At 39.1% G+C, this 144,179-nt stretch overlaps 3 protein-coding genes across 3 annotated transcripts; 1 reads left to right on the top strand and 2 right to left on the bottom strand.

Annotated features, from left to right (window-relative positions):
- Positions 1-4,044: 4,044 nt before the first annotated feature.
- Positions 4,045-5,142, top strand: LOC133648005 (gap junction alpha-3 protein-like). Its single transcript, XM_062043772.1, has one exon. The coding sequence runs from the start codon at positions 4,045-4,047 to the stop codon at positions 5,089-5,091; it is 1,047 nt and encodes a 348-aa protein (XP_061899756.1). The 3' UTR covers positions 5,092-5,142.
- A 15,902-nt stretch (positions 5,143-21,044) lies between these two features.
- Positions 21,045-26,792, bottom strand: LOC133648004 (vacuolar ATPase assembly integral membrane protein vma21-like). Its single transcript, XM_062043771.1, has 3 exons — positions 26,614-26,792; positions 26,283-26,392; positions 21,045-21,678 (listed from the first exon to the last, which is right to left on the bottom strand). The coding sequence occupies exons 1-3, from the start codon at positions 26,673-26,675 to the stop codon at positions 21,539-21,541; spliced, it is 312 nt and encodes a 103-aa protein (XP_061899755.1). The 5' UTR covers positions 26,676-26,792; the 3' UTR covers positions 21,045-21,538.
- Positions 26,793-78,921: 52,129 nt separating this feature from the next.
- mtnr1c (melatonin receptor 1C) lies at positions 78,922-139,402 on the bottom strand. Its single transcript, XM_062045721.1, has 2 exons — positions 139,067-139,402; positions 78,922-79,967 (listed from the first exon to the last, which is right to left on the bottom strand). The coding sequence occupies exons 1-2, from the start codon at positions 139,266-139,268 to the stop codon at positions 79,102-79,104; spliced, it is 1,068 nt and encodes a 355-aa protein (XP_061901705.1). The 5' UTR covers positions 139,269-139,402; the 3' UTR covers positions 78,922-79,101.
- Between the last annotated feature and the right edge of the window lie 4,777 nt (positions 139,403-144,179).

The raw sequence follows: 144,179 nt of genomic DNA, 5'->3' as shown, positions 1-144,179 counted from the left end.
CTTTTTAGAGGCGGTATAGTACCGAATATGATTCATTAGTATCCACGGTACTATACTAATACCGGTATACCGTACAACCCTAATATGCATGTATGCCAGCGTCCTAGCTGCCACTCAGTACTGACAATGGGGTCCACTCAGTTTCTTCCATTTCGCTATAGATAGTTCAAAAGGTCAATGGTAGATTTTTGTGTAACTTTCAGGTTTTTAAAAAATAAAATAAATAATTAGAAAATAATAATAAATGTATATACTTACATAGTCATATATATATGACCAGATCCTTTTTATTATGTTACCTTATGTTTACGCTTCTGTATGTGTGTATGCTAGCAGCCCAGCCTCCACTCACACAAAGATAGTGGGGACAGACAAGAGGGTTCACTCGGTTTATTTCATTCCGCTGTAGATAACGGAAAAAGTAATGGACACATTTTGATAAAAAATTCAGGAAATGTCATTACATTTTGATCCAGGTCCCTTCTACAACGTTACTTTATGTTTACACTTCTGTGTGTGTGTGTGTGTGTGTGTGTGTGTGTGTGTGTGTGTGTGTGTGTGTGTGTGTGTGTGTGTGTGTGTGTGTGTGTGTGTGTGTGTGTGTGTGTGTGTGTGTGTGTGTGTGTGTGTGTGTGTGTGAATACTAGCGGCCCAGCCTCCACCCACACAGAGAAAGACAATGGATAACTGACAAGAGGGTTCACTCAGTTTCTTTAATTCCGTTGTATATAGCTGGAAAGTTATGGACACATTATGATTAAACTTTCGGGAAATGTCAGAAATGGGATAAGGAACAAGTGATTACATTTTCAGGCGGATTCGAATCACTGTCCGGATTCAGGACATTTTTAATATTACAAGGTTGTCACAGTTGGAGTTCGGCACACTCAGAGTGTTTTTCTAGTTGTAATTATTGTTTACACTAAGCCATGAGGTTAGCGAGACGGCCAAAAAAATTGGCCTACAGGCTGCAATTTGGCCGTGGGCCGTAAATATCAAACCCCTACTGTAACTGTTTTATGGATTGGGGAGAAATGATTTTTAATCTCTGAATCAGCATAATTACAACCACGTATTTATTTTAAAAAATTATTTCAGTAATTTTATTTTTTTTACTTATTTTATTTTTGTCCAATATTTTGATAATTATTTGGATTTTTAATTTTTTTTAACATGATTTTAATCCTTTTTAAGCCAGTTTCACACAGAAATTCCATAAACGGGAGAGTGGGATTTGAGCCGAGGATGTCGTTGTGGCTTCTTTTTAAAATAGATGTGATTCTGACCAAGAAGACTAATAAACAAATTATTTTTTTTAGAATTGATCTGACCACTTTTAGCAGACAAGATCCAAGAAATCTAAGTCAGTAAAACATTTCTTTTTTAGACTGGATCTGAACAAGAAGATTAAGAAAATACTTAAGACTATATCTGACCACACTCAGTAAAATATTCTTTTAGACTAGATCTAACCAATCTAATGTAAAACTGACTTTTTTTTAGATCTGACAAAGAAGAGTTAAAAGAAATATTTAAAAAATATATATACCGTATTTTTTGGACTATAAGTCGCAGTTTTTTTCATAGTTTGGCCGGGGGGTGCGACTTATACTCAGGAGCGACTTATGTGTGAAATTATTAACACATTACCGTAAAATATCAAATAATATTATTTAGCTCACTCACGTAAGAGACTAGACGTATAAGATTTCATGGGATTTAGCGATTAGGAGTGACAGATTGTTTGGTAAACGTATAGCATGTTCTATATGTTATAGTTATTTGAATGACTCTTACCATAATATGTTACGTTAACATACCAGGCACGTTCTCAGTTGGTTATTTATGCCTCATATAACGTACACTTATTCAGCCTGTTGTTCACTATTCTTTATTTATTTTAAATTGCCTTTCAAATGTCTATTCTTGATGTTGGATTTTATCAAATAAATTTCCCCCAAAAATGCGACTTATACTCCAGTACGACTTATATATGTTTTTTTCCGTCTTTATTATGCATTTTCGGCTGGTGTGACTTATACTCCAGAGCGACTTATACTCCGAAAAATACGGTATATATTTTACATTTTATTATCTTAGAAAAAAATATTTTTTTAGACTTGATCAGTCTGTTTTTTTGTTTTTTTTTCCGGCTAGATCTGACAAATCTAAGTCAGTAAAAATTGCCTTTTCAAAACTTGCTCTGATTAGGAAAAAATACTTAGAAGACTAAAAAGTAGTTTTTTCAGACTTGATCTGACCAATCTGAGTGTAAGAGCATGAACTAATGAAGTCTGCTCAGATGAGAAAGGAAACGTCTTCTAAAACAAACTGAAACATCCAGTTATGATCGATTGAATGCGCTAAGAACTACAAACCCCGTTTCCATATGAGTTGGGAAATTGTGTTAGATGTAAATATAAACGGAATACAATGATTTGCAAATCCTTTTCAACCCATATTCAATTGAATGCACTACAAAGACAAGATATTTGATGTTCAAACTCATAAACTTTATTTATTTTTTTGCAAATAATAATTAACTTAGAATTTCATGGCTGTAACACGTGCCAAAGTAGTTGGGAAAGGGCATCTTCACCACTGTGTTACATGGCCTTTCCTTTTAACAACACTCAGTAAATGTTTGGGAACTGAGGAGACACATTTTTTAAGCTTCTCAGGTGGAATTCTTTCCCATTCTTGCTTGATGTACAGCTTAAGTTGTTCAACAGTCCGGGGGTCTCCGTTGTGGTATTTTAGGCTTCACAATGCGCCACACATTTTCAATGGGAGACAGGTCTGGACTACAGGCAGGCCAGTCTAGTACCCGCACTCTTTTACTATAAAGCGATGTTGATGTAACACGTGGCTTGGCATTGTCTTGCTGAAATAAGCAGGGGCGTCCATGGTAGCGTTGCTTGGATGGCAACATATGTTGCCCCAAAACCTGTATGTACCTTTCAGCATTAATGGCGCCTTCACAGATGTGTAAGTTACCCATGTATTGGGCACTAATACACCCCCATACCATCACAGATGCTGGCTTTTCAACTTTGCGCCTATAACAATCCGGATGGTTCTTTTCCTCTTTGGTCCGGAGGACACGACGTCCACAGTTTCCAAAAACAATTTGAAATGTGGACTCGTCAGACCACAGAACACTTTTCCACTTTGTATCAGTCCATCTTAGATGAGCTCAGGCCCAGCGAAGCCGACGGCGTCTCTGGGTGTTGTTGATAAACGGTTTTCGCCTTGCATAGGAGAGTTTTAACTTGCACTTACAGATGTAGCGACCAACTGTAGTTACTGACAGTGGGTTTCTGAAGTGTTCCTGAGCCCATGTGGTGATATCCTTTACACACTGATGTCGCTTGTTGATGCAGTACAGCCTGAGGGATCCAAGGTCACGGGCTTAGCTGCTTACGTGCAGTGATTTCTCCAGATTCTCTGAACCCTTTGATGATATTACGGAGCGTAGATGGTGAAATCCCTAAATTCCTTGCAATAGCTGGTTGAGAAAGGTTTTTCTTAAACTGTTCAACAATTTGCTCACGCATTTGTTGACAAAGTGGTGACCCTCGCCCCATCCTTGTTTGTGAATGACTGAGCATTTCATGGAAGCTGCTTTTATACCCAATCATGGCACCCACCTGTTCCCAATTTGCCTGCACACCTGTGGGATGTTCCAAATAAGTGTTTGATGAGCATTCCTCAACTTTATCAGTATTTATTGCCACCTTTCCCAACTTCTTTGTCACGTGTTGCTGGCATCAAATTCTAAAGTTAATGATTATTTGCCAAAAAAAAAGTTTATCAGTTTGAACATCAAATATGTTGTCTTTGTAGCATATTCAACTGAATATGGGTTGAAAATGATTAGCAAATCATTGTATTCCGTTTATATTTACATCTAACACAATTTCCCAACTCATATGGAAACGGGGTTTGTACTTTGGTTCCTAGGAATGTTTTTTTCTCCTTCAAAGGTTTTGGACTAAACAACCTTTTAATCCCTCCAGTTCCGTCCGTGAGCCGACATAGACCATGGGGGACTGGAACCTGCTGGGGAAGCTCCTAGAAAAGGCGCAGGAACACTCCACGGTGGTGGGAAAAGTCTGGCTCACGGTCCTCTTCATCTTCCGCATCCTGATCCTGAGCGCGGCCACGGAGAAGGTGTGGGGCGACGAGCAGTCGGGCTTCACCTGCGACACCAAGCAGCCCGGGTGCGAGAACGTATGCTACGACCTCACGTTCCCCATCTCTCACGTTCGCTTCTGGGTGCTGCAGATCATCTTCGTGTCCACGCCGACGCTGATCTACCTGGGCCACATCCTGCATCTGGTGCGCATGGAGGACAAGCACAGAGACAAAGCGCAGCACTCGGACAAGCCGGCCCTCGTCGTGGACGCGCACAATCACAAAAAGCCTCTGATGAGAGACGATCAAGGCCGGGTGCGCATGCATGGCGAGCTCCTGCGCACGTACGTCTTCAATGTCATTTTTAAGACGCTCTTTGAGGTGGGCTTCATCGTGGCCCAGTACCTTTTGTACGGCTTCGAGCTGAAGCCCATGTACACGTGTGACAGGCCGCCATGTCCCAACGCAGTGAACTGCTACATCTCCCGACCCACTGAGAAAACCATCTTCATCGTCTTCATGCTGGGCGTGGCCAGCGTGTCGCTCCTCCTCAACATCATTGAGATCTATCACCTGGGCTACACCAAGTGCCGCCAGGGCATCACCTTCAAGAGGCGCAACCGAACGCCGACGAGCGTCTCCAAGGAGCCCAGCGAGGCGGGGGTCCAGTTCGGGCCAACTTATGACGACTACTTCCATTGCCCGCCCAGCTACAACCTGGCGTCTCTGTCCCCGAGCGCCGACCCGTCCTTTCACCCGTGCCACAGCAAGGCGGCCTACAAACAAAACAAGGACAACTTGGCGGTGGAAAGGAGCAGCAGCAAGCTGGAGGAATGTGACCTGAAAGGGAAGAAGCGAGCGGGCTCGACTCCTGGGACGCCCACTCAGGGCAAGTCGGGCAGCGGCGTCAAACACGGCAACAACAAGACTAGAATAGACGATCTGAAGATATGAGGTTTCTCGGCCTGTGGGGGGTCTTACACGGCTGTGAAGGAACTCGGTCATTCGTTCATAGCGCAGGTGTGACTCATTCCACATTTGACTAAGTCAGGGGTCGGCAACCCAAAATGTTGAAAGAGCCATATTGGACCAAAAAAACAAAAACAAATCTGTCTGGAGCCGCAAAAAATTTAAAAGCCATATTACATGTGTCATGAGATATACATTTAATTAAGAGGACTTAAAGGACACTAAATTAGCTCAAATATAGCTACAAATTAGGCATAATGATGCAATATGTACATATAGCTAGCCTAAATAGCATGTTAGCATCGATTAGCTTGCAGTCATGCAGTGACCAAATATGTCTGATTAGCACTTCACACAAGTCAATAACATCAACAAAACTCACCTTTGTGCACTCAAGTACAACGTTAAAAGTGTGGTGGACAAAATGAGACAGAAAAAGAAGTGGCATAAAACACGTCCTAGAAAGTCGGAGAAAGTTATGCATGTAAACAGACTATACGGTGAGTTCAAGGACCGCCAAAATAAGTAGGACAAAACGGCGCTCGCCAAATACTTGAATCAGTGAAGCATATTTAATATAAACAGTGTGATTTATAACAATTACGGAGGTTTGTGTCATGTTTGTCCTCCTACAGAAACCATACTAAAATAAAAAAATTGATTTTTTTTTCTTCCCCTCATCTTTTTCCATTCTTCATACATTTTTGAAAAATCTCCAGAGAGCCGCTAGGGCGGCGCTAAAGAGCCGCATGCGGCTCTAGAGCCGCGGGTTGCCGACCCCCGGACTAAGTGCTCGGGAAATATTTTTTCCCATGCAAAGTCCAAGATGGAACTTTCGAACACTTTGTTGCAGTGTGACTCACGGACGTCACGAGGTCCTTTTTCGGGGGGCTGAAATTCTTGAAGTACAGCTGATTTGTTTTGACGTGTACAAATAATTTGTAGTACGTCCAATGCATTAAAATAAGAATACAGTCATACTTCCACTTTCCCGCCTGACTGGTTCTCTTAACTCAAAACAATTGTCAATGTCTCTCAATAAAATGAATAGGGCTTGAAAGTGTGACGTCAACATGTGTCAACATTATTAAGGACAAGTGGTAGAAAATGAATTATTAATCTACTTGTTCATTTACTTCTTACTTTCTCTTTTAACATGTTCTATCTACACTTCTGCTAAAATGTAATCATCAACTTATTCTTCTGTTGTTTGGATGCTTTACCTTAGTTTTGGATGATACCACAAATTTGGGTATCAATCCGATACCAAGTCGTTACAGGATCCTACATTGAAGTGAAGTGAAGTGAATTATATTTATATAGCGCTTTTCTCTAGTGACTCAAAGCGCTTTACATAGTGAAACCCAATATCTAAGTTACATTTAAACCAGTGTGGGTGGCACTGGGAGCAGGTGGGTAAAGTGTCTTGCCCAAGGACACAACAGCAGTGACTAGGATGGCGGAAGCGGGGATCGAACCTGCAACCCTCAAGTTGCTGGCACGGCCACTCTACCAACCGAGCTATACTGCCCCTGCTATTGGTCATATTCAAAGTCCTCATGTGTCCAGGGAAATATTTCCCGAGTTTATAAACATAATACAAATGTTAAAAAAAACGAAAGAAGATTTTGTGATGCTAAAAAATATCAATGTAATCATAGTAGTATCGAATAAATACGCTCCTGTACTTGGTATCATTACAGTGGATGTTAGGTGTAGATCCACGAATAGCGTTTGTTTACATTGTGACGCCGGTGAGCTACGGTGTGTAGTGAAGCATGTTTAGCTATTCCTCGTCATGCAGGGATGATACTTGTAAGAAACATACTTTATTTGTCGCCATGGAGGCGAGGATTAGTGATTTAGAAGTAGCTAAAACACTGCAGACGGCTGACTTATGTAAAGTCATGTCTTAAAGCACCTCTTCCTGAGGGCGTTTCAGTGTTATAACTTCACCTTTATCGTTAGTTTTTATGCCAAAATGCGTCCACTCTCCCTTTCTGTCTACACACTGTGTCTGTTTGTAAGTACTCCGTGATTGTGCGCTGCCGAACATGCTTGTCTGCTCGTAAACCAGCAATGATACTACGTGACGGCGACGGGGGGCGGGCAGGTGGAGGACCAGTACTTTTTAGAGGCGGTATAGTACCGAATATGATTCATTAGTATCGCGGTACCATACTAATACCGGTATACGGTACAACCCTACCTGTAACCTATTAGAGGTGGTGATTAGCACTGAGGCATCCACCGATTCGATGCCCTTCGTGTACCCTGGAAATGAAATGAATAAACGCACGATCAAATTTGTGACTGAACAATGAAATCCGCTCAGGTTTTGAAATGGAACTTATTTTATGGCCAAATGTTTTACTCCGTGAGATAAGTTGTCTACACGTTAAACAAACCAAATACCACAAATTCAGTTTGGACCGGAACAATTTTGATGAAATAATATAAAGTTGATTGTGTACTTGGTCGTCATTTAGTAACATTATGAGCTTTGTGAAATGTTGTGCAATAAGTCATCAAACTGCTGTGTAATATTCCAGAACGTGTTTGTCTCAGGACTTCCTGTAACATTCTACCAACAGCTGATTTGGTCATGTGATTGCTTTAAAGTACTTGACAATGTTCTTTGGAAGGAAACAAAATCCTAAAATAAACTTGTCTTAATAAAGGCCTTAGTGGCCACATGCCTGGACAGCACCTTTTATCTCTTATTTCCAAAATTGTGTACACTACTGAATTGAGGTCTTATGCCGACATATGGACACTTATACTGCCATCTGGTGGTGTCAGAAGAGTATAACATACAAAGGAATTTAGAAAAAAAAAAGTGTAAAAATAAAAATTAGCATGTCACTACACATGAAGTACACGTTTGTGTACTTATGGACTAAGTACATAATGTCAAAAGATGATTTTTAGCTTTTATTTTAATTAGGGTCCAATAAGCCCAAATAGCACAGAGAAATAAAAAAAAAGCATGTTAACAAACAGCTTGGGCCTTAAATTTCATATTTAGTATTTGATGTCATACTATAGAGGGGGTTCCATTTTTTTTATATTTCCCACGATGCATTGCCGCCATTTTTTTTTTCAAAGTTTTTTTTTTATTCTACAATTGAACAAACAACAATGAATATTAAAAAATGTAATACGGCAATTCCTATACAATTCAATAATTGACAACAGGTTGAGCAATTTTCATGTCGATATAGAAACAAAAATACAATCTGTATACAAAATAAAACGTGTTTAAGAAAATAAAAGTCAAAATAATACAGGCAATAATAAATTGAAGGAGAGAAATAACAAACAAACCGGGCTTATGTAAAAGAAAAATAACTTGAAGCAGTGTTTATTAACCATAGGGCCGCCAAAATGATTTGTTTCCCTGTAAGGGTTGCAGCTAGAGATGTCCGATAATATCGGACTGCCGATATTATCCACCGATAAATGCTTTAAAATGTAATATCGGAAATGATCGGTTTCTAAGAGTAAAATTTATGACTAAAACGCCGCTGTACGGAGTGGTACACGGACGTAGGGAGACACACACACAAGTGAATGCAAACGCATACTTGGTCAACAGCCATACAGGTCACACTGAGGGTGGCCGTCACACTGAGGGTGTGACGGGATGGTTTCCTGCTGGCCCCACTATAGACTGGACTCTCGCTGATGTGTTGGATCCACTGTGGACTGGACTTTCACAATATTATGTCAGACCTACTCGACATCCGTTGCTTTCGGTCTCCCCTAGAGGGGGGGGTGTTACCCACATATGCGGTCCTCTCCAAGGTTTCTCATAGTCATTCACCGACGTCCCACTGGGGTGAGTTTTTCCTTGCCCGTATGTGGGCTCTGTACCGAGGATGTCGTTGTGGCTTGTGCAGCCCTTTGAGACACTTGTGATTTAGGGCTATATAAATAAACATTGATTGATGATTGATTCATATCCTTCTCTATTAGTATTGTTTATTTGCCCATATACTGTACTGAACTTCCTGTTCTATGGTTATCATCACATGTTTTCCTCTTTGCCTTTACCGACAGCCTACTCTGGTGGTATCGCACAAAAAACCAGCAAAACGTTCACAACATGTGTTCCTGCAATTTGTAAACAAATCATGATTAAATATAAATGATGATCAGGAATAAAATTAGGGTTGTACGGTATACCAGTATTATTATAGTATTGCGATACTGATGATTCATATTAGGTACTATACCGCCTCTGAAAAGTACCTGTCCGCCGTCACCCCCTTGCTAGCGGCTAAAGTCCATACGCAGTCTGCAGTGTTGTAGCTACTTCTAAATCACTAATCCTCGCCTCCACGGCGACAAATAAAGTAAGTTTCTTACAAGTATCATCCCTGCAGGACGAGGAATAGCTAAACATGCTTCACTACACACCGTAGCTCACCGGCGTCACAATGTAAACAAACGCCATTGGTGGATCCACACCAGACATTCACTGTAATGATACCAAGTACAGTAGCGTATCTAGTCGATACTACTATGATTACGTCGATATTTTTTGGCATCACAACAACTTCTTTCATTTTTTAAAAATGTATATGATGTTTATAAACTCAGGAAATATGTCCCTGGACACATGAGGACTTTGAATATGACCAATGTATGACCCTGTAACTACTTGGTATCGGATTGATACCCAAATTTGTGGTATCATCCAAAACTAATATAACGTATAAAACAACAGAAGAATAAGTGATTATTACATTTTAACAGAAGTGTAGATACAACATGTTAAAAGAGAAAGTAAGCAGATATTAACAGTAAATGAACAAGTAGATTAATAATTCATTTTCTACCACTTGTCCTTAATTTTGACAAAATAATAGAACGATAAATGACACAATATGTTACTGCATACGTCAGCAGCTAAATTAGGAGCCTTTGTTTGTTTACTTACTACTAAAAGACAAGTTGTCTAGTTACTAGACAACTTGTCTTTTAGTAGTAGTATGTTCACTCTTTTATTTAAGGACAAACTTGCAATAAGAAACATATGTTTAATGTTCCGTAAGATTTTTTTGTTAAAATAAAGCCAATAATGCAATTTTTTGTGGTCCGCTTTATTTAGAAAAGTACCGAAAAAATGTTGGTACCAAAATATTGGGATAACACTAGTATGCATAGATATGCAGCGACACTCTGATGCTTTGATTGATTGATTGAAACTTTTATTAGTAGATTGCACAGTACAGTACATATTCCGTACAATTGACCACTAAATGGTAACACCCGAATAAGTTTTTCAACTTGTTTAAGTCGGGGTCCACTTAAATTGATTAATGGTACAGATATATACTATCATCATAATACAGTCATCACACAAGGTAATCATCAGAGTATATACATTGAATTATTTACATTATTTACAATCCAGGGTGTGGGATGTGGAGGGGGGGGGGTAGGTTTGGTTGATATCAACACTTCAGTCATCAACAATTGCATCATCAGAGAAATGGACATTGAAACAGTGTAGGACTGACTTGGTAGGATATGTACAGCAAGTAGTGGAGAGATCAGAAAGCATAAGAATAAGTATCTACATTTGATTATTTACATTTGATTATTTACAATCCGGGGAGGTGGGATGTGGAAGGGTGTTAGTTTAGGGTTGAAGTTGCCTGGAGGTGTTCTTTTAGTGCGGTTTTGAAGGAGGATAGAGATGCCCTTTCTTTTACACCTGTTGGGAGTGCATTCCACATTGATGTGGCATAGAAGGAGAATGAGTTAAGACCTTTGTTAAAGGACGCAATTGAATGTGAGTGATTCATCCCACAGTGTGGCAAACAACACGTGTGTGCGCACACTCACCCATCGAGCTTGTCCAGGAAATCACTTGTGGTGCATAAAAGTAAGAACGCTTGTAAAGAGCATAGCATGTTGATGACGTCGAAGCTTTCACGCGATGTGTTGCCGCCTGCTGGGATGATCTTTTTTCCTAGTCAAGACTTCACGTCCACCTAAGAGGAAATGCATGTTTGGTCCAATATAAAAAGATCTGAAAACAAATCCAGATCATTAAGCCTCACATTTGTCCAAATACAAATAAAACGTCCCAAGCGTTTTTAATAACTGCAAAGCACGTCTGTGACATAGAAGATCTGAGACTAGCGTTTTTGCAGTGGATCACTAAAACAAAATAGGTGTCCTGTCATATTAAAATCTCTGACACGTGTTATTAGCTTCAAAACATTGGAGCCTCCTATCATATTTAGGATCGTTGACCTACAGTTTTGAAGTACATCTTTAAAAAGCAACAATGAGCTCTTGTCATATGATGTTGTTTGACAAACATTTTTAGCAGTATATACTTAAAAACAGCCAAGCCTCCTGTCACATTTTGGTTCTTTGACCTTAAAGGCCTACTGAAACCCACTACTACCGACCACGCAGTCTGATAGTTTATATATCAATGATGAAATCTTAACATTGCAACACATGCCGATACGGCCGGGTTAACTTATAAAGTGATATTTTAAATTTCCCGCTAAAATTCCGGTTGAAAACGTCTATGTATGATGACGTATGCGCGTGACGTCACTAGTTAAACGGAAGTATTGGTACACCTTTGAATCCAATACAAAAAAACTCTGTTTTCATCTCAAAATTCCACAGTATTCTGGACATCTGTGTTGGTGAATCTTTTGCAATTTGTTTAATGAACAATGAAGACTGCAAAGAAGAAAGCTGTAGGTGGGATCGGTGTATTAGTGGCGGACTACAGCAACACAACCAGGAGGACTTTGACTTGGATAGCAGACGCGTTAGCCGACGCTAGCCGCCGACCGCTCAGATGATCGGGTGAAGTACTTCGTCCTTCCGTCGATTGCTGGAACGCAGGTGAGCACGGGTGTTGATGAGCAGATGAGGGCTGGCTGGCGTAGGTGGAGCGCTAATGTTTTTATCATAGCTCTGTGAGGTCCGGTTGCTAAGTTAGCTTCAATGGCGTCGTTAGCAACAGCATTGTTAATCTTCGCCAAGCTGGAAAGCATTAACCGTGTATTTACATGTCCAGGGTTTAATAGTATTGTTGATTTTTTGTCTATTTTTCCAGTCAGGGGTTTATTTCTTTTGTTTATATCTGCATTTGAACCCGATGCTACCACGTTAGCTCCGTAGCTAAAGTGTTTCGCCGATGTATTGTCATGGAGATAAAAGTCACTGTGATTGTCCATTTCGCGTTCTCGACTCTCATTTTCAAGAGGATATAGTATCCGAGGTGGTTTAAAATACAAATCTGTGATCCACAATAGAAAAAGGAGAGAGTGTGGAATCCAATCAGCCCTTGTACCTAAGTTACGGTCAGAGCTAAAAAAGATACACCCTGGCGTCCTGCACTGCACTCTAATCCTTCACTCTCACTTTCCTCATCCACAAATCTTTCATCCTCGCTCAAATTAATGGGGTAATCGTCGCTTTCTCGGTCCGAATCTCTCTCGCTGCTGGTGTAAACAATAGGGAAATGTGAGCAGCACTCTAGCTTGTGACGTCACGCTACTTCCGGTAGGGGCAAGGCTTTTTTTATCAGCGACCAAAAGTCGCAAACTTTATCGTCGTTGTTCTCTACTAAATCCTTTCAGCAAAAATATGGCAATATCGCGAAATGATCAAGTATGACACATAGAATGGATCTGCTATCCCCGTTTAAATAAAACAATTTCATTTCAGTAGGCCTTTAACTTTAATCAGTGGGTCCTTAATTGACAATAAATAATCTTTGAAGTCTTAAAACAACAATGCGATGATGTCATATGAAGATATTTGTCAAGAATTTTTAGAAGTACAGTACAGGCCAAAAGTTTGGACACACCTTCTCATTCAATGTGTTTTCTTTATTTTCATGACTATATACCGTATTTTTTGGACTATAAGTCGCAGTTTTTTTCATAGTTTGGCCGGGGGTGCGACTTACACTCAGGAGCGACTTATGTGTGAAATTATTAACACATTGCCGTAAAATATCAAATAATATCATTTAGCTCATTCATGTAAGAGACTAGACGTATAAGATTTCATGGTACTCCGGCTTCCTCCCACTTCCAAAAACATGCACCTGGGGATAGGTTGATTGGCAACACTAAATTGGCCCTAGTGTGTGAATGTGAGCGTGAATGTTGTCTGTCTATCTGTGTTGGCCCTGCGATGAGGTGGCGACTTGTCCAGGGTGTACCGCGCCTTCCGCCCGAATGCAGCTGAGATAGGCTCCAGCGCCCCCCGCGACCCCAAAGGGAATAAGCGGTAGAAAATGGATGGATGGATGGATGGATGGATTGTTTGGTAAACGTATAGCATGTTCTATGTTATAGTTATTTGAATGACTCTTACCATAATATGTTACGTTAACATACCAGGCACGTTCTCAGTTGGTTATTTATGCCTCATATAACGTACACTTATTCAGCCTGTTGTTCACTATTCTTTATTTATTTTAAATTGCCTTTCAAATGTATATTCTTGGTGTTGGCTTTTATCAAATACATTTCCCCAAAAAATGCGACTTATACTCCAGTGCGACTTATATATGTTTTTTTCCTTCTTTATTATGCATTTTTGGCCGGTGCGACTTATACTCCGGAGCGACTTATACTCCGAAAAATACGGTATATTGTGAATGTTGTCCGTCTATCTGTGTTGGCCCTGCGATGAGGTGGCGACTTGTCCAGGGTGTACCCCGCCTTCCGCCCGAATGCAGCTGAGATAGGCTCCAGCACCCCCCGCAACCACAAAAGGGACACGCGGTAGTAAATGGATGGATGGATGGATGGAAGTTTTATATTCTAGTTTCTTCAAAATAGCCACCCTTTGCTCTGATTACTTTTTCGCCCACTCTTGGCATTCTCTCGATGAGCTTCAAGAGGTAGTCACCTGAAATGGTTTTCACTTCACAGGTGTGCTTGAAGCTCATCAAGAGAATGCCAAGAGTGTGCAAAGCAGTAATCAGAGCAAATGGTGGCTATTTTGAAGAAACTAGAATATAAAACAGTTTCAGTTATTTCACCTTTTTTTGTTAAGTACATAACTCTACATGTGTTCATTCATAGTTTTGATGCCTTCAGTGACAATCTACAATGTAAAAAGTCATGAAAATAAAGAAAACACATTGAATGAAAAGGTGTGTCCAAACTTTTGGCCTGTACTGAAATCCTTTAAAAACCGCAGAGCCTCTTGTCGTATTCAGGATCCTTTGACCTGTATTTTTGAAATAGGTCCTTAGCTGACAAAGAATCTTTGAAGTCTAAAAAAAACAACAGTCTGCTCTCTTGTCATGTTATGATATTGGACAGGCATTTTTCGTAGTACGTCCTTAAAAAAGCAGAGCCTCCTATCGTATTTAGGATCTTTGACCTACATTTTTGTAATACATGTTTAAAAACAACAATGCGCTCTTGTCATATGTTAGACAGACATTTTGTTCGCTATATCCTTAAAATCGTTGACCTTAATTTTTACAGTAGGTCCTTAATTGACAATAAATAATCTTTGAAGTCCTAAAACAACAACGCAATGTTGTCATATGACGATCTTTGACAAGCATTTTTAGCAGTACATCCTTAAAAACAGCAGAGGCTCTTGTCATATTTAGGATCTTTGACCTGTATTTTTTTAAATAGGTCCTTAGCTGACAAACAATATTTGAAGTCTAAAATGATGATGTTTGACAATCATTTTTCGTAGTAGATCCTTAAAAACAGCAAATCCTCCTGGCATATTAAGGATCAACGCCCTGCGTTTTTGTAGTACATCCTGAAAAACAGAGGAGCTTCCTGTCATATTTAGGATCTTTTTGTGCTCGGGATCTTTCTGTGTGGAGTTTGCATGTTCTCCCCGTGACTGCGTGGGTTCCCTCCGGGTACTCCGGCTTCCTCCCACCTCCAAAGACATGCACCTGGGGATAGGCTGATTGGCAACACTAAATTGGACCTAGTGTGTGAATGTGGGTGTGAATGTTGTCTGTCTGTGTTGGCCCTGTGATGAGGTGGCGACTTGTCCAGGGTGTACACCGACATCCGCCCGAATGCAGCTGGTTCAGGCATCTGGTCAGGATGCCACCCGAACGCCTCCCTAGGGAGGTGTATAGGGCACATCCGACCGGCAGGAGGCCACGGGGAAGACCCAGGACACGTTGGGATGACTATGTCTCCCGGCTGGCCTGGGAACTCCTCGGGATCCCCCGGGAGGAGCCGGACAAAGTGGCTGGGGAGAGGGAAGTCTGGGCTATCCTGCTTAGGCTGCTGCCCCCACAACCCGACCTCGGATAAGCGGAATAAAATGGATGGATGGATCTTTTTAAACAGTGCTCTCTTGTCATATGATGATATTTGACAATCACTTTTAGGAGTACATCCTTAAAAACAGCAAAGCCTCCTGTCATATTTAGGATCATTGCCCAGCAATTTTGCAAAATAGTTCCTTAAATGACAAAGAATATTTGAATTATTAAAAACAACTCTGTGTGTTGTCATACTAAAAATCTCCAACATTTTAGCAGTACATTCTTTAAAACAGTAAAGCTTCCAGTCATATTTAAGATCTTTGACCTGCAATTTTTTTCAGAAGGTCCTTAAAAAAACAACAAAGCAGTCTTATTAAACATTCTTTGACAGCGCCTTTCTTAAAGAGGATATTTGAGTAGCATAAAAAAATATATATTCTTCTCTGTATATGTGTGACCTTATTTATGACTATTAAAAAACTCAAATGTTTAAGGTATGACACATGCAATAAATAAGTATTGACGTTTCTCAACTAAAAAAACAATTAAAATATTCCTTTCACGCGCTGTACCTTTTCCACTGTATTGTTACTCCTAACCGTGAAAAAACAATAATGTGTCCCGGAGGAGACACCCATTGGTTCTGTTCTAAATAAACACCTGGGAAGAATTTCATGGGAAATAACATCCTATTGTTTATTACTAATTGAGCACATAAAATCAGGTATCCGGATGAGTTATTGTGTCACTTTGGTGTGGTTTGATGCTTTATGAGAGTGTTAAGCAGCTGCAGGCAAGGCCTCCAAAAGCTCAGACAAATGGCTGCTCTGCCCCCTGCTGGCCAGTAAAATAACTACAACCTACTAAGAGTACGTTGTTGATGAATTCCAATGTGTCTCCCTCATCTGTTCGTCCACGACACTTGCATATAAATATAACACGCTGGAATAAAAGCATCAAGCACCACTGAAGTGTTTATTTAACTCCTTTGGCTTACAGTGTTGGGAGGATCTCAGGCCTGCGTCTCATTAAACAAACAATACGCGTCCAACCTGCTAATGTGTAATTAATGATAAACAGCCAGAGGCAAAGCTCACTATTGCTTTTGCAACCTATTGTTTATGGACTCGCCAATTGTGATGTTAAGTTCCTGTTAAACGCTGTCATACAGCGTGAGCTCTTATTTTGAAGGCGCTCAGAGCGGAAGTAGTGTGACAGGTGTGGTGGAGCGGAGTTTTGGAAGCGAACGACATAAAGTGGTCCTCATGTAAAACTGGAGCCGCCGTGTTTATTTTGTAGTTTTATACAGTATAGGCGACAGATATAAACACTCGGTTACACTTTTAAAAACAAATATGCCAACAGAAGAAAAAAGGAGAGAGGGAAAAATAAACCTTGTGATTTAAGCTGACTGAACGGGTCTGATTGCCTGCAGGCCTAAGTTTTCATTAAAAACAAGGCAGAGGATTTATTTAACAAGTATACTTCCTTTTTTTTTTGGCAACTGTAACATTACACACAGTTTGAACAGTAACACTGTTAAAGGCCTACTGAAAGCCACTACTACCGACCACGCATTCTGATAGTTTATATATCAATGATGAAATCTTAACATTGCAACACATGCCAATACGGCCGGGTTCACTTATAAATTGCAATTTTAAATTTCCCGCCACACTTCCGGTTCAAAACGCCTTTGGAGGATGACGTATGCGCGTGACGTAGCCAGTTTAACAGAGGTATGGCTTCCCCATTGAAGCCAATACGAAATAGCTCTGTTATCATGTCATTATTCCACAGTATTCTGGACATCTGTGTTGGTGAATCTGTTGCAATTTGTTCATTGCATTATGGAGAAAGAAGCTGAGCAAGCAAAGAAGAAAGTCGGTGCGAAGCGGAGTATTTTGCGAGGGAAGTCAGCAACACAACACAGTCGGTGTTTCATTGTTTACATTCCCGAAAGATGCAGTCAAGATCGAAGAACTCGGACAACAGAGACTCTTACCAGGAGGACTTTGACTTCGTTAACAGACGCAGACGCGATACCGTGAGTACGCTTCCAAACATTTGATCGCTTGCTATAACTAGCTCGAGCTAGTAGCTAGGAGCTAGCATAACAAACACCTAGGTGTTTGTTATGCAGGATTAATTTGTGGCATATTAAATATAAGCCTGGTTGTGTTGTGGCTAATAGAGTATACATATGTCTTGTGTTTATTTACTGTTGTAGTCATTCCCAGCTGAATATCAGGTCCCACCCGCGCGCTTCCAAACATTTGATCGCTTGCCCGTACGTACGTGTCACGTACGTAACTTTGGTTAAATATATAAGCTTTATGAACCTTGGGTTAGGTGAACGGTCCTTTGGGCTGAGTGAGTGTGTGTGTGTTGTGCAGGTGTTTGAATTGTATTGGCGGGTTTTATGGACGGGATCCCGTCCATATACCGCTCGAGCTATAACTAGCTCGAGCTAGTAGCTAGGAGCTAGAATAAAAAACACCTAGGTGTTTTTATGCGGGATTAATTTGTGGCATATTAAATATAAGCCTGGTTGTGTTGTGGCTAATAGAGTATATATATGTCTTGTGTTTATTTACTGTTGTAGTCATTCCCAGCTGAATATCAGGTCACCCCCGGCTCTCACAGCATCTTCCCTATCTGAATCGCTTCCACTCCCCACTAGTCCTTCACTTGCACTTTCCTCATCCACAAATCTGTCATCCTCGCTCAAATTAATGGGGAAATCGTCGCTTTCTCGGTCCGAATCTCTCTCACTTCTGGCGGCCATCATTGTAAACAATAGGGAACTTTGCGTATATGTTCAATTGACTACGTCACGCTACTTCCGGTAGGGGCAAGCCTTTTTTTTAATCAGATACCAAAAGTTGCGATCTTTATCGTCGTTGTTCTCTACTAAATCCTTTCAGCAAAAATATGGCAATATCGCGAAATGATCAAGTATGACACATAGAATAGATCTGCTATCCCCGTTTAAATAAAACAATTTAATTTCAGTAGGCCTTTAAATATAGCAAAATAAAACACAAATCTCTTTAATTACTTGGCATACCTCGAGATGGAGCCACACTGTTCTAATTTATGCTTTCTCTAGAATTTAAGCAGGCTTCGGAAACAGTTGGAGGAGTCCCATTTTGTTTTGCCTCAGTCAAAAAACAACTTGGTTTTTTAGTTTAGTATTTAGTCACAGCATATCGGGCTGTTAATTCATGTTCCAGTTGCAAATTACCTCAGTATGGCAGCCATTTTTACACTGATTTAGCAAACCATTTGACCTAAAGCAGGCCTCGAATTTTAACTTTAAAAAAAAAAAATGTAAATCAACATAAAAAACTCAACATACACTTACAACCAGTGCACCAACACAAAAAACCTCCCTTTGTCTCTTTCCGTTAATAAACTTCTGGTTCCTACAATATAGAACAATACAGTCCTTGAAGCACACATGATTGTGTGTGCTGCTGGTCCACTAACATTTTCATTAATTACTATTTTTTATGTAATTGTTTTTATATTGTTTTACTTCCTTTTTTATTCAAGAAAAAGTTTAGGTTGTCAATGAAATCAGATTGTTCAAAAGGGTTCTTAAAACCAGGTCAAGTGCAGATGATGTCCAGGTCGGGCTCAGCAACACACCTTCACCTATGTACACTGAAAACCAGGGAACACAACAGATTGCATAAAATCTACAAACAAAATTACATTTTCAAAATAAGCACCCATGTACAGTCCAGATTACGTCCAAGTCGGACTCAGCAACACACACCTTCATTTATGTACACTCAAATTAGGGAACACAACAACAGATTGCATATCATCTATAAACAAAATTAAATTTTTCAAAATAAGCTTTTGAGGACTTCCCTTTTTTTCCAATGTTTTTTGGTATTATTAATTTTAACTTCTTAAAGGTCAAGGCAAGTGTTGCCTTAAAGAAGGGCTCATATTTTAGGGCACCAAGGCAAGTTAGAAGGGCACCAAGACAAAGATTAGGCATATTGCTGAGAAAGTCAGGCAAAAATACAGGAGTTTATTTACTCAACTGCAGAGAGTACCAGGGTTAGGTTTTTTTTTTTTTAGGGGAAATGTATTCATTTTGTACACATACACATACAAAATCTTGTAAAAGCACATTATAGAAATTGAAATATAAATCCATAATTCAGCATGTATTATGATAAGTGTAATTTTTGTAATCCCTAATTATTTTTGAATGACACGTTTAGCAGCTTTTTGTCCAGAATGCACTTACTCCACTGTAAGCTCCAGCGTTACAGATGCAGTCAGTGTCTGTTCTGCAGGCGGTGTGTGTCTTATTTCAGGTACGGCATTTATTTATTCATGTGGAGAGCTGGCGATTCAACAGGGCATGTCTATTAAATTATTATTTAAGGCAGGGGTCACCAACCTTTTTGAAACCAAGAGCTACTTCTTGGGTACTGATTAATGCGAAGGGCTACCAGTTTGATACACACTTAAATAAATTGCCAGAAATGGCCAATTTGCTCAATTTACCTTTAACTCTATGTTATTATTAATAATTAATGATATTTACACTTAACTGAACGGTTTAAAAGAGGTGAAAACACGAAAAAAATGACAATTAAATTTTGAAACATAGTTTATCTTCAATTTCGACTCTTTAAAATTCAAAATTCAACCGAAAAAAAAAAGGAGAGAAAAACTAGCTAATTCGAATCTTTTTGAAAAAATTACAAAAAGAATTTATGGAACATCATTAGTAATTTTTCCTGATTAAGATTAATTTTACAATTTTGATGACATGTTTTAAATACCGGTAGGTTAAAATCCAATCTACACTTTGTCAGAATATATAACAAATTTGACCAAGCTATATTTCTAACAAAGACAAATCATTATTTCTTCTAGATTTTCCAGAACAAAATTTTTAAAATAAATTCAGAAGACTTTGAAATAAGATTTAAATTTGATTCTACAGATTTTCTAGATTTGCCAGAATAATTTTTTTGAATTTTAATCATAATAAGTTTGAAGAAATATTTCACAAATATTCTTCGTCGAAAAAACTGAAGCTAAAATGAAGAATTAAATTAAAATGTATTTATTATTCTTTACAATAAAAAAAAGAAATTTACTTGAACATTGATTTAAATTGTCAGGAAAGAAGAGGAAGGAATTTAAAAGGTAAAAAGGTACATGTGTTTAAAAATCCTGAAATCATTTTTAAGGTTGTATTTTTTCTCTAAAATTGTCTTTCTGAAAGTTATAAGAAGCAAAGTAAAAAAATTAATGAATTTATTTAAACAAGTGAAGACCAAGTCTTTGAAATATTTTCTTGGATTTTCAAATTCTATTTGAGTTTTGTCTCTCTTAGAATTAAAAATGTCGAGCAAAGCGAGACCAGCTTGCTAGTAAATAAATAAAATTAAAAAAATAGAGGCAGCTCACTGGTAAGTGCGGCTATTTGAGCTATTTTTAGAACAGGCCAGCGGGCTACTCATCTGGTCCTTACGGGCTACCTGGTGCCCGCGGGCACCGCGTTGGTGACCCCTGATTTAAGGAATGAAATCTTCCCATAATCATGCGACTGACCTGTCTTGGTTGATCCTCCCGGCATCATTTGGATACTTAGAAGAGTTCCAGTGAAAATAAGGACAAAGCTAAAAACAAAGTTGAAGTTTGACTTTTTTTCAAGTTTATTTAAGGAGGTCATCAGCCTCACACCAATATCTACATCAGCAAATATTATCTATACAAAAACATGATACAATTTCACCATTTTTACTCATTCTAAGCGCCCCAGTGACTATACAATAAGACAAATACCTTACTTTTTGTTGTATCTTGTATGCATAAAAAAGTTCAAATTGCTGCAAATGATATTGTTGATGCAAATAAATCAAAAGGAAAGAGGTTTTGCTACACATCCCACTGATTATTGTACAGAGACTTGCAGCCCTTCCACAAAAGAGCTATCCTGTTTAGCAAAAAGGGAGCTGAGGCTGTCCAGTGGCCTTCAATGGGGTCATGCACTAACCTCAGCTTCAAGCCCAACAACACCAGATCCCTCAACAGCTAAGTGCCGAGCCAGGGTGCTGATGGTAATGATGATGGGGGAGAAGAACATCCCTTCCCTTCGCCTCTGGTCTTACTGTAGGAATGGTGATATGCGCTTCAATCGTGTTTTCCCTTCCCTTTGGGGGTGCCTTCGTTCCAGGCCACGTAAACAAACAGGGCCAGCACCACGTGCACTGCCAGCACAGCGACAATGGCGGCGTAGAAGTAGCTATCAGAACTTGACATCTTCATTGAACCTAGGAACACAACATGGAGATGGTGAACCATGTAGAATTGGTGCTCTTTTACATAATTGGTTATAGGTTCAGTAGAATATTACAGAGAGTGATACTAGATGCATAGCAAACTATGTAATACAACAGCAAAAAATACAAACAAAAAGGCACATAATTTGTCAGAGTATTGTCAGAAACCTGCTTTAAAGAGCATAAACTAGTGCATTTCATAATGAAAACAAAGAACAACCGTGGTGTGGAGGTGTGACTTAATTAGTATTAGTATGAAAATGTAAATATTTGACAATGTGATGGACATTCATCATTAAGCTATACATTGGAATTTTTTTTAAATAATTAAAAATCGTAAACATTACACGGAAAAAATCCAAAATAGTGCTCCCCAGAAGACGACGTTACAAAGTGTCCGAGTCAACTTTTACTTTCAACTCACTTGGTTGTGCACAGCTCAAAGGACATACTCTGAACATGTTTTTTTATTAAGACCGGGCAACCTTAATAAAGCTGAGAGATAAAAACATTTTGTTCCTGAAATGATTGTTAAACTTGTTTTATGTGTTGGTGCACATTATTTTACAGTACCTCAAATTCAAACTGCACTTTAATGTAATTTTATTCAATATAAGCTACAGTGTTTGAGATTTCAAAAACTCCACAATCTGGGTCACCGCTTGCCGAAGCACTGGCGAGAAGCACTGATCTGTGAATTAGTATAAACAACAGTTTTGTAATATGTAATTAATTAATTCAGTCATTATTAATATACTGAGATGCATAATATCTTATTTTCAATAAGGTTGAAAGTATTTCTCATATTTCTTCTTCTTTGTACTTTGTAAGCACTATTCATTTGAACAACCTCTTAAACTGGATCATATCAGTACAATGTTCAACTTCTTTACTTAATCCATTCCATCATGTAATTTCACATCATTTTAGCTGTTTGCAATTTTACCAAATCAATATTTTTGATTTAATAAATAGTGTTTGTATGTTCTCTATATCCAACATTATGTATCAGTCTAATTGATCTTTTTTGAAACACGGTTAACGAATGTAGCGCACATTTGTAGTTATTTCCCCACATTTCTGCACAATAACTCAGATATGGTAATACTATAGTAGCGAGCAGTAGAGAATGTGAAGTGATTTGTAAAACCAAATATTGTGTGTTTTTTTCCATATACAACAACCTATCTGGACTCGATAAGAGAATCGATAAGGAATCGGTTCAATAAGAGGATTCGATAATAGGCTCGAACTCAATAATTTCTTATCAAACATCATCCCTAGAGGCGAGTCATCCAGACATGCCCGTGTTTCTCATTCCTCTGCATGTACACACGCTTGTGGAAATCGCACATGAATACTAGAGAAGTAAATGCGTGATTGCAGCTATTTGGGATACAACACTTCTCAGATGGCAAGAGAACTTTCGAATGTCCAGGTCAGCTGTGATTCTACTTACCGAAAAACTTCGTCTATTTATCGAAGGAGAGTCAACGACAATGCGAGCTCCCGTGGATGTGATAAAAAAGGTAGCATGTGCTTTGTATTACCTGGCCGTCGAGGGAAGACTACGGAAAACAGTGAATGCTTTTGAACTGGCAAAGCAGACTGTATCAGTTATTGTCCGCCATGTATGTCGCGGACTCAACCTCTAGGTCCAGAGTATATAAAGTAAATCAATCAAAGTTTTTCATATAGCCCTAAATCACGACTGCCTCAAAGGGCTGCACAAGTCACCAAAAACCAATGGACAATGAAGGTGAAGGAAAAAGAGTGAGGAGTGTCCTGACCAGATATCTAGATCCCTAGTTTGATTGATGTAAAATGTTCTTTATCACATTGTTTACATGTCTAATAAAGATTGGATTAATTTATGATGGCTCAGGTGTGATTCACTACAATAGCACACTGGATTCCAGTTAATTGAAATACCACAACACTGGATATTGTTCAGATAAATTCAATTTAATTTAAGAACTTGCACACAAAGCAACACTGGAGGGTGACTATGACGTGCGCATTTTCCGCGCATGCGTACTAGGTCGCGTTGCGCCGGCGGACGGAGGGGTGGAGGGGGTCTTAAACGACCATTGTGTGTGTGTGTGTGGACAAGGATAAGGTGAGGTGGGATTTACCCTGGATAACCTTAGCCGGCTTAGCATGCGCGGTTTTTGCTTGGTGGGGAGAAATAATTTGCCATCAATCCCACGTGGGTGCTCGGCATTGTCAGCGCCTATGCTGCTGACAACTGTAATTTATGATAATTTCCTTACAAGAAATGACAGGAAAATGGGAAACGTCCCAATGTTTCCAACATTTATTTCATAGATAGATAGATGGATAGTACTTTATTGATTCCTTCAGGAGGGTTCCTTCAGGAAAATTTAAATTCCAGCAGCAGTGTACAGAATTGAGATATAATTTTAAAAAGTAAATAATGGAGGTGTAAATGGAAAGAAAATAGAAAATGTAACAATAAGAATAAAAATAAAAAGTAACAATAAAAATATAGCAGTAAAATAAATATAACAAGAGAAACTAGGCAGTTAATGACCATGTTATGAAAAAAAAAAAAATGTAGTAAAACGGTAATACTGTCGATTATATGAAAGATGTGATGTGTATATGGCACCTTTAAAATGCATTGCACTGTTATTGTTGTTTATTGCACTGTTAATTGCACTGTTTTTATACTAGAATTGCATAACTAAAAGTTACGCCAATTCCAACACGTTAGTAGTGTCGTTGCAGTCTGCAGTGGTAAAGACCTACAATATTATGAGTATTATGAATACTAAATATCATTAAGAATCACAAAAGTCCTCTTCTCTGCCACAGATCGTATCGTTAAAATAAAAAAAATAAGGTCCCTGAATCGTAACGCCAACAACTGATACTCAATCACATTGAATCGTTAAAACGAATTGTTACACCCCTAGAAACGACTTTTGTGATTTTGTCGTAGACGATCTATTGTAATAATAATTAGTAGAGATGTCCGATAATGGCTTTTTTGCCAATATTCCGATATTGTCCAACTCTTAATTACCGATTCCGATATATACAGTCGTGGAATTAACACATTACTATGCCTAATTTTGTTGCGATGCCCCGCTGAATGCATTAAACAATGTAACAAGGTTTTCCAAAATAAATCAACTCAAGTTATGGAAAAAAAAATGCCAACATGGCACTGCCATATTTATTATTGAAGTCACAAAGTGCATTTTTTTTTAACATGCCTCAAAACAGCAGCTTGGAATTTGGGACATGCTCTCCCTGAGAGAACATGAGGAGGTTGAGGTGGGAGGGGGGTGTATATTGTAGCGTCCCAGAAGAGTTAGTGCTGCAAGGGGTTCTGGGTATTTGTTCTGTTGTGTTACGGCGCGGATGTTCTCCCGAAATGTGTTTGTCATTCTAGTTTGCTGTGGGTTCACAGTGTGGCGCAAATTTGTAACAGTGTTAGAGTTGTTTATACGGACACCCTCAGTGTGACCTGTATCGCTGTTGACCAAGTATGCCTTGCATTCACTAGTGTGTGTGAAAAGCCGTAGATATTATGTGATTGGACCGGCAAGCAAAGGAAGTGCCTTTAAGGTTTATTGGCCCTCTGTACTTCTCCCTATGTACGTGTACACAATGGCGTTTTAAAAAGTCATACATTTTACTCTTTGAAACCGATACTGATCATTTCCGAACAGATACCGATAATTTCCGATATTACATTTTAAAGCATTTATTATCCATCTCTAATAATTAGTATTCATAATACTCATAATATTTGAGGTCTTTACCACTGCAGACTGCAGGGACACTATTAAAGTTGCATTTAGTTTGCAGTGGTTGGTTGGGGGAGCAGCACCAGCAAAAGGGACTCAAACCGGATTGATAAACTGATCCGGAAAGCCGGCCAAACTATTGGCACGCAGTTGGAGGCGTTTGTGTCAGTGAGGGACAGGAGGACACTGGACAAACTGCTCGCCATCATGGACAATCCTGCCCAACCACTCCACCTGACAATTAAGGGACAGCAGAGTTCATACTCCAACAGGCTCCTTCAGCTTCCTTCCCGCACTGTGCGATTCAAGAACTCCTTCATTCCACACTCCATCCAGCTGTATAATCACTCGCCATACAGCAATAGATGATATCTGTCTATTACCTGACATGTTAGCTACTTCTCTTTGTTTTTAATGTCTATTTTCTGCTGGATCTACTCTCTATTTTATGCTGCTGCTGTCACATATACTGTATATACTGTAATATTGTACATGGTCATTGGTATATATTGTGTATATGTTATAGACATAATATAATATATCTGTATATATATTATTCTGTACACAGATTATGTATATATTCATATATATCTTAGATTTTTGTATTGCTATATTAGTCTATTTATACCTGCATTGTCCTTTCCATCCTTACACTTTCCATCATTGTAACTGAACTACTGTGTTGAACAATTTCCCTTGTGGATCATTGAAGTTTGTTTAAATCTAAGTCTAAGTCAATTCTGGTATAATCTGTTAGGATTGGACATTCTGATTGTTCGCCAGTTTGGTGGTTAAAACACACAAAAGAAGACTTACTTTCAAAAATGTAAGCTTTGGAAGCGAAGTACAAGCCAATGGGCAAGGTGATCATCAAGATGGTGAAGAACAGCAGAGTCTTCAGGGCTGACACCAAAGAGCCTTCATTCCTGCAAGCAAAACAACACACTTAGTTCTATTTCGATGCATCTTTTTTTGCCTGCCACTGAACTGACTATTCAGTTTATTGCTCATATTATTGTAGATGTACATTTGTATCCTATACGCCATACTACATGTCCATCCCTTCAGGCTAAAAACAGAACGCTAACTGGCTAAGCTAGCTAGCTACCAAATTGTAAATTAAATGACATTAAATGAATTTTCCTACGTTCTAAAATTAGGCGGCGGTCCGCCTGAAAAGTCCGACGTCGTCCTATCAGAACTGTCCATTGTTGTTCGGATTAACAGCAGGATAAAGATTAAATACAATTAGGGGGAAAAAAAGACGCGAATATCAACACGCAGCTATTTTTCCTGTGTTGTGTCGTCACTTCCGCTTAAGTCACGAGACCCATTGACGTCATATGACGAATCCGTCACAAGACAACGGAAGACATCGGTAAGTATCGCGAGATCTCCGTCCAGTTAGCGAGTTCCATACAATGTAACGCGTCACATATGTCCGGTTGTTTCATTACAGCACGTCCAAAAAAGGAGTAGAAAGAAGCAGAGTTTATTTAATAATGCGCCTTTTCATATCGTGGCAGTTTTATTAAATGCATTTGTTCTGTTTGTAACAGAACAGTGAATTAAAAAAATAGTAAATAAAGTTAAAGTTAAAGTACCAATGATTGTCACACACACACTAGGTGTGGCGAAATTATTCTCTGCATTTGACCCATCATCCTTGATCACCCCCTGGGAGGTGAGGGGAGCAGTGAGCAGCAGCAGTGGCCGCGCCCGGGAATCATTTTTGGTGATATAACCCCCAATTCCAACCCTTGATGCTGAGTGCCAAGCAGGGAGGTAATGGGTCCCTTTTTTTATAGTCTTTGGTATGACTCGGCCGGGGTTTGAACTCACGACCTACCGATCTCAGAGCGGACACTCTAACCACTCGGCACTGAGTAGTAATAATACCAATAAGTAAGTAAACAAATATTAAATACATAAAAATAATACTAGACCAGTAGTTCTTAACCTGGGTTCGATGGAACCCTAGGGGTTCGGTGAGTCGGGCTCAGGGGTTCGGCGGAGGTCAAGACACACCCGACTCATCGTGTAAATAAAACCTTCTCCCTATCGGCGTGTTACGGATACGGCAACAGCAGAAGTCAGACTGATTTGCAGGTGTGTAATTTGTTGTGAGTTTATGCACTGTGTTGGTTTTGTTGTTTGAACAAGGTGATGTTCATGCACGGTTCATTTTGTGCACCAGTAAAAAAACATGGTAACTCTTTAGTATGGGGAACATATTCACCATTAATTAGTTGCTTATTAACATGCAAATTAGTAACATATTGGCTCTTAACTAGTCATTATTAAGTACTTATTAATGTCTTATTCGGCATGGCCTTATTATAACCCTAACCCTGGCCCTAACCCTCTAACCTTAACCCTAACCAAATAACTCTAAACTAAGTCTTTGTTACTTAGAATATGTTCCCTATACTAAAATGTTACCAAAAACATATAACTTTGTCTTTAATTTGAAAAAATACAACATTTTATTTTTCACTAAAGAAGGGTTCGGTGAATGCGCATATGAAACTGGTGGGGTTCGGTACCTCCAACAAGGTTAAGAACCACTGTACTAGACATATAAACATATTAAAGTCCTCATAAATAAATAGAGTAATTTATGGTTCACCGAGAAGATAAATTAGATTATGTTTTTTTTTTTTAAGGTTCAAGATTATTATAATTGTTCTTCTTTGTACTCTGTGAGCACTTGTAGTTTGAACAGTTTCTTAAACTGAATCATATAAGTGCTTTAATTTCCCATAATTTAATTCCACATACTGATATGCGAAAGGTTTTAAGTGTTTTACGTGCATACAAATGTTTTAAATTTGATTCTCCTCTAAGGTTATATTTCTACTCTTTTGTCGAGAAGAATTGTTCTACATTCTTGAGTAGCACCAAGTTGTTGAATTTCAATAATTGTGATTTAATAAATAAAGGGTTTGTATGTTATCTATATCCAACATTATGTATTATTCTAATTGATGTTTTTTGTAACACAGTTAGTAAATGAAGCAAACATTTGTAGTTATTTCCCCATATTTCTACACAATAACTCAGATATGGTAACATTATGAGCAGTAAAGAATATAAGTGATTTTTTTGTCCAGAACATGTTTGGCTTTATTCATTATTGATGTGTTTCTTGCTACTTTATGTTGTATATTTTTTACATGAGATTTCCAGTTAATTTTGTCATCTATTATTACACCCAAAACATGTTTGTTTTTTTACCGTTTTAATATCTTCTTGTGTTTTTATTTGTGTTTGACTGTTACAGACTGTTACCGAATAGCATTATTTAAGTTTTGCTGATTGTCAAAGACAGTCTGTTTTTGTCAAACCATCTTTTTAATTTGTTCATTTCTTCTGTCCTCACATCTGCGGTCCCCTCCAAGGTTTCTCATTGTAATCCCATTGGGTTGAGTTTTTTCTTGCCCTGATGTGGGATCTGAGCCGAGGATGTCGTTGTGGCTTGTACAGCCCTTTGAGACACTTGTGATTTACGGCTATATAAATAAACGTTGATTGATTGATTGAAGTCGGACATCACTGAAGGCCTAGGTGGGAAACGCACGGCCCGCCACTGCTCCTGAACAATACACAGTCGTGTCATCTCCATATAATATTAACTTTTAGTCTTTTGTAACTTTACAAATGTCGTTTGTATAAAGATTGAACAATTTTTGTCCCAGTATTGATCCCTGAGGTACGCCACAAGATATTTTCAGCTCCGTTTATTCTCCTATCTTTTGTCACACCTTCGAGGAACATCGAGTTAAGATTTCTGTCTATAGTCTCATTCAAGTCCTCAACTGACTCGGGATCTGGAATCTTTTCTTCCAGATTTGGTCCACTGTTCACGAAGTACTTATTGAAGCTTTCAGCTACTTAGTTCATATTGTCATTTTTTACATTTACTGTTCCAGTTGCTGTACTCCTGTTTCAAATACTGAGGAGTATTTAGTATAATCCTTCTTAACAACATTTTGGAAAAATCCCAGATTATTTTTATATTTGTCTTTAGTTTGATATTCAGCTCCAGTGACCTTTTTTAGTGAGACATCATAGTGTCTGCCCCACGCTGAAACAAATAATAATATACAATTTTGACTATTAAAGTGTCGCCGCTTTGCAGGGCCTGTATGAATATAAGTACAAATGTCACAGTGACAGTTTGAGGTTATCTTATTACCAATGATCTCCTTGACCTGCAGTCGACGGAGAGGCTTTACAGACTCCTGTTCCTGTACAATTACAATTGTAATTGAGGCAAATGCTTTTTTAGAAATGAGACCACTGATGCAGTGTTAATTTTGTGTTTGGATTCTAGAGATCGACTGATGTGTTTTTTTCAGGGCCGTTACCGATTATCAGTAGTCAAAGAGGTCAATAAACGCTATTTGAAGCCGATATTCATATGCAGTAAAAGTTATTTAAACATGAATAGAATACGTCAGTAAACAACTGGACGAGGCTTTAATTGTTTTTTCTTTTTTAACATTGTTTTTAGAAAACATCGGACTAGTAGCGACAAGATGTTTCATGCGGCGCAAATGTTGTGGTTAATTTAGCTCCAAAAAACATCAGGGGATACCACAAACACCTTTATTACGTATGTCTAAAGGAAGCATCGACATCTGTATTTCAAAATAGGAGCAATCTCCTGGGAACATTGGTGGATTTCTGTACATCAAAATAACTCGTCATCTACTCAATCTTATATAGTTTTATAACAGTTTATGGATTTTTAATGCTGTGGAGGGAGGTGTGGCCAGCGCGCTTGCAGGAGCAAAGGTCACCGCCGCTGTCTATGGTGCTGAGGAAGAGCACCATCGGATAGGGGCGGGGCATGTGCTGACGGCGAGACACAGCTGGCAGGTGATTCGATTTCACAGGTGGTGCGTGTTAATCTAATCATCTGTTGTCTTTAACAGTAAGCGGCCGAGAGCATGAGGGGAGGAGGATACGGATGTGGCTGAAAAGTCACGTCCTGCGGGAGCGAAAAGTGTGAGAAAATTCTATGGACATTAAATCATTGTTCAAAACTGCAAGCTTTGTGTTATTCACTGTTGTTACACTGGACCACACGAGGCAAAGACAGTCAACAGAGTCTTTGATTAGTCTCATTGAAACTAAACTCAAAACCCATCCAACCATCCATTTTCTACCGCTTGTCCCTTTTGGGGTCGCGGGGGGTGCTGGAGCCTATCTCAGCTGCATTCGGACGGAAAGAGTTCAATCCCGGGCTCGGGATCTTTCTGTGTGGAGTTTGCATGTTCTCCCCGTGACTGCGTGGGTTCCCTCCGGGTACTCCAGTTTCCTCCCACCTCCAAAGACATGCACCTGGGGATAGGTTGATTGGCAACACTAAATTGGCCCTAGTGTGTGAATGTGAGTGTGAATGTTGTCATGAGGCACTACTGTCAAAATTAACACCGCATTGGTCGTAGGAGTACTTGGCTTGGTTAGGCCAGATATAAAAAGAGATCCTGAGTACATTAAACTTGCTTCGTAATACAGTTACCTTGGGGTGACTGAGTGGAGAGGCCCAATTTCTTAAAAAGGTCATGTTCTTCAAGGTGATTGATCATCTTCCAGCTTGTGTTCCTCACAGTACCAATGGCCGTACGAGCCTTGTTTCTTCTGGTTAAATTCCCCTGAAGAACCGCCTACATATTCTCCGTCATTCAGGACTTTGGCTGTCAAAAGATCGTCCACAATACATTTGATGACTGGCATTGATACTTTATCCACAAAGTCTGACCTCATGTGGAAAAGCACCTCTTTAGACATGTTCCTATTAGCATCCATAAACAAGGAGAGGAACAGAAGAATATGGAGATGAAATTACAAAGGCGAGAAGGCACCTGTGTGAACGGCTTTTGGACAATGCCATCATCACTGTCTAACTAGTCTTTTATGTCATACCAGACACCTAATTATCTAATTGCATGTTACATTTACAGAGATTCCAGAGAGTATCTACAATGCTTCACTTGTTTGGTAAAGCAAACATTTAAAATTTAAGATTTAGGTCTAGATTTAAGATTTAGGTTTAGATTTAACATTTAGCGCTCACAATTAGATTTAGATGTAGGTGTGATTTAGGTTTAGATTTAAGATTTAAGGTCTGTCTTTCTGGACCCATTTAAGGAGGTCTTCCACCAAACGTTTAAACTGTGTAAAACCGCACCTGCACTGCATCCTTTGAGTGTGAGAGCTGTTTTTCTATGCCAAAGCTAATTAAGAGTGAGCTGAGAAAAACCAGGACTGATGAGCATTTAAGCAATTTGGATGTGCTGAGTGTAGAATGAAGAAAGGCTAGGCTAGGGTCGTAAATATTGAGGACTTTGTGAATGTGGTTTCCAAAACACATAACAACAGGCGAATAAAGCTATTCCAAAACCTGGTAATGAGAATCAAATTACTTATCCCTGTTGGGAAAATCCTGTTACATAAAGCAAATATATAATTGTTTCTCTACCTGCTTTTATTTGTATCCGCCACTATCTGATTTTGCCCAATAACTGTTTTGTCTGCAATAAATGTACACCTTTTGCCAAAAATAATTGCAAAATGAAACAGAATTGTTGAGCAACTCAAAATATTAACTGTACTGTTATAAGTCTTTGCACATTAGATCATTAGTAACAATCAATTTCCTTTATTTAACCAGGTAAAGATTCAACACAATAAACCAAAGTATATCAGTCCTTGAGTATTTCTGATACCTTTCTACAGGCCGGTTTACTACAACAGTAGAATACAACTATGAAATGATGGCTTACAGTTTTAGTGTGCCACCCCTATATGAAACATTTCTGGAGACACCACTGCTCTCGGCAAAGACTTTTGAAAAAGTGAAAAGAAAGTAAATACAGCCATGCAGTCAGCCTACTATAACTGTGTTGCATATGGTGGTTGTTAGATCCAGACTCTAGGATTTGTTGATCTATGCTGCCATCTAGAGGCCAAATGCTATACCCTACTGAGAATGTAATGCCATTGCTTGGTCTTCTAAAGCTTTGTTACAGGTGGTCCACCAAATGAGCAGCTCCACAGTTCATGGTTTCACTCAGCAAACCAAAAGTGAATATAGTGACCTTTTCACAGATGAGTTAAGAAAGCTCCCTGTCACATATTCAATGACACTTGAGTGAGACCTGTAGTGTTCCCCGCACACCGCATTTCTGTTGCAATGAAAGACCAAGGCAAAGCTGAAATAGACAGAATGCAAGAACTCTATGTCATCACACCGATCTTGGAGCCTGCAGACTGGGTATCTTTTATAGTTGCTACCAACAAAGGACAAAGAAGAAATCAGGATCTGACTCAATCCTAAGGACATAAACTCAGTTTTGAAAAGACTGCTTCACCCTGTGCGGACAGGGGAGGAGGTGGCATCACAAATGTCTGACGCCACAGTTTTCCCAGTCCTTGGGCAATCTCCCTGGACCACAAATCCTCAATGCTAACGACTTTCAGCAGTGGTTTTGGGGTTTATGCGGATGTCATTTGGAATCAGTACTGAAAGTTTTTTAAGAGCTCCATGGTGCAGATCTTCGTTGGCTGGTTGAAGTTGCCTGGAGGTGTTCTTTTAGTGCGGTTTTGAAGGAGGATAGAGATGCCCTTTCTTTTACACCTGTTGGGAGTGCATTCCATATTGATGTGGCATAGAAGGAGAATGAGTTAAGACCTTTGTTAGATCGGAATCTGGGTTTAACATGGTTAGTGGAGCTCCCCCTGGTGTTGTGGTTATGGCGGTCATTTACGTTAAGGAAGTAGTTTGACATGTACTTCGGTATCAGGCAGCCTCATGATTACTAATTAAAGGCAGGTGCGATAAATCAGCGCCCCGAGCAACTGAAGGTAATCAAGTAAAGGAGCGCTGAAACAGAAATAGAACCTCAAACAAAAGAAAACCACAACAGAGGCAAAACATGACATGTCATGACACTTGTTTTCTTTAACGCGGCCTTATCGCAAACATTCTGCACAACGACATTCCTGCATCCATTGCATAGCTTCACAGTGCATGAATTGAAAAACGAAACAGAAGAAGTGGTTCAGATACGAAAGGGTAGATAGAGCAGTTAAAGGCATGTGAGGAATGAAAGGAAGGTTTCCTTGTTTACCTGCTGGTGTTTTTGTAGTCCCACCAGTCCTCGTGGTGAAGGGTACTATATAGTCATGCAAAACCTGTGCACTCACACAAGTCCTGTGGTGACATGAACAGTTCAGAGCAGGCCCGGCCCTAACCAATCTGGCGCCCTAGGCAAGGTTTTAGGTGGCGCCCCCCCACATCGGCAGTGAAGTGTATATACTCACAAGAAACCGAATAGCTTTGTCTTTGACCTTTTTTTTACTTAAAGAAAGCAAATTAACAATCAGAATAGTTAACAAGATAAAAAAAAAAATATGGATAAATAAATGAATACAAAAAATGAATATATGAAATACAATATTTTTTACATACATAAACACAAAATAAAACGTGTCAACAAGTTGCATAAAATAAATTAAAAATACAATATAAATAAGGCACTGCACAAAACAAGATATCAAACTAGTATGACTTTAACAACTATATTACAAAAAAAGGGGATCCTACAGAGTTCTCTATTTGTGCTTTTTAATATTGCATTAACTAGAATGACTTACAAATTACTGTACACCAGGGAGTACTGTAATTACCTAACGTTACATTATTATTTTCCATAACAATTTAGCCCCCTCCACAATATTAACCCGACGTTAAAACAGAACTAGCTATTTATTGATTAGCAATTGCTGAATCATGTAACATTAGCTTAATGCTAAAAAGCCAGGTTACTATCACATTCTGTAACAGACACATAATTTCATGTAGGCTAACGTTACCTACCTGCTACCTCTGTCTTTTTATCGTTTCTCCTCCTCTTCTTTTCTATTTTTTCTCCCCTGGGCACCTGACAGTTTTGGCCGTTTTGACATCTTGTGTTGATTTTTTTATGTGGTGACGTCCAAAAAGAGTCATGAATGATACGGGAAGGGAGGGGGCGCACCGTGCGGGGGGTGGGGGGGCGTAATGGTGTAACAAATAATATTTCTATTAAATAGGCTTTACTTTGCATTATTTTATGTATTTAGAAATAATAGTACCAACTTTTTTTTTTCTTTTTTTTTCTCTCCAACATTTGTGGCACTGGCGTGGCGCCCCCTGATGGATGGCGCCCTTAGCATTTGCCTATACGGCCTATGCCACGGGCCGGCCCTAGTTCAGAGCAAGGGTATGGGAGAGAAAAAAAAGTATTCTTGAGGGTACGTGCCGACAGTTTAGCTTCTGTAATGTCATCTTCAGGGCTTTGGTTTAGATTTGACTCTAATTTCCTCTGGGCAAAATTAATGATTCATTGTTTTTAAAGGAACCGGATCCATTTTCCTCTGAGTGTCCTGAACACCTGTTTCAACACCCATATTATATTATGCTGTAGCTTCATCGTGTTATTCTTCTTTCTTGTTTTATGAGATTGAAGCAAAACCACCTCTGCAAGTCCATTTTGCCTAAATGCTCAATTAATGAATTAACACATTCCTAATTGAGGGTGGATGTGGAAAGGGGGGTGAGTTGAAAAAAAAAAAAAACATTCTGGCCCCATTTAGTTCATGAGGGCGGAAGGTGAAGTACACCCTGGACAAGTCGCCACCTCATCACAGGGCCAACACAGATAGACAGACAACATTCACACTCACATTCACACAGTAGGGCCAATTTAGTGTTGCCAATCAACCTATCCCCAGGTGCATGTTTTTGGAGGTGGGAGGAAGCCAGAGTACCCGGAGGAAACCCACGCAGTCACGGGGGAGAACATGCAAACTCCACACAGAAAGATCCCGAGGCCGGGATTGAACTCAGGACTACTCAGGACCTTCGTATTGTGAGGCACATGCACTAACCCCTGTGCCACCGTGCTTTATCCGAGCAGAAATGCTACGGATAAATACTTCCTGTTGAAGGAATGAAACAGGAAGTACATTCTCAACCCGTAGCACCTGCAGTGAACGAACCTTTGTCGGTGTTCTAAAAAACATTATGGCCGTTAGCGAAGGAAAATCCATAAATTAGCCGCACCATTTTATAAGCCACAGGTTTCAAAGCGTGGGGGAAAAAGTAACAGTTTACAGTGCGGAAAATACCGTATTTTCTTATCAATAAAATGTTTATTATTAATGATACTTTTATTTACGTGTTGGTTGCAAAAAATAAAATCAAAATACATTTAAAAAAAAAATGTTTCAGCAGTAATTATGATCAAATCTATTCTGTTCATACTGGATGTGCTGGTGACAAACCCGTTTTTCTTCCGAGATTACACTCCACTACATTTCTTGGAGGCTGTAAACTGATATGACAAATGTGCATCTGCCAGAAGACTTCATTACACGCCTTTACGTCTCAATCCTTGACAAAAGACTGGCAATATTATCAGAGTTAATTTTTGCGGCGTAGCTCGGTTGGTAGAGCGGCCGTGCCGTCTGCATCTTGGGGAAACGATCCGGGCACAAAAATGCAACCCCAACGTAACACTGTCTCTGCATCCTGAGGTCCAGACAAACACCAAACCATAACAGTAACGTATTTCTTTAAAATGTAAACTTTAAAAAGCTTAGTCCTTTAATGGCTGGTAACAAAAAAGTAGGTGATTTTTTTTAACTTTATAAAGTTGACAAAAACTGACTTTTTAATTGTGGGTATAAACATACAGGAGTTCGAGTCCGACCATCAAGTGTGAAATAACAAAACAAAGACATTTTGATTTTTGGGCGCCTATAGATGTATCACAAAAGTTATAGGACTGCTGTCACAACAATATACAAACCCCGTTTCCATATGAGTTGGAAAATTGTGTTAGATGTAAATATAAACGGAATACAATGATTTGCAAATCCTTTTCAACTCATATTCAATTGAATGCACTACAAAGACAAGATATTTGATGTTCAAACTCATAAACTTTATTTTTTTTTTGCAAATAATAATTAACTTAGAATTTCATGGCTGCAACACGCGCCAAAGTAGTTGGGAAAGGACATGTTCACCAGTAAGTTACATCACCTTTTCTTTTAACAACACTCAATATACGATTGGGAACTGAGGAAACTAATTGTTGAAGCTTTGAAAGTGGAATTCTTTCCCATTCTTGTTTTATGTAGAGCTTCAGTCGTTCAACAGTCCGGGGTCTCCGCTGTCGTATTTTACGCTTCATAATGCGCCACACATTTTCGATGGGAGACAGGTCTGGACTGCAGGCGGGCCAGGAAAGTACCCGCACGTGTTACACACTGTTGTAACACGTGCTGAATGTGGCTTGGCATTGTCTTGCTGAAATAAGCAGGGGCGTCCATGAAAAAGTCGGCGCTTAGATGGCAGCATATGTTGTTCCAAAACCTGTATGTACCTTTCAGCATTAATGGTGCCTTCACAGATGTGTAAGTTACCCATGCCTTGGGCACTAATGCACCCCCATACCATCACACATGCTGGCTTTTGAACTTTGCGTCGATAACAGTCTGGATGGTTCGCTTCCCCTTTGGTCCGGATGACACGATGTCGAATATTTCCAAAAACAATTCGAAATGTGGACTCGTCAGACCACAGAACACTTTTCCACTTTGCATCAGTCCATCTTAGATTGTCTCGGGCCCAGAGAAGCCGGCGGCGTTTCTGGGTGTTGTTGATAAATGGCTTTCGCTTTGCATAGTAGAGCTTTAACTTGCACTTACAGATGTAGCGACCAACTGTATTTAGTGACAGTGGTTTTCTGAAGTGTTCCTGAGCCCATGTGGTGATATCCTTTATAGATTGATGTCGGTTTTTGATACAGTGCCGTCTGAGGGATCGAAGGTCACGGTCATTCAATGTTGGTTTACGGCCATGGTTTGGTTTACGTGCAGTGATTTCTCCAGATTCTCTGAACCTTTTGATGATATTATGGAACGTAGATGTTGAAATCCCTAAATTTCTTGCAATTGCACTTTGAGAAATGTTGTTCTTAAACTGTTTGACTATTTGCTCACACAGTTGTGGACAAAGAGGTGTACCTCGCCCCATCCTTTCTTGTGAAATACTGAGCATTTTTTGGGAAGCTGTTTTTATACCCAATCATGGCACCCACCTGTTCCCAATTAGCCTGCACACCTGTGGGATGTTCCAAATAAGTGTTTGATGAGCATTCCTCAACTTTATCAGTATTTATTGCCACCTTTCCCAACTTCTTTGTCACGTGTTGCTGGCATCAAATTCTAAAGTTAATGATTATTTGCAAAAAAAAAAAAAGTTTATCAGTTTGAACATCAAATATGTTGTCTTTGTAGCATATTCAACTGAATATGGGTTGAAAATGATTTGCAAATCATTGTATTCCGTTTATATTTACATCTAACACAATTTCCCAACTCATATGGAAATGGGGTTTGTATATTTTAAATTCAAACTACAAGTTTTCCCTCTTTGAAGTAATCCCCGTCGAGTCTACAGCACTTTCCCCGCCATCTCTGCCTCACCTTCATGCACGACCTGGATACATTTCCCGGGATCCCGCACAGCTTTGTTGTCATGGCCACCTTGATGTTATCCACGTCTTCACTAACAGGTCTCCTTTAGATTGAAAAAGAGGAAGAATTCCACTGAGCCGGGTCGAGGATCCCTTTACAGACGTGCTGATTGATGGTCTGGCGCCGTGGCAACAAGGATGTCCCCCACATCAAAGAATGTGGTCAACATCAACCGTCCTGTTACTTTTCCTGACACCTTTAACGAGTCCAAAAAAATGTCTCCGACTGAGCTGCTTGGATTTTTGCCTTACTGCGACGATGCCACTGGAAAGTATTATCTCGCAAGTGACGACATGGACACATTTAAGTTGGAACTACGGTTGTACGGTATACCGGTACTAGTAAAGTACAGCGTTACCCCCCTTTTCTTCTTTATTTTTAACAGGCTTTATACCTTTTGTTTTCGCCCTCTTTTTGTGCCCTAGTGTGGGCACGATCCTTTCCATCCTCATCCTTTCCATCCTTTGTAACTGAGCTACTGTGTCGAACAATTTCCCTTGTGGATCAATAAAGTTTGTCTAAGTCTAAGTCTAATGACAGCACGCCGTAGTCAAGCTGTGACATTGCTGGTTTTACGAGCAGAGGAGCATGTTCGGCAGCGCACAATCACAGAGGACTTACAGGCAGACACAGTGTGTAGACAGAAAAGGGAGAACGGACGCATTTTGGCTTAAAAACGAACGATAAAGGTGAAGTTATAACACTGGAAGGAGGCGCTATAAACATGGCTAGCTAGCTAGCGGCTAACGTCCATCCGCCGTTGGTAGTGTTTTAGCTACTTCTAAATCACTAATCCTCGCCTCCATGGCGACAAATGAAGTGAGTTTCTTACAAGTATCATCCCTGCTACACACGGGACACACTGCTCTATCCACTTTAGGAGCCAGATGGCAGTAGAGTGTTGAATATCTTAAAATGTGATTTCTGGCTATTCCAACTTTGACCACAGCGTCTGTTGCTATATAGAGTAAGTCTTTCCATCATTTTCAGCAGACTGCATTGCAAAATAAGCAACCCTCTCGTCTTCATCTCACACAAGAACCACCCAGGACTGGGGCCATATGAATCAGTTAATTCCAGGCTCTTACTGTACTTACTGCTCTTTGTATCCACTGTTGCCATAAATAGTACATATATATATATGCGGGGCAAAAAAGTATTTAGTCAGCCACCGATGGTGCAAGTTCTCCCACTTAAAATGATGACAGAGGTCTGTAATTTTCATTATAGGTACACTTCAACTGTGAGAGACAGAATGTGAAAAAAAAAAGTGCAAAATACCAGCTACTGTGTGTGCAAACCTGGTAAAGACCTATAGTAATCGTTTGACCTCTGTTATTGCCAACAAAGGTTGTATTACAAAGTATTGAGTTGAATTTTTGTTATTGACCAAATACTTATTTTCCACCATAATTTACAAATACATTCTTTAAAAATCCTACAATGTGAATTCCTGGATTTTTTTTTCACATTCTGTCTCTCACAGTTGAAGTGTACCTATGATCATCATTTAAATATATATATATATATATATATATATATATATATATATATATATATATATATATATATATATATATATATATATATATATATATATATATATATATACACACACATACATATGTATATATATATATATATATATATATATATATATATATATATATATATATATATATATATATATATATATATATATATATATATATATATATATATATATATATACATACATACATATATAAACACATTGTTACGTTCCACATAGTGGTGGTTTGTTTGTTTTGTGTTTCTTCTTCTATTGTTTGTACAGGTCACACTCAATCACTGCCTCTGCTGCCAATCAACCGGTTCCTGTTCCCAGCTGCTCCTCATTTCACCTGTTGATCAGCCAGCCAATCCCGGTCCACCATTCATCCTCCTGTGCTGCTTAAAACCGGCCTGCTCACCACTGGATGAGGGTGGATTCTTTTTCTGACATGCTGTGTGGAGCTTTGGTAGACGCTACTTTGTTTTGTAATCATTTTTGTTAAGCTCTTTGCTAAACTTGTGCCACCTGTTTTTTTGTCTTCCTTTTTGTTTTACTTTTCAACTTTTGTAAGTATCTGCAGCCTAGTCTGGGGAAAGGTTAGACAGAGACCTCTATACACTACACACGTAGGATTTGTTTGTGTATAGAGACACCAGGCTTAGTGGTGGCTGTCACCTTTGTATGTTTTGGACCCCCTCTTTGGCTAGAGTGGTAGGTAGGTTTTTGGTTTATGCTAATTAAATAGCTTTAGTTAGTCAGCTTATCTTTCCTTTATAGAGGTGTATTTTGGTATGTTTTGTTCATTTATCTGACAGCACCAGTATTCCCAAGCAAGGCTAGTGTTGTGTCTTGTTGTAACCCCCCCCCCCCCCACCCCCCATGGTTACTTTTCAATAACACTAGTTTTTGTTTTCAATTCTTGGCTTCGGTGTCTTTAATTTACAACTCATTTGGTTTATACACTCTTATGTTGCGTTCCCCTACGATCCCTAGACTCTGAGCCATCTGGGAACGTAACATAAATTGGGGGCTCGTCCGGGATTTTCTTGATTGTGAATTGTCTGTAGTTTGTTTGGCGTACTTGTGTGCAATAGACCACAATGGCACGAGTATTTGAATGAGAGGAGTTTATTTGTAAACCATCAGAAAAAGTATTTGATGGATGCCGTAAGGCAGATTTAATTTTGATTGCGCCACACTATGACATAGACATTAGTAATGTCTCTCTGAAAAAGGACATAAAGTAAAAGGTGTGGGACCAGCTAGTCACGCTTGGTATGTTTTCTCTGTCCTCAGATGCTCCCAGCTCTGATGTGGCAGTGGGTGCTTCTGTCTGTAGTCCTCTTGTTTCAGATGACGAGGCCGTAGGCAGAGTACCACTTACCCTCCTCAAATTTCAGGGATTTTCGCCAGTCAGCTCCCGGATTAGTTGTTCGGTACAGGGGTCTAGGCTGAAGGTCCGGTTGGCTCGTCTCGAACATGAGGCAAATGAGAGACGAGAGGCACGGGCGTTTGAACATCAGTTGACAATTGCTAAAATTGAGGCTGAGACCAAGATAACGCTGCGAAAGCTGAAGCTGGAAATGGCTGCTGCGCAGTCTACCGCTCAGAGTAATCCCACACCCATATCAGATACATATGACATCAGGAGACGAGTGTGTATTCCACAATTCAGGGAAGCCGAGGTGGATGCGTACTTTCAGACATTTGAACGGCTTGCCCATGCTCTGCATTGGCCTAAGGAGATTTGGGCAACTTTACTGTAGAGTAAAGTGACCGGTAAGGCTCAGGAGGCGATGGCGGCCTTGACTTTGGATCAAAGTATTGACTATGAGGTGGTTAAGGCTTCAATCCTACGAGCTTATGAATTGGTGCCTGAAGCTCACCGACATAAATTCAGGCTCACCGACAGAAGTTCAGGGACTATCGGAAAAAACAAGAACAAACATTTGTGGACTTTGCCAGAGAGTTAAGTGTTCGTTTTGACAGGTAGTGCAAAGCGAGCAAGGCCACAGATTTTAACTCTCTTAGAGAACTTGTCTTACTGGAGGCTTTTAAAAAGTGCGCTCCAGAACGATGTGTGGGTTTTTTAAATGAGCAAAAGGTTACCACATTGAGAGATGCATCAGTTTTTTCTGATGAGTATGTTCTGACACATGCAACTGTGTTTAGGCCATCTTCTGAGATGCTTCCTGTCGCTCCGTCCTTTTCCACATCACAAGCCAGGGCTCGTGCTAAAGAAGAACGAGAGTGCTTTTATTGTCATAGAAAAGGTCATTTGGTAGCAAACTGTCATACTGCAGGGGCCAAACGGAAAGATAAGCAGACCATCTCCAAGCTGGAGAAGAGGCTAAAAGCCGAGCAGGAAGGTCACATCCTGGCTGAAAAACATCTGGCTGACGAGAGGAAGAGGAAGTGGAGTCCAACAATTTGCCGCGTAGTCGAATTAGAGAGCTGGAGACTGAGTGCAAGAAGCTCAGCATGGACATAAATCTCAAGGAGGAGCCGATTCAGGATCTGGAGGGCAAGTGGCAGGAGTTGCCCAAGTACAAGAACGAGAAAGACACAGAGGTGCTGATGTCCGCCATGAAGGAGAAGACTGTGCACCTGAAAAACAGCCTGAGTGCAGAGACCAGGATCAAGCTGGATCTGTTCTCTGCACTGGGAGACGCCAAGAGGCAGCTGGAGATAGCGCAAGGCCAGATCCACCAAAGGGACCAAAAGATGGCAGAGCTCAAGCGAAAGGTTTTTGACAGCTGTAAAGCTTGGTTCTGCGGTGCTCCAGTTTTGGCTGCTACCAACATTGTCTAGCCTTTCAAAATTGGGGTTGGTCGGGTGTGGGTGAATTAATTATGGACATATATTTTCAACGTAACCCAGATATAGCGACTTATTTGAATGAACAATTATGTTCATTCTTTTTGGTGGGCGTGTTACGTTCCACGTAGTAGTGGTGGTTTGTTTGTTTTGTGTTTCTTCTTCTATTGTTTGTACAGGTCACACTCAATCACTGCCTCTGCTGCCAATCAACCGGTTCCTGTTCCCAGCTGCTGATCATTTCACCTGTTGATCAGCCAGCCGATCCCGGTCCACCATTCATCCTCCTGTGCTGCTTAAAACCACCTGCTCACCACTGGATGAGGGTGGATTCTTTTTCTGACATGCTGTGTGGAGCTTTGGTAGACGCTACTTTGTTTTGTAATCATTTTTGTTAAGCTCTTTGCTAAACTTGTGCCACCTGTTTTTTTGTCTTCCTTTTTGTTTTACCTTTCAACTTTTGTAAGTATCTGCAGCCCAGTCTGGGGAAAGGTTAGACAGAGACCTCTATACACTACACACTTAGGATTTGTTTGTGTATAGAGACACCAGGCTTAGTGGTGGCTGTCACCTTTGTATGTTTTGGACCCCCTCTTTGGCTAGAGTGGTAGGTTTTTGGTTTATGCTAATTAAATAGCTTTAGTTAGTCAGCTTACCTTTCTTTTTTAGAGGTGTATTTTGGTATGTTTTGTTCATTTCTTTGACAGCACTTGTATTCCCAAGCAAGGCTAGTGTTGTGTCTTGTTGTAACCCCCCCCATGGTTACTTTTCATAAACACTAGTTTTTGTTTTCAATTCTTGGCTTCGGTGTCTTTAATTTACAACTCATTTGGTTTATACACTCTTATGTTGCGTTCCCCTACGATCCCTAGACTCTGAGCCATCTGGGAACGTAACACACACACACACACACACACACACACACACACACACACACACACACACACACACACACACACACACACACACACACACACACACACACGTGTGTATATATATATATATATTAGGGCTGGGAATCTTTGGGTGTCCCACGATTCGATTCAAAATCGATTTTTTTTCCCGATTCAAAACTATTCTCTATTCATTCAATACATAGGATTTCAGCAGGATCTACCCCAGTCTGCTGACATGCAAGCAGAGTAGTAGATTTTTGTAAAAAGCTTTTATAATTGTAAAGGACAATGTTTTATCAACTGATTGCAATAATGTACATTTGTTTTAACTACTAAATGAACCAAAAATATGACTTATTTTATCTTTGTGAAAATATTGGACACAGTGTGTTAAGCTTATGAGATGTGATGCAAGTGTAAGCCACTGTGACACTATTGTTCATTTTTTTAGTTTTTTTTATAAATGTCTAATGATAATGTCAATGAGGGATTTTTAATCACTGCTATGTTGAAATTGTAACTAATATTGATACTGTTGTTGATAATATTCATTTTTGTTTCACTACTTTTGGTTTGTTCTGTGTCGTGTTTGTGTCTCCTCTCAATTGCTCTGTTTATTGCAGTTCTGAGTGTTGCTGGGTCGGGATTGGAATTGGATTGCATTGTTATGGTATTGCTGTGTATTGTTTTGTTGGATTGATTAATTTAATAAAAATAAATAAATAAAAAAGATTAAATGAATTATAATACATTTAAAAAAAAATCGATTTAAAAAAAAATAAGAATCGTTTCTGAATCGCACAACGTGAGAATCGCGATTCGAATTCGAATCGATTTTTCCCCACACCCCTAATATATGTATATGTATGTATGTATGTATGTATGTATGTATAAATATATATGTATATATATGTGTGTGTGTGTGTGTATATATATATATATATATATATATATATATATATATATATATATATATATATATATATATATATATATATATATACTACCGTTCAAAAGTTTGGGGTCACCCAAACAATTTTGTGGAATAGCCTTCATTTCTAAGAACAAGAATAGACTGTCGAGTTTCAGATGAAAGTTCTCTTTTTCTGGCCATTTTGAGCGTTGAATTGACCCCACAAATGTGATGCTCCAGAAACTCAATCTGCTCAAAGGAAGGTCAGTTTTGTAGCTTCTGTAACGAGCTAAACTGTTTTCAGATGTGTGAACATGATTGCACAAGGGTTTTCTAATCATCAATTAGCCTTCTGAGCCAACGAGCAAACACATTGTACCATTAGAACACTGGAGTGATAGTTTCTGGAAATGGGCCTCTATACACCTATGTAGATGTTGCACCAAAAACCAGACGTTTGCAGCTAGAATAGTCATTTACCACATTAGCAATGTATAGAGTGTATTTCTTTAAAGTTAAGATTAGTTTAAAGTTATCTTCATTGAAAAGTACAGTGCTTTTCCTTCAAATAAGGACATTTCAATGTGACCCCAAACTTTTGAACGGTAGTGTATATATATATATATATATATATATTTTTATATATATATATATGTGTGTATGCTCCAGCACCCCCCGCGACCCCAAAAGGGACAAGCGGTAGAAAATGGATGTGTGTATATATATATATATATATATTCATACATTATTCACCCAAGAACTTTAGTTATTAAAGAGTTAATTCGGACAGTTTTTCACGGGACACATTTCCGGCGGAGGAGGAGATTGATTGATTTAAGTAAAGTCTGAATGTCATTAAAACAGTTAGCTCCATCTTGTGACACTTCTTCCACTCCCGTCCTTGCACGCTACACCGCTACAACAAAGGTGACGGAGAAAAGACGCTGCCGAAGGTGAGCCACGTAAATAAGACCACCCACAAAACGAAGCGACTGTCAGAAAGCGGCTTGAAGATGATCTGTAAAACATAATCTATGCAACATTTTGACCAAAGATGTGAATTATATTAGTGAATTATATTTATATAGCGCTTTTCTCTAGTGACTCAAAGCGCTTTACATAGTGAAACCCAATATCTAAGTTACATTTAAACCAGTGTGGGTGGCACTGGGAGCAGGTGGGTAAAGTGTCTTGCCCAAGGACACAACGGCAGTGACTAGGATGGCGGGAAGCGGGGATCGAACCTGGAACCCTCAAGTTGCTGGCACGGCCACTCTACCAACCGAGCTATACCGCCCCAAGATCCACCTTTACATGTTATGTGGACCAGTGGTCCCCAGCCTTTTTGGAACCGCGGACCAGTCCACGCTTGAAAATGTGTCCCAACGACCGGGGGGGGGGGGGGAGGGTTATTTTTTTTATTTTTTGTCATAAAAAAATACAATCGTGTGCTTACGGACTGTATCCCTTGCAGACTGTATTGATATATATTTATATGTAATGTAGGTGCACTAATTGTAAGTGTGGCGTGTGTTTTTTTATGTTGATTTAATTAAAAAACAAAAAAACTATTATTTTTATTTTATTTTTATTTTTTTCCTTGTGCGGCCAATCGATCCACGGACCGGTACCGGGGACCACTGATGTAGACCACAAGGAAGTGTTTTCAATTTAGAGAAAAAATAATAATATGACTCCTTTAATGCGCCCTATAACTCGGTGCGCCTTATATATGAAAAAAGATCGAAAATAGACCATTCATCGGCAGTGCGCCTTAAAATCTGGTGTGCCCTGTGGTCCGGAAAATACGGTAATCGTGAATTAGCGTATGAAAAAAAAGCCCTGTCTCTTTCAGTCGTTCACATTAAAGTTTGAATAAATGCCTGCGCTGGAATTCATATTTTCATTAAGTGGCAAACGCATACAGTTGAGCCTCAGTGACGTTACAGATTAAGTGCTTTGTGAAGCCAACATTCTTGCATATTTTAGCATTTCTTCTTGAATTGACTGCGTTCAGTCATGTCTCTGCTGCACACATGCATACAGTGACGCTGCACGGATGCTGATGTTCCCTGGTGGTGTGTGTGTCAAGGAGCAGCACTTTCTGCTCCAGTTGTCTTTGTCCTCGCCGGTCTGGTGCACTGCAGGTTCTCAAAACACATTGAAGATAAAAAAAAAAGAGACGGAGGCCACATCAACCTCTGAGAGCAGTCCACTCATGTAGGCTGGACCATCATTTTGCTTTCTTTAGCACTTTCAGTCCAACTCGCAGATGCCAAAGAACTGTCAGGGTGAATTAAATTGTCCCCAGAATCGCCGCGAGATGAAACACCATGGCTTGTTTTTTCTTCATTATGGTAAATGTTTCACATGAACATGTGTTTACTGGGCTTCTGAACCGAAGACTTTCTTCTGTTAGGCCGCATGCTAGAGGTTGTTGTCGTGATCCTAAGGTGCAGGAGACAGCCTGCAGGTAATAGTATTTAATATACAAAAAAAAAAATAAAGACTAGTGCAGTTGGGAGTGCACCCGAAGTAGGGATGGGAATTGATAAGATTTTTCCGGTTCCCATTGCACTTTTTATTCTGCTTAAGGATTTTGTTCCTTAAAGGGTGGATTCGCATCAATTTTATTTAGTTTCAAGTAGGGATGTCCGATATTGGCTTTTTTGCCGATATCCGATATTCCGATATTGTCCATCTCTTAATTACCGATTCCGATATCAACCGATACCGATATATACAGTCGTGGAATTAACACATTATTATGCCTAATTTGGTTGCGATGCCCCGCTGGATGCATTAAACAATGTAACTTTACCATGAATTGATTAACGTGGACCACGACTTAAACAAGTTGAAAAACGTATTCAGGTGGTACCATTTAGTGGTCAATTGTACGTAATATGTACTGTACTGTGCAATCTACTAATAAAAGTCTCAATCAATCAATCAAAAACAAGGTTTTCCAAAATAAGAGAACAACTTCAATTCCAGTTATGGAAAAAAGTGCCAATATGGTCACACAGTGCTTTATTTTTTATATTTTGTTAAACATGCCTCAAAACAACAGCTACACAAACAATGGAGGCACACAGCGTGGGTGGGGGGGGGGGTTTAGTGGTAGCGGGGGTGTATATTGTAGCGTCCCGGAAGAGTTAGTGCTGCAAGGGGTTCTGGGTATTTGATCTGTTGTGTTTATGTTGTGTTGCGGTGCGGATGTTCTCCCGAAATGTGTTTGTCATTCTTGTTTGGTGTGGGTTCACAGTGTGGCGCATATTTGTAACAGTGTTAAAGTTGTTTATACGGCTACCCTCAGTGTGACCTTTTTGGCTGTCGATCAAGTATGCTTGCATTCATATGCGTGTGTGAGGCGCCGCAAATATGATGTGACTGGGCCGGCATGCAAAGGCAGTGCCTTAAAGGCACGCCCCCTATACTGTTGTCTGGGTGGAAATCGGAAGAAATTTGAGAGAATTGTTGCCCCGGGAGATTATCGGGAGGAGCACTGAAATTCGGGGGTCTCCCGGGAGAATTGGGAGGGTTGGCAAGTAGTGAAGTGAAGTGAAGTGAATTATATTTATATAGCGCTTTTCTCCAGTGACTCGAAAGCCTCTACATAGTGAAACCCAATATCTAAGTTACATTTAAACCAGTGTGGGTGGCACTGGGAGCAGGTGGGTAAAGTGTCTTACCCAAGGACACAACGGCAGTGACAAGGATGGCAGAAGCGGGGATCGAACCTGCAACCCTCAAGTTGCTGGCACGGCCACTCTACCAACCGAGCTATACCGCACCGAAGTATGTCAATCAATCCACTCCCCTCACGAATGCTGCTGCGTGCGCACACTATCACAATTTGTTTTGTCTGTAACCCCTTCTTAACCCTGGACTTACATTGAAAATACACGCAACTAGGGATGTCCGATAATGACTTTTTGCCGATATCCGATATGCCGATATTGTCCAACTCTTCAATTACCGATACCGATATCAACCGATATATACAGTCGTGGAATTAACACATTATTATGCCTAATTTGGACAACCAGGTATGGTGAAGATAAGGTACTTTTAAAAAAAATGAATCAAATAAAATAAGATAAATAAATTAAAAACATTTTCTTGAATAAAAAAGAAAGTAAAACAATATAAAAACAGTTACATAGAAACTAGTAATTAATGAAAATTTGTAAAATTAACTGTTAAAGGTTAGTATTATTAGTGGACCAGCAGCACGCACAATCATGTGTGCTTACGGACTGTATCCCTTGCAGACTGTATTGATATATATTGATATATAATGTAGGAACCAGAATATTAATAACAGAAAGAAACAACCCTTTTGTGTGAATGAGTGTGAATGAGTGTAAATGGGGGAGGGGTTTTTTTTGGGGTTGGTGCACTAATTGTAAGTGTATCTTGTGTTTTTTATGTGGATTTAATAAAAAAAAAAAAAAAAAAAAAAAAAACAACAACAAAAAACAAACCGATACTGATAATAAAAAACCGATACCGATAATTTCCGATATTACATTTTATCGCATTTATCGGCCGATAATATCGGCAGACCGATATTATCGGACATCTCTACACGCAACCCTGACTCAAAATGCCGGACATTTAATGCATTTAAGAAAACCCGCCCGGACACCCCCGGACAGCCCCGCAAAAGAGGACATGTCCGGGGAGAAGAGGACGTATGGTCAGTCTGGTTAAAAATATCATATCACCGCAAATTTCCTGAATACTCATGAGATGGTGTATCGTACGTTGTGTTTGTTTCCACCCGCAGAAAATAGTGCACTCCAAATGGTTCTATTTTGAGGCCACATGGAAGTCTTGCTGTCAAAACATAATTAGGGAATCGTTCATGATCGACTCCCAGTCAAAAATAAAAACAAACAGTGTTCCTAAAACATGTAAACTCAAGTTCACTCTGCCTGTCAGCGTTGCATCCCTGGGTTCATATTTTCTCTGCAAACATTGGCAAAAATAAAACACCATCAGATTGCATTGAATCGGGCTTTGGGAAATATGATCGCCCCCGTTATGCTGGGATTAGGAATTTTTAATAAAACAACCATGTCAAAAATAGGAGCTTAAGAAAGGTCATGTGCGTAATAAAATGAGAGTGTTTGATTTGGAAGTTGGATAACGGGTTCCCTCGTGGCTTTTTTTCACCTCTGACCTTATTTAAAAGGCTTTCCCATGGTCATCTCTGAGTGGAAACCCTATCTGTGTCCTTTGGCATTCCTGATGCCGTAAGTGCTGGTGGTAAAACGAGGCGCAGGCGGCACGCCACACCTGTTATTTGGATTAACAGTGCCCTTAGCGGGTTGGAATAAAATCAAGTTTAAATAGATTGGCAGCTGCGTATACACCACCCAATTAAAATGTGTTGTTTGTGAAGGCCGTTGAATGTCGGGATTGTAGGAGCGTCGATGAAAAATGGTACTTTTTCTTAGTTTTTTCTGCGACTGTGGATGTCAGACTACTTTTTGTTTAAAAGTTGTGTTTATTTTTTTTAATTTTTTTTAATTTTATTTCATTTTTATTTTTTTTGTCCTGTCCAGCTTCTCAGACAAATCATATAGTTGATGTAGATGCCCATATCGGCTGTTCAGATTTACTTTACAAAAGAGAAGTTGTGTTTGGACTGTATATCATTTTTCAAGAAGTAAGAAATAAATGCCATACATATTTGGTATTTATCCGTAGATTTATTGCTAATGAGCTGCCCCTCCCTATTCGCAGATCATGTGTACGGCCCCGCAATCAGTGGAGAGCCCCGTTTTGGGTCAAGAAGAAAAAATAAGACGTTAAAGGCCTACTGAAATGAAATTGTTTTATTTAAACGGGGATAGCAGATCCATTCTATGTGTCATACTTGATCATTTCGCGATATTGCCATATTTTTGCTGAAAGGATTTGGCAGAGAACGTCAACGATAAAGTTGCAACTTTTGGTCGCTGATAAAAAAAGCCTTGCCTGTACCGGAAGTAGCGTGACGTCACAGGTTGAAAGGCTCCTCACATTTCCCCATTGTTTTCAATGCAGCGAGAGCGATTCGGACCGGGAAAGCGATGATTACCCCATTAATTTGAGCCAGGATGAAAGATTCGTGGATGAGGAACGTAAGAGTGAAGGACTGGAGTGCAGTGCAGGACGTATCTTTTTTCGCTCTGACCGTAACTTAGGTACAAGCTGGCTCATTGGATTCCACACTTTCTCCTTTTTCTATTGTGGATCACGGATTTGTATTTTAAACCACCTCGGATACTATATCCTCTTGAAAATGAGAGTCGAGAACGCGAAATGGACATTCACAGTGACTTTTATCTCCACGACAATACATCGGCGAAGCTCTTTAGCTACGGAGCTAACGTGATAGCATCGGGCTTAAATGCAGATAGAAACAAAATAAATAAACCCCTGACTGGAAGGATAGACAGAAAATCAACAATACTATTAAACCATGGACATGTAAATACACGGTTAATGCTTTCCAGGCTGGCGAAGCTTAACAATGCTGTTGCTAACGACGCCATTGACGCTAACTTAGCAACCCGACCTCACAGAGCTATGCTAAAAACATTAGCTATCCACCTACGCCAGCCAGCCCTCATCTGCTCATCAACACCCGTGCTCACCTGCGTTCCAGCGATCGACGGTGCGACGAAGGACTTCACCCGATCATCCGTGCGGTCGGCAGCTAGCGTCGGATAGCGCGTCTGCTATCCATCTCAAAGTCCTCCTGCTTGTGTTGCTGTAGTCCGCCGCTAATACACCGATACCACCTACAACTTTCTTCTTTGCAGTCTCCATTGTTCATTAAACAAATTGCAAAAGATTCACCAACACAGATGTCCAGAATACTGTGGAATTTTGAGATGAAAACAGAGCTTTTTGTATTGGATTCAATGGTGTCCGAATACTTCCGTTTCAACGATTGACGTCACGCGCATACGTCATCATACATAGACGTTTTCAACCGGAAGTTTCGCGGGAAATTTAAAATTGCACTTTATAAGTTAACCCGGCCGTATTGGCATGTGTTGCAATGTTAAGATTTCATCATTGATATATAAACTATCAGACTGCGTGGTCGGTAGTAGTGGCTTTCAGTAGGCCTTTAAGGCCCTTCATGTGAAATTTCCTTCCTGTAATGATCTGGCAGCTCTGCTGCCGCTTTTCTTCCTGACTACTATAGCTCTCCAGTCCCTTCACTCGCAGCCAGTAGATTTCCTGATGGTTCACTCTTCCAGTCGTGTACACCTCCTCTGCTTTGGCTCCACACACGTTTCTGGTTCCCTGTGGCTCAGTCCCGGCATTGCCATGTTGTGTGTGTATTCTTATTCTGCTCACTTTTAGTGTGCTATTTCTGTTTTTCACACTGAAAGTGTGCATCCTTAGTTATTTTGTCCTCACTCATTTTTGAATGCTCTTTTTGTTATAATTTGTTATTTCTTTTTTTCAATCAATCAATGTTTATTTATAAGGGCTGCACAAGCCACAACGACATCCTCGGTTCAGAGCCCACATAAGGGCAAAGAAAAACTCACAACCCAGTTTGATGTCAATGTGAATGACTATGAGAAACCTTGGAGAGGACCGCAGATGTGGGTGACCCCCCCGCCCCCTCTAGGGGAGACCGGATGCAATGAACGTCGAGTGGGTCTAGCATAATATTGTGAAAGTCCAGTCCATAGTGGATCTAACATAATAGTGAGAGTCCAGTCCATAGTGGGGCCAGCAGGAGACCATCCCGAGTGGAGACGGTTTAGCAGGATGGCGGAAGCGAGAATCGAACCTGGAACCCTCAAATTTTTGGCACGGCCACTCTACCAACAGAGCTATGCCACCCCAAAAAGTGATGTTAATGATCGAATCCTGGCCAGAGATGTGCCAGGAACATGTATGTCTTTAGGTTTTATTGTGTGAATGCTCCAAAACAATTCCCACATTTTTCAACCGATTCAAACCATTCCACCTTCAGCACATTCAATTAATCCTGGAAATTCAAACAACCATCTTTCCACGTTCAACACATTTCCAGGAATTTCTGTTTTTTTTCTAACCTTTTTTAGTGCGATGACTCCTTTCACATTTTTCAACCCATTTCAACCGTTCCACTGTCAAAACATTCCTCTTAGTCAGGACAAAAAAACAAGTTGGTGTAAGGACTTGAAAAATTCCCGGTTTTCCTGAAATTCCATAATACCATTTTTCAGTTAAAAAAAACTGTTACAACTTCAACATTTCTTGACCGATTTAAACAATTCCAGCAACCAATTCAGCTCATTCATGCTCCTAATAATTTTCAAAAAAATCCCGCTTTTCCCAAATTTCCAGAAAGTTCCCACTGAAACCAATAGGACATTTTTCCAAGTTGCACAATCCCCACATTTTTCAACCTATTCAAACCATTCCCACATCAGTACCTTCCACTCATCCTGGACATTCAAACTAACACTTTCCCAAGTTCCAAACCAAACTCTGGTTTTCCTGGAAATTCAAACTCTTCAACATTCAAACCATTCCAACATTCAAACTATTCTTACATTCATGCTGTACTGTGCAATCTACTAATAAAAGTTTCAATCAATCAATGCTAGATTCTGTCAGCTTTTCAGTTCAACTTCAGCATTGGAGCTGAATTCCTTCAGGAATTTCCTCATCTAGTTCCAGGATTTTCCAGAATTCCTAGTTTTCCAAAGCCCTATTTCCACCCTTTTTTCTGACGACTAATCCTTTCCACATTTTTCAAAGTATTTCAACCGTTCTACCGTCAAAACATTCCTATTAACCAGGAAAAAAAACAAAGTTGTTTTTTGAACTGTAAAAATTCCCGGTTTTCCCCAAATTCCATAATACCATTTCTCAATTTAACATGTTACTACTTCAACATTTCTCGACCGAAATTGTAACACCAACCATTCAGATCAATCAAGTTTTTTACTATTTTTTAAAATAATTCCCGCTTTTCCCGAAATTCCCAAACTTTTGGGAAATTCTCATTGATTTCAATGGGACATTCTTCAAAGTTCCACAACTCCCACATTTTTCCAACTTCAAACTGTTCAGCCTATTTGGGAATTGTGGGCTTTCCCTTGAAAAATTCCAAAAATTCCCAGATTTCCCAGAATTCCAGGTTTTCCGGAACATTTTTCCCATTCAAAATGAATTGGCCATTTTTCAAACTTCCACCATTTCCAAATTTTTCAACTGATTCAAACCATTCCCCTTTAACACATTCCGCCCTCTTGGAAAATTTCAACTACCTTTTTTTTCCAAGTTCGAAAAAAATCCAGGATTTTCCAGAATTCCTGGTTTTCCAAAGCTTTATTTCCACCCTTTTTTCTGGCGACTAATCCTTTCACATTTTTCAACGCATTTCAACCGTTCTACCATCAAAACATTCCTCTTAATCAGGACAAAAAACGAAGTTGTTTTTTGAACTGGAAAAATTCCCGGTTTTCCCCAAATTCCATAATACTATTTCTCCATTTAACATGTTACGACTTCAACATTTCTCGACCGAAATTCTAACACCAACCATTCAGATCAATCAAGTTTTTTACTATTTTTTAAAATAATTCCCGCTTTTCCAGAAATTCCCAAACTTTTGGGAATTTCTCATTGAATTCAATGGGACATTCTTCAAAGTTCCACAACTCCCACATTTTTCATTTGGTTCAAACTGTTCCAACTTCAAACTGTTCAGCCTATTTGGGAATTGCGGGCTTTCCTTTGACAAATTCCAAAAATTCCCAGATGTCCCAGAATTCCAGGTTTTCCGGAACATTTTTCCCATTCAAAATATATTGGCCATTTCTCAAACTTTCACCATTTCCACATTTTTCAACCGATTCAAACCATTCCCCCTTCAACACATTCCACCCTCCTGGAAATTTCAACTACCTTTTTTTTCCAAGTTCGAAAAAAATCCAGGATTTTCCAGAATTCCTGGTTTTCCAAAGCTTTATTTCCACCCTTTTTTCTGGCGACTAATCCTTCCACATTTTTCAACGCATTTCAACCGTTCTACCGTCAAAACATTCCTCTTAATCAGGACAAAAAACAAAGTTGTTTTTTGAACTGGAAAAATTCCCGGTTTTCCCAAAATTCCATAATACCATTTCTCAATGTAACATGTTACTACCTCAACATTTCTCAACCGAAATTCTAACACCAACCTTTTTAACTCATTCAGACCGTTTAAGGTTTTTTTTACCATTTTTAGAAAATAATTCCCGCTTTTCCCGAAATTCCCAAATTTTGGGGAAAATTCCCATTGAAATCAATAGGACATTTTTCAAAGTTCCACAACTCCCACATTTTTTATCTGGTTCAAACCGTTCCAACTTCAAACTGTTCAGCCTATTTGGGAATTGCGGGCTTTCCCTTGACGAATTCCAAAAATTCCCAGATTTCCAAGCATTCCAGGTTTTCTGGAACATTTTTCCCATTCAAAATGAATTGGCCATTTTTCAAACTTCTACCATTTCCACATTTTTCAACCGATTCAAAGCATTCCCCCTTCAACACTTTCCACCCTCCTGGAAATTTCAAAAACCTTTTTTTTCCAAGTTTGAAAAAATTCCAGGATTTTCCAGAATTCCTAGTTTTCCAAAGCCCTATTTCCAACAAAGTTGTTTTTTGAACTGGAAAAATTCCCGGTTTTGCCAAAATTCCATAATACCATTTCACGATTTAACATGTTACTACTTCAACATTTCTCGACCGAAATTCTAACACCGACCATTCAAGAGTTTTTTCCCATTTTTTAAAATAATTCCAGCTTTTCCCAAAATTCCCAAATTTTGGGGGAAATTCCCATTGAAATCAATGGGACATTATTCAAAGTTCCACAACTCCCACATTTTTCATCTGATTCAAACCATTCCAACTTCAAAATATTTAGCCTGTTTGGGAATTGTGTGCTGTACTTCAACAATTCTAAAAAAAAAATTCCAGGATTTCAGTTCAACTTCATCATTGGAGCATTCACACGCAATTCCTTCAGGAATTGCCTCATCTAGTTAACATTAAGTTTGCTATTTTTCATTAAAATAAATACGTTAATGAACAATGCATTTCCTATTATTCGTTTTGGTACAAAACATGTATCAAATTAAATTCAAGTTTGATTTAAAAGAGTGTAAAAATTGTTTCACAATATAAAAAAATGTCAGGAAAAAAAATAGTGATGGGGCTCGAAATAAAATTCTGCTTAGAGCCCCAATTTTGTGTGTAGTCCACGCCTACAAACTCTTATGCAAACCTGATAATTTGACACTTTGTCATTGTTTAACACCAGCATCCAACACTGAAAAAACATTTATAAGTCATAAAAGAGAAAAATCATCATCGGTCCCCATTAAGTGTTGGAACAGACATGATTATCTATCAATTTTCTCCAAAGTTGTTATTGCTGTAAATGTAATTTATTACAAATGCTGAGTGAGACTGAATACTGTTGTGTGCTTTCATTAACAAACCGCAAGTGAGACCACGGGCAGACTGTTAAGTTATTTCACCAGTTTCATCTGAAATCCGCTATAAAGGAATCCGTCTCAAAATAATTTGACACAACTGATCCTTATCATCGATATTTCCTGCTCTCATTCGCCCCCGTGCACCCATGACACCTCCTGGTGTGATTGTGACCCAAAGCCCGTCGGGACATGCAGAGACACATAATATGCATGAGGACACATAATCCAATGCACGAGTCCATTTGGAGACTTTAGAGAGTTGAGTTGGTCGCACAGACGCTCCCTGCTATAAAATGCAACAGTGTAGACATTTTTGTGTGCAAAGAGACGAGTTGCAGCCATCATGTCCATGCAATGCCTCATTGCTCTTTCATTTTGGGGTAATTGTGTTGAACGCATAGTGCTGGAAATCATCCTGTTGCTAAAGAAATTTTGTGCCATCGCCGTCTCTCTGGATGACTTGCGTCAGGGGTGTCAAACTCAAGGCCCGGGGGCCAGATCTGGTTCAAACACTGATGACATCTATTAAACAGACAAGAAGCAAGGAATCATGCAGAGACAGAGTTACATTTAGCTCAATGAGGAGAGACGTTTTGGGCTGTACTCTAGTTACAGAACTAACCTACGCTCTAAAGTCCAACCCACGTGCTCCTCTATTTATTTGGGAGGTCCCTGGCTACATCACTGAGGCCGCCTCTAAAAGGAGTGGCCACACATTTCATGCAAAGCAGCTTCCAGTACGCACAATACGCGACGGAATGTGCTGGGGGCCTCGTGATTGCCTTGTCTCCGCTTCGTCTGCGTGCTGTCGTCTTTTCTTCGTTGAGGTCCTTGAAGTCCTTGGCTGTTAGTGGGCTAAGGCAAACAAAATATCTGCGGCGAGGCAACCCCTCATATGCCGTGACTGATAACAATTTTTGTCCTTGCACAGATAGAAAAATACAACTTGAGCACAATAGCTAATAACTATAGCAACGGCATTTAAGCATAAGAGTTGTGTGATAACTTACACATGATTATTCTAACACCCGCGACGTCATTTTATCTGGCCCGCAAACACCTAGAAATGTTATGTGGCAATAAAGTACTTAATATTTTCTCACTAAATGTAATTGATTTTTTTTTTTTCATTTTGACAAAAAAAATATATGTACTGCTCGAAATTGCACCCTGGGTAACACATGGCACACTGACGAAGCTTAACCTATTGTTACTATAACAATCTACAAGGTTAATATAGTTGGCTTCCCTTTCTTCCCCTCCATTTATCTGCTTTCTTTTGTATCTCTAGTTATCATTACGTATATGTATTGTTGCATTTGAACAATTGTATTGTTGATAGAGGTAATTACTGGTATTGTTCATTATCAATAGTGCTATTTCTATCGGTATTTTTATTGTGCCATTTGTGGTGTAACAATGTTCATTGTCATTTCTGTATTATTTATTTATTTGCTTTCACTTTTACCATCATATTTGTACATGTCGTATTTGCTGATGTTGTTCTGTTGTTGTTGTTATTGTTATTGTTGTGTTTGCTGTTGTTGTTGTTGTCTCTCTGTCTTATCCCCCTCTTGTCCCCACAATTCCCCCCTCTATCTTCCTTTTTTTCTCTTTCTATCCCCTCCTGCTCCGGACCGGCTGCACCAAATGATAATATAAATCCATTTTATAAAGTCAAATACAAATAAGGCAACAAGAGAAGTATCCTTCACTTCTCTTTTGTAAAGTAAATGTGTACAGCCGATACGGGCATCTACATCAACTATATGATTTGCCTGGGTAGCTGGACAGGACAAAAACATTTTTTTTAAATTGCACACTTTTTAAACTTTAATAGTATCCATTATTACAACAAATATTACAGTATATTATCATACTTTTCCAAAATGTTTTTGTCTAAATCAAAATAAATACGTAGATATCTGCTTGACTTATGATTTTACAGCAAACTACCCATCAAATTAATAAAAATGACAATACATTTTACGGAGTTCTTTACAGCATATTACTGTAAATTGAAAAAAAACCTAAAACATTTTTGCGTTAAAATTCTGTTGACTGAGATGCAATATTTTTACTGTAAAATCTTGTTTTTAATGGTGTATTACTGTAAATGGAAAATTATACATTTGTATTTACAGTGGAAAAACTGGCAGCTAAGTTCTCAGAATAAAAAAATATCTTGAACTGTTTTTCTATTAACAATATATTTTTTTTCTTTTTTTTTGTCCTGTCCAGCTTCTCAGGCAAATCATATAGTTGATGTAGATGCCCGTATCGGCTGTTCAGATTTACTTCACAAAAGAGAAGTGTAGGATACTTCTCTTGTTGCCTTATTTGTATTTGACTTTATTAAATGTATTTATATTATCATTTGGTGCAGCCGGGCCGGAGCAGGAGGGGATGGAAAGAGAAAAAAAGGAAGACCGAGGGGGGAAATTGTGGGGACAAGAGGGGGATTAGACAGAGAGAGAAAAACAACAACAGCAAACACAACAACAACAACAACAATAGAGCAACATCAGCAAATACGACATGTACAAATATGATGGTAAAAGTGATAGCAAATAAGCAGTTAGCAAAATAAAAAATAATACAGAAATGACAATAAGCATTATTACACTACAAATGGAGCAATACAAATACAAATACAAATAGCACTATTGATAATAAACAATACCAATAATTTACCTCTATTATCAACAATACAGATGTCAAATGCAACAATACATATACGTAATGATAACTTGAGATATGAAAGAATGCAGAAAAATGGAGGGGAAGAAAGAGAAGCAACCTATATTAACCTTGTAGATTGTTATAGTAACAATAGGTTAAGCTTTGTCAGCGTGCCATGTGTTACCCAGTTTACCCTAGGGCAACAACGTTAATTTATGTTTGATGAAACGTGATTATGTGCATGAGTGTATGTACACATATGTACTTGTATAGGTACAGAATGTGTATATGTGTGTTTGTACAGTGAATGTATATGTACAGTATGTGTATATGTATGTTTGCACAGTGAATGTGCGTGTGGATGTATGAACTTTGATTATGTAGGTATGTACTGTATTTGTGTATGTATGTGGGAGCGTAGGTACCTATGTATGTATGTACTGTATGTATGTGAGTATATGTGTATTTGTATGTACAATATATTTGACTCCCAGTGTGTGTGTGAGCCAGAGTACGACCCCAGCCACCCAGAGAGCCCAACCCACAAACAGCAGGTGTGGCGACCAGGGAACCAGGGGCCACCGCCCCCACGCAGCCAGGCCGACCAGCGACAGGAACCCCAGAGCCCGGCCCACCGTGCCGCCTGTAAGAGCCAGCAGCAGGCCGCAGACAGACGCACCCGGCAGAGGACAAGGCACGCGAGAAGCAGGGGACAGCCAGACCTCAAGCCAGCGAGAGACCACACCCCACACGGGCTGAAAGGCAGGACGCCCCGCCCAGGGGGTCCAGAGACTCCCCGCAATCGGACGGGAAGACCGCCCCTACCCCACCAGCAACCGGGCCCCCACGAACCCCCCCCCCCACCACCACCCGTAACAGTAAAATTCCAGCAACTAAGCTGCCAGATATTTTCTGTAAAATAACAACCCAGTGGTAATGTTTGTATATTTACCGTAAAATGTTGTAAGAAATTTAAAAAAAACACTATTTTACAATAGAATTTTGTAAAAGTAAAGTTTTTACTGTAAAATCGATAGTCCTTAAAAAATATATATATATAATTAATAATGAAATCCAGAGGCAAAATCATGCATTATTCACTCTTACGAGCGGCCCTCTGATGGCAGCCATAACTGCAATGTGGCCCTCAATGAAAACAAGTTTGACATCCCTTACAGTCATTAGTGAAAAACAACTTTTACATAATAATCTTTGTGATAAACGCCCAGCGATGTTTAGTGGGGCCAGAACTAAGAGCTGTGTAAAAAGGTTCTCCAAACAATCGTACAAAAGTACTGAAGGACATTGTCGCATGTCTGTTTCAGCAGCGTAAGGGAACAACTAATCTGATTGTCCAAGGAAACTGATTATAAAAAGACTATAAAACTTTTACAAGGCCTGCTAATGCAGCCACAAAGGGGAGGATGGCTACTAGCATAATGTGTGGTTAGATGTCTGCCATGGTGTGCTTTGCATCAACATTTTATTGTAGTCTACTCGCTATTTTATGCTGCCCTTTTTCCAGCTGTTATATATACTCTAATATTGTACATGGTAATTGGGATTTGTTATATATTATATATATTATATAAAATATAATATAATATAATAATGTAATATATCCGTATGTATTATATACTGTATATATAATATGTAAATATAACATATATTGTATATAAAAATACAATATAATATAGCAGTGTATATTATATACCAGTGGTTCTCAAATGGGGGTACGCGTACCCCTGGGGGTACTTAAAGGTATGCCAAGGGGTACGTGAGATTTTTTTTAAATATTCTAAAAATAGCAACAATTCAAAAATCCTTTATAAATATATTTATTCAATAATACTTCAACAAAATATGAATGTAATCTCAGTGAAGCACAAGCTCAGGTTTCTCACTAAAATGTCTGTCAAAAAGAACTGTGAAAAGAAATGCAACAATGCAATATTCAGTGTTGACAGCTAGATTTTTTGTGGACATGTTCCATAAATATTGATGTTAAAGATTTCTTTTTTTTGTGAAGAAATGCATAGAATTAAGTTCATGAATCCAGATGGATCTCTATTACAATCCCCAAAGAGGGCACTTTAAGTTGATGATTACTTCTATGTGTAGAAATCTTTATTTATAATTGAATCACTTGTTTATTTTTCAACAAGTTTTTAGTTATTTTTACATCTTTTTTTCCAAATAGTTCAAGAAAGACCACAACAAAATGAGCAATATTTTGCACGGTTATACAATTTAATGAGTCAGAAACTGATGCCATAGTGCTGTATTTTACTTCTTTATCTCTTTTTTTCAACCAAAAATGCTTTGCTCTGATTAGGGGGTACTTGAATTAAAAAAAATGTTCACAGGGGGTACATCACTGAAAAGAGGTTGAGAACCACTGTTATACACTGTATATATAAAATGTAAATATTACATATATGTTATATTTTATATTGCTACTATGGTACATTTTTAGTCTACTTAATACCTGCATTATCCTTTACATCCTTACCCTTTCCATCTTTTAAAACTGAGCTACTGTTTGGAACAATTTCCCTTGTGGATCAATAAAGTTTTACAGAGCTACATTCCCTGCATTAGAAAGTCCTTTATTGATGTTTCCCTGCTCCTTCAACACAGAGAATAACTGTTTCTTTTGTCTGCCAGCAACTTCCAATTTGTGGACAAACCAGAGCAACGCTTACTCCAATCAGTAGACGTCCTGTTGTCATAATTCCGAATAGGTCCTCGACAGAAAAGGGTCTCCAAAGAGTCCGTCGTGTGTCCAGCAACAACCGCTTCGTCACGACAAGCAGGTTTCCCCAAAACCAAGATCTTGTCAAGACAAGACAAAGAAGCAAGCAGGAGAGATAAGGGGAGCGTCCACCCTCGATGAGTGCCAGAGAGAAAAATAAATGGTAAATGGGTGAAGTGTCTGGCTCAAGGACACAACGGATATGACTAGGTTGGTAGAAGGTGGGGATCGAACCAGGAACCCTCAGGTTGCTGGCACGGCAGAGCACTTTTCCACTTTGTATCAGTCCATCTTAGATGAGGTCAGGCTCAGGGTGTTGTTGATAAACGGTTTTTCGCCTTGCATAGGAGAGTTTTAACTTGCACTTACAGATGTAGCGACCAACTGTAGTTACTGACAGTGGGTTTCTGAAGTGTTCCTGAGCCCATGTGGTGATATCCTTTACACACTGATGTCGCTTGTTGATGCAGTACAGCCTGAGGGATGGAAGGTCACGGGCTTAGCCGCTTACGTGCAGTGATTTCTCCAGATTCTCTGAACCCTTTGATGATATTACGGAGCGTAGATGGTGAAATCCCTAAATTCCTTGCAATAGCTGGTTGAGAAAGGCTTTTCTTAAACTGTTCAACAATTTGCTCACGCATTTGTTAACAAAGTGGTGACCCTCGCCCCATCCTTGTTTGTGAATGACTGAGCATTTCATGGAATCTACTTTTATACCCAATCATGGCACCCACCTGTTCCCAATTTGCCTGTTCACCTGTGGGATGTTCCAAATAAGTGTTTGATGAGCATTCCTCAACTTTATCAGTATTTATTGCCACCTTTCCCAACTTCTTTGTCACGTGTTGCTGGCATCACATTCTAAAGTTAATGATTATTTGCAAAAAAAAAAAAAAGTTTATCAGTTTGAACATCAAATATGTTGTCTTTGTAGCATATTCAACTGAATATGGGTTGAAAATGATTTGCAAATCATTGTATTCCGTTTATATTTACATCTAACACAATTTCCCAACTCATACGGAAACGGGGTTTGTATATAGCGCTTTTCTCTAGTGACTCAAAGCGCTTTTACATAGTGAAACCCAATATCTAAGTTACATTTAAACCAGTGTGGGTGGCACTGGGAGCAGGTGGGTAAAGTGTCTTGCCCGAGGACACAACGGCAGGGACTAGGATGGCGGCAGCGGGGATGGAACCTGGAACCCTCAAGTTGCCGGCACGGCCACTCTACCAACCGAGCTACGCCTGCCCCAAATAAGAGCGCGGACAGGAAATAAGCACAAAACAAGGACACACAAACCGAAGTGAAGTGACAGATCGTCACATAAGGACTTTAATAGGGACCCTGTAACGGATTATTTCTATGACAACCATTAGAGAGTGTAGGTATGTCAAAAAGAAGAGTGGAATGAATAAACACAGGTAGATAGCCGAGAGCGGCATGGGGTGACATGTGGAAGAGTGACCCCTCCATTAGTGTGCGACTCTTTTGGTGTGGGCGAGCTCCTTTAGCCACTCGTCTGTGCCCGAGCCTGCGCTGACATGTGTGCTGTTTCTCTTCCACCAACATGTCAGATTGCAGGCGCAAGTTTTTGCCATTTTAGTCGCTCTGTGACTTGACAGCGTCTGCACCCAAAACGCATTTTGGGGTGCGTGTCAACACCATCTCATCTACAAACACCCACCATTGCATTTCAGTCACACAACACACGGCTTATCCGGGCTTATGTAGGACGGTAAAAGAAAAATTGGGTTAGAAAATAACTAGGGATGTCAATAAATGCGTTAAAATGTAATATCGGAAATTATCGGTATCGGTTTTTTATTATCTGTATTGGGTTTTTTTTGTGTTTTTTTTTGTTTTTTTTTAATTAAATCAACATAAAAAACACAAGATACACTTACAATTAGTGCACCAACCCAAAAAACCCCCCTGCCCCCATTTCTTTCTGTTATCAATATTCTGGTTCCTACATTATATATCAATATATATCAATACAGTCTGCAAGGGATACAGTCCGTAAGCACACATGATTGTGCGTGCTGCTGGTCCACTAATAGTACTAACCTTTAACAGTTAATTTTACTCATTTTCATTAATTACTAGTTTCTATGTAACTGTTTTTATATTGTTTTACTTTCTTTTTTATTCAAGAAAATGTTTTTAATTTAGTTATCTTATTTTATTATTATTTTTAAAAAGTACCTTATCTTCACCATACATGGTTGTCCAAATTAGGCATAATAATGTGTTAATTCCACGACTGCATATATCGGTTGATATCGGTATCGGTTGATATCGGTATCTGTAATTAAAGAGTTGGACAATATCGGAATATCGGATATCGGCAAAAAGCCATTATCGGACATCCCTAAAAATAACCCAATTTCAACCCAAATGCTGGTTCAGAAAAGGACGGAGTTATTTTAACTCAACATTTTGGGTAAATGTTTTCAACCCAACTCTTGCGTTGAATTATTTCAGCAAAAAGTTGATTCATGACAACTTCATGTGGTTTGTTCCCAACCAAACTATTGGGTTGAATTATTTAACTCAAAAGTTGAGTTATTCTAACTAGGGATGTCCGATAATGACTTTTTGCCGATATCCGATATTGTCCAACTCTTAATTACCGATGCCGATATCAACCGATACCGATATCAACCGATACCGCATATATACAGTCGTGGAAGTCACACATTATTATGCCTAATTTGGACAACCAGGTATGGTGAAGATAAGGTCATTTTTAAAAAATTTAATAAAATAAGATAAATAAATTAAAAACATTTTCTTGAATAAAAAAGAAAGTAAAACAATATAAAAACAGTTACATAGAAACTAGTAATTAATGAAAATGAGTAAAATTAACTGTCAAAGGTTAGTACTGTTAGTGGACCAGCAGCACGCACAATCATGTGTGCTTACGGACTGTATCCCTTGCAGACTGTATTGATATACACTACCGTTCAAAAGTTTGGGGTCACATTGAAATGTCCTTATTTTTGAAGGAAAAGCACTGTACTTTTCAATGAAGATAACTTTAAACTAGTCTTAACTTTAAAGAAATACACTCTATACATTGCTAATGTGGTAAATGACTATTCTAGCTGCAAATGTCTGGTTTTTGGTGCAGTATCTACATAGGTGTATAGAGGCCCATTTCCAGCAACTATCACTCCAGTGTTCTAATGGTACAATGTGTTTGCTCATTGGCTCAGAAGGCTAATTGATGATTAGAAAACCCTTGTGCAATCATGTTCACACATCTGAAAACAGTTTAGCTCGTTACAGAAGCTACAAAACTGACCTTTCTTTGAGCAGATTGAGTTTCTGGAGCATCACATTTGTGGGGTCAATTAAACGCTCAAAATGGCCAGAAAAAGAGAACTTTCATCTGAAACTCGACAGTCTATTCTTGTTCTTAGAAATGAAGGCTATTCCACAAAATTGTTTGGGTGACCCCAAACTTTTGAACGGTAGTGTATATTGATATATAATGTAGGAACCAGAATATTAATAACAGAAAGAAACAACCCTTTTGTGTGAATGAGTGTAAATGGGGGAGGGAGGTTTTTTGGGTTGGTGTACTAATTGTAAGTGTATCTTGTGTTTTTTATGTTAAATTAATAAAAAAAAACAAAAAAAACCGATACCGATAATTTCCGATATTACATTTTAAAGCATTTATCGGCCGATAATATCGGCAGGCCGATATTATCGGACATCTCTAATGCTAACCCAATGTTGGGTAATTGTAAATAATGTTGATAAGATTAATCCATAATACAATTCCCTTCAAGAAAAAAGTAACTTTTTAATAATAAAGAAAAAATACTTTTACCCAAAAATGCGTCATTCGTTGAAAAATAATTTTGAAAACCCAGAAATTGAGTTAAAATAATACCCTTACAACCCAAAAATGGATTGTTATTCATAAAAATAACTCCACAATTCAACCCAACACTAGCAACTCATAAATTGGGTTATCAAAATAATATAATATTTATACAAACCCCGTTTCTATATGAGTTGGGAAATTGTGTTGGATGTAAATATAAACGGAATACAAATATTTGCAAATCATTTTCAACCCATATTCAATTGAATATGCTACAAAGACAACATATTTGATTTTCAAACTGATACAATTTTTTTTTTTTTTGCAAATAATCATTCACTTTAGAATTTGATGCCAGCAACACGTGACAAAGAAGTTGGGAAAGGTGGCAATAAATACTGATAAAGTTGAGGAATACTCATCAAACACTTATTTGGAACATCCCACAGGTGAACAGGCAAGTTGGGAACAGGTGGGTGCCATGATTGGGTATAAAAGTAGATTCCATGAAATGCTCAGTCATTCACAAACAAGGATGGGGCGAGGGTCACCACTTTGTCAACAAATGCGTGAGCAAATGTTTGAACAGTTTAAGAAAAACCTTTCTCAACCAGCTATTGCAAGGAATTTAGGGATTTCACCATCTACGGTCCGTAATATCATCAAAGGGTTCAGAGAATCTGGAGAAATCACTGCACGTAAGCAGCTAAGCCTGTGACCTTCCATCCCTCAGGCTGTACTGCATCAAAAAGCGACATCAGTGTGTAAAGGATATCACCACATGGGCTCAGGAACACTTCGAAAACCCACTGTCAGTAACTATAGTTAGTCGCTACATCTGTAAGTGCAAGTTAAAACTCTCCTATGCAAGGCGAAAACCGTTTATCAACAACACCCAGAAACGCCGTCGGCTTCGCTGGGCCTGAGCTCATCTAAGATGGACTGATACAAAGTGGAAAAGTATTTCGTGGTCTGACGAGCGATGTAACTAGGGAACTCCCAAACTGAATAAATAGGGGATCGCGTGGGCTGTTCCTCAGAGCGTAGGGTGAGACTGTAACTGAGTGTGCAGCTCCATGCGTTCTCCTCATTAGCTGAATTGAACTCTGTCTCTGCCTGATTCCTTGCTTCTTGTTCTGTTTAATACATAGTTCGGTGCTTAAAACCTGACACAACATAACCCGGCATTTTTGTGTGTGTACTGGGAATAATACTGAATTTGGTATTACCTCATGGAAATTGTTCGTAGGTGTTATTTTCACATCTGTTGGTTGGTCAGTTTGTGTGTTAACAAGATAGCATGGAACCAATTTTGGGAATCAGTTTAATGGACCACAATGGAAACAAGCCTTTTGGATTTTTGTGTCATCCATTTGCCTTTTTAAAGCATTACATGGATTCAATTCTTTAAGATGTCAATGAACTTCTCAATCAATCAATCAATCAAAATCACTGAAATAACATATATTTTTGTTTTCATTCATAGAACCCTATACAGATTGTCACAAAATATGTTTGACTTCATGTTGCCCCTACATGAACCGCAGTTTCCTATTGCCGGCAGCACTCATGCATAGAGACATATAATATGCTGATAACCTCTATTATTTGGAACCGGTTCCTAATTGATTGGTACGGGTGGACCGTTAAGATTCTGTATTTTTTTTATCCAGTTAAAACGTCATAGTTTTTTACACAGCAGGTGACGACGTAACACCTGCTTGCCTCCGGTTTAGCGCTAAATGTTTAAAGATGTAGGCTCACTTACCGACAATACCGTATTTTTCGGACTATAAGGCGCACTTAAAATCCTTTCATTTTCTCAAAAATCGACAGTGCGCCGTATAACCCGGTGTGCCTAATGTACGGAATAATTCTGATTGTGCTTACCGACCTCGAAGCAATTTTATTTTGTACAGGGTGCAATGATAAGTGTGACCAGTAGATGGCAGTCACACATAAGAGATACGTGTAGACTGCAATATGACGCCAGTAAACAACACTAAAATGTAAATGTTCCACTGAAAATAAAGGACATTACACACGGCACTCAAAAATCGGTCAAAATGTTTTAGTATGACTTTGAAGCCGCACCGCTTGATGGATTATCGGCCCATTACGGCTACCGTAGTCAGAGATACAAGTACTACTATGGTGTGTGTATAAGGACCGTAAAATGGAACCCATTAGCAGACATATTATCTGGCGTTTTGTTTCACGATATTATGCAAAACCAACTTTTCTTACCTTTTGGTACCTGCTAATGTGTATTTGCGCACGTCCGCCATTGTAGTCCGTGTCGATTCCATAGTCGATAAGCTTCTTCTTTTTACTATCTTCTTATTATGGGACATTCACCCTCTGCTGTTGCCATTTCTAATCTAAAATAGCGTAAAGTTCTAATTAGGGATGTCCGATAATATCGGCCTGCCGATATTATCGGCCGATAAATGCGTTAAAATGTAATATCGGAAATTATCGGTATCGTTTTTTTTACTATCTGTATCGTTTTTTTTAAATTTTTTTAAATTTTTTTTTTATTAAATCAACATAAAAAACACAAGATACACTTACAATTAGTGCACCAACCCAAAAAACCTCCCTCCCCCCATTTCTTTCTGTTATCAATATTCTGGTTCCTACATTATATATCAATATATATCAATACAGTCTGCAAGGGATACAGTCCGTAAGCACACATGATTGTGCGTGCTGCTGGTCCACTAATAGTACTAACCTTTAACAGTTAATTTTACTCATTTTCATTAATTACTAGTTTCTATGTAACTGTTTTTATATTGTTTTACTTTCTTTTTTATTCAAGAAAATGTTTTTAATTTAGTTATCTTATTTATTTTTTATTTTTTTTAAAGTACCTTATCTTCACCATACATGGTTGTCCAAATTAGGCATAATAATGTGTTAATTCCACGACTGCATATATATATATCGGTATCGGGTGATATCGGTATCGGTAATTAAAGAGTTGGACAATATCGGAATATCGGATATCGGCAAAAAGCCATTATCGGACATCCCTAGTTCTAATTTATATCTCACTATGGAAGCGCTAAAAACGACCAGTGTAGTGAGTTTACATAATTCACCCACAGAACTTTAATTATTAGAGAGTTCCGGTCGGACGGTTTGCTCCGTTATTCATTTAAGTAAAGTCTGAATGTCATTAAAACAGTTAGCTCCATCTTTTGGACACTTCTTCCACTCCCGTCCTTGCACGCTACACCGCTACAACAAAGATGACGGGGAGAAGACTCAGCCGAAGGTGAGCCACGTAAATAAGACCGCCCACAAAACGGCGCATCCGGAAGCGACCGTCAGAAAGCGGCTTGAAGATGATCTGTAAAACATAATCTATGCATCATTTTGACCAAAGAACCACCATTACATGTTATGTAGACCACAAGGAAGTGTTTTCAGATTAGAAAAACATTTAATAATATGACTCCTTTAATGCATCTTATAATCCGGTGCGCCTTATATATGAAAAAAGATCAAAAATAGACCATTATAACCTTATAATCCGGTACGCCCTATGGTCCGGTAATAAAACACTTGCAAAAGGACAGCAGCATGTCTGACTGTTAAGCAGCTAACATGAATGCTAACTTCATTTCAACCCCCAGCCTCGTCTTCTCCAATCCTTCCGCAATGGCGAGTTATGTCTGTCCACCTACATGGCTGCAGTTGTAGTGACCCCAACATGCAGGAACCAGGAGAACGACGAGCAGGTAAGATGATTTTAATATCATTAACGGAGGAGAAAGCAGTCGTGCAGGTAACGGTTCTCAAACAGTAGTCCATCCTCGAGCCCTGAGGAGCAGGCGAGGCAGGCATAAATAGCAGCAGGTGTAGCCAGGCTGCCAATCAGCAGCAGGTGAGGGGAAAACAGCGCTCAGGGAGACATGCAGGAAATGTAACAAAAATGAGTGTGCTGACAGGAAATAAACATCAGACAAGGAAACAAACAGAAATGAAGAGACAGATCGTAACATACTAGCTTTTATTGGATTTATGTTGAGTCTTTTTCAGTCTTTTTATTGGATTTATGTTTATCCATTCATCCATCCATACATTTTCTACCGCTTATTCCCTTCAGGGTTGCGGGGGGCGCTGGAGCCTATCTCAGCTACAATCGGGCGGAAGGCGGGGTACACCCTGGACAAGTCGCCACCTCATCACAGGGCCAACACAGATAGACAGAGAACATTCACACACTAGGGCCAGTTTAGTGTTGCCAATCAACCTATCCCCAGGTGCATGTCTTTGGAGGTGTTTAGTCTTTTTTTTAGTCTTTTTTTTTATCTTTTTTTCGTCTTTTAAAGGCCTACTGAAATGAATTTTTTTTATTTAAACGGGGATAGCAGATCTATTCTATGTCTCATACTTGATCATTTCGCGATATTGCCATATTTTTGCTGAAAGGATTTAGTATAGAACAACGACGATAAAGATCGCAACTTTTGGTATCTGATAAAAAAAAGGCTTGCCCCTACCGGAAGTAGCGTGACGTAGTCAGTTGAACATATACGCAAAGTTCCCTATTGTTTATAATGATGGCCGGATGAAGTGAGAGAGATTCGGACCGAGAAAGCGACAATTTCCCCATTAATTTGAGCGAGGATGAAAGATTTGTGGATGAGTAAAGTGCAAGTGAAGGACTAGTGGGGAGTTGAAGCTATTCAGATAGGGAAGATGCTGTGAGAGCCGGGGGTGACCTGATATTCAGCTGGGAATGACTACAACAGTAAATAAACACAAGACATATATATACTCTATTAGCCACAACACAACCAGGCTTATATTTAATATGCCACAAATTAATCCTGCATAAAAACACCTGCGTGTTTGTTATGCTAGCTCCTAGCTCCTATGCTAGCTCCTAGCTCCATAGAACACGCCAATACAATTCAAACACCTGATCAACACACACAATCACTCAGCCCAAAAGACCGTTCACCTAACCCAAGGTTCATAAAGCTTATATATTTTAAAAAAGTTACGTACATACGCAAAAAAAGTTGCGCACATACGGTCAAGCGATCAAATGTTTAGAAGCCAAAGCTGCATACTCACAGTAGCACGTCTGCGTCTTTGTCATCCAAATCAAAGTAATCCTGGTAAGAGTCTGTGTTGTCCCAGTTCTCTACAGGCGTCTGTGTATCGAAGTCAAAAGTCCTACTGGTTAGAGTCTCTGTTATCCGAGTTCTTCCATCTTGACTGCATCTTTCGGGAATGTAAACAAAGAAGCGCCGGCTGTGTACTGTTGTTGCTGACTACGTTCGAAAAATACGTCCATTTCGCACCGACAACTTTCTTCTTTGCTTGCTCAGCTTCCTTCTCCATAATGCAATGAACATGATTGCAACAGATTCACGAACACATATGTCCAGAATACTGTGGAATTATGAAATGAAAACAGAGCTTTTTCGTATTGGCTTCAATGTGGAAGGCATACCCGTGTTCCCCGGTCTACGTCACGCGCATACGTCATCCTCAGAGGCGTTTCGAACCGGAAGTTTAGCGGCAAATTTAAAATGTCACTTTATAAGTTAACCCGGCCGTATTGGCATGTGTTATAATGTTAAGATTTCATCATTGATATATAAACTATCAGACTGCGTGGTCGGTAGTAGTGGGTTTCAGTAGGCCTTTAAGTTTTTAGTGTTTTTACAAACATTTTGCGCAGAGAATTGAGGAAGCTATTTTGGGTATGGCGTTTAGCTCATAGAGGCGGCCAGCTGGAATACGTCCATCCAAGCCGGGACTTGCAGCGGTTGCTACGTCCAGAGTCCTTACATCCGGGGCTTTGTCGATCCGGCGCCGAGGGCTACTGCTGCTGCAGCGTCCCGACCTTTGGTTTGGTCAGGCTTTGTGGCCTGCTGATCTGTTGGGAACCACCACGTCAATCCACCTGCCTGGCCCGGGAACCTTGGAGCGGACTGTTGTTGTGGTGTCCAGGATACGAGTCTGTCGGTCTTTGTGACCAGCTGTTCCAAAGTGTCTGCTCTCGTCTTTTGAGGGCCTGGACCGGGAAGTAAGGAATGCTCTTCTTTCTTTTGGTCTTGGACCTCGGTTAGTCTGGATTTTGATGTGTTTTTTTTTTTTTGCTGTGCGGCTTTGTTGAGCTTCAATTCCGTTCCTTTTTACGCGTGATGTCATGCAACATCATCGTCTACTTCAGGGTCACATATAAACTTGGATATTCCTGTTCTGTGTTTTCTTCCGCAACTTTTTTAAAACTATTTGTGCCTTTTTTTCTCCCATTGCAGAGTCATGGAGACTTGAATGTGCATCATGATCTTTGAGTCCCTCAAAAAAGGCACATACTGTGAACACGACTTTTGCATAAAATGTCCTAACTGGATTTTTTTTAACTGAAAAACTGATTTTACCTTATTTTACTTTTGATTGATTGAGACTTTTATTAGTAGGTTGCACAGTGAAGTACATATTCCGTACAATTGACCACTAAATGGTAACACCCGAATAAGTTTTTCAACTTGTTTAAGTCGGGGTCCACTTAAATTGATTCATGATACAGATATATACTATCATATATACTATCATCATAATACAGTCATCACACAAGATAATCACATTGAATTATTTACATTATTTACAATCAGGGGTGTGGAAGGGGGGGGGGGGTATGGACATCAAGTAGTGGACATGGAGAGAGAGAGAGAGAGAGAGAGAGAGAGAGAGAGAGAGAGAGAGAGAGAGAGAGAGAGAGAGAGAGAGAGATCAGAAGGCATAAGAAAAAGTATCTGCATTTGATTGTTTACATTTGATTATTAGCAATCCGGGGAGGGTGTTAGTTTAGGGTTGTAGCTGCCTGGAGGTGAACTTTTATTGCGGTTTTGAAGGAGGATAGAGATGCCCTTTCTTTTATACCTGTTGGGAGTGCATTCCACATTGATGTGGCATAGAAGGAGAATGAGTTAAGACCTTTGTTAGTTCGGAATCTGGGTTTAACGTGGTTAGTGGAGCTCCCCCTGGTGTTGTGGTTATGGCGGTCATTTACGTTAAGGAAGTAGTTTGACATGTACTTCGGTATCAGGGAGGTGTAGCGGATTTTATAGACTAGGCTCAGTGCAAGTTGTTTAACTCTGTCCTCCACCTTGAGCCAGCCCACTTTAGAGAAGTGGGTAGGAGTGAGGTGGGATCTGGGGTGGAGGTCTAGAAGTAACCTGACTAGCTTGTTCTGAGATGTTTGGAGTTTAGATTTGAGGGTTTTGGAGGTGCTAGGGTACCAGGAGGTGCATGCGTAATCGAAAAAAGGGTTGAACGAGAGTTCCTGCCAGAATCCTCATGGTGCTTTTGTTGACCAGAGAGGAAATTCTGTAGAGCAATCTCGTTTGTTGGTTAACCTTTTTGATTACCTTGGTTGCCATTTTATCACAGGAAAGGTTAGCCTCTAGAATGGAACCTAGGTAGGTGACCTCATTTTTCCTGGTGATGACACTGTCACCTACTTTTATGGTTAACTTTTTAGTCTCTATGGTTGGTTGGTATCCTTCTGTTCTCATCCAGCAAGTAGAAATTGGGTTAGGCATATTCAATCAGCATCTTCATCAATCCTGGTGAAAAACAAATATTGTATTGTTCTGTTGTTCACCTACTCAGTGGCTTAGTGTGTCCGCCCTGAGATCGGTAGGTTGTGAGTTCAAACCCCGGCCGAGTCATACCAAAGACTATAAAAATGGGACCCATTACCTCCCTGCTTGGCACTCAGCATCAAGGGTTGGAATTGGGGGTTAAATCACCAAAAATGATTCCCGGGCGCGGCCACCGCTGCTGCCCACTGCTCCCCTCACCTCCTATGGGGTGAATAAGGGGATGGGTCATAATAGGACAAATTTCACCACACCTAGTGAGTGTGTGACAATCATTGGTACTTTAACTTTAACTGTTGCTTCTATTGTCAGCTAATGTTCAGCCTAACCCTGGTCCAGATCTTAAAAGGGAACTTTTTTTTGGAATTTTGCCTATTGTTCACAATCATTATGAATTGATGACGAATGGAATTTTTTTCAATGCATTCCAAATATTAAATAAACATAAATAAAAGTCTTCTTACAGCGGAGCCAATGGGAGGTCCTCTAATCCAGTGGTTCTCAACCTTTTTTCAGTGATGTACCCCCTGTGAACATTTTTTTAATTCAAGTACCCCCTAATCAGAGCAAAGCATTTTTGGTTGAAAAAAAGAGATAAAGAAGTAAAATACAGCACTATGTCATCAGTTTCTGATTTATTAAATTGTATAACAGTGCAAAATATTGCTCATTTGTTGTGGTCTTTCTTGAACTATTTGGAAAAAAAGATATGAAAATAACTAAAAACTTGTTGAAAAAAAAAGTGATTCAATTATAAATAAATATTTCTACACATGGAAGTAATCATCAACTTAAAGTGCCCTCTTTGGGGATTGTAATAGAGATCCATCTGGATTCATGAACTTAATTCTAAACATTTCTTCACAAAAAAAGAAATGTTTAACATCAATATTTATGGAACATGTCCACAAAATTCTAGCTGTCAACACTGAATATTGCATTGTTGCATTGTAATGAATGGAATAGCCTACTTGATTTGATGTTCAGTTTATGAACTTAAATTCTTATTTTGTTGAAGAATAATTCAATAAATATATGTATAAAGTATTTTTGAATTGTTGGTATTTTTAGAATATTTTTAAAAAATCTCACGTACCCCTTGGCATACCTTCAAGTACCCCCAGGGGTACGCGTACCCCCATTTGAGAACCACTGCTCTAATCGGCCCATACATTCCAAAGAAAAAAACATCCAAAAAGCGCCGACAATAATACTCCATTAACATTTTGTGACTTCGATATTAACCAAGTATTAGTGATAATGTTATTTTAAGTGCTAACGCAGACCAACTATTTAAAGCGGCGACGTAACCACTTCCGTGTGTCCCTATGTTTACATTATCGAGTGGTCTGCTGTTTCCTCACTTCCCTGCTCCTTGGAAGTTTCTTTGTAGATCATGTATCTCACCTGAAAAGTAGATTACTGAGGATATAATTTGACAAGTTGGGACACTTTGACCGTCATTTCGGACCTGGAACTGGCGAGGACGACACAAAAGTGCTTGTCAATAGTCCGGAAAAGTTTCATTTTATAGTACTGGGGCCGTACTTATCAAGCTTCTTAGAGTGCCATTTTACACTTAAGTCCTGAGAATTTGCGAAATTTAGTCCTACTCTCAAACTTAAGAATAAAAGCTTTTTATCAACGTTCTTAAGTCTAAGAATCACTCCTACTCTCCACGATATTTAAGAGACCTTCAGAGGTGTCTTAAGTGGTTAGGAGTTGCCAGCAGGGGATGGCACTGAGGCAAGAGAGACGTGCGCGAACGTTCAGGGAACGGAACAATGTTTTGTTTTTTTTGATGACGAGCAGCTGATCAAACGGTATCGTTTAGACAGGGCGGATATTATTTTTGTCACAGATTTAATACTTTTCGATTCCTTGTTGATTTCTGCATGTGTCTGCAGTGGGCTAGTATATATAGAGCCACCCACACCAGTTTCAAATTAGTTGCCTAATTAATGAATTGGAAAGAAAATGTTATGACAGTAGCGTATGTGTGTGGCCGTGAGGTGAGTGACGTCAGTGAGTGTGTGGGCGATAGAAGAGAGGGAGCGGTAGCGTGAGTGCCGGCGGGGACTAGTTTGTTTTGTATTATTTTGTAGTTTATTGTCAAAATATACACTCCCATTGTCCACTTAAATATTTCCAAGATATTTCTTTATTCTTAGACAACGGATTCCCTTCCGTGATTGGTCATTTCTATGGACACAGAAATGACGTCACCTAAAATTCCGTTTACGGCACATAGTAATGTCGCAATTCAGCTCTGAGTGTGACACTTAAGATTCAGTCCTACACTTCGCTGAAAGTGTGAGTAAGACGCTTGATAACTAACTTTTAAGTGCAGCTTTCAGCGAATAATTTATTTACTCTTAAGTCAACTCTTAGCAGACTTCTTAGGAGTAATTCTAAGAAGCTTGATAAGTACGGCCCCTGTTCTTTGAGAAAATGGTTGCGGAAATGTGAGGTTTGTACAATTTCTTTTGTCAGACACCGTATGACTTGGTTGTTGGTACTCTCTTGTATCGACTCCACATCAAGCAAGCGGTAAAGTTTTGTGTTATTAAATGATATGTAAATGACTAAAGGAGTATTTCTGTAGAAGCTGCTTATTTCACATTGACAGTGTTTACTTTCATAAACCCCCCGAGACTTGGCAGAGCACCCAAATCATTTTTCTTAATGAATCCACTTTCACTGCCATACAGTGCATGAAACAATGTGAATGAAAATGTCCCCGTACTGTTCTTTGCCAGGAATCTTTAGCGTTGGTATGCAGACCACATCTTTTCACCTTGACGGCGGTCTGCACTCCGCTGAGTGCCTTTCTAGTGTATGTAATGTTTCAAGACAGTAATACATCTTTGGGCTTCTAAGAGAGGTGAACCGCGGAGAAGATTGTTGGGAAGTTATGTTTCAGAGCAATACAAGCCGAGGTGGCATGTGTTGTGATTTAGCATAATCATGCAATCAAATCACTGGAGCCTGATGCATATCAGGCCCCTTGGGCTTCTGATGCACATAAATGTTTGCTTTGTATTAGCTTCTGCTCCTTTCTTTGTTTTTTCTTTTTTTATAGGAGTGTTTGCGGCAACACAGTCATGCATGCATCTGTTAAAAGCCTGATGAAAGCAGCATACAAATCAATGAAGGATTTCAGTTTTTAGTTACAAGCCCAGCCTTATCACCTCAAATCCAAAGTCCAACAATCCAACAGCATCAAAGTGATTAATAATGAAAGCTACATTTCTTGTGAACAAAGGCTTATACTTCATACTTATACACTTTGAAGATGAAACCATAGAGCGGTATTAAGAAAAGTACAATCAGTGATTCCAGACTTTCAATATTCTTCACAGACTTTCAAGTAAGTGTGTAATCCTCAGGATCTGATCTCAGTGTTGAGTGCAAAGCCTTGAGTTTGAGTTCGCTCATTGGTCGGCGGATTGCACTGATGCTTTTTTGTCATTTTCTAAAAGATCAAAACACCGTGCAAATAAAAACACACTTTTTTATTGAGTTTATATTTGATCAGAACGTAAAAGACGAATGCAGTGATGGCACAGGTGATGCGACCATGCCGGAAAACAGTCGTATTGTGTCAAAGACTTTGCTCTTCTTAAAGACCTACTGAAATGAATTGTTTTTATTTAAACGGGGATAGCAGATCCATTCTATGTGTCATACTTGATCATTTCGCGATATCGCCATATTTTTGCTGAAAGGATTTAGTAGAGAACATCGACGATAAAGTTCACAACTTTTGGTCGCCTGTACCGGAAGTAGCGTGACATCGCAGGTTGAAAGGCTCCTCACATTTCCCCATTGTTTACACCAGCAGCGAGAGCGATTCGGACTGAGAAAGCGACGATTACCCCATTAATTTGAGCGAGGATGAAAGATTTGTGGATGAGGAACGTGAGAGTGAAGGACTAGAGTGCAGTGCAGGACGTATCTTTTTTTGCTCTGACCGTAACTTAGGTACAAGCTGGCTCATTGGATTCCACACTTTCTCAGTTTTCTATTGTGGATCACGGATTTGTATTTTAAACCACCTCGGATACTATATCCTCTTGAAAATGAGAGTCGAGAACGCGAAATGGACATTCACAGTGACTTTTATCTCCACGACAATACATTGGCGAAGCACTTTAGCTACGGAGCTAACGTGATAGCATCGGGCTTAACTGCATATAGAAACAAAATAAATAAACCCCTGACTGGAAGGATAGACAGAAAATCAACAATACTATAAAACCTTGGACCTGTAACTACACGGTTAATGCTTTCCAGCCTGGCGAAGCTTAACAATGCTGTTGCTAACGACGCCATTGAAGCTAACTTAGCTACGGGACCACACAGAGCTATGCTAAAAACATTAGCTATCCACCTACGCCAGCCAGCCCTCATCTGCTCATCAACACCCGTGCTCACCTGCGTTCCAGCGATCGACGGAGCGACGAAGGACTTCACCCGATCATCGATGCGGTCGGCGGCTAGCGTCGGATAGCGCGTCTGCTATCCAAGTCAAAGTCCTCCTGCTTGTGTTGCTGCAGCCAGCCGCTAATACACCGATCCCACCTACAGCTTTCTTCTTTGCAGTCTTCATTGTTCATTAAACAAGTTGCAAAAGATTCACCAACACAGATGTCCAGAATACTGTGGAATTTTGCGATGAAAACAGAGCTTTTTGTATTGTGATACAATGTGTCCGAATACTTCCGTTTCAACCATTGACGTCACGCGCATACGTCATAATACATAGACGTTTTCAACCGGAAGTTTCGCTGGAAATTTAGAATTGCACTTTATAAGTTAACCCGGCCGTATTGGCATGTGTTGCAATGTTAAGATTTCATCATTGATATATAAACTATCAGACTGCGTGGTCGGTAGTAGTGGGTTTCAGTAGGCCTTTAAGCCAAGTAGTTTTTGGGCGAAATCAGGATTTGTCTCTGTTGTTTGTCTTAAAATGTATTGTTCGGTGGAGCACAGCAGATGTGTATCGTAAGAAAATAAATATGGTGTGATTAAAGGCCTACTGAAACCCACTACTACCGACCACGCAGTCTGATAGTTTATATATCAATGATGAAATCTTAACATTGCAACACATGCCAATACGGCCGGGTTAGCTTACTAAAGTGCAATTTTAAATTTTGCGCAAAATATCCTGCTGAAAACGTCTCGGTATGATGACGCCTGCGCGTGACATCACGGATTGTAGTGGACATTTTGGGACAGCATTGTGGCCAGCTATTAAGTCGTCTGTTTTCATCGCAAAATTCCACAGTATTCTGGACATCTGCGTTGGTGAATCTTTTGCAATTTGTTCAATGAACAACGGAGACAGCAAAGAAGAAAGCTGTAGGTGGGAAGCGGTGTATTTCGGCCGGCTGCAGCAACACAAACACAGCCGATGTTTCATTGTTTACATTCCCGAAAGATGACAGTCAAGCTTTACCATTGGCCTGCGGAGAACTGGGACAACAGAGACTCTTACCAGGAGGACTTTGAGTTGGATACGCAGACGCGGTACCATCAGTACGTACGCAGCTGCGGCTTCCAAACATTTCATCGCTTGCCCGTACGCGCGTGCCGCTATGTGCATGTCACGTACGTAACTTTGGGGACTTTGGGGAAATATGTGCTGTATGAACTTTGGGGAGGTGAACGGTACTTTGGGCTGTGGGATTGAGTGTGTTGTGCGGGTGTTTGATTTGTATTGGTGGGTTATATGGACGGGAGGGGGGAGGTGTTTGTTATGCGGGATTAATTTGTGGCATATTAAATATAAGCCTGGTTGTGTTGTGGCTAATATAGTAAATATATGTCTTGTGTTTATTTACTGTTTTAGTCATTCCCAGCTGAATATCAGGTCCCACTCGCCTCTCACAGCATCTTCCCTATATGAATCGCTTCCACTGCCCTCTAGTCCTTCACTCTCACTTTCCTCATCCATGAATCTTTCATCCTCGCTCAAATTAATGGGGTAATCGTCGCTTTCTCGGTCCGAATCGCTCTCGCTGCTGGTGGGCATGATTGTAAACAATGTGCAGATGTGAGGCGCTCCACAACCTGTGACGTCACGCTACTTCCGGTACAGGCAAGGCTTTTTTATCGGCGACCAAAAGTTGCGAACTTTATCGTCAATGTTCTCTACTAAATCCTTTCAGCAAAAATATGGCAATATCGCGAAATGATCAAGTATAACACATAGAATGGACCTGCTATCCCCGTTTAAATAAGAAAATCACATTTCAGTAGGCCTTTAATTTGTAATACCAATGCACCGTGGGTGATGTCGTGGTTCACGTAAGCTTGGCGTGTGTCAAGGTGTAGTCGGGCTTCAGCTCCTGGTGTAAAACCAGAACAGAATAAGCAGCAAACAAAATGATAGCATGTCTGAAGGCAGCAGGTGAACCCGGATTCCCGAGAAATGCCCTTTGTTATACGTTTATCTCTGCTACGTTATTGTTTGTCACAGCCGCTGAGGGTTTACTCTTCAGGCCCTCTGTGACACACCTGGAGTTTTCCACCAGGAGTAAACGTGGGATGCACAAAGCGAGGACGATCGTCTTGTATTCTTTACGAAAGTTTTGGTTCAGCAGTCCGTATATGATGGCGTTGAGGCAGCTGTTGAAGTATGCCATGAAGTAGCTGGTGACAAACAGCCACTGCGGTATGTTCGGAGCAACTCTGGCCGGGTTGATCGCTACCGCCAGGCCGATCAGGTTCAACGGCGCCCAGCAGACAGCGAACAACACAAACACCATGAACATAGTCAGGAAGTTCCTTACGTCGCTGGGTTTTAGTTTGGCTCTTTGTTCTGGTTTCACCCGATGTTTCACTTGGATCACCCTCACCCATATCCTCAAGTAGCAGTAGGACACCACCAGCAGCGGGATCAGGAAATGGATGATGACCACGGAGATGGTGTAATATGAGCTAACCGTCTGGGCGAAAGTGCAGGAGTAAATGCGAGGATCGTACTGCAGCGAGCCCACAAAGAAGTTGGGCACGGTGGCGATGGCCGTGAAGATCCAGGTGAGGCCCAAGTAGCAGCAGGTGTTCCTGAGGCTGAAGACGCGGTCGTAGTGCAGGCTGTGGCAGATGTAGCAGTAGCGGTTGATGGCGATGGCCATGATGTTGAAGATGGAGCCGATGACGCTGATGCCCATGATGAAACCGCTCGCCTGGCAGTGCATGTCCCCCATAGTCCAGTCGTCGTGGAAGATGGCCGTCAGTACCAAAGGGTAGGGGTACAGCGCCACCACCAGGTCTGCGACTGACAGACTCACCACAAATATGTTGCCTGGAGAGACAAAGGAAGTTCAAATACCAGACAAAGCATGACCACAAATAACTAAAACTACATAATGAAACCAGACAGCACCAAAAATAAAACATTCTCCGAATAACAGCCCAGTTTGTTATGGCCTAAAGCAGGCGTGTCCAAACTTTTTCCACTGAGGGCCGCACACGGAAAAATGTAAGCATGCAGGGGCCATTTGGATATTTTTCATTTTCAAACCTAAACAAAATATATGGATTTTTTATTTATTTTTTAACCTTTAGGGCTACCGGGGACCATAAAGGGTCTCAGTCATTAAAATGTTAAAAATAAGTCAAATTATTATTATTTTTTATTTAACGCTTACAGTAAATCTCTATATCAACTTCAGGTTGATATAAAGTAGAAAAAAAAAAAAGGTTTTATGCCTTTTCTGTCAAAGACAACTTTGTTTTTTATAGTAAAACTGAAATATGCAGTATTTAGTATTAGAGCCTTAAAAGATCAATAATGCAGGACATCATTGATTTTAATTCTTTAATATTTTTGAGTAATCACAGTGAAAAGTTAAATAAAATCCTACTAAATATATTTGGGATCCAAAAGGTCACCCCCTCATAAAATGATACATTTTTTTTTTTTTTTTTTTTACTTTTAACACTTAAATTACGAGATCAACTTCAGATATATCTGTCGATTTTACGTTTGAACTATTATTTTGTTTGTTTTATGCTCTTTTGTCAAATAAAACGTTGATGTTTTTATATGGCAACCACACAATATATGCAATATTTTTTCCACATAAAACATTTTAAAGTGATATTTTTTAAGTAATAATTCATTATAACATAGATTTTTAGTCCTTTTTTTTTTTTTTAGCAATGGCAAAAAAAAGACAAATAAACAAAGACAAAACAAAAAAAACAGCCTGCATGGCAGCTTTGTGTCAATATTGCAACTTTTTCTTGTTAGATTTCACCTCATTCCACTTTTTTTAAATGTTTTTTTTAATTTTTGCAATATTATCAATTTTGCAATTTTTGCAGAATGTGTGGCGGTCCGGTAAACAATTAGCTGCGGGCCGCAAATGGCCCCCGGGCCGCACTTTGGACACCCCTGCCCTAAAGTATCCGGGCCAGCAAGGCCTTTTTTCTGGCCTAAACTCAGTCAGAAGCACTGACAACCTAAATTGTAATATTTGTTGGTGAAATTGTATTAATTTATTCACAACAGTTTATTATCTTCATTTTTTTTGTAAGATTTCAGTGTCTGTGTGTTGCCTTGTCAATTTAAGCTACCAGAGGCTTTTAGAATCACGAGTACTGGACTATGTCACTTCAGGTTTTTTATCAACGGGGCTGTTTCTTTAACCAATCAGAATTCAGATTCGCTTTTGAGGGCCTGCATGCAAGCGTACAATAACATCAGCATTTTTCTGTTCTCTAATTGGTTGATCAGAGCAAAACTGCCCACAACGACTTAGAGCAGAGGTGTCAAAGTCGTTTTCACTGAGGGCCACATTGCAGTTATGTTTGGCCCCAGAGGACCTCTTCTAACAGTGATTACTATTATTTTACAATGTTTTTAATGCATTTTATTAGTAGATTTTTTTTTTAAACTAAAATGTAAAAAAAAAAAAGGTAAATTGCAATAATTTAACCTAAAAATTTAGTGTATATTACTCTAAATGGAAAAACAGTACTACTGTTTTTATGGGGAAAAAAAGGCAGCTCAGTTGCCAGAATTTGACTGTAAAATTGACATGTTTTTTTACTGTGAATTAAAAAAAATCAGAAATTTTACTGTGGAATTAACATTCTCTAATTGGTTGATCAGAGCAAAACTGCCCACAACGACTCAGAGCAGAGGTGTCAAAGTCGTTTTCCCTGAGGGCCACATTGCAGTTATGTTTGGCCCCAGAGGGCCTCTTCTAACAGTGATTACTATTATTTGACAATGTTTTTAATGCATTTTATTAGTAGATTTTTTTTTAAACTAAAATGTAAAAAAAATAGGGTAAATTGCAATAATTTAACCTAAAAATTTAGTGTATATTACTCTAAATGGAAAAACAGTACTACTGTTTTTATGGGGGAAAAAAAGCAGCTCAGTTGCCAGAATTTGACTGTAAAATTGACATGTTTTTTTTACTGTAAATAAAAAAAAATCTGAAATTTTACTGTGAAATTAACATTCTCTAATTGGTTGATCAGAGCAAAACTGCCCACAACGACTTAGAGCAGAGGTGTCAAAGTCGTTTTCACTGAGGGCCACATTGCAGTTATGTTTGGCCCCAGAGGGCCTCTTCTAACAGTGAATACTATTATTGGACACATTTTTTAATGCATTTTATTAGTATATTTTTTTTAACTAAAATGTAAAAAAAAAAATTGGTAAATTGCAATAATTTAACCTAAAAAATTATTGTATATTACTCTAAATAGAAAAACAGTACTACTGTTTTAATGGAAAAAAAAGGCAGCTCAGTTGCCAGAATTTTACTGTAAAATGTACATAATTTTTTACTGTAAATTTAAAAAAATCTGCAATTTTACTGTAAAGTTAACATTAGTTTTTTTTTTTTTTTACTGTAAATTTTAAAAAAACTATTTTACAGTAACATTTTGGCACCTGAGCTGCCAGTTTGTTTGGCGGTTTGTTTTTTGTTTTTTTTACCGCAAATCAACAACTGTAGATTTTTCGGTGTATTACTTTAAACGCCAAAACGGCACCACAGTTTATCACAGTAAAAAAAAGAACTCTTTTTTTTATTTAGAGAAAAATACTGTAAAAACCGCAGTACATTTCACAATTTTACCATGAAATCTATTGCTACTTTTACATTGCACAATTTGATGGATAACTTGCTTTGAAACCATTATTATTAGTATTTATTTCTATTTTAAAAAATGGTTTGATAAAATATATTTGCGTAATGGCGACTTGTCCAAGGTGTACCCCGCCTTCCGCCCAAATGCAGCTAATATAGGCTCCAGCAACCCCCGCGACCCCAAACGGGACAAGCGGTTGAAAATGGATGGATAGAAAATATTTAAGTTAACATAATTTGCGATTACATGGAGTTCATAGATATTTTTTCTTCCAAAATAGAAAGAAAGGAAACATTTAGTAAGAAAACTTACAGTACTTTATTGATACATATTATTTCCAGGCTTTCGAGGGCCAAATAAAATGAAGTGGCGGGCCAAATCCGGCCCCGGGGCCTTCAGTTTGACATTTGTGACTTAGAGGGACTTGGTGTCGGAAAATTCTTAAAAATCTATTTTCAATCAGCCTTTTACAGAAAAGCTCAACATCGTAGGGACTTTTTTAGCTTTGTCGGACAATCCTGAAGCTACAGTAGCTAACTTGTCTCAGCAAGGTGTTTGTTCTCAACATCCAGACCACTGCCTGCCTACAAGTGCAAATTATACTGCTGGTAATGGAAATAATAGTATTCATCCTCAATACATAAAATGCCACACCTTAACATTGATTTGTGCTATTTATTGATGTTTTGATGGGATAATGGTAGTTATCAGGAGGTGGGTTAGGTCTATTAAGTCCCAAGTGAAGGCCAAAATATAAAATGCATCACCCAACACTGGATTTTCTACAAAGTTTACAAAAAAAAAAAGAACCCCTGTTCTCTTCACGAGTGTCTTCATTCCAGAGTGAAAATCTGTCTTGGCCTTAATTTACTGGAAAAGTCATGGTGGCCTGGGTTTAATCCTACAAACAATGACCACTTTGACTCTAATAACTCATGAAAGAGACAGTGTGTTTATTAAGACTTGTTTTGGCCTGAAAATGATAGTACTGTTCCATCAAAATATTTACTTCCCGAAACATTTCTACAATGTTCAAGAACATTTCAACAGTACTGTTGGAATCTGAGGCCCAAACCCAGCATTTTAGGGTTGGACAATGATCACTCTTACACTAATTACCCTCAGAAACTTACTATATCTACAATCACAAACTTAGATCGAAAAAGGTTATCAATTCCCAGCTTTGATACTGACTGACAAAAGAAGAGTGTCTGGCACTCAAAAAGGAAAAGGGGACTGTTGCAAAGACTTATTTCCACTAATACAGTATTAAAAAACATCAAAATGAAAAAGGCTTTGGGCCTTTGAACTGCTTAATCGGATTGACCATAAAAAACAGTTTGCCACAAGTCCTATGACCCTCTGACTGACTGGCAGTCTAGAGCAGTGGTCCCCAAACTTTTTGTAACTGCGGACCGGTCAACGCTTGAAAATTCATCCCACGGACCGGGGGGGGCGGGGTTTGTCATAAAATAATACAATCACGTGTGCTTACGGACTGTATCCCTGCAGACTGTATTGATATATAATGGTCTAGAGTATCCTGGTCCACTATCAGAAAAGGATCAGCTTCTTCCTGGAATTTTGCTTAAGCAGTGTTGCTGTACCCAGTATTAGCTCTGGTCTTAAGACCTGTCTCAGAGCAACTGTGACGGACGGGTCTCAGTCTACATCAGTTGGACTTCTTGGATTTAAAATGCAGTGTTGCTGTACCCAGTATTAGCTCTGGTCTTTAAGACCTGTCTCAGAGCAACTGTGACGGACGGGTTTCAGTCCACATCAGTTGGACTTCTTGGATTTAAAATGTATTCTTAAGACCAGCGATGAGCAGAGCTGCTCATAGCAGTGCTTCACCTTTTTATTGTATCGATTATTTATTTTCGATATTTATTTTGGGATGAACTTGTTACATATGTGGATAAGTTGCTTGTTGCAGTGTCTGCAAATACATTACATGCGCCATTATTTTTGGAAAGTGTTAAATCGTGAAAGTGGTGAAGCTGATACTATTTTCCTCAGTGTTACCATGCAAGTTTCAACCTGTTCTTAGGACTTGGTCTGGTTCTACAACTTGGCCTCGGTTTATGTGGTTTTGGCTCCAGACTAAGTTGGAAGGAGGGACTGTGACGTCAAATGCAGCATCAAAATCATCAAGTACTGCGTATGTTAAAATATAGTGCGTGTGTCATTTGTAGGTGTCTGGAAGAGAATATTTGGATTTGCATTATTTCTTAAAGGGGCCCTATTATGCAAAACCAAATTTTCTTACCTATTGGTACCTGCCTTTGTGTATTTGGGATCTGCATATCTCCCGAAAATTTGAAATGGAACCGTGGAGGCATTGTAGAAATATTTAACAATGTTGCGTTCCTTCCTATTTCCTCCAAACGGTCTGTATGGAATTATGATCAAGTGTGACGTCAGCAGAGTATCCATATATGGTAGAAATGTACCCAAAATCCTTCCGTGAGCCAGCCTAATTTAATTGATGTAAATCTGACTGTGCTACAACATCATGTCAACCATGAAACCCAATGAAGAAAAATGCTCTGTTTGTTTGCTTCAACCAGCGCAAGTAACCACACAAACTTTCAGCCTCATCTGCATTAAAAAGTGCCTTACTTTTATAATTCTTGGCAATGATTCCCGGGCGCGGCCACCGCTGCTGGTCACTGCTCCCTTCACCTCCCAGGGGGTGATCAAGGGTGATGGGTCAAATGCAGAGTATAATTTCGCCACACCTCGTGTGTGTGTGACAATCACTGGTACTTTAACTTGAACTTTAATATGCCTTCATCTGTGAGGAAGTCGCTCTGAGTGTGTGCAAATATTAGTCCTGTGTCATGAAATAGTAAAAAATAATAGTAAGTTTGAAATGTGTGTGTGATACGTTAGCAATTTTAGATCTAGTTGTTGTGTAGCTAGCTTAGCCTTCTAATGTAAGACAATGGTGTCAAATAAAGAATGATCTTTCCTAAGAACTACTTTTAATCGGATCAGTGCTTACTGTTTTTTGGCAAAGGACCAGTTCGGAATATAATCTATTTTGTTTGCGAGCTTTGCGAACTATGAAGTAGCCCATAGCATTGCCAACTGCCTCTATTGTTTACAAGTGTTTGAAGCATCAGTGCAGTAAAAACCTTATCATGATATAAAATATAAAAGCATTTTATGGTCAATATACACATTCATATGTACAAGATTTAGCATTGGAGAGATAATGACTCTAGAAGTTTAGTACCAGATTTGCAGCCGGGCTTTCTTACTTTCTGTCCCCGGTGTCTTCTCCTCCTTGAGCTAACAACAAACCACTGTGAGTCACTGGTCTCACTATATCATTTGGGATGTTGTGTTGTGGTGAAAGTCAAGTAAAAATTAGATGGCTGGTGGGGATCACTGGTGTCCATATTCCATACGGTATTAGCAAAACAAAACAAAAAACAACGACTGTAGTAAACGAAACGCTCAAAAGGCTAGTGAGCGTGAGGTGGCTTACTCTCTGCTGTAACACGCTTCCATCTAAACTTTACTAAACACTTATTTCTTGTATTGTTTTAAGCTAGTTTAGCACCTAGCTTAGCGATGACCTTGCCTGCTCCTGCTTGCACTTCCTCCTGTGTGTAAAATGTTTAACCTCATCCTCCAGTGATAATAATACTCGTAAAAAATTTACAAAACCCGTTTCCATATGAGTTGGGAAATTGTGTTAGATGTAAATATAAACGGAATACAATGATTTGCAAATCATTTTCAACCCATATTCAGTTGAATATGCTACAAAAACAACATATTTGATGTTCAAACTGATAAACATTTTTTTTTTTTGCAAATAATCATTAACTTTAGAATTTGATGCCAGCAACACGTGACAAAGAAGGTGGGAAAGGTGGCAATACATACTGATAAAGTTGAGGAATGCTCATCAAACACTTATTTGGGACATCCCACAGGTGAACAGGCAAATTGGGAACAGGTGGGTGCCATGATTGGGTATAAAAGTAGATTCCATGAAATGCTCAGTCATTCACAAACAAGGATGGGGCGAGGGTCACCACTTTGTCAGCAAATGCGTGAGCAAATTGTTGAACAGTTTAAGAAAAACCTTTCTCAACCAGCTATTGCAAGGACTTTAGGGATTTCACCATCTACGGTCCGTAATATCATCAAAGGGTTCAGAGAATCTGGAGAAATCACTGCACGTAAGCAGCTAAGCCTGTGACCTTGGATCCCTCAGGCTGTACTGCATCAACAAGCGACATCAGTGTGTAAAGGATATCACCACATGGGCTCAAGAACACTTCAGAAACCCACTGTCAGTAACTACAGTTGGTCGCTACATCAGTAAGTGCGAGTTAAAACTCTCCTATGCAAGGCGAAAACCGTTTATCAACAACACCCAGAAACGCCGTCGGCTTCGCTGGGCCTGAGCTCATCTAAGATGGACTGATACAAAATGGAAAAGTGTTCTGTGGTCTGACGAGTCCACATTTCAAATTGTTTTTGGAAACTGTGGACGTCGTGTCCTCCGGACCAAAGAGGAAAAGAACCATCCGGATTGTTATAGGCGCAAAGTGTAAAAGCCAGCATCTGTGAGGGTATGGGGGTGTATTAGTGCCCAAGACATGGGTAACTTACACATCTGTGAAGGCGCCATTAATGCTGAAAGGTACATACAGGTTTTGGAGCAACATATGTTGCCATCCAAGCAACGTTACCATGGACGCCCCTGCTTATTTCAGCAAGACAATGCCAAGCCACGTGTTACATCAGCGTGGCTTCATAGTAAAAGAGTGCGGGTACTAGACTGGCCTGCCTGTAGTCCAGACCTGTCTCCCATTGAAAATGTGTGGCGCATTATGAAGCCTAAAATACCACAACGGAGACCCCCGGACTGTTGAACAACTTAAGCTGTACATCAAGCAAGAATGGGAAATAATTCCACCTGAAAAGCTTAAAAAATGTGTCTCCTCAGTTCCCAAACGTTTACTGAGTGTTGTTAAAAGGAAAGGCCATGTAACACAGTGGTGAACATGCCCTTTCCCAACTACTTTGGCACGTGTTGCAGCCATGAAATTCTAAGTTAATTATTATTTGCAAAAAAAAAATAAAGTTTATGAGTTTGAACATCAAATATCTTGTCTTTGTAGTGCATTCAATTGATTATGGGTTGAAAAGGATTTGCAAAACATTGTATTCCGTTTATATTTACATTTAACACAATTTCCCAACTCATATGGAAACAGGGTTTGTAGTTTATTGACTTAGGGGAGCTGCTCAATTAGATACTTACTGCCTCTTTTGCAGCTTTTTGATTTAGCATCAAGATAGGAATCAGCGTTTAAAAAATGTGGACGGCTCTGCGAGAATAGGAATGTAAGTCCTGGTTACCATCGATGGCCAACCCTTACTGTTGATTCAATGATATTGCAGTATTTCACAGACTGTGGCTGACTTTCAAGCAGCCATCTAGATTACTAAACATTATATATGTCTTTAGAGCCAGAACTAACACAATTTATCGTTTGACAACACACAGCACACACATCTGTTTAGTGCAGTAATTGCAGAGTGAGGGCAGTCCTTCTCCATCCCTCGTGTTTATGTTTGCACACTGCAGGGACAGACAGACCATGGATTGTGATTTTAGAGCAGGAGCAAGAGCGTTATTATCCCGTCCTCCTCAGGTCAAAGCTGACATTTGCGTGACACTGGGTCTTCTCAGAGGGAATGCATCATACAAAATGACGTTTGATGTCGTTACGGTGCAACTGTCCCGGGCCGGGAAGACGGCACATAAATCAAATTGTGATGTGTCGGATAAAATATCAGATAAGAAGCTCATGCGGTGGAGCCTCAATTCAATCTACTTGCAAAAGCATGAGCATCAGCCTCCCTTTTTAAAACAAAAAATATCACTGTATTTATTTGGTCTAGGAATTCACTTTCCGGGTGGGTTGCAAGTAACCTCAGTACATTGTAAATAGTTCAAATATTACTTTGATACCCAGGTTGTAATATGTATTGTGGTTGGATGCTCAACCTGTTTTATATATTAATATAAAAAAATATAATACACACAGCAGTTTCCTTGCTAGCTTGAGGGCTGTACTGCTTCTTAAAACCCAAAAAGGACAGAGAGAAAGAGTCAGGTATTAAAAAAAGTTACTGCAGCATTATAACATTAGGGGTTTTCTAAACCGTATTGTATGCATATTACCAAACATCTTCGACAATCAAAGCATGATCATAACAATCCACATTTTGCGTTATTTATGCGTGAAACAGTGGAAGTGTAGCTCCTCCTCTGAATGCAAGTGCTCCTAAAGCAGGAATACAAATTATGTATTTCTACAAAATACAAAATCTGGTAAGACACCAACACAAAGTAGATATTTTTATTGTTATTATTGTCATTAAATCATGTTTGTCCTTTTTGTGTTGAGCTGTTTAAAAAAAGCATAGAGTTTAAAACACATTTCATGAAAGCAAATTAATTGTTCGTTCATAGTGTTAAAACCTGGAAATGATCTGTCAAGGGTAAACTTATCAATGATGAAAAATCATTTATATCTGTGATTAATTGCGATTAATTTTGAGTTAACTACGAACAATGCGATTAAATATTTAAATAATTTGACAGCCCTTATATATATATATATATATACAGCCCTTATATATATATATATATATATATATATATATATATATATATATATATATATATATATATATATATATATATAAAAGTTTGGGGGTCACATTGAAATGTCCTTATTTTTGAAGGAAAAGCACTGTACTTTTCAATGAAGATAACTTTAAACTAGTCTTAACTTTAAAGAAATACACTCTATACATTGCTAATGTGGTAAATAACTATTCTAGCTGCAAATGTCTGGTTTTTGGTGCAATATCTACATAGGTGTATAGAAGCCCATTTCCAGCAACTATCACTCCAGTGTTCTAATGGTACAATTTGTTTGCTCATTGGCTCAGAAGGCTAATTGATGATTAGAAAACCCTTGTGCAATCATGTTCACACATCTGAAAACAGTTTAGCTCGTTACAGAAGCTACAAAACGGACCTTCCTTTGAGCAGATTGAGTTTCTGGAGCATCACATTTGTGGGGTCAATTAAACGCTCAAAATGGCCAGAAAAAGAGAACTTTCATCTGAAACTCGACAGTCTATTCTTGTTCTTACAAATGAAGGCTATTCCACAAAATTGTTTGGGTGACCCCAAACATTTGAACGGTAGTGTATATATATATATTGCATCCACCACTTCAGGTGGGATGGAACAATCCATATAACACGTCACAGACGACGTCACGTGACACCTCTGATGAAGGCTGCAGAAGCAAGGTAGCCGAAACTTGTCAGGTACAAAACCTTACTAGCCAATATAAATCAACCATTTATAAATACACATCAGTAGGCTAAATGAACCTCTTCAACATATTAGGTAATATTAACTGTTGGGAGTTTTACCGCGGTTATTATTATTAATTAACGTTTATTATTTACCCCTATTTGACGGTATGAGAATTGTCACTCCCATGTAAGATACGGTTGGAATGTGAAACCGCATCATATGAGCAGGTATTTTTTTTATGTCCTTTTATTTTCGGCACAGTATCAATCAATAATGCAGTGCATTTGGAGGCGGAACTAACTGTTTCTGAGTTGTTTCCACAGTCACTTTATGACGTCGCACCAACTTAAAAAAACAGTGCAAAAGCAGACAATCCCAGTGGATTCGGCAAGTTACAGCAAGAAGGTAGAGGACACAAGGCATGTTCAGGCACTTTTATGAGGTACAAGCATTGTGGAGCTGTTTGTTGGGAGTGAAGGTCTGAAAAATAACTACATAAATACAAAAAAAGTATTTAATTAGCTCAAATATTTGTCTTTTGGAATCTTCCATACATTTTTGTGCAGTATGACAATTTTTTCCACAGAGCTTTTTTCTCAGTTACGAGTAAAACAGCAGCGGCCATTGCTCAGGCTTGTTTAGATAAAAATAAAAGCATTCGCTCTCCATTCTCAAGTATGTCACTTTGTATTTGCGATGGTCAGCTCGCTGTGTGCTTTTGTCGTCATGCAGAGGTTTGATTTCAGCCCGACACAGCCCAGCGTGTGCATCTGCACAGGCCGGCAGGGCAGGCCGAGCTGCAGCCTGAACTCTTGCCGGCTCAACTATCTCTCCTCCTTATCGTCAAGAGGATGAGGTAAGCACTAAAACGCGGCTCGGAGGACAGCGGTGAAGCGGCCAGGCGACTGACTGTCTTTGTTTAGTCGTTATGCATTATTAAAAGACAAAGAATGAACTATTACTTTGGGTTTTGTTTAAGTAACCACTTGCGGTTGTTGTGATTTAATTCATTCTCATGTTTACACAACAGAGCCATCCCACGTGCTATTTTGGAAGCTGTATTAATTTTATATGAGGCAATGTAAGCCTTTAAAAAATGTCTGAATTCATTTTAATTGAGTACCCATTGTAGTAATTGGACCATTAAAATTAATGACATCTTTAATGTCATCTTTAAACCGACTAATAGATGTAAATAGCGTACCGTATTTTCCGGACTATAAGGCGCACTTAAATTCATTTTCTTTCCTCAAAACTCGACAGTGCGCCTAATGTACGGAATGATTCTGGTTTTGCTTACCGACATCGAAGTAATTTAATTTGGTACATGGTGTAATGATACATGTGACCAGTAGATGGCAGTCAAACATAAGAGATACGTGTAGACTGCAATATGATGGCAATATGACTCAAGTAAATAACGGCAACATTTTATATGTTCCATTGAAAATATAGAACATTACACACGGCGCTCAAAAATCTATCAAATTGTTTTAGTACGACTTTAGTAAGCTATGAAGTCGCACCGCTTGATTTTCGGCGCATTAAACATAGGAGTATTATGGTGTGTGTATAAGGTAAGACATATTATCTGCCGTTTTGTTTCGCAATTTATGCAAAATAAACTTTTCTTACCTTCTGGTACCTGCTGATCTGTATTTAGGATCTGCATAAATCCTGAAAAATTGTGTGAGTCCGCCTTTGTAGTCCGTGACGACACTGTAGTCGATAAGCTTCTTTTTTTTCACTATATTCTTGTTATGGGACATTCATCCTCCACTGTTGCCATTTCTAATATAAGTTCTTACTTATATCTGTCAGTAAACTCGCCATGAAAGCGATAAAACATACCGGTGTAGTGAGTTTACATTATTCACCCAAGGAACTTTAGTTATTAGAGAGTTCCGGTCGGACGGTTTTTCACAGGACACATATACGACCTTGTTGTTGTTTCCGGATGAGGAGATGCTGCTCCGTTATTGATTTAAGTAAAGTCTGAATGTCATTAAAACAGTTAGCTCCATCTTTTGACACTTCTTCCACTCCCGTTCTTGCACGCTACACCGCTACAACAAAGATGACGGGGAGAAGACGCTGTCGAAGGTGAGCCACGTAAATAAGACCGCCCACAAAACGACGCATCTGGAAGCGACTGTCAGGAAGCGGCTTGAAGATGATCTGTAAAACATAATCTATACAACATTTTGACCAAAGAACCGCCATTTCATGTTATGTAGACCACAAGGAAGTGTTTTCAGTTTAGAAAAAAAAATAATAATACGACTCCTTTAATGCGCCCTATAATCCGGTGCGCCTTATATATGAAAACAGCTCGAAAATAGACCATTCATCTGCAGTGCGCCTTATGGTCCGGAAAATACGGTAAACCCTTGTTTATCTTTGTTAATTGGTTTCTCAAATTAGGAACCATTAATTATAAATCAAATATTTTCATAGATGGAGCAAAAAAAACTGTTGTCAGAACTTTTAATTACGGTTTTTAACATTATGAGAGCCTTCGAGACACTCAAAAACAACTACATAGTATCATACTTTATATGTTTTATTCTAATATAGTAATGATGGCTGAGTTTGAGCCAATCAGTGGCCACAATAATGAAGAGTGTGCTCTGATTGGTTCAGTCTCATCTAGTGGCCAATACTGCTGTAGTATTGGTATGTTTTAGTTCCTTTAGCCATTTAGGTCAAATATACATAGAACAGGCCTATTTGACTGGCAGTATGCCGGCCACACCCGGCCCGCCAAAGCTTTTCATTCGGCCCGCCGAACATCACCTAAATAGGCTTGATGAAACCATTCAAACTAGAGTTGATCATGTATGCAGTACTCCCGCCACCCCGCAGGTGGCAACAGCAAAGCATATGTGTCTCACTGAAGCAGCATTGGGGTAAGTAGAACAAGACTACTCATTCAACACTGGAAAATAAATCTTAATTAATTGAGAAAATCTGACTTTTTACAACGACTGCACTACAAAGTACGATCAAGTGCTCGAGTCATTGTTTCCTGGCGGATCTTTTAAGCGACGGACACAATGATCCAAACAAGCAGCAACAATGGTAGAAATCCCAGTGTGTAAGCTTCATCACAAAACCTTGTTTAGTACATATAGTGCTAAATTTGACTGGTAGAGAGCGACAATGCTAATAATACAATGTTTGGTGTGTGAATGTTGTTTAATTTCTATATGTGTAAACCTTTGTAGTTTATTGTGTGACTATATTAACACTAAACCTTCTATCTTATTCATGTAAAATATACAATGGATGTTATACTTTTGTTATGTTTGTTTTATGTTTATATGTTCAGCCTTACAAACCTAAATGAAGGAAGAAGTGTAAAGAAACAAACTAGAAGGAAAACATTTCAAAAGCGGGAACATCAATTCCCCCCCAAAAATTTGAGCTTCTTTTTCTTCATACTGTTAACTAGCTGCAGACGCTGGAAACGAGTAGCGAGGGCAGAATAATACATTTATTGACAGTGCAGTGTGAAAGTCGATGTGTTTACTTTGAAATTAAGCAAATGTAGTGTCAAAGAAATATAACCTGCGGACACACTTTCTGACGAAACATCCACATTTCGATGTTCGGCCCTTGAGCCCTTGAAACTGTGGCTCTCTTTATTATGTAGTTCAATAGCTCTGACATAGAATATGCTCAAAATAACAAAAACATTCTGATAGTGAAGCTGCAAACTTTAAAACGCGATGTGATGAGAGACGACTATATACCATAGTCCATGTTCTCATAGCAATTATAGTTAATCTATACTTTTCAGTCTCTTCTAGTCAGACAAGCTTCTAGGCAATAGATGTAACATTTTACCTTGACATGTTTCGACTGCCGTCTGCAGTCTTCCTCAGAAAGGTGTTGCTCATCAGTTGTCATCGGCAAGACTGATAGTCGACATGGTTTGTAAACCTTCACCTAAATACCAAGGCCAAGGCTGGTACTGCTGCGCTGGTGGAGGATCTTAACTGCTTCTTTGCCCATTTCGGACAACAGAGGTGACCTCATTACATCCACCAGCCAACACCACCTACCAGTTTCTATACAAGAGCAACAGATCAACAGAGGATGCCATAGCCGCAGACCTCTGAACTAACCCTTACCCACCTTGAACTTAAGGACAGTTATGCCAGGCAACTATTCATTTACTTCAGCTCAGCATTAAATACTATTATCCTAAACAGGCTGGAAAACAAAAACTCGGCCTGCCACATTCCTCAGCGACTGCACGCAAATAGTTCCTCACCTCTCTCTAGCACTCAGCCTTATAACTGGTGCCCCTTAAGTATGTGTTGAGTCGTCTGCCGTTCCCAGAAAACATGTTGTGAAGTTCGCAAATGAGATGACAGTGGTCGGAGTTATCACGGGGGAGATAAGACTGCATACAGTGACGAGGCGGAGACACTTTTGTTGTGGTGCAGCAACAATAACCTGGTCCTCAACACCACAATTGTGCCCTTACAGATCAACAGAAACTGTATGGAGAGGGTCTCTGACTTTAAATTCCTAGAATGGTAAATGGGTTATACTTGTATAGCGCTTTTCTACCTTCAAGGTACTCAAAGCGCTTTGACAGTATTTCCACATTCACCCATTCACACACACATTCATTCACACACACATTCACACACACATTCACACACTGATGGCGGGAGCTCCCATGCAAGGCGCTAACCACGACCCATCAGGAGCAAGGGTGAAGTGTCTTGCTCAAGGACACAACGGACGTGACTAAGTTGGTAGAAGCCGGGGATCGAACCAGGAACCCTCAGGTTGCTGGCACGGCCACTCTCCCAACGGCGCCACACCATCCTCAGTAGGCTTGCACTTGTATGACAACCTCACCTGCAGAACCAACACCACCACACTTATCAAGAAGACCCATCAGCGACTCCAATTCCCAAAGATTCTGATTAGCAACACCCTCACCAAAGAGCTGCTGGTGACCTTCGACTAGGGTTGTTAACAAAAACCAATGCTACCGAATATCGGATTTGACAAGTAAGGGATTCGGCGGCATCGGTAGCAGCCACCTCGATCGAAGAAATCAGCTGTGTATCGTTAGATTAATCGAGTGCGGAAACATAGGCTGAGTATTGAGCAAAACTAGAAATCAGTTGACGTTTTTTGACTTTATGTCACACCTGGGTGAAGTCTTGTCTGGGTTTTGTCTGGTTTAGGTTGTCTTGTCACGTCCTGTTTTATTTTGAAAAGCTAACTCTCCTTCTCATTTCAGATAACTTGCCACAGTCTTGCCCACAGTTATAGCCACGTTTTGTGTTGCCTTTTGCATCCTCGGGAGTGTTTTGTTTGTAACTTTTTCAGGTAAGGTTAGTATCATAGATTAGATTAGTAATTAAACCATAGAATAGTTTTGTAGTCTTGTAGAATAGTGCAGTTTAGTGCTAGGTCTCTTCTTTGTTTGTCTTCGAAGTATCTCCTCCGTTGGAGTGCTTTTTGTTGTATTTTGTAGTTTTATTTCTTAGAAACTTTTTCCCTACGTAGCTGGAGCATTTTGAGTTTGATAATAATTTTGTAAATGTATTAGTTAGGGTAGATTTGTTTTAATAGCCTGTTTTGGACCCCTTCCCTTGTCGCAATAAAGGACTGCTTCTGAAACACTGCGCCTGTGTTCAGAGTCCAATTCTGGTCGTGACACTTTACAACAACACGAGAGACAAGGCTCAAGATTCACGCGCTCGCTATGTTAGCTTACGTGACTGAAGACGAGAATGAATATAAATACATGGACCGGGTGTCGCACGAGACTAGCAATGAGTTGACATTGGCGGACCGTGGAAAACAGGTCACGGGGGATTACTTTTCACAAGTAAGCGTGAACATTACTATTGGTTATATTTTTCGAATCGAAGATTATTGTGCTGTACCAGTGAAATGGTTGCCAGCTGGCTATAAGCTAAGCTACTGTATGTTTAGTGCCAGTGTTCCGGATATGAACTGAGACTTCTACAGTCATATCCCATAACACTGACTTAGATCACAACTGACACAATAATACTATTGCTGTTGTAAAAAAAATATTATTGGTATGACATTGATCAGCGTTTTTTTTTTGTGCACAGAATGAACATGTAATTTAGCAACAGTAAGCTATCTGTCAAGTCTTAATATACATTTGCTTGAAAATATAAACAACTGAACATCTGACTGTACAACAGTTTGTCATCAAGCTAATTTGGCTGTAGATGTATTCTCAATTTTAGCAGTTTTGCTTCATCACCAACATATATACTATGATTATGATGATGATATTTATTACAATGATTAAAGTAATAACTATCTGTCATCAATATGGACACACTGATGCTGATGATTCCAGAACTATTCCAAGTTCATCGATATGTGCTCACCTACAGGTTCATCCAGGATACCTTGGAGCTCATATTTAATTCATTCAAAGTGTCAGGTAGGGTTGATAATGTTTTAACTATAATAAATTCGGGAAAAAATTGATGTCTTCACATGCTATGTCTTGGGTGTAATTCTGGAGCAACAGTCTGTCTGCACGTCAGTTCCAGGCCATCTTCCACCATCTGATGGTTCATTTTGGTGTGCAAAGGTGGCAGCCCAAGATAACAAGGTGTCTCTCTCTGCAGTAGAGATGTCCTTTGCTGAAACTGCAGAAGAACACCCATCCACATTTGCCAACATTTCTGCCTTTGTGTGTGACCACAGTTATCTTCCCACTCGCTTTGCTGGTCTGGTGGAAAATGCTCTGGTCTACATAGCAGGATCTGTAGTCCGGTAGATACGATGGAAGCTGTCCTGTGACGTGTGCCGTCTAGCGTCATCTTTTGACGACAGCTACCACCTTTTCGTCCTTCAAAACAACGGCAGCCTAGTGATTCCATCACAAGGCAGACTGACGGTTTGATTCTATAATCATGTTTGTTTTTTAATCAAAGTAGTTATTTTCTTGTTTTCTCTGTTTCGTGTCTTTTTGCACTGTGTACTATTTTTGCACTATATAAGTATAATTCATTATAAATATACATACATACATATATATATATATATATATATATATATATACATATATATATATATATATATATATATATATATGTGTGTATATATGTATATATGTGTGTATATGTATAAATGTGTATATATATGTATTTGTGTATATATATATGTACTGTATATATATATATATATATATATATATATATATATATATATATATATATATATATATATATATATATATATATATATATATATATATATACAAACCCTGTTTCCATATGAGTTGGGAAATTGTGTTAGATGTAAATATAAACGGAATACAATGATTTGCAAATCATTTTCAACCCATATTCAGTTGAATATGCTACAAAGACAACATATTTGATGTTCGAACTGATAAACTTTTTTTTTTTTTGCAAATAATCATTAACTTTAGAATTTGATGCCAGCAGCACGTGACAAAGAAGTTGGGAAAGGTGGCAATAAATACTGATAAAGTTGAGGAATGCTCATCAAACACTTATTTGGAACATCCCACAGGTGAACAGGCAAATTGGGAACAGGTGGGTGCCATGAATGGGTATAAAAGTAGATTCCATGAAATGCTCAGTCATTCACAAACAAGGATGGGACGAGGGTCACTACTTTGTCAACAAATGCGTGAGCAAATTTTTGAACAGTTTAAGAAAAACCTTTCTCAACCAGCTATTGCAAGGAATTTAAGGATTTCACCATCTACGGTCTGTAATATCATCAAAGGGTTCAGAGAATCTGGAGAAATCACTGCACGTAAGCAGCTAAGCCCGTGACCTTCCATCCCTCAGGCTGTACTGTATCAACAAGTGACATCAGTGTGTAAAGGATATCACCACATGGGCTCAGGAACACTTCAGAAACCCACTGTCAGTAACTACAGTTGGTTGCTACATCTGTAAGTGCAAGTTAAAACTCTCCTATGCAAGGCGAAAACCGTTTATCAACAACACCCAGGAACGCCGTCGGCTTTGCTGGGCCTGAGCTCATCTAAGATGGACTGATACAAAGTGGAAATGTGTTATGTGGTCTGACGAGTCCACATTTAAAATTGTTTTTGGAAACTGTGGACATCGTGTCCTCCGGACCAAAGAGGAAAAGAACCATTCGGATTGTTATAGACGCAAAGTTGAAAAGCCAGCATCTGTGATGGTATGGGGGTGTATTAGTGCCCAAGACATGGGTAACTTACACATCTGTGAAGGCGCCATTAATGCTGAAAGGTACATACAGGTTTTGGAGCAACATATGTTGCCATCCAAGCAACGTTACCATGGACGCCCCTGCTTATTTCAGCAAGACAATGCCAAGCCACGTATTACATCAATGTGTTTTCATAGTAAAAGAGTGCAGGTACTAGACTGGCCTGCCTGTAGTCCAGACCTGTCTCCCATTGAAAATGTGTGGCGCATTATGAAGCCTAAAATACCACAACGGAGACCCCCGGACTGTTGAACAACTTAAGCTGTACATCAAGCAAGAATGGGAAATAATTCCACCTGAGAAGCTTAAAAAATGTGTCTCCTCAGTTCCCAAACGTTTACTGAGTGTTGTTAAAAGGAAAGGCCATGTAACACAGTGGTGAACATGCCCTTTCCCAACTACTTTGGCACGTGTTGCAGCCATGAAATTCTAAGTTAATTATTATTTGCAAAAAAAATATAAAGTTTATGAGTTTGAACATCAAATATCTTGTCTTTGTAGTGCATTCAATTGAATATGGGTTGAAAAGGATTTGCAAATCATTGTATTCCGTTTATATTTACATCTAACACAATTTCCCAACTCATATGGAAACGGGGTTTGTATATATATATATATATATATATATATATATATATATATATATATATATATATATATATATATATATATATATATATATATATATATATATATATATATATATATATATATATATATATATATATACATATATATATATATATATATATATATATATATATATATATATATATATATATATATATATATATATACATATGTATACATAAAAATGCATTCAAAACGCACATTTTTTTGCTTTTCTTAAGCTATACAAATGAAGTGAAGAGGGAAAACTCAGTTATTCAAACATTTTGTGGTGAATGACAAGTTGTTTCTTCAAGCAAGATGAAATTTGATGTTTAAATTCAATTAAGCTGCTTATATTAGGGGTTTAGTGAAAACGGGTCATTTTAAACCATAGGACACGGGGTGTATACAGGAAATGAGGACAACACAAGGGTTAAATGTGCTGACACTTCATTGCTCCTGTCACTAATTGGAGATGTTGACCGGTTTAAGATAGCGGCCCTACGGCTCGTCAGCGCCAATAGGCAGTAGCGGTCAATGCGGCGTCTATATATAAGATATCTATGTTATTTAATCCCACCCCTTCTCTATATCCCATCGGTTACTAATAAACATGTTCACTTCCTACATCCTGTACTCCTGCACACAAAAGGCTAGCGACATCAGACCCCGTCGATACCCCAGGATGAAGCTAGAATGAACCGCTACCTCCATCAGCAAACCCAACCCAACCTCCCCAACACCCGAGCGCCTGCCCAGACGTCCAATGCCCACAAGGATGATCTTTAAATACACCAACCATTTGGCTGTTCAATTAAAATTGTCACTCGAACCATTCTTTACATTTTGCTGTTCCACTGAGACCAAGATGGCACCCAGCCAGGTGGTCGGTACCTCAACTTTGCGAGGATGAAATAGCTGGAGCCATATCGATATGCCCACATAAAGAATATATGACTAATAGAATATAAAATAGCCATGTCAATGCTCATTCATATAAGTGTGGTTTGCCAGCTGCACTGCTCAGGAAAAGATAGCGCTCCAGAGGGTGATAAACACAGATAAAAGAAAATAACTGGCTGCCCTTTCCTCTCACTGGAGGAGATGTACAAAACCTGCTGCTACAGGAAGGCCCGGAGCTTCTTCTGAGACCCATCTCACCCCTGTTCCAACTGCTCCCCTCAGAAAGGCAGTAAAAGATAAGTACATATCACAGGGTGGTCTACTAATACATCAATAACTGCTCCTTGTCATATAAAACCACTTGTGCACTATCCCATGTGAACCTTACAGTTTTAAGAATGGCTACTGTAACCAAGGTGCATTAATATTAACTGCAATATAAATGTATCTATATATGGCAGTTAAATGTACAATTGAAGCCTGAGAATGTATAGGTTTTTTTTACATGTCCTGTCCAACCACTCAGGCAAATATATATATATATATATATATATATATATATATATATATATATATATATATATATATATATATATATATATATATATATATATATATATATATATATATATATATATATTTTTTTTTATGTATATATATATATATATATATATATATTTTTTTTTTTATGTATATACATATATATATATATGTATATACATATATATACATTTTTATGTATATATATATATATATATATATATATATATATATATATATATATATATATATATATATATATATATAGGCAAATATATATATTTGCCTTCATTTGTATAGCTTAAGAAAAGCAAAAAAATGTGCATTTTGAATGCATTTTTATGTATATATATATCTATATATATATATATATATATATATATATATATATATATATATATATATATATATATATATATATATATATATATATATATATATATATATATATATATATATATATATATATAGATATATATACAGAAACATTGACTATATATATATATATATACATATATATATATATACATATATATACATATATATATATATATATCAGCAACCTCCCGGCCGGCAAGGGAGACCCCCGGCTGGCAGAGGAGCTGAACTCCTTCTACGCCCGCTTTGAGGTAACACCATCGGAAGCAGTCACACTTCACTCAGTAGCAACACCTCACCCAACAGCCACACCTCAATCAGCAGTCACACCTCACTCTGCAGACCACTGCAGCCTCACCCTTTCAGTGACGGAACACGAGGTCAGACGCACACTGAAAGCCGTGAACCCGAGGAAGGCTGCGGGACCGGACGGCGTCTCCGGACGGGTGCTGAGAGACTGCGCTGATCAGCTGGCTGGTGTCCTCACCGAAAACCTCCACCATCATCCCGGTCCCCAAAAAGAAAAACACTGTCAGCTGTCTGAACGACTACCGGCCAGTGGCACTCACTTCCATCACAATGAAGTGTTTCGAGAAACTGGTCCGGACCCACATCCTCTCATCCCTACCGCCCGCATTGGACCCCCATCAGTTTGCCTACCGAGCCAACAGGTCTACGGAGGACGCCATCGCTACGGCTCTCCACTCCGCCATTTCCCACATGGAGGGGGGGGGGGGCTATGTACGGCTGCTCTTTGTAGACTTCAGCTCTGCATTAAATACCATCTTACCTGACAGACTGGTGACCAAGCTAGCAGACCTCGGAATATCTAACCCCATCATCAGAGGGTGAGGATGGGTACCCACACCTCCACAGCCCTCAGCCTCAGCACCGGCTCACCTCAGGGCTGCGTGCTGAGCCCCCTGCTCTACTCACTCTACACCCACGACTTCACAGCCACCCACCCCGGAAATCACATCATAAAGTTTGCCGATGACACAACGGTGGTGGGCTGCATCTCTGGGGTCGACGAGACAGCATACCGGGACGAGGTGGAGCAGCTGGCAGTGTTGAGCAGGGTGAACAACCTGAAGCTGAACCAGCTCAAGACCCAGGAAGTGATCTTGGACAGCAGGAGGAGAAAAACTACCATACAGCCCCTGTACATCGACGGGGGCTTTGTGGAAAGAGTCTCATCCCTACGCTTCCTGGGAGTTCACCTGGATGAGGACCTGTCCTGGAGGACCAACACCACGGCCATCGTCAAGAGGGCACAGCAGAGGCTCTACTTCTTGAGAGTACTCAGGAATCTCCACCTGAGACAGTATCTACTGGTGTCCTTCTACCGCTGTTCTGTGGAGAGCATCCTCACATACTGCATCTGCGTATGGTTCTGCAGCTGCACAGCAGCAGAGAGGAAAGCTCTCCAGAGGGTCGTCAAATCGGCCCAAAAAATCATCGGGTGCCCCCTCCCCTCCCTGGAAGAACTGTATAACTCCCGCTGCCTGAAGAAGGCAGCCAACATACTCAAGGACCCATCCCACCCCGGCAACAGCCACTTCGATCGGCTGCCTTCCGGCAGACGTTTCAGAACCATGCGAACCCGCACAAATAGACTCAGGAACAATTTCTACCTACATAACTGCACTAAACGCAGCTAAATTGTAAAAAAAACAAAAAACAAAAACTCCCTCACGTGCAACATGAGGAAGCCACCGGTCAATCACGATCCGGGACTGTGCAATCAGCGATTACATGCCAACTGGACAATATTTATCATATTTATTCACACAATTAATCCACAATAAAAAGCCTGCACAGCATAGGAGGTAGGAAATGCTGACTCCCACCCCCTTAGCACACTGGGATTCAGCATTACTGAAGTGAAGTGAATTATATTTATATAGCGCTTTTCTCTAGTGACTCAAAGCGCTTTACATAGTGAAAACCCAATATCTAAGTTACATTTAAACCAGTGTGGGTGGCACTGAGAGCAGGTGGGTAAAGTGTCTTGCCCAAGGACACAACGGCAGTGACTAGGATGGCGGAAGCGGGAATCGAACCTGCAACCCTCAGGTTGATGGCACGGCCACTCTACCAACCGACCCCTATACTCCTCTCTAGTCACTTCATACTTTTTACTGTCTCGTTTTCTTTTACATTGCCTCCTAGAGTGGTCTTAGGCCACATTGTATATTGCATATTGTGTACATTGTGTTGTTTTTGTATATTGTGTGGTTTCTTCTTTTTAAAAAAAAAATGCAAAGCACCTCAGGGAAGCAATGTAAATTTCGTTGGACCTGTACCTGTACATGCACAATGACAATAAAGATCATTCATTCATTCATTCATATATATATATATAGGGACGGCGTGGCGAAGTTGGTAGAGTGGCCGTGCCAGCAATCGGAGGGTTCCAAGAACTATTTCTGTTCAAAATTGTTTGAAATGTCACATTTTAAATGTTTCAATATTAACTGTCAGTTTACTGTACTGTGCCAACTGTACTACTATATGAGTACTTATGTTGTATTGTTTCAGTGAAAATAAAACAGCAAAGTCCATTTGGCTGTCATCTGCTTTTATTATGAGACACATTTGTTTGTTTTTTTCATGCTTGAAATAACAAATTATTACTTTAAAAAAGTACTTTTATACTTGTGAGAGTTGATGACACAGCTTTGCAACAGTTGATATTCTAGTTTCAAGCATGTTTTACTCAATATAGGTTATAAAATCTCAACTACAAGCTGTAATATCTTACTGAGATCATTTAGGACCAAAACCCTTAAAACAAGCAAAAGACTCTAACATAAAATCTGCTTAGTGAGAATAGTTATCTTATTAGACAGAAAATAAGCAAATATCACCCTTATTTGAGATATTTAACCCTACTTAGATTTCAGTTTTTGCAGTGTAATTAAAAAAAATAAAATAAAAAAGGCAAATATTGCATAGATTAACCGTCAATCTAAGCAATGTATGCAAGAAATAAAAGTAATCATCAAAAGGAAATTAAAACATAGCCTAAACAACAACGAATACGGGTCCTAACATGGACAGAAAACACGTATTTCCTTTTCTTACCCGCCATGTCTGACACTGCGCTTGACTTGGAGGTGTAACCGTTATTAATGAGACGGCGGGCAGAAAGGCGGGACACCCCGACACGCCTCACGAGCAACCAATTTATTGTTTTTATTATTTGTTTTTGTTAGTTTTCTGCCTGCTGCACTGAATATGATTGCACAAAATTACGTTGCACTCTTTACAACGACAATAACGATTCTGATCCCTTTGTTTATTCCCCAAACCTTGAGTAGTCAAGTTGAATAATTACATCTTCTAGCTTTGTAATTCACCATTTTAGATTTGTTTTCTTCTAAAAACGTAGTCCAGCAAAGAAACCCTTTTTCTATAGTGGTCCGTAAACCTTATGGCCCTCCACAGGAGGAGCTCCTCATCCCAAAGACTATTTTTGATGAATGATACATCAAGCGAAACAACACAACGGGGAAACATCCCCGGCCTGCATATGTTTGTCACCAGCGTACAAAAGGGCTGCAGCACTTTCAGAAATACAAACTGACTCACTCGTACAAGCCTGCGCTCAAGTATAAAAATAGATCCTACAAGTCGGCATATTTATGGTACACCGTGTCAGTCATACAAAACAGCAGAGGGACCGACGCGAATGAGCAACAACAATAATACACCGAGAGGGAAGACAAACAAGGCCAAAGACATGGCTGCACAAGAGAGTCTCGGGGGGGTTTATCTTCGCTTGTCACACTCTCGGCTGTTTCCGTGTACCTCTCAAGGAATGACCTACAGAGCATAAAAAAGAATATGAGCATTCCTTTATTATGATTGAATGTTACAACCGTCCATTTATACCGTTTATCCAATCAGGGTCACAGTAGGGGGGGGGGGACACCTCTGCAGTGGTCACTTGTCAGTCACAGTACAAGTGGAACCTCCACACCAGTGTTGTTTTGGACGGCAGTTTTGAATTTAAATGGTAAATGGGTTATACTTGTACAACGCTTTTCTACCTTCAAGGTACTCAAAGCGCTTTGACGCTATTTCCACATTCACCCATTCAGACACACATTCACACGCTGATGGCGGGAGCTGCCATGCAAGGCGCTAACCACGACCCATCAGGAGCAAGGGTGAAGTGTCTTGCACAAGGACACAACGGACATGACTAGGTTGGTAGAAGCTGGGGTTCGAACCAGGAACCCTCAGGTTGCTGGCAAGGCCAGTCTCCCAACCACGCCACGTCATCCCTAATTTAGGTTTAGTTGCAGTCTTTTGACGAAAATGCCGTTTAGTTTTAGTCAAATTTGTGGTCATCTAAATGGATTTAGTTTTAGTCAACAAAATTACGCAACATTTGGTAACACTTTAGTATGGGGAACATATTCACCATTAATTAGTTGCTTATTCAAGTAACAAAGACTTAATTTAGAGTTATTTGGACACTAGGGGAACATATAAGGATTATGATTAGGGTGGGTTACTAATAAGCAACCATTCTGAGGTTATTGAGGGAAGACTCTTAGTTAATGGCTTACTGGTTGTATAATAAGGCCATGCAGAATAAAGCATTAATAAGTACTTAATAATGACTAATTAAGAGCCAATATGTTACTAATTTGCATGTTGATAAGCAACTAATGAATGGTGAATAAGTGTTCCCCATACTAAATTGTTACCCAACATTTTAGTCAGCTAAAATTACAGTAAATTTAGTCGACTAAAGTTGTTGTTTATTTCAAACATGCATACATACAACATGATACATCACAATTTCCAGTTCCTCTATTCAACATGTTCGAAAAGGAGTAGGAAGAAGCAACTGTGCCATCAGCATTGTCCTCACTTACGGCTTTTTAGTGTGGTTTGCTAGCTGCACTAAAGCGAACCAACAGGCCCTCCAACGAGTGGTTAAAGCGGCGGGGAAAATTACAAGGACGATACTCCCAGAGATGAGTGCCATGTACACAACTCGCTGCCTACAGCGAGTACATAACATCCTGAAGGACAGATACCACCCAGCACATGGCCTCTTCAAGCTGCTACCCTCTGGAAGGAGGTATAGATCGATTTGCGCCAGGACCACCAGAATGTCTCACAGTCTGTATCCCCAGGCTGTGAGACTGCTAAATGAACAGCCTGCCCCTTTGCTGCCCCGGACCATCTTATTACCTCCCTCTTCACCACCTCAATAATTGTGCTCTGGACATTGCATTGCTGCAACATCAACGTAACACCGATCAAACATCTGACTGTTCCCACCCCCACACCCCTCTATTCGCAATCTTCTTGACAATGCTAAACTGTAGACTATGGTCAACCTGCACTTCAAAGCAGTTTCTATGCTGCTAGACAAAGCTCAAACAAAATCTCGTTCACATGTATGACTTAAGTGTTATTATGACAATGACAATAAAGAATTGATTGATTGATTGATTTAATCCTACCCCTTTTCCTTTACATAGCAGTTGCAAAAATTCCCGTTGTCTATTTATTCACAATATACTCCATAACTAATAACATTAAAAATTATTTAAATAAATAATAATTAGTGAAGTAGGTTATATTTCATGTGGTGAGATAAATAAGATTATGTAGAAAATGAATGGATGGATGATATAAATTCAGAATGTTTATCATGGTTATTCTTCTTTGTACTTTGTAAACACTTTAAGTTTGAATAGTTTCTTGAAGTGGATCATATTAGTACATTGTTTGATTTCTTTGCTTAATCCATTCCATAATTAAATTCCACATACTGATATAATGAAGGTCTTAAGTGTTGTACGTGTGTACAAAAGTTAGAAAATTACATTTTTCTCTAAGATTATATTTCTCTTCTTTTGTTGGGAAGAATTGTTGTGTATTCTTGGGTAGCAGATTGTAGTTTGCTTTGTGCATAATTTTAGCTGTTTGCAAATTCACTATGTCGTGGAATTTCAGTGTTTTCGATTAAATGAATAAAGGGTTGGAATGTTCTCTACATCTAACATTATATATTATTCCAACTGATCTTTTTTGTAACACGGTTAATGAATAAAGTGTACTTATGTAGTTATTTCCCCATATTGCTGTACAATAACTCAGATATGGTAACACTAGCAAACAGTAGAGAATATGGAGTGATTTTTGGTCTACAACATGTTTTGTGTAAAGTACAGTTTGTATAAGGCTTTTTTAATTTTATTTGAAAGAAAAGTTATTTAAAATACCTACAAAGCAATTGTTTTACACAAAAGTAGCATGATCTCATTATGGTCAGGAATGATGTTGTTAGTCATTTTTTGCCCCATAAGCCAGTGCATATAACTACAGTATCTTTCAGGCACTTTAAAAAAAAATTTAAAGCCACGTTTCTGACTCATTATCGTCTTATTTGGGTAAATAGGCTATTGACGATAACTTACACCAGGGGTCAACAACCCAAAATGTTGAAAGAGCCATATTGGACCAAAAAAAAATATATATGTCTGCCGCCGCAAAAATGAAAAGCCTTAAATAAGTGTTATAATGAAGGCAACACATGATGTAAGTGTCTACATTAGCTATAATAGCCTACTATCAAAACAACTGTGTGCCGCAGGCTGATGCAAATCAGAAATGTTGTAGTGTAATATTTATTCTACACATTTTTACAACATTGGAAAACATTAGTAAAACGGAGGCTTCTCAGAGGGTGAAATAACTCCTGGAAATTACTGGCTTAGAATGGCCAAAGGTATAGATGTGTGTGCCCAAGTTAAATGGATTTATTACAATATTTTCAAGCTGGGTAACGTTTGTTGTGGTCTATAAAGGCACACAAACAACTATCAGAAATGCAGCCAATATTACATACAGATAATATGTCATCAGACATGCAAATACAAATTAAATACACAGAGGACACAAGTAAAGGGAATTAAATGAGCACAAATACATCTAAAAACAAGGCATGATGACGCAATATGTACATAAAGCTAAATAGCATGTTAGCAGTGATTAGCTTGCAGTCATGCAGTGACCAAATATGCCTGATAGCATATTTGGTCACTGCATGACTGCAAGCACCCCAACAAGTCAATTTGCATTCACACACAGCATAAAACGTTTGGTGGACAAAATGAGACAAAGAAAGAGTGGCATAAAACACGTCTTTCTGTGGCAGCGTCGGAGAAAGTTGTGCATGTAAACAAACCACGGTGAGTTCAAGGCCTACCGAAATTGGTAGGACAAAACGGCGCTCGATAAATACTCTCATCAGTGTAGCATGTTTAATATAAACATTGGTATTTTTAACAATTAGGAAGATTTGTGTCATGTTTGTCATCCTACAGAAAACATATTAAAATATATATATATTTTTTTTCCATTTTCATACATTTTTGAAAAAGCTCCAGGGAGCCACTAGGGCGGCGCTAAAGAGATTATTAGTCGACAACGAAATGAACATTACTTTACACAACTGTATTAGTGTCTTTATTCATGCTTTAACGATACACAAACATCATAATCTTAATTTTCCATCCATCCATTTTCTACCGCTTGTCCCTTTTTTGGAGTCGCTGGGGGTGCTGGAGCCTATCTCAGCTGCATTCGGGCGGAAGGCGGAGTACACCCTGGACAAGTCGCCACCTCATCACAGTAATCTTAATTTTATCATGGAAAATTACATTTTGTCTGTTCTATTTGAAAAATTTTGGCCCTGCGATGAGGTGGCGACTTCTCCAAGATGGCAACCGCCTTCTGCCCGAGTGCAGCTGGGATAGACTCCGGTCCCCTGCATCCCTATTTTGGTAAACCTCACATAGAAAATCATGTTTAAAGATTCTGCAAGATCCCGAAGATTCTTAATTTAAGAATTGCAAGTTGAATAATGCTTGTTTTTGGAACAAAATACTTTTTTCTAGCTTGTAGTCTTTTGATCTTAGATTTTGTCAGCTCTTTTCTGCAGTGCAGAACTGACGGAAGAGGCGACATAGACGCTTCAGGGTGAGAGGAACGAATAGAAAAAGTAAGGAGGCTTTAGAGGCAAAGAAAGCAAGTGTTGAAAACCGTGATAAAAAGATTGGGAAACGAGACACAACAGACATAGCCTTTGGGTGCTGTATGAGCAAAGAACAGTGCATGTTTTATGCTTAAAAACTGGCAACGGACAGCATGAAACCAGACTAATATAAAAGTTTTAAATGTTATAGTGTTTAGTCTCGGGCTGCAACTATTACTTTTATTAATTTGATAGAAAAAAGCTTTAGTTATTTGTTGCTTCAATGATTTGTTTACTGAGTTTAGTTAATAAAAAAATATCAAACCCATTGTTTCCGTGCGACTGTTTTAATGGAGCGCACATTAGAGTGGTCCACAAAAGAGGAAGTACATTCTCAACCCGCAGCGCCTGCAGTAAGCGAACTTGTCCAAAAAAATGGCTCCGTAGCACAAACAATAACACACCTTTTTAGTGTCTCTGTCGGTGTAATATAAAAAGTATTTGTTGAATACCAAACATCATGGCTGTTAGCAAAGAAAAATCCATAAATTAGCCGCACCGTTTTATAAGCCGCAGGTTTCCAGGCGTTGGAAAAATGTAGTGGCTTATAGTCCGGAAAATACGGTAATACTTCCTACTTTGTGGAAATTAATTGATCGCGGTCATGTCCAAAACTAACTAACAGCGATAAAAGACTGTATATGGACAACATCAATTTGCCTTACATTGTTTTGTTTGAATGTTTAGCAGGATCAGTTCTACAAACCCCAAACCAGTGAAGTTGGTACGTAAATAAAAACAGAATACAATGATTTGCAAATCTTTTTCAACCTATATTCATTGGAATAGACTGCAAAGACAAAATATTTAACGTTCGAATTGGAAAACTTTTTTTTTTTTTTTGCAAATATTAGCTCATTTGGAATTTGATGCCTGCAACATGTTTTAAAAAAGCTGGCACAAGTGGCAAAAAACACTGAGAAAGCTGAGGAACGCTCATCAAAACATTTATTGGGAACATCCCACAGGTGAACAGGCTAATTGGGAACAGGTGGGTGCCATGATTGGGTATAAAAGCAGCTTCCATGAAATGCTCAGTCATTCACAAAGGACGGGGCGAGGGTCACCACTTTGTGAACAAATACGTGAGCAAATTGTCGAACAGTTTAAGAACAACATTTCTCAACCAGCTATTGCAAGGAATTTAGGGATTTCACCATCTACGGTCCGTAATATCATCAAAAGGTTCAGAGAATCTGGAGAAATCACTGCACGTAAGCGATGATATTACGGACCTTGGATCCCTCAGGTGGTACTGCATCAAAAAGCGACATCAGTGTGTAAAGAATATCACCACATGGGCTAAGGAACACTTCAGAAAACCACTGTCAGTAACTACAGTTTGTCGCTACATCTGTAAGTGCAAGTTAAAACTCTACTATGCAAATGCCTTTAGCATTTATCAACAACACCCAGAAATGCCCGAGCTCATCTAAGATGGACTGATGCAAAGTGTAAAAGTGTTCTGTGGTTTCAAATTGTTCTTGGAAACTGTGGACGTCGTGTCCTCCGGAACAAATGGAAAAAGAACCATCCGGATTGTTATAGGTGCAAAGTTGAAAAGCCAGCATCTGTGATGGTATGGGGGTGTATTAGTGCCCAAGGCATGGGTAACTTACACATCTGTGATGGCTCCATTAATGCTGAAAGGTACATACAGGTTTTGGAGCAACGTATGTTGCCATCCAAGCAACGTTATCATGGACGCCCCTGCTTATTTCAGCAAAACAATGCCACGCCACGTGTTACAACAGCGTGGCTTCATAGTAAAAGAGTGCAGGTACTAGACTGGCCTGCCTGCAGTCCAGACCTGTGTCCCATTGAAAATGTGTGCGAATTATGAAGCCTAAAATACCACAACGGAGACCCCCGGACTGTTGAACAACTTAAGCTGTACATCAAGCAGGAATGGGAACAAATTCCACCTGAAAAGCTTCAAAAATTGGTCTCCTCAGTTCCCAAACTGAGTGTTGTTAAAAGGAAAGGCCATGTAACACAGTGGTAAAAATGCCCCTATGCCAACTTTTTTACAATGTGTTGCTGCCATTAAATTCTAAGTTAATGATTATTTGCAAAAACAAATAAAGTTTCTCAGTTTGAACATTAAATATCTTGTCTTTGCAGTCTATCCAATTGAATATAAGTTGAAAAGGATTTGCAAATCATTTTTATTTACAAATTACACAAGGTGCCAACTTCACTGGTTTTGGGTTTTGTAATACAATTTTGAGACAAGATGAAGACTACAAGCACACACACATTTGGGCTGAGGGGAAGCTGCCAGTCATGCTTGATGTGTTCTGAGAAATAGCCGGTGTTTTACTGTAAACGCTCTCTTCAATCTTAACACTTACGTGTGAGATAAGACGGAATCTAGCTTTAATGTAATTGTCGTTATCTGGTGTGATTTAATCGGATTATCCCAACTTTCGTCATGCTTACCGCGTTAAGACAAAAACAATGCGTCATCTGCTGTTTCGTTCGCAGAAAAATGAGATATATCTAATGTGGCATCGTCCTGGCCATTTGAGACGCCTGGCATGGTTGGACTCAGTCCAATGACTCAATTAACCACCCCTGAGGGACACCCCGGTTTTGAGGTTTTATTCATAAGAGCAAGAAGAGTTGCAATACAGTTAATGACCTTCCAGCATAAAGGGATGCAATTCCTTCAATTTACCCGAATGGCAGCTACTGTCATGGAGGTGCGAGCTGAACAAGTCATTCTTTCCACCATCTGCTCCCTCTGCCCCTCTTATATGAGCGCTTTTTTTGGAGTGTATTTTTAGTTTAGTTTAACCCCACCGGGACGCTGTGATGTTGACACCCTGTTGGCGGTGCCACAGTGTCATGCCTCCTCCTTTCCAATACAAATGTACAAAAGATAAGATGTACATGTGTACAGTGCCTCCGGAAAGTAGTCACAGCGCTTCACATTTTCCAGCTTTATTCCAAAATTTAATAAATTCATTTTTGTCCTCAAAATTCTACACACAATACCCCATAACCACAACATAAAGATATTTTGATAACATTTTTTGCTAGTTCATTTAAAAAAAAATAAAAAAATTGCATGAGTATTCACAGCTTTTGCTCAACACTTTGTTTTTGGCAGCAATTACAGCCTCAAGTCTTTTTGAATATGATGACCCAAGCTTGGCACACCTAGCTTTGGGCAATATGGCTCATTCCTCTTAGCAGCGCCTCTCAAGCTTCCATCAGTTTGGATGGGAATTGCTGGTTTACATTTAAAGGCCTACTGAAATGAATTCTTTTTATTTAAACGGGGATAGCAGATCTATTCTATGTGTCATACTTGATCATTTCGCGATATTGCCATATTTTTGCTGAAAGGATTTAGTATAGAACAACGACGATAAAGATTGCAACTTTTGGTATCTGATAAAAAAAAGGCTTGCCCCTACCGGAAGTAGCGTGACGTAGTCAGTTGAACATATACGCAAAGTTCCCTATTGTTTACAATGATGGCCGCATGAAGTGAGAGAGATTCGGACCGAGAAAGCGACAATTTCCCCATTAATTTGAGCGAGGATGAAAGATTTGTGGATGAGTAAAGTGCAAGTGAAGGACTAGTGGGGAGTTGAAGCTATTCAGATAGGGAAGATGCTGTGAGAGCCGGGGGTGACCTGATATTCAGCTGGGAATGACTACAACAGTAAATAAACACAAGACATATATATACTCTATTAGCCACAACACAACCAGGCTTATATTTAACATGCCACAAATTAATCCTGCATAAAAACACCTGCGTGTTTGTTATGCTAGCTCCTAGCTCCTCTGCTAGCTCCTAGCTCCATAGAACACGCCAATACAATTCAAACACCTGATCAACACACACAATCACTCAGCCCAAAAGACCGTTCACCTAACCCAAGGTTCATAAAGCTTATATATTTTTAAAAAGTTACGTACGTGACGCGCACGTACGGTACGGTACGTGTTATGCTAGCTCCTAGCTCCTATGCTAGCTCCTAGCTCCATAGAACACGCCAATACAATTCAAACACCTGATCAACACACACAATCACTCAGCCCAAAAGACCGTTCACCTAACCCAAGGTTCATAAAGCTTATATATTTTTAAAAAGTTACGTACGTGACGCGCACGTACGGTACGGTACGTGTTATGCTAGCTCCTAGCTCCTATGCTAGCTCCTAGCTCCATAGAACACGCCAATACAATTCAAACACCTGATCAACACACACAATCACTAAGCCCAAAAGACAGTTCACCTAACCCAAGGTTCATAAAGCTTATATATTTTTAAAAAGTTACGTACGTGACGCGCACGTACGGTACGGTACGTGTTATGCTAGCTCCTAGCTCCTATGCTAGCTCCTAGCTCCATAGAACACGCCAATACAATTCAAACACCTGATCAACACACACAATCACTCAGCCCAAAAGACCGTTCACCTAACCCAAGGTTCATAAAGCTTATATATTTAAAAAAAGTTACGTACATACGCAAAAAAAAGTTGCGCACATACGGTCAAGCGATCAAATGTTTAGAAGCCAAAGCTGCATACTCACAGTAGCACGTCTGCGTCTTTGTCATCCAAATCAAAGTAATCCTGGTAAGAGTCTGTGTTGTCCCAGTTCTCTACAGGCGTTTGTGTATCGAAGTCAAAAGTCCTCCTGGTTAGAGTCTCTGTTATCCGAGTTCTTCCATCTTGACTGCATCTTTCGGGAATGTAAACAAAGAAGCGCCGGCTGTGTACTGTTGTGGCTGACTACGTTCGAAAAATACGTCCATTTCGCACCGACAACTTTCTTCTTTGCTTGTTCAGCTTCCTTCTCCATAATGCAATGAACATGATTGAAACAGATTCACGAACACAGATGTCCAGAATACTGTGGAATTATGAAATGAAAACAGAGCTTTTTCATATTGGCTTCAATGTGGAAGGCATACCCGTGTTCCCCGGGCTACGTCACGCGCATACGTCATCCTCAGAGGCGTTTCGAACCGGAAGTTTAGCGGCAAATTTAAAATGTCACTTTATAAGTTCACCCGGCCGTATTGGCATGTGTTATAATGTTAAGATTTCATCATTGATATATAAACTATCAGACTGCGTGGTCGGTAGTAGTGGGTTTCAGTAGGCCTTTAAGATGTCTCTATACATTGCTGCCTTCATTTTAGTCTAGTGGTAGCTGTGGGGTTGTTTTTTTAGCGGCAGACACAGGGAGACTACTAGACTAATAGAGGGAAAGATGATTGCAGCAATGTACAGAGACATCCTGGATTAAAACCAACGTTTCCCATCCAACCCGATGGAGCTTGGGAGGTGCTGCAAAAATGAATGGGCGAAACTGCCCCAAGATAGGTGAGCCTAGCTTGTAGCCACATATTCAAAAAGACTTGCGGCTGTAATTGCTGCCAAAAGTATTGGACAAAGGCTGTGAATACTTTTTTATTTTTTTTTTTATTTCAAATAAATTTGCAACATTTAAAAAAAAAATAAAAAAAATCCATATTGTCATTATGGGGTATTGTGTGTAGAATTTTGAGGACAAAAATTAATGTATTCAATTTTGGAACAAGGCTACACTTTAAAATTTGTGGAAAAAGTGAAGCACTGTGAATACTAGGGGTGTGGGAAAAAATCGATTCGAATTCGAATCGCGATTCTCACGTCGTGCGATTCAGAATTGATTCTCTTTTTTTTTTTTAATCGATTTTTTAATTTTTTAAAATTTACTTTGTAATATTTTTTATTTATTTTATTTATTTATTTTTAATTAATCAATCCAACAAAACAATACACAGCAATACCATAACAATGCAATCCAATTCCAATACCAAACCCGACCCAGCAACACTCAGAACTGCAATAAACAGAGCAATTGAGAGGAGACACAAACACGACACAGAACAAACCAAAAGTAGTGAAACAAAAATGAATATTATCAACAACAGTATCAATATTAGTTACAATTTCAACATAGCAGTGATTAAAAATCCCTCATTGACATTATCATTAGACATTTATAAAAAAACTAAAAAAAAGAACAATAGTGTCACAGTGGCTTACACTTGCATCGCATCTCATAAGCTTGACAACACACTGTGTCCAATATTTTCACAAAGATAAAATAAGTCATATTTTTGGTTCATTTAATAGTTAAAATACATTTACATTATTGCAATCAGTTGATAAAACATTGTCCTTTACAATTATAAAACTTTTTACAAAAATCTACTACTCTGCTTGCATGTCAGCAGACTGGGGTAGATCCTGATGAAATCCTATGTATTGAATGAATAGAGAATCCTTTTGAATCTGGAACAAATCATTTTTTAATCGAGAATCGTGTTGAATTGAGAAAAAAAAAAATCGATTTTGAATCGAATCGTGACCCCAAGAATCGATATTGAATCGAATCGTGGGACACCCAAAGATTCACAGCCCTAGTGAATACTCTCCGGATGCATTGTATACTGGTGGTTGTATGCACCTAAGTTTACCTAGTGAACGTGACCTCATGAGTTTTTATTCACTATCAACGCATTTACTGTAATAGTTTGGTACCCAGTGAAGTGCATGAATGATAAAAACAGCACAGAGAGTATGAATTTGCAAGTCATTATAGTACTTTGCCACAGACATCATCATGACTGCAAGCTACTGTAACTAAGGTTGCCTTCATGCTGGCACACTTTAGTCCATTTTAATTGAACAAGCACCTTCCATTTGAGCCATTTAAACACAGTGAAGTGAACAAAGTACTGCTAATCGTTCAATTGTATGAGTGTAAATGTGGGATGTTCTTTAATGCAGTGTTTCTGAAATAGCGGGTCAGAACCTTCTGGGGGGAGGAGGGGGGGGGGGGTGTCGTGGTAAGGTGTCAAAGCGGTCACAAGCAGCAGGAGAGATTTACATTTTTTGTGTCTACTAGGACTGCATGATTAATTGACATCGAATCGACATTGAGGTTTTAATTAGTGCAATAAATAACCATAAGAGGCGGAGTGGGGGTTTTTTTCTCCGCCGTCACCTTCATTTGAGTGACGGACATGTTCGCCAGAATTGTTGAGCCTTGCTTCAATCAAGGAGAACGACGTCTCGCATTGCTCTCATCACCTGAGCGTGTTTCTTCAACGGTAGAATGAACTGAATGCAGTGAGCCCTCTTTACAGTCATTCACAATCTTTGTTTCGCTGGGCGGAGAGCGGGGCGCCAGCATTCCACGCACTACTCGTGACTCGTCAGCAAGAAGTAACAAAAATTAAAGCTGCAAGCAGCATTGGTCGGGTCCGCCTTCTGGCAGGTGCTAGTCCTAGGTGTCCAATACTTTTGTCCAGTGGTAGTCCTGAGTGAGACCTACATAGAGGTTTTTGTTTCGTGTCTCTACGATATTGGTACTGGGAGTTAGAGGAAGTTGTGTCTGAGTTCACATTGTCATTATAGGGTATTGTGTGTATTGAGGCCAAAGAAGGTCTAATCGCAGTTTCGTTGTCATTTTTGGCACCGTAGCAGCATCAGTGCTGCGGGTCTTTGAAGGCGCGTAAAATCAAAACGGTAGCACTAATCACCACTCTTTCATCAACTTTTAATCAGAAGGGTTCAATCTCTCTCCTGTAGCAGTTTGAAGCCGAAACGACAAACGCGCTCAGAGGAGATAATGTTTGATGTTTGGTGACCGTTTGGTACAAAAATGTTGTTTTGAAATGGAGATTACAAACTTCCTGTTGATTTTCGCTGAAGGATGTCAATCTATGAAATGTAGGTCTAGACAAGACCTACATAGAGGTATTTGTTTCATGTCTCTACGACGTTCCTACCGGAAGTTATAAGCAGTTTTGTCTGAGTTTTCCTCTAAAAAGCAGTTTTTTCTCAGTTTTATGTAAAAATTGCTCAAGGGCACAATTTTGATTTTCGGGGTTCGGTTATTTTTTGAGATCGCAATTTCTACCAGTCCCGATGTGTGTGAGAAGTTTGGTGAGTTTTGAAGTATTTTAAGGGGGTCAAATTAGAGGTCAAAGACGTAAAAAACAGTGTTTTTAGTACATTTTTGTCTTGAAGGGGAAATTGCCAACTTCCTGTTGGTTTTCGCCCGACGATGTAAAATTATGAGTTGTAGGTCTTTAGCAGACCTACATACAGGTTTTTGTTTCATGTCTCTACGACCTTCCTAGTGGGAGTTACAGGCAGTTTGTTTTTTTTTTTTCCTAGGGGGCGCTAGAGCTCAATTTTGTTTTTTGGGGTTAGGTTTTTATATTAAAGTCTGCTGGCACACCTTTTGTATGTGTGTAAAAAATTTGGTGAGTTTTGAAGCATGTTAAGGGGGGCGAAGTAGTGCGCAAAGCTGCGGAATAAGAAAGAAAGAAAGAAAGAAAGAATAATAATATAATAATAAAACCTTACAATTTCAATAGGGTCCTTTCGTCCCATTGCAAAAGGACTCCCTTTGGGATTCCTTTTGAAAAGGTCCTGTGCGGACCCTAATTAGGAGGAAAAAAATATGATTACAAATAGGGATGTCCGATAATGGCTTTTTTGCCGATATCCGATATTCCGATATTGTCCAACTCTTAATTACCGATACCGATATCAACCCATACCGATATATACAGTTGTGGAATTAACACATTATTATGCTAAATTTGGACAACCAGGTATGGTGAAGATAAGGTCCTTTAAAAAAAATTAATAATATCAAATAAGATAAATAAATTAAAAACATTTTCTTGAATAAAAAAGAAAGTAAAACAATATAAAAACAGTTACATAGAAAATAGGAATTTATGAAAATGAGTAAAATTAACTGTTAGTACTATTAGAGGACCAGCAGCACGCACAATCATGTGTGCTTACGGACTGTATCCCTTGCAGACTGTATTGATATATATTGATATATAATGTAGGAACCAGAATATTAATAGCAGAAAGAAACAACCCTTTTGTGTGAATGAGTGTAAATGGGGGAGGGAGGTTTTTTGGGTTGGTGCACTAATTGTAAGTGTATCTTGTGTTTTTTATGTTGATTTAATTAAAAAAAATAAAAATAAAAAAACGATACCGATAATAAAAAAAACAATACTGATAATTTACGATATTACATTTTAAAGCATTTATCGGACATCTCTAATTACAAAGTCAAATGAGGTAACATTTCAGGTTCAAATTGGATGGGCAATATACGCCCATCAACACAAACGAACGAGCGAGAGTGCTTACATTGTCCGACCTCGTTTTACCATCTTCGACAAAAAATACACTTTAAGACGTTCAATATTTATTCATCTAAATTGTTCCTTACAGAAATGAGAGTCCGTTTTATTTTTTTGTTTGTTTATTTATTTAAGATAATAAAGTTATTTACCTTTCAGTTACAGTACAATGGTAAACAATTCTACAATAATGAGAAATAAAAGTTGATATAGCTTTTTAAATGGTTACGTTTATTAGTTGTATCACTTTTGTTATTACTATGTATTATGATTACATGAGGCAGCACGGTGGAGTAGTGGTTAGTGCAGTCCAACATTTGCTGAGCGTGACAGTGACAGTGTAAGTAGGTTACATATAATTATTGAAAACGATGAAAATCAAGAGTAAGAATACTAATTCAGTGTTAATATTTGAGTGGGCCTTGGGCAACTCTAGTGGAAAAGTTTAATCCCAAGGTCAAAACGGCTTAAGGTAGTTTAAATTTCATCTTTTATATTATACAAAACCCAAAACCAGGGAAGTTGGCACATTGTGTGAATAAAATAAATAAAAACAGAATACAATGATTTGCAAATCCTTTTCAACATATATTCAATTGAATAGACTGCAAAGACAAGATATGTAATGTTCGAACTGGGAAACGTATTTTTTTTTTTGCAAATAATCATTAATGAGCTCGGGCCCAGTGAAGCTGGGTGTTGTTGATAAATTGCTTTTGCTTTGCATAGTAGAGTTTTAACATGCACTTACAAACTGTAGCTACTGACAGTTGTTTTCTGAAGTGTTCCTGAGCCCATGTGGTGATATCCTTTAAACACTGATGTCGTTTTTTGATGCAGTACCGCCTGAGGGATCGAAGGTCACGGACATTCAATGCTGGTTTTGAGCCTTGCCGCGTAGGTGCAGGATTTCTCTAGATTCTCTGAACCTTTTGATGATATTACGGACCGTAGAAGGTGAAATCCCTAAATTCCTTGCAATAGCTCGTTGAGAAATGTTGTTCTTAAACAGTTTTCTCACGCATTTGTTCACAAAGTTGTGACCCTCGCCCCATCCTTGTTTGTGAATGACTGAGCATTTCATGGAAATGTCATTTATACCCAATCATGGCACTCACCTGTTCCCAATTGGCCTGTTCACCTGTGGGATGTTCCAAATAAGTGTTTGATGAGCATTCCTCAACTTTCTCAGTCTTTTTTGCCACTTGTGCCAGCTTTTTTGAAACAGGCATCACATTCCAAATGAGCTAATATTTGCAAAAAATAACTACGTTTACCAGAATAGAATACAATATATCTTTATTGTCATTGTACATTGCACAACGAAATTGTAAGCAAAACTAATTTAGTGCAAATTCATAATAACACATAAGAACATAGATAAATAGATAAAAAAATACATAAAATACATAAAAATACCAAGCACACAGCTCACATGCACAGTCATTATTGTCATGTGTTCAGCGACACTATTGCTCTCGGGTAAAAAGTGTGAACTACCAGTTCGAACATTAAGTATCTTGTCTTTGCAGTCTATTCAATTGAACATAGGTTGAAAAGGATTTGCAAATCGTTGTATTCTGTTTTTATTTACGATTTACACAACTTGCCAACTTCACTGGTTTTGGGTTTTGTATATTAAATATGCAATCAGATCAAGGCTCAGGACATTTGGGTTAACACAAAAAAAATGCTGTGCTCTTAATTTCATAGCACAGATCTATATTAGAAATTCAAATGGCACAGATTTGGTGGGATGATTTATGGGCTACGATGTGAATTTAACCTGACATGCATGATTGTGGACTGTGTGCACAGGAAACATGTCAACTTTTTAAAGCAAGAAGCCTCCTGCTGTGAGGTGACAGTACTAAACGAGTGCATTGTTTGCCACTGTTTTATAACCTCTGCACAAACCCAGCACATTTTAGATGAGCCGCGCTTAACACCAAACAAGAGCAGGAACAGCTTTGCTCCGGGACTGTGCTTTCCTGTAGGGAACTCTGTACAATCAAACATTCATACGAATGAATAGTTTCCTAAGAACAGAGAAATGATTGTTGAGATACTGACAGTACCAACAATTCCACCGACTTCGGGACAAAAATAAATAAAAAACACAGTGCTGCTCAGAGTTTCAAACGAGCCAAAAAATGTGACTAACTGTAATCTGGTGTGACTGTTCTCATCATTCAGTTCCATTTACATTCCTGCAGCCCACCATGCAAGACTTTTGAATGCGCCCATGGTGTTCTTGTCGGGATCCATTCAACTGTGTCCATAAATCGATAATCAAATTGTTCCCCCATACATCATGCCAAACTGCTTTTGCGTTACGTAATGTACAGTGTCTGAAGAGACTAGATGCTCATTGTTGCAATTGTTGTCTCTTGTGGGCTCATTAGCATCGTTGTGCGACTTACTCTTGCAAGACTTTACCACCTTTGCTTAGAGGACACGGTACAAAGAGTCTAGTCTTTTTAAGTCCAACACTAAAATAATGCTATTTGGTAACAGTAGAAGAGAAAGTCAAACACAAAGACAAATAGACGGAATAGAAATTGAAAGAGTATCCATCCCTCCATCCCATTTGGTAGCTGAGATTGAAAGAGTAAATGAAACCAAATTTCTAGGTATAATGATTGATGATAAATTGAACTGGGAATCTCACGTAAAAAATATACAACATAAAGTAGCAAGAAACACGTCAATAATGAATAAAGCAAAACATGTTCTAGACCAAAAATCACTTCATATTCTCTACTGTTCACTAGTGTTACCATATCTGAGTTACTGTGTAGAAATATGGGGAAATAAATACAAAAGTACACTTCATTCACTAACCGTGTTACAAAAAAGATCAGTTAGAATAATACATAATGTTGGATATAGAGAACATACAAACCCTTTATTTATTGAATCAAAGATACTGAAAGTCCACGACATAGTGAATTTGCAAACAGCTAAAACTATACACGTAGCAAACTATAACCTGCTACCCAAGAATATACAACAATTCTTCTCAAAAAAAGAGGAGAAATATAATCTTAGAGAAAAATGTAATTTAAAACATTTGTACGCACGTACAACACTTAAATCAAATCAGATCGAATCAAATCAAATCAACTTTATTTATAAAGCCCATTTAAAATTTACCACAAGGGTAGCCAAAGTGCTGTACAATGGGCAGGTTAAAAGATAATACGAGAACCGAGCAAACACAACACAACACAAACAGAGCCCGATAAAAAATAAATAACTAAAATAAATAGAACATAAAAACAGGTTCACAGCAGGTGTATTATGGGGCGCCATAGCAGGATGGATGTCACTCAGTGTTAAAAGCCATGGAATAAAAGTATGTTTTTAAGAGAGATTTAAAAACAGGAAGAGAGGAGGCCTGTCTAACACTCAGAGGTAGGTCGTTCCAGAGCTTAAGACCTTCAGTATATCAGTACGTGGAATTCAATTATGGAATGGATTAAGCAAAGCAATCAAACAATGTACTAATATGATCCACTTCAAGAAACTCTTCAAACTTAAAGTGTTTACAAAGTACAAAGAAGAAGAACCATGACAAACATTCTGAAATTATTCATCCATCCATTCTTTCATTCTCAAAATAATCTCACTTATCTCATCATATGAAATATAACTTACTTCAACAATTATTATTTATTTATTTATTTTTATTGTGATTACTTATGGTGTATATTGTGAATAAAATTAGAACAGGAAGTGAACAAAAGTTTTAGCAACTGTTATGTAAAAGAAAAGGGGTAGGATTAAATAAGCTCTGCTTCTTCCTACTCCTTTTCGAACATGTTGAAAAGAGAAACTGGAAATTGTGATGTCATGCTTGCATGTTCGAAATAAACTCAAACTCAACACCTTTATGATAGAGTACCGTATTTTCCGGACCATAGGGCGCACCGGATTATAAGGCGCTTTAAAGGGGTCATATTATTATTATTATTTTTTTTTTTTAATTTAAAACACTTCTGTGTGGTCTACATAACATGTAATGGTGGTTCTTTGGTCAAAATGTAGCATGGATTATGTTTTACAGATCATCTTCAAGTCGCTTTCTGACAGTCGCTTCCGGAAACACCGTTTTGTGGGCGGTCTTATTTACGTGGCTCACCTTCGACAGCGTCTTCTCCCCGTTATCTTTGATTTTGATTTGATTTTGATTTGATTTTGATTTGATTTTGATTTGATTTGGATTTTTATTAAGGATCCCCATTAGCTGGTTGCAACAACAACCCACTAGTCTTCCTGGGGTCCACAAACTCAATACAATTACAAGTAAAAGCATATAATTATAACTACACAATACAGAAAAAAATAAAAGCATCAATAAAAAAATAAAAGCATCAATAAGAAAACAAGCAAACAATTTACAGTCACAGAATAATAATTACCATATAAATGTAACTACACAATACAAAACCAAACAAAAATCATCAACAAGCAAACTAATTTACAGACTCAGATAAAATATTACTGTTTACTTTCAATGCCGGTGAGAATTCGAGGCAGGTTATTGCAGAGCGATACAGATCTATAAATAAAAGATTTCCGCAAAGCATTCTTCCTGAGACGAAGGAGTACAAAATGCCCCTCACTAGACAACCTGGTATTATGATTATGTATAGTGCTACTGTAAACTATTTGGGCCATGAGAAAAGCAGGTGTTTTACTACCGGTTACTGATCTTTCTATCTTTCTTCTATCTTTGTTGTAGCGGTGTAGCGTGCAAGGACGGGAGTGGAAAAAGTGTCAAAAGATGGAGCTAACTGTTTTAATAACATTCAAACTTTACTTAAATCGATAACGGAGCAGCATCTCCTCATCCGTGGCTCACTAGTACAACAACGAACGAAAATGTGTCCCGTGAAAAGCAGTCCGACCGGAACTCTCTAATAACTAAAGTTCCGTTGGTGAATTATGTAAACCCACTACACCGGTAGTTTTTAGCGCTTTCATAGCGAGATATAAGTAAGAACTTTACGCTACTTTACATTAGAAATGGCAACAGCAGAGGATGAATGCCCCATAACAAGAAGATAGTGAAAAAGAAGAAGCTTATCGACACGGACTACAATGGCGGACCTGTGCAAATTTTCAAGACTTATGCAGATCTCAAATACACATCAGCAGGTACCAGAAGGTAAAAAAAGTTGGTTTTGCATAATATTGTGAAACAAAACGGCAGATAATATGTCTGCTAATGAGTGCCATTTTGCGGTCCTTATACACACATCTTAGTAATACTTGTATCTCTGACTAGGGTAGCCGTTATGGACCGACAATCCATCAAGCGGTGCGGCTTTAAAGTCATACTAAAACATTTTGACAGATTTCTGGGTGCCGTGTGTAATGTTCTATATTTTCAATGGAACATTTAAAGTTTTGGTGTTGTTTACTGGCGTCTTATTGCAGTCTACACGTATCTCTTATGTGTGACTGCCATCTACTGGTCACACTTATCATCACACCATGTACCAAATAACATTGCTTCGAGGTCAGTAAGCACAACCAGAATTATTCTGTACATCAGGCGCACCGGGTTTTAAGGCACGCTGTCGATTTTTGAGAAAATGAAAAGATTTTAGGTGTGCTTATATAGTCCAAAACTTACGGTAGTTATATTGGAGCTTTTGTTGTTTGTTTCGCCAAGTTTTGCCTAGTGGTTAGAGTGTCCGCCCTGAGATCGGTAGGTTGTGAGTTCAAACCCCGGCCGAGTCATACCAAAGACTATAAAAATGGGACCCATTACCTCCCTGCTTGGCACTCAGCATCAAAGGTTGTATTTGGGGGTTAAATCACCAAAAATGATTCCCGGGCGCGGCACCGCTGCTGCCCACTGCTCCCCTCACCTCCCAGGGGGTGAACAAGGGGATGGGTCAAATGCAGAGGACAAATTTCACCACACCTAGTTGTGTGTGTGACAATCATTGGTACTTTAACTTTAACTTAACTTAACTTTTTCGTTTAACCCTGCAAAAAGGGTGGCTTACCAAACGTACTACATATTCATGCCGACCTCTTTCAAGTCCACAAAAGTAGTTGCCATGGATCCAAGGCCTGCTATCCGTAGGGGGCTCCATTTAGCGTGGACAGACGCATTTAAAATGTCAATTAATTAATGATATTTTACTGCAAACATATTCCAGGCCCCTTCCTGGTCTGTCGCTGATAAGAATGTAATAGCACATTTCCCTCCACATTGTTTCTCTCATTCTTGGCACGCGGCATTGAAAGCGCTCGTCTTGCGAGGCAGACATATGCATGGGCAGGAGAGGCAAGAAGATAGGTTTACGAAAAAGTTTGGTTTTACACACATAAATAATTATTGAAATGTTTATTTGACCTTGAAATAGTTTTAGTCCAAAACAAATTAAATTCAAGTATGTTTGAAATAGGGGGAAAAAATCACACAAATAAAAAAAGTGAAAAAAATCCCAATTAAATTCTGCTTGTGGCCCCAATTTAATAATTCATCCATGTAATTTGCACTAAAACTGTAGTTTTACTATTTATATTTAGGCGGTATTGGGGCCATCCTAGTCACTGCCGTTGTGTCCTTGGGCAAGACACTTTACCCACCTGCTCCCAGTGCCACCCACACTGCACTGCAAAAAGTCAGTGTTCAAAAACAAGAAAAAAAAAGGCAAAAATTAGGGGTATTTAATTTGAACTAAGCAAAATGATCTGCCAATAGAACAAGAAAATTCAGCTTGTCAAGACTTTCCAAAACAAGTAAAATTATCTAACCTCAATGAACCCAAAAAATACCTTAAAATAAGTATATTGTCACTAATAACAAGTGCACTTTTCTTGGTAAAAAAAGAGACCTTTTTGCTCAATATGTTGAAAAATATTCTTAAATTAAGTAAATGCTAGTGCCATTATCTTGACATAATGATATGCGCTCGGCATCATGATTTATTTTTCCATGCTTTAAGTAAGAAATTATTACTTTAAAAAAGTAGTTTTCTACTTGTGAGTGTTGATGACACAGCTTTGCAACAGTTGATATTCTAGTTTCAAGCATGTTTTACTCAATAAAGGTCATAAAATCTCAGCAACAAACTGTAATATCTTACTGAGATAATTTCGGACCAAAACCCTTAAAACAAGTAAAACACTGTAACATAAAATCTGCTTAGTGAGAAGAATTATCTTATCAGACAGAAAATAAGCAAATATCACCCTTATTTGAGATATTTAATCTTATTAGATTTCAGTTTTTGCAGTGTGGTTTAAATGTAACTTAGATATTGGGTTTCACTATGTAAAAGTCACTAGAGAAAAGCGCTATAAAAATATAATTCACTTCACTATTTAAGTGTCATGCTTACCACCATTGTGTTAGGCCCGTGGGGCATTAGCACAGTTTCACTTTGACTCCTGGAAGTAAAAAAGTTTGTCGTCTTCTGCTCAATATAGGGATATGAACATTTCCAAATCATTTTGAATATGTTTATCATCTTCCGTTTTAATTTGTAAAAGATTTTAAAGTGTTTTTTTATTCATGAGGTCAAAATCGGGATCGCACATCCTTTTTATGTGACGTCACGCTGGTTTACTTCCTGTTGTAGACACCGCTGTGTAAAACGTATTGATTGATCACACTCGCTTGTAGGTTCAATGTACACCACTGAATAGCTTAGTTGTTCAGACAGTATTGGGGTATGTTGTTTTCTCAATGCAGAAAGACGTTAATGTCTCTTGTTTTCATGTTAGCATTTGACCTAGCTAGCAAGCCGTTAGCGCGTTAGGTTGCTTCTCAAGTTTTACGATATTTCGATAATTCTAATTTACAACGCTAGTACTAACCATTGGAAGTTTTACTGTGGTTTGTCGTCAATACCCAGTGATGGGCAGTAACAAGCTACATGTAAATAAGCTACGTAGCTTAAGTACATTTCCCAGTAGCTTGGCGGTAGAGCTATTTTTTAACAAGTAGCTTTTCCTCCATCTTAGCTACTTTTAGACCTAGGTAGCTTACATCAAAGCTACAAGCTACAAAGAGAGAAAATGGACTGCGAATCCAGGCCCAAAAAATATGGAGAAAATACAATGACCTGGATGAATGAGAACATCCATACAGAAGTTGAAAATCCATGATGATTGGTTGGCGTTCGTATGATGAATCACAATTGGCTAAGGTTAGGACGAAACATTACGGACTGGCCAATAAGAGTCAAGATAAGGCGGGTCATCGGAACTAGTAAGCAAAATCATAACAATCACACACTCATGTCACATGAGGATGAGGGAGTCTGAGACAGAGGGACGCTTCAAGCTGACCCCTCATAAAAATGAAAAAAACATACTTGAAAATGGCAGAGGAATTCTCTCCCGCAGATTAGATTGTTCTTTTAGTGATGAAGATGACGTCCAGGAAACCCACAACAATGTGCAGTGTTTCCCATAAACTGCCAAGATACCTGTGACGGTGGGGGCGTGGCTATGGGCGTGGCTATGGGCGTGGTCACCATGACATCATCGAGTAATTTGCATAATTTACTACAATGATATGATTTTCTCTAAAAAGGCTCAAAAATAGTATAGTTACTAATTAATAATAACAGTTTTGTTTTAAACGTCCATCCATTTATCCATCCATCCATTTTACAATATAATTACAACACTTTATGTACATATTTATATACAGATTTGAACAATAAGTTATTCACTGAAATATATTTATTAATTGTGGTTCTTACAAAAAATATATGTTATAAAATATAAAAGCTAAAATGTCTCTTAAAGCTCTGCCCCTTTAATTAGTGCATACTAAATAATTTAACTTTAGCCAACTACTACAACCATATTATTTACCAGCAACATAAAGTGAAACAGAGGCAGAGGTGTCCTGCCACAGTCAGTAACAACAGTAGTGGTCAAATACAAATAAGGCAACAAGAGAAGTATCCTACACTTCTCTTTCTTAAAGTAAATCTCAACAGCCTATATGGGCATCTACATCAACTATATGATTTGCCTAACTAAATATTTATTTATTATTTTTTTTAATTTGTGGTGGACGTAATTTTTTCATGGCGGGCCGCCACAAATAAATGAATGTGTGGGAAACACTGATGTGTGTCCTTGGCCATATTTAGACAAATGTATGTGTCTCGAGAAAACAATGCCCAAACTGCTCTCTTCATCTAAGACGCCCAACACAAATTTAGGAACACACATTAAGGTGAGTTGAGTTCATGAAAAGTTTTACTGCACATAACTATTACCAACTGTTCCAAAACAACACACAAGTAATTTTTGTTGTTGTTGTTGTTGTCAAGATATAGATAGATGCTGTTTTGTTTTTTTTAACTGTAGGTTGAGAAAATCATTAACGTTATAGGGGTGGGCCAAAGAAAAGGCAAACTAAATAAATACATACAGTGGGGTGTGGGGACCCCCAGAGGTAGGTGTCGGGTTTCTCCAGCTAAATGACAGATAGTTAATAGTAATGGAACCTTATTGGGTTCATTTGAACACTCTCAGTTACATTAACATTGATATTATACATGTGAGCCCATAGATATAAATGTCGTTTAATGTAGGTTTGATCTTTGATGGGCAGGCTACTTGGAAAATGTAGTAAACTTAGCTACAAGTAACTCTCAATTAAAGGCAGCTAAACTACAGGGGAGGCTATCCCTGCAGAATTGTAGCAAGCTACACTACAAGCTACACGGCAAAAGTAGCTTGCTACAATTCCGCAGGGATAGACTCCCCTGTAGTTTAGCTACATTTAATTGAGCGTTACTTGTAGCTAAGCTTACTACATTTTCCAAGTAGCCTGCCCATCACTGTTATTACCGTTTATTGTTACATCCCTAGCTACAAACCAAACAAACACAAAAAGATAATAATGGCAACCCCAGGCAAATAAACTTTAGTTTGTTATTTGAACTGAGGATGAAGTACAATTACTTCTGCAAGTCACATTAGATTACACAAGAAAATATCAGGGGAATGTCGACCGGGGGTCTCTTTTGTGCCTCCAGTCACAGGTCATTGTTCTTAAAAAGCCGTGGTTTGCTTGTCCGCATGACTTTTGTACCCGATGTCAGCCCATTTGGATGAAAAACTGAAACAATATAATACTTTAACGTTCCGAGGACATTGAGGACTCAACCATAGCAGTAAGGGCGGAGCTTGTTTAGTTATTTCAACAGCAGTACTGAACAGACTGGAATCAATTGCCATCTCACATTAATCTCTCACAAAGTAAAATGTCATTCAAGACAGCTTTGAAGATACACCTATTGCAGCTGCCCACATGACGTGAATTTTTAATACTGGTTTTAACTAGCTTTTTATCTTATGTTGTATTTTTCCATTGTATAATGTCTGGTAATGCATGTATTCTTTGTATTTTAATTTTGTATGCTCCTATATGGACTCCAGGAAGACTAGCAGTCGCCTTGGCGTCAGCTAATGGGGATCCATTCAATTAACAATAAACAATAAACAGTCACATGGCTGTCCTACTTTGTCTACTGTGTCATATCCCTCTTTGTTAAATTCAGTGTCGGTTTGCAACTGCGTTGAGTTACTATTTACTGTACAAAGCTGACACAGCTATAGTTATCCCGTCTTTACCCTTTAGCGGTGGTAACACAAGCCAGGACAGGGCGAGCTGAAATGAACACCAGTGAAAACTGGGCTAAGTGCTTTGTATAATAAATCACAACCTGAATACTTTATTGCTAGGATGATGCCTGTCAATGGAAATAAAACAAGTACTTGTTTGTTCCACATTGTCCTTCGACTCTGGCCGTCAATAGCGAGATGACAAATATGTCTCACTAATTTCCAGTGCCTTATAGGCTAATTATTTATATTGAGCTCAACAGCCAATATTCTAAAAGCCACCGTGGGACTGAAATAGATTATTCTCAAAGGGTAGGAAAAAGAGCATTACAGTGACCGTAAAAAACACCTTGCTCACCTTCACGCTGCACTCGGGACCCCTCAAGTGTATGACAACATGATATGAGGTGTAGTGATGCAACAGTCTGTCACCTTTGCACCTCATGAGCCATCTCCAGGTCTTCATACAGATGTGATTTATCAGCGATGGAGACCCAAGGATAAAGCCAAATGGAGGCAATGGAGGGTTGTTATTATTTATGGACACGCAAGGCTGTGGAAACTCCATCACACCTCGCGGGACTCACTTTAGATAACAGCCTGCCAGGCAAAGCAGTTGGAAGCCACTTTTTAGGTTTTATTTTTCATTAGAGGATTTAGGTGTAACCTCCAAGAATCCCAAATATTATTCATGTTATAAGCTGAGGCACAAACTATTATCAAGAAAACTGGTACATAGCACATTGTGTCATTGGTCTACTGCCATATTTGCATTTTGTTTGATTATCACGATACATGTGACCTGAGCATGAGCCAAAAATGATATCTTTCATGGTGATCTTATGACATTACAGTCTTAAGACAGATGGCACTTTTGTGAGGTACTGAGAAGTCGATGGACTCTTGTTTAACAAGAATAGATTCACTTTATATGTTATTTAAGTTCTGCGTGAATTGGAATGCATGGCAAAATCCAAAGAATGTCTAAAGCAGGAATGTCAAACATGCGGCCTGCGGGCCGTATCAGGCCCGCAAGATGTGTGCTTAGTGAAAAATTGAGCTGCATTTTTAAATTAAAGAAACTGCTGTTCTAAATGTGTCCACTGGATGTCGCAATAGCAATTCTGTTAGGCAAGCAAAAAGTTTATACCGGGGAGAGCAAGTATACCAAGCAAGATGTACACGGTAAAGCGGGGCTGTGACTCCTTCCCCTCAACCCAACGTACAACAAACAGGAGTAAAATAAACAATTGGTAACCCCATTTAAAATGCCACATGAGACACTGCACATTGATATAGTTCTGTGAAAATTATTTTATTTTCTGTGAAAATTTAAAGAAAGTGAACAGTGGAAATGACAAATGAGGTCATTGATACATAGAAGAGTTTGTATTTATGCTTCATTTTGTTTTTTTGTTCAATCCTAAATGGGCTGTGACTTAAAGTTTAATTGCTTTGTAGATACACTGAGATTAAGTATAATTTCATTGTGTTCTTCATGGTGTTTTTGAAACTGCAGCAATTTTTTCCTCAGAATTTTCAAATAACTTGAAGTGTTTTGTCAAGAGGATTATTTTCAGAATGTGCTTGTTCTATTTTGCACCAAAGTACAACAAAGAAAACAATCTGAAGCTGTCATAGTTGTATTTTTAAAGGCCTACTGAAATTATTTTTATTTATTTAAACGGGAATAGCAGATCCATTCTATGTGTCATACTTGATCATTTCGCGATATTGCCATATTTTTGCTGAAAGGATTTAGTAGAGAAAATCGACGATAAAGTTCGCAACTTTTGCTCGCTGATAAAAAAAAGCCTTGCCTGTACCGGAAGTAGCGTGACGTCGCAGGAGGTAATATTCCTCACAATTTTCCTTTGTTTACAATGGAGCGAGAGAGATTCGGAGCGACAAAGCGACGATTACCCCATTAATTTGAGCGAGGATGAAAGATTCGTAGATGAGGAACGTTACAGTGAATGACTAGAGAGGCAGTGATGGACGTATCTTTTTTCGCTCTGACCGTAACTTAGGTACAAGCTGGCTCATTGGATTCCACACTCTCTCCTTTTTCTATTGTGGATCACGGATTTGTATCTTAAACCACCTCGGATACTATATCCTCTTGAAAATGAGAGTCGAGCACACGAAATGGACATTTAAAGTGACTTTTATCTCCACGACAATACATCGGTGACACACTTAGCTACTGAGCTAACGTGACAGCATCGTTCTCAAATGAAGATAGAAAAAAAAAAAAAAAACCCTGACTGGAAGGATAGACAGAAGATCAACAATACTATTAAACCATGTACATGTAACTACACGGTTAAAAATTCTCAGCCTGGTAAGGCTTAACAATGCTGTTGCTAACGACGCTAAGGCTAATTTAGCAACTTAGCAACCGGACCTCACAGAACTATGATAAAAACATTAGCGCTCCACCTAAGCCAGCCAGCCTTCATCTTCCCATCAACAGCCGTGCTCACCTGCGTTCCAGCAATCGACGGCGCGACGAAGGACTTCATCCGTGGGTTTGGCGGCAAGCATCGGCTCGGCGTAGTAAGTAGTCCTTGTTGTGTTGCTGTAAGTTTTGTACTTAGCCGCTAATACACCGATCGATCCCACCTACAACGTTCTTCTTTGCAGCCTCCATTGTTCATTAAACAAATTGCAAAAGATTCACCAACACAGATGTCCAGAATACTGTGGAATTTTGTCAAAGAAAACAAGAGGTTTTTATATCGGGTCAGATGGGATACAACCACTTCCGTGGATTTTGTGACGTCACGTGCATAAATCATATCCAAAGGAGTTTTTCAACCGGAAGTGTGGCGGGAATTTTAAAATTGCACTTTATAAGTTAACCCGGCCGTATTGGCATGTGTTTCAACGTTAAGATTTCATCATTGATATATAAACTATCAGACTGTGTGGTCGGTAGTAGTGGCTTTCAGTAGGCCTTTAAGTTATTATGCCATGATTTTACCCGTCCGGCCCACGTGGGAATAGATTTTCCTCCATGCGGCCCCTGAGCTAAAATTAGTTTGACAACCTTGGTCTAAAGGAATTAATGATGGTTATCCACAGTTATTATTGTTACAGTCTACATTGAAACTTGGTTGCACACAATATGCATGACTAATCAATATTATTTGCTATAACAACATGGGTGACTTAATTGCAAAAGACATCTGGTGGGATAGATTATTTGTACTTTCTGTAAGAAAGGTGAGGCTGAAATCAAAATAACGTATGGTGGAATGGTTTATGTTCTCCCCGTGACTGCGTGGGTTCCCTCCGGGTACTCCGGCTTCCTCCCACCTCCAAAGACATGCACCTGGGGATAGGTTGATTGGCAACACTAAATTGGCCCTAGTGAGTGAATGTGAGTGTGAATGTTGTCTGTCTATCTGTGTCGGCCCTGTGATGAGGTGGCGACTTGTCCAGGGTGTACACCGCCTTCCGCCCGATTGTAGCTGAGATAGGCTCCAGCGCCCCCGCGACCCCGAAAGGAATAAGCGGTAGAAAATGGATGGATGGATGGAATGGTTTATGGGCCTGATCTGCTAAAGGTTTGTATGTATTAAAACACGTGCACACTTGATAGCACACGCAAAGCTGGTTTACTAGCCTTGCGAGCAGAAGATTGCGTCTCTTTAAGTGTGCGAAATAAGGAGACCAGTCTTCATGAATATGCAGATGTGATAGAAGGCTCACAGTACTGGGAGAAGAAAATGCAAATATAATTATTTAGCACACATAATGTGATTTATTATGATTAAAACTGTACTTTGGTCCCTGTTTTGCATTTATATTTAGTACGTACTGTACAGAAAAGAAAAACTGGCAGCTATAGCTGTGAGAAAAGAGGTGATTGCGCTTCACATATATGGACTGTCTAAAAATAAAAAAAATAGACATATTGTCTATTCAGCAATATCATTTTATAATTGTATAGCGGCTGGACGTATTAATCAAAACAAATTAAATGTACGTGTTTTGGCGTAAATAATAAAAACAAATGTTTACGACAATAAAGTTGCAGTTGCATGGTATTTGCATAGTAGTATTTGCTTAAATACATTTGTATCCGAAAACCAGGAGATGTCTAATGCATCAACATTGGAATTCTGAACATCAACAATACAACAACGCAAATCTTTTTTTTTTTTTTTTTTTTTTTGCTAAATATCTGTGTTAGTATTTCTGATGGTTTTGTTGCAACAAAAAAAACCAATTTGTTTTGGATTTTATTTCTTATTTATTTCTGATGATTGTACTAATATTATTGAAATAATTAATATTCTCCTCAACTTCCATGTAAAACAATTCAGTAAACTTAACAAAGCTTTTTTTTTCATTTTTGAAGCGCAGGTTCTAGCACTGGCAAAGTACAGCGTTACCTCAACTTGAGAGTGTTTTGAAATACGAGCTGTCTCTTCATTAATTATTATGCTTTAAGTTGCAAAAAAAAAATGTTGTTACAAGCATCTCCGTCATTAGAACCCTTTAATGTCTGCCCAAAACATCTGGTCTTACTTATAGCTGGAGGTCCACATAACTTATATTTTTCAAACATTGGAAGGGAGAAAGTGAGTGTGAAGGACAGTGCTGGAAATACAAAGCGGATGATATTCATTAAATTATAGAAATAAATCATTACATATTAACCAAGTCTGTTGTCAACTTGGTGAAGCAATTTGAGCGTATCACTGCTATACTGCACCAAACAGTGGACATGCATCCATGAAAATATGGAAAGGCTGCTGATGGTGTGCTTGACAGAAAAGCAGCTTGAAGAAGATATTGTCCAAGTCCCCTTTCCAAGGCAAATGTTGTGTTATTACATTGCTTCGTAAAACAACTTTATTTTTTAGTAGTACATTATATTGTATCGTTTTTATACAATATGTCTTATCGAACAGCGTGTTTTTCTTTTTAAAAGGCATGTTACATGTTAAATTGTGCTGTTTTTGAGGAGGGCGAGCACGATTTCAATTGATTTCAATTAATTTCAATTAGAAATGTTGATTTGAGGTACAAGTGTTTTGAGTTAAGAGCGCTGTCATAGAACTAAGTGATCTTGTAAGTCAGGGGTGTCAAACTCGTTTTCATTGAGGGCCACGTTGCACTTTTGGCTGCCCTCAGGGGGCTGGCCGCTTGTAACATTAATAAAAGAAACATACATGATATTGTCACATGATTAACTATGCATTTGATTAGTAAATGTATATTTTACCTACACTGGAAGAAAAAAAATTCTGTGGATTTTGCGGCCAAAAAAATGGCAGAATTTTACCATAACATTTACAGTGAAATGGTCACACTCTATTTTACTGTAAAATTCTGGTGATTGAGCTGCCAGTTTTTTGTTTGTTTTTTTTTTGCATAAAAAATATGGTTGCTGTTTTCACAGTGTAGTACTGTAAATGTAAAAATGGCACCACAGTTTTTTTCTTACGGTAGAATTCTGAATATATTGTAATGCTTTACAGAGTACAATTTGATGGATAACTTGCTTTGAAATCAGTTCAGTTCAGTTCAGTTTCGGTTTATGTCGAACATGCACGCGATACAATGTAATGCATCACACATTTCCAGTTGTTTCATTACAGCAGGTGTAAAAAGGAGTAGGAAGAAGCAGAGTTGATTTAATCCTACCCCTTTTCATACCATAGCAATTTTATCCAATTTCCTTGTTCTTTGTAACAGTACAGTGAAAAAATAAATACTAAATAATATACCAGAGTAAGCAAACAAATATTAAATACCTAAGTAATCTTTGTCTCAATAAAAAAAAGAAAGAAAAAAAAAGGGTTCAAAATGTTCATCATAATTCTTGTTCTGAGTACTTTGTGAACACTTGCAGTTTGAACTGTTTCTTAAACTGAATCATATTGGTGCTTTGTTTGATTTCTTTGGTTAATCCGTTCCATAATTTAATTCCATATACTGATATACTAAAGGTTTTAAGTGTTGTACAAATGTTTTAAATTAGATTTTCCTCTAAGGTTATATTTCTCCTCTTTTGTTGAGAAGAATTGTTGTACATTCTTGGGTAGCCATAAGACTAAGTAGATATTTATGTATGTTTTTACCCCAAAAATATTTTGAATGTATGATGATATAATATTTGTTGCATTATTAGTTAGATAAAGTTTAAACAATATATAACTGCATGCAGCACATGTCTTTTTTTTCTGTCAAAATAAAAAAAGAAAGAAAGATAAAGCACTTCATCGATGCATATTATTTCCAGGCTTTCACGGGCCATTCAAAATGATGTGGCGGGCCAAATCTGGCCCCCGGGCCTTGAGTTTGACACTTGTTGTAAGATGAGGTTCTACTGTACTGATTTGGCACCTCACTATCGGTTAAAATATACTATTGGAAAGTCCAGTCTAATGTCACAAACCGTTGGATTTATTTCGATACTTCAAGACTTACATCATTTTAAAAATAGCAATGCAACTCACACTTCCAATGTTAAAGGTTTTAAAAATTGCATCTTATTTGTTCATGGCTGCTCTCAACCTTTATACAGTTGATTTGTCCAATTCCCTTGCATTGCTCGAACGCACAGACATGCACGTGTGCATATGTTATGTAATCATTGTGATTCACTAAAGCAGGGGTCGGGAACCTTTTTGGCTGAGGGAGCCATGAAAGCCATATATTTTAAAATGTAGTCCTGTGAGAGCCATGTATATATTTTAACACCGAATGCAATAAATGCGTGCATTTTTGAGTAAGACCAACATTTTTAGAGTATAATAAGGCTCTTATTCTTTTTAAAACCATTGTTATTCTGCAGCTAACCAATAATAAATAAAATACTTCTTACATTAATGCGACTTCTTGAACAGGTGCGGTAGAAAACGGACGGATGGATTCATAGGCGCCGATTGATGGCAACTTTAATCTTGTTGTTGTTAATTTTGTGGCGAGTTTTGTCCGTTTTACATAAAATAAAAGTTACTAATCATATGGTCTCTAATTAACAACGTCTAACCAAGATTTCATTGTGCCCAATAACGAACTACCGGTAATGAAACAATCATCTTGACTTTTAACACACTACACACGAGCATATTATTCAACAGCCATAAATGTCACACTAAGGGTGGCAGTATGAACAATGCCAACACTGTCATAAACATGTGCCATATAGTGAAACCACACTAAACAACAACGACAAACACATTTTGGAAGAATATTTGCACCGCAACACAACATAAACACTACAGAACACATTCTCAGAATTCCCTGCAGCACCAACTCTTCCGGGACTCGACAATATAAACAAACGCCATTGGTGGATCTACACCTAACATCCACTGTAATGATACCACGTACAATAGCGTATCTAGTCGATACTACTATGATTAAATCGATATTTTTTAACATCACAAAATCTTCTTTCGTTTTAAAACAATTTATATTATGTTTATAAACTCGTGAAATATGTCCCTCGACACATGAGGACTTTGACTATGACCAATGTATGATCCTGTAACTACTTGGTATCGGATTGATACCCAAATTTGTGGTATCATCCAAATATTAAACAACAGAAGAATAAGTGATTATTACATTTTAACAGAAGTATAGATAGAACATGTTGAAATAGAAAATAACCAGCTATTAACAGTAAATGAACAAGTAGATTAATAATTCATTTTCTACCACTTGTCCTTAATAACTTTGACAAAATAATAGAATGATAAATGACACAATAGGTTACTTCTCTCTCTCTCTCTCTCTCTCTCTCTCTCTCTCTCTCTCTCTCTCTCTCTCTCTCTCTCTCTCTCTCTCTCTCTCTCTCTCTCTCTCCTTCTCTCTCTCTCTCTCTCTCTCTCTCTCTCTCTCTCTCCACTACTTGCGGTCCATATCCTGCCCCCCCCACCCCCCTCCACAACCCTGATTGTAAATAATGTAAATAATTCAATGTGATTATCTTGTGTGATGACTGTATTATGATGATAGTATATATCTGATAGTATATATCTGTATCATGAATCAATTTAAGTGGACCCCGACTTAAACAAGTTGAAAAACTTATTCGCGTGTTACCATTTAGTGGTCAATTGTACGGAATATGTACTTCACTGTGCAACCTACTAATAAAAGTCTCAATCAATCAATCAATCAATGCATATGTCAGCAGACTAAATTAGGAGCCTTTTTTTGCTTACTTACTACTAAAAGACAAGTTGTCTTGTATGTTCACTATTTTATTTAAGGACACAATTGCAATAAGAAACTTATGTTTAATGTACCCTAAGATTTTTTTTGTTAAAATAAAGCCAATAATGACATTTTTTGTGGTCCCCTTTATTTAGAAAAGTTTGGAAAAGTACCTAAATACTTTTGGTATCTGTACCAAAATATTGGTACAGATACAACACTAATTCACACACACCGAGCACCCACTGGCAGAAATGTAGATCGGCGCCTATGGATGGATTAACATGCATGAGAATGTTTTTTTATATTTTGAACATTATTTTTAACACTATGGAGTAGGGTTGGGTATCGTTTGAATTCGAACGATTCTGATTCCGATTCCGATTCTTTGTTTCGATTCCGATTCCTGACGATTCTCGATTCCGATTCTTTTAAGAGGCAGGGTCAAAAAAAAGTTTAGGATATTTTAAATGAGCTAGCTAACCTACAGTCTTTCTGAATGAAATAGTCTGACATTCTCCATCAATTTTAATTCTATTAACTTTTTATGAACTTTACTATAAATTCCTCACAGGGCTGTTTTCAACTAGAATATAAATATCAAATCTATGAACTTGAATATAAATATTATAAATTATGAATACATTTTCCCAGGGGTACACTTTCCTCAAGAGAGCTCTATTTTTGAAAACCTCATGAAAACACATTTACACACAAGTGTATGATGCTGCAGGAAACCTCATGAAAACACATTTACACACACAAGTGTATGATGCTGCAGGAAACCTCATGAAAACACATTTACACACACAAGTGTATGATGCTGCAGGAAACCTCATGAAAACACATTTACACATAAGTGTATGATGCTGCAGGAAACCTCATGAAAACACATTTACACATAAGTGTATGATGCTGCAGGAAACCTCCTGAAAACACATTTACACACACAAGTGTATGATGCTGCAGGAAACCTCATGAAAACACATTTACACATAAGTGTATGATGCTGCAGGAAACCTCATGAAAACACATTTACACACACAAGTGTATGATGCTGCAGGTACTTATACATGTTACCGTGCTCCCACTGATGGGCTAACCTGGTGCAGAAAAGCAAATAAACAATAAGAAACAACTTGCAAAACCCAGTCCAGATTAGCAGCAGGTACGGTATAAAATCAGAGACAGTTCTTGTTTAGGAAAATTACCATATCCGCCTTCTCAGGCAGGATGCGTGAGCGTTCTGGACAGATAGTGTCTCCTGCTGTGGAAAATACAAGTTCGCTGGGTGTGGAAGAAGCTTGAACGCATAAATAGGAGAAAGCGCGATCTGACAGCAAAGGATAAGTCTTTTGTTGGTTCCACCGGACCACCACCATGCAGCAGGGTCGTCAGACATAAGTATCGGTGGAACGTCCTGGTACATCTGCAGCTCTCTCTCCACTCGTTTCTTGATGGACATGGAGCTCTGTTATTTTGCGGTTATTTCAATTTTTTTTGTAAAGTGAAGCCACACTTTCGACCGCCGACGCCCGCTATCCATGCTTGAGCTTGACTGACTCGCTCGGCTATGCTAACACTTCCGGGGGTGGGCGCTTCTTCGTTGGTGTTCAGCGGCTTCTTCTTCCGGTTCGGCGGACATATTTTTTTCCGGTCGGCGGACTAAATTGGCGTGACGGCATCGAAAATAGGAATCGAAATTTAAACTTTTGAACGATTCCAGGAGAATCGGAAAGTTAGTCCCGGTTCCAATCGATACTCGATACCCAACCCTACTATGGAGGCCACGGGTGAAGACCCAGGACACGTTGGGGAGACCATGTCTCCCGGCTGGCCTGGGAACGCCTCGGGAGGAGCTGGACTAAGTGGCTCGGGGAGAGGGAAGTCTGGGCTTCCCTGCTTAGGCTGCTGCCCCCGCGACCCGACCTCGGATAAGCGGAAGAAGATGTATGGATGGATGGATTTTTAACACTGTGATTACCAGCGGAATTATTCATTACTTATCGTGTTAAGCCATGTCAGGTAAGATTTATCTGAGAGCCGGATGCAGTCATGAAAAGAGCCACAACTAAAGGATTAGATGCCTTTTTTTTTTTTTTTTGTTTTCCACTCCAACTCTAAAAGGTGTGTTGTCACTCTCTCACCTGCATTCCTGAGCTTTTTATTCCTGTACACGGACAGAATGGCGAGCACGTTGCCCAGGATGTCGACCACGATGGTGAAGATCAGCACGCTGGCCAGCGCAGTGGACAGTCCGGCGGAGGCGCGCGGCAGCCCGGCGCCGCCGCTCTCGTTCCGGGACATACAAGCGGAGCCGTTCAGCAGCTCCTCTCCCGCCAAGTCCATCTCCCCTCAGGGCACGGCGACCATGGTGGAAGTGTTCGTCCGTGTTCCGGCGGGGTGGGGGGAAAGCAGCACGTAACCGGAGGGACTTTGGAACTTCCCGGCGGGGCGAAACCGAAAACTCCTCCTGCGTCGTCGGTGCTTTTGTTACGCAGCGGCGTTTTGTTTTTTTTATCGCCATAAGTTGACGGAAGTGGTGAAGACGCCGTCCGAGCGCCCGGTCCGGTCCCCGCGTGTCAGGGGGTGCTGGTCCGGGGAGTCCATGTGAGCCCTCTGGGTGCGTAATGGACGGATGCAGAGTCCCGTGTTGGCGCCAATGAAGGCTGCGCTTGTGCTCGAGCTCTCAAGGCAGATGACTTGATTGCGCGCGCACTCGACACGTCCCTGACAGGTCTCTGCAGATGACATCCAGTCGCGGAGAAGCAAGTCAACTATAATGATGGTCTGTTTTTCCACTGAGTGACCCTTCTTATAATAGATAATCACAACATGGAATGTAGTGACGACTAGGACTGCTTTATTATGGATTAGCAATCACTTCAAATCTGACGCTACTTTTCTGAGGCTATGTCTACACTAAGCCGGATAACCCCACTTAAACGAATAATTATTTAGCCTAAGCCCCGTTTCAGCCACACTAAACTATCGTTTAAGGTCCCCCTCCTCGGACATTTTTTTTACACGGGTAAGCGCGCCGTGTATTTTTTTTTGAATCTCCGGCACTTAGCTCCATAGACATCTTATAAGTAGACGCAGCATTGGCTGCTGTGACGCGAGAAATTCGGCCGCCATCTTGAAGTGGTGATATGGAGCCGGCGAGCAGCCTAAACTGACAGTTGACAGGTTTTTGATTGATTGATTGAAGCTTTTATTTGTAGATTGCACAGTACAGTACATATTCCGTACAATTGACCACTAAATGATAACACCCAAATAAGTTAAATTGATTCATGATACAGATATATACATACTTGCCAACCCTCCCGGTTTTACCGGGACACTCCCGGAATTCAGCGCCTCTCCCGATAACCTCCCGGAAGAAAATTTCTCCAGATAAACTCCCGGAATTCAGCCGGAGCTTGAAACCACGCCTCCTCCAGCTCAATGCGGACCTGAGTGGGGACAGCGGCGACAGTCTGTTTTCACGTCCGCTTTCCCACGATATAAACAGCGTGCCTGCCCAATCACGTTATAACTGTAGAATGATCGAGGGCGAGTTCTTGGTTTCTCATGTGGGTTTATTGTTAGGCAGTTTCATTAACATCCTCCCAGCTCGGTAACAACACACAACAACAGCAGTCATGTTTTCGCTACCGTAAAGCCGTAATTACGGCAGACGAACATTGCTGTTTAAACAGCAATGTTGTGACACTCTTAAACAGGACAATACTGCCATCTACTGGATAGCCTCCGGAACACTGAAATTCAAGTATTTTTTTTATTTATATGTATAATAAAAAAATAAAAAAATAAATATATATATATATATATATATATATATATATATATATATATATATATATATATATATATATATATATATATATATATATATATATAGCTAGATTTCACTGAAAGTCAAGTATTTCATACATATATATACGACCCCAACCCCGCCCCCAACCACACCCCCGCCCGGCCCCAGCCCCGACCACGCCCCACCCCACACCCCGGAATCGGAGGTCTCAAGGTTGGCAAGTATGTTGAGGTAGGTTGGGGCGTGGTTAAGAGGGGAGGAGTATATTTACAGCTAGAATTCACCAACTCGAGTATTTCATATATATTTCATATTCATATATATATATACGTATATGTATGAAATACTTGACTTTCTGTGAATTCTATATATATATATATATATATATAAATATATATATATTTATTTTATTATACATATAAATTTAAAAAATACTTGAATTTCAGTGTTCCGGAGGCTATCCAGTAGATGGCAGTATCGTCCTGTTTAAAAGTGTCACAACATTGCTGTTTACGGCAGACGAGCTGCTTTACGGTAGATGAAAACGTGACTGCTGTTGTTGTGTGTTGTTACCGCGGTGGGAGGACGTTAATGAAACTGCCTAACAATAAACCCACATAAGAAACCAAGAACTCGCCCTCGATCATTCTACAGTTATAACGTGATTGGGCAGGCACGCTGTTTATATCGTGGGAAAGCGGACGTGAAAACAGACTGTCGCCGCTGTCCCCACTCAGGTCCGTATGGAGCTGGAGGGGGCGTGGCCTCCAGCTCCGGCTGAATTCAGAGAGATTTTCGGGAGAAAATTTCTCCCGGGAGGTTTTCGGGAGAGGCGCTGAATTCCGGGAGTCTCCCGGAAAATCCGGGAGGGTTGGCAAGTATGACTATATATATTAGGGGTGTGGGAAAAAATCGATTCGAATTCCAATCGCAATTCTCATGTTGTGCGATTCAGAATCGATTCTCATTTTTTTTAAATCTATTTTTTTATTTTTATCTATTTATTTACATTTATTTATTTATTTATTTATTTATTTTTTATTAATCAATCTAACAAAACAATACACAGCAACACCATAACAATGCAATCCAATTCCAAAACCAAACCCGACCCAGCAACACTCAGAACTGCAATAAACAGAGCAATTGAGAGGAGACACAAACACGACACAAAACAAACCAAAAGTAGTGAAACAAAAATGAATATTATCAACAACAGTATCAATATTAGTTATAATTTCAACATAGCAGTGATTAAAAATCCCTCACTGACATTATCATTTGACATTTATAGAAAATAAAAAAAAAGAACAATAGTGTCACAGTGGCTTACACTTGCATCGCATCTCATAAGCTTGACAACACACTGTGTCCAATATTTTTACAAAGATAAAATAAGTCATATTTTTGGTTCATTTAATAGTTAAAACAAATTTACATTATTGCAATCAGTTGATAAAATATTGTCCTTTACAATTATAAAAGCTTTTTACAAAAATCTATTACGCTGCTTGCATGTCAGCAGACTGGGGTAGATCCTGCTGAAATCCTATGTATTGAATGAATAGAGAATCATTTTGAATCAGGAAAAAATGGTTTTTGAATTGAGAATCGTGTTGAATTGAAAAAAAAAATCGATTTTGAATCGAATCGTGACCCAAGAATTGATATTAAATCGAATCGTGGGACACCCAAAGATTCACAGCCCTAATATATATACTATTATAATAATACAGTCATCACACAAGATAATCATCAGAGTATATACATTGAATTATTTACATTATTTACAATCCGGGGTGTGGCATGTGGAGGGGGGGGGGGCTAGTTTTAGTTGATATCAACACTACAGTCATCAACAATTGCATCATCAGAGAAATGGACATTGAAACAGTGTAGGACTGACTTGGTAGGATATGTACAGCAAGTAGTGGACATAGAGAGAGAGATCAGAAAGCATAAGAATAAGTATCTACATTTGATTATTTACATTTGATTATTTACAATCCGGGGAGGGGGGATGTGGAAGGGGGAGGGTGTTAAGGGTTGAAGTTGCCTGGAGGTGTTCTTTTAGTGTGGTTTTGAAGGGGGATAGAGATGCCCTTTCTTTTACACCTGTTGGGAGTGCATTCCATATTGATCAATCAATCAATCAATCAATGTTTATTTATATAGCCCTAAATCACAAGTGTCTCAAAGGGCTGTACAAGCCACAACGACATCCTCGGTACAGAGCCCACATACGGGCAAGGAAAACTCACCCCGGTGGGACGTCAATGTGAATGACTATGAGAAACCTTGGAGAGGACCGCATATGTGGGTAACCCCCCCCCCCCCCCCCCCTCTCTCGGGGAGACCGAAAGCAATGGATGATATTGATGATATTGGCATAGAAGGAGAATGAGTTAAGACCTTTGTTAGATCGGAATCTGGGTTTAACGTGGTTAGTGGAGCTCCCCCTGGTGTTGTGGTTAGGCGGTCATTTACGTTAAGGAAGTAGTTTGACATGTACTTTTGGTATCAGGGAGGTGTAGCGGATTTTATAGACTAGGCTCAGTGCAAGTTGTTTTACTCTGTCCTCCACCATGAGCCAGCCCACTTTGGAGAAGTGGGTAGGAGTGAGGTGGGATCTGGGGTGGAGGTCTAGAAGTAATCTGACTAGATTGTTCTGGGATGTTTGGAGTCTAGATTTGAGGGTTTTGGAGGTGCTGGGGTACCAGGAGGTGCAATCCGTAATCGAAAAAGTGTTGAACGAGAGTTCCCGCTAGAATCTTCATGGTGCTTTTGTTGACCAGAGAGGAGATTCTGTAGAGAACTCTTGTTCGTTGTTTTACCTTTTTGATTACCTTGGTTGCCATTTTTTTACAGGAAAGATTAGCCTCTGGAATGGAACTTAGGTAGGTGACCTCATCTTTGCTGGTAGAAATCAAAGATGCCGGGCTGGTGTTCAGCATTTTCCTGCTCAAATGAGCGGACTGTTGAAAATAGGAATCGGGGGATTACTTTTCACAAGTAAGATTTAACACTAACGTACTATTGGTTGTATTTTGTGAAAAGAATATTACCACAGAGTTGAGAAATAGCAAAGGTCTTCAATAGTACTGAAATTGTAGCCACTAGCAGACAAGAGTATGACCATAATAGAATTGCTTGTCAATGAAATTAATTAAATTAAAAAATGTCATACTTGAATAACATAAAGTTGAAATAAATGATGAAGATAAAGATTGTAAAAGCCAGATTTCAGGTGTTTATATATGTTTATTGTGGAGGTCGCTCCCCAGTGGGTTCTCCAGACCACCAATCACCGACATGAGAGCCCGCTTCAGGTTCACAACACAAGTTTATTTTTCAATAAGTCTCTCGGGTGCTTTTCAGCAATTGTCTTTTTCTCTCTCTCGCTCTCACTCGCGCTCTGGCTCCAGCTCCAACTCCAA

The sequence above is a fragment of the Entelurus aequoreus genome, linkage group LG04 (assembly GCF_033978785.1).
Source record: "Entelurus aequoreus isolate RoL-2023_Sb linkage group LG04, RoL_Eaeq_v1.1, whole genome shotgun sequence".
NCBI lineage: Eukaryota > Metazoa > Chordata > Actinopteri > Syngnathiformes > Syngnathidae > Entelurus > Entelurus aequoreus.
This window is presented reverse-complemented; position numbering and strand designations above follow the sequence as displayed.

Bases quoted from the DNA above. Each gene is read 5' to 3' on its own strand.
- LOC133648005 (XM_062043772.1), top strand. From the start codon at position 4,045: ATGGGGGACTGGAACCTGCTGGGGAAGCTCCTAGAAAAGGCGCAGGAA.
- LOC133648004 (XM_062043771.1), bottom strand. From the start codon at position 26,675: ATGGACAGTTCTGATAGGACGACGTCGGACTTTTCAGGCGGACCGCCG. The intron at 26,393-26,613 runs GTAGGAAAATTC...TTTTGCTTGCAG, and splicing joins CCGCCGCCTAATTTTAGAAC to GAATGAAGGCTCTTTGGTGT. The intron at 21,679-26,282 runs GTAAGTCTTCTT...TTGTGTTCCTAG, and splicing joins CAAAGCTTACATTTTTGAAA to GTTCAATGAAGATGTCAAGT.
- mtnr1c (XM_062045721.1), bottom strand. From the start codon at position 139,268: ATGGACTTGGCGGGAGAGGAGCTGCTGAACGGCTCCGCTTGTATGTCC. The intron at 79,968-139,066 runs GTGAGAGAGTGA...TTGTCTCTCCAG, and splicing joins TAAAAAGCTCAGGAATGCAG to GCAACATATTTGTGGTGAGT.